The sequence below is a fragment of the Astatotilapia calliptera genome, chromosome 3 (genome assembly GCF_964374335.1).
Source record: "Astatotilapia calliptera chromosome 3, fAstCal68.1, whole genome shotgun sequence".
NCBI lineage: Eukaryota > Metazoa > Chordata > Actinopteri > Cichliformes > Cichlidae > Astatotilapia > Astatotilapia calliptera.
The window spans coordinates 51,776,663-51,904,055 of record NC_137424.1 but is presented as its reverse complement, the minus strand read 5'-3'; the positions used below and the strand labels follow the sequence as shown (position 1 = coordinate 51,904,055).

Here is a 127,393-nt window from a genome sequence, read left to right as displayed (position 1 = left end):
TTTAATTTTATTAACACTGCGCATAAATCATAACAACAGCCGCCTCAGAGCACTACAAGATCCTACAATAATACAAAGAAAACAGAGAAAACCCCAACAATCATATGACTCCCTATGAGCAAAGTTCTTTGGGGAAGTGGGAAACAAAAACTCCCTTTTAACAGGAAGAAACCTCCAGAAGAACAAGGCTCAGGGACGGCGGCCATCTGCCATGACTGATTTGGGGTTAGGAGAGTCATACGGGACAAAAGACATGCTGTGGAAGAGATTGATAATAACAATTAAAACATCGTGAGTGAAAAAAAAGGTAACTGACGGGAAAACTCATTCATCATGGGCATAATGGCCTAGATAGTAAACTACTGCTGTATGTGTAGCATGTCTGGGTTGACACTTGGGCTGCCACAATGTCTGCGTTGTGCTGTGCAGGGTCAATGAAGAAATGAGCAGGTCCTCTAACATACTGATAAGCCGTCTGCTGTTACAACAAATTTCATCAAGTTTCAGAAATGCAGAGAAATACTTAAAAAAACAAACTTAATTCGATTCAGTTTTATTTATATAGTGCCAAATCACAACAGTTGCCTCAAGGAGCTTTGTATTGTAAGACAAAGACCCTATAATAATATAAGGAAAACAAAGAAAACCCCAATAATCATATTAACCCACTCCCACCCCATGAGCAAGTGCCCTCATAACTAAGGGAGGATTCAGGGTCACCTGATCCAACTATTTGCTTTTGCATAAAGGAAAGTTTTAATCCTAATTTTAAAAGTAGAGATAGTGTCTGTCTCCTGAATCCAAACTGGAAGCTGGTTCCACAGAAGAGGGGCCTGAAAACTGAAAAAATACTCTAGGAACAACAAGTAGGCCTGCAGTGGGAGGTATAATGCCTCCCACAAGCTGACCCCCCCACCAGACAGTAACTTCAGTGTGTTAAATGAAAGCATGCTTAAATGTGATGAGAGACAAGTGTCAGTAACTGACTGTTCCCTTTTTTTGTAAAGTAAATTATAGGGACATGCCATCTCCTGCCAAAATAAAACCGAACAGGCTACGAAACTGCAATCGGTCCCAAGACCTGGTAAATGGGCTGGTTCTTATGAAGGGTGGGTCTACTCTACTGGAGCAGTCAAACCGCTTTATACAGATTGCCTCATTCACACAAGCACTTTTCCCCTTGTCTTGCCTAGGAATACTTTGGCATCCAGACTGGAGCAGCTAGGGATTGAATCACCAACCTTCCAATTAGTAGATTACCTGCTTTACTTCCTGAGCTGTGTAATCCAGACCCTGGAAGGGAGTAGGAAAATTTCCTCATGAACCAAACTTATTTGATCAGTGTGCTACATCTAAACTAACATGTGGACACGGACACCAATGTTATTTGTTCACTTCATTTCTTTTTTTGCTGATCCGAAAATTGATCCGATCCAAACCGTGAGAATTTTGATCCGTGGCACCACTACCAGACAGTAAAGCTAGTTCTCAGCTACGAGCCCGACATGGAACACGACATATTAGCCAGAGGCTACTACGGCTCGGAGCCGCAGAGCTGGCCGAGGTAACAAGAGAATACAAATAAAAAGAAAACAATTTTCGCTAGCAGTCAAAAACTAATGTGTACTCTCACGTCTGCATTTTTATTTCCTGAATACAAATGAAATTATAGCAAAAGTGGTGCTACATGTCTGGCCAGAAAGAGCGGACCAATGTGTTTATATGGTAGTTCAATGCAAGGCTTCAGTTAGTTAAGAGTGAGAAAAAATTGCGTTCACGTTTGCAGTTTTGTGTTGTTATGCAATATTTGAAATTTTAAAAAACAAACAAAACACAACATTTTAGGAAATATTAGTGGGTGTTTTCTGGTTTGTTTTTTTGTACTACTTGAACACTAAAGTGTCCCTCCAATGAGATGACGGTGTCAGCAGTGGCCTGCGGCTCATTTGAGTTTGAGACCCCTGGTGTCAAATCCCAGTGAATACAGCATGCAACATTAATAAAAGTAAATATTTCAAGCAGGCATATATATTTGAGTCAACAATAAGAAAGTTGTACGCAGTATTTTTCTGTAGGTATTAAGCGAAATAATTCAAACCATCATAGAGCAGATATGTACATTTCTACTGTGAGCGTAACTTCCACGGTACCCCTGTTAGGCAGTGTGGAAAATAACTGGCCTGTGGCTGAACCTGGTTACTGACCCCTGCAATGTGTGCTCTGCAGTTCCTTTATCTTCCCTAACCAACTTTTCACGTTTACTCAAAGCACTTCCCAAACTTTACAGGATGGTTAATTTGTCACAAACATACCAAAAACCCTGCAAGCAGCTGGCAACCTTTTAAACAGATCAAGACTTACAATCATTTGTACCTTTTTTGTGTGTAGAATGAGCTTTGGTTAATCTCAGTCATCGCCCACATGGTCTCTTGGTAATATGGTGGTAAATGGTAAATGGCCTGTATTTATATAGCGCTTTACTAGTCCCTAAGGACCCCAAAGCGCTTTACATATCCAGTCATCCACCCATTCACACACACATTCACACACTGGTGATGGCAAGCTACATTGTAGCCACAGCCACCCTGGGGCGCACTGACAGAGGCGAGGCTGCCTGACACTGGCGCCACCGGGCCCTCTGACCACCACCAGTAGGCAACGGGTGAAGTGTCTTGCCCAAGGACACAACGACCGAGACTGTCCAAGCCGGGGCTCGAACCGGCAACCTTCCGATTACAAGGCGACCTCCCAACTCTTGAGCCACGATCGCCCCGTGATATAATGGTGATATAATTGTTTTAGTGTCCTGCCATAAACTCAAATCTCTCTGTCTTTATTGTTGGGGAATACAGATTAAACCTTGTCATAAAATAGTTGCTGATTGTGTTTTGAATGAATGAATGCATACACACATTCATGCTGCTATTGAGCCATGTGACTGCAGAGGTGTTGTTTTTCTCACCGCAGCATACAGCTCCATAATCATTGACCCTTCACCCCATTAAACTCTGTTTTAAAAAGATAGGTGTCAACAAGAAAACAAGCGTCTGTTTCCTCATTCCTGAAGCTTTTGTTGCAGATGAGAGGTTTTCAAAGGATGACAAGCGCTTTTTTCAAACTGAGGTGTCCGCCCCAACAACACAAAGTCCAACTGTCAAAACAAACCAAAGTCCACTTTGGTCATAAGGTTTGGTCAGCTGAGTTTTGATCCACTGGTTTACGTTTTGTAAGTCAATTAGCTAACGAAGATGAATTCTTTTGAATGGCACTGACTCATTATGAATCAAATTAGGGAAAAAGAATATTGTTTATATGTCTGACAAAGCCTTTTAGGATACCAAGATGACAACAATTACTTTTGTAATAAAAGATCACTTTTGTAGCAGAAGTGTAGCTAGAAGGGTATCTGGGGTGCTACTGCCCTTCCTGAAATTAGTTTTCATTCGTTAATTCCCAAAATTGTCATATCAGTGCAACCAAGGATGGAGCCAATATTTTCTGTGAAACTATAAAACAATATGCACTCAAATCTTTTGTGATTATTGTGCAAAATATACTTTTTAAATGTTTTTAAAAGTGGACATAGTGTGCCTCACAGTGGTTTGGTCCAATACCTTCTACTTTATTTTGCAAAAGTGAAACGTAATGGATGTGTAAAACATTTTTTTTAAACTAGAAGTAAGTAGTTAAGTAAGCAAAGAGCTTTACAAATCTGTTAGACCACCACCAGGTGTAAGGATTATGCCACAGCTGCCCTAAATTAACTGTATTGGTAATTTTCCAAAAGTTAAACAATGCTAAAATATGATTTCTAAATGTAAGGTTTTATTTTAAAAATACCAAAGAAACAACATCCCCCCACATACCAGTCTCTTAACCCTCTAGGACCTGGTATCCACATATGTGGACATCACATTTTAGTTTGTCTAGACCACAATACAACGTTTTGCCCAATTAGGCCAAATAGCAAAGAAAAATTAAAAATACATGCCATAAAAAAAGGGTCTCAGGAGGTAAAAGTAAATTCAGTTTGTCTTAAAGTTTGTCTTCAGTGAGTCTTAAATTTAAATTTTATTTTGTGTTTTTATGACAGGTGGTCTAATTAATTTGTTAGACAGTGTAAGTAAAATGTTTAGTTCTATAGCACCTTTTAAATAAATAACACAAAGTGCTTCAGAACAAAGATACTAGAACATGAAGACGAAATGTTCTACAGAAGCCATTTTTAAAGGTTTTTAGCTACTTTTTCTAATTGACCACCAAGTCCATTGATATAAGGCTGTTGCAATACTGTCTCCTTTAGTTATTTTATTCATTTATTTATTTTTACCTTGTATGATACACAGCCAGAAGGCCCTGAATAAAGTGTATTTGATCATAAGACTGCATTATTTTTCTCAGCTTCGTTACCTTGAGGCTGAATCTATTCTTGTTGCCACTGTATTGTTAAAGGGCAGCTGCGCCTCCTGATTTATATGTAAGAAGACAGGTTTGCCCAGTGTTGAACTCATTATGAATTGTTAAATTTATTATCTTACAGTCATTTTTTATGAAAAAAAAAATGTTAAAGGTGCAATATGTTGAGTACTTCATTCTAGAAGAGGTTTACCTTTTCTCCCAATTCTAGGTGGTGATGCTCATGCTTTTTTTATGTTCTTATATTTCTGTAATAATTGGACATTGGATCAACGAGCCTTTGCATCCACCACTGCCTGATAAACATGTAGCAGAGGTCCTACAAGATCTTGCTTTGCTGCATGGGCCTGGCTTTAAATCCTCTGGGAAATCCTAAGTGGTTTGCCGGGAATGCAGCAAATGTGGCAGTGCTAGGCTAAAAACAAACAATATCCTGCTCACTCTTCTGTTAATCTTCTTCTCCACTGATGCCTTACAAAAGCCGAAGCTATTGTTGCCTGTCTGTACTTCAACATCATTAGTGAAAGGTCAAAATGACTGACCATGAGAGACGTGAGACCGTCTCTGGAAGGCTCTGATTCTTCTATTGAAGTTGGACTTGAAGTGGATTGGACTTGAGAGTTTTATTTCTTGAACATCTGTAAATTGTATTCAACAGATATTAACTGAAATGGAACTAGGGCAAGAGCATAGTCTCATGTAACACACACTCGTGTTACATTTGTACCACAAGGTAACCAAGTAAGTTATTACAAAGATATTCCTATTTACAACGATGGGCTAGGGAAAGGTAGAAATGAGAGTATTTAAAAAGAAGTATCAAAAGTTAACCCTGTATTCCTGAGAATTCTTTTAGAATGTTTCGAATTCACAAGAGCTATTTTAGGATTTTTGAGAGTTCTATTAGAATGTTCCAGATTCCTGAGAATCCTTTTAGGATGTTCCAAATTCCTCCAAATAATTCTCAATGACACATTGCAACACCAAGTTTTATTATAGTCACACATTGCAATAGAGTTTTCTGGGTAATTGACCAAGTCTGGTGGCATTACCTCCAAAGCTTATAGAAGTTTCTGCTAACAGCAGCTACATTGTCAGGAACAGCACCTACCAACAGATATCCTCAACAGCTCACCTCACTATCATAACCGAGCAATATTATTGTCAAATGTTGATGTTATTCACCTACAAAAACTCCTGGCTGTCCGTTGCTGTCATGGGGTGCGGAGGGTTAAATAGCAGCGCACATCTGAAAATAGCTTAACATACTCATGGTCCCTTTGTGGTTAAAGGCTAATTACATAAAGCACTTTTATACTGTTAATAAAATCCTGATCTCACATTAAGTACCTTAGAAGGGTTTTTAATAACTTTCAAAAGTGTCATTAGTTTGTTGTTGACTTCACAGTGACGGTTGCAGTAAAGACGCGCAAAATGTGTTCGTATTTCTCATCCCTGTCTTTAAAACACAGTAAACAAGTAACATTGCATTATCTTGAACAGTGATCTCAGTTTTATCTCTTAAAAAATAAATCAATAGTTAGAAAATTTCTGTCTTGAACTGAGTCTGAGAAATTTGTCGATGAATCATACCACAAAGATTAGATTATTGTCATGCTCGGTTTGCTGGATTATCAAAGTCATCACAACACCAGCTCTGAAATTTGACTGTATCACCTCAGTACCGAAGGCACTTCACTGGATCTCAGGTCAACACCTTTAACATCCTTCTATTAGTTTATAGAACCTATCAGGGCATTGGCGGCAGGTCTTTCAGTTACTGTGGTCCCCTTCTTTGGAACAATTACATCTGTACATACACTCACTATAGTGTATGGGTGTGTGTACTTTGTCTTTGACGTGTAATTTTGCTGTTTTTACTGCCTTAAGGCATCGTAAACCTACAGTTTTTTATGGTTTTATTTTCTGTGTTAAGGACATCGAATTTGCCGTCTAAGTCTAATTGTCATTACCATTCAGTAGCATCGAAAGCACACTGTGTCAAGTTCAAACAGTTCATTGGGTGCAGTTGATAGCGATTTCCAGCGATAAACTCCAACTGACTGACATCATGTAATAAGAAGAGAAAAGAAGTCAATAGTCTGTCTGCTGTTATTTCATAACTTGATGGGTGCATCCAGTTTGGCGGGTTATAAATAGGCATCTAATGTTAATATTCAGCAGTCAAAGTGCTTAAATGCAATGCCCCAAGCCTCTTGGATGAAATTAAAACTGTCATAGAGTCACCTACGAGTCGAACTGTTACTGACCCTTGCTTGCCTCTCAAAGATTTCAGCTAGATGGTGATAGCCTCTGGGTCTGTTTATGTTATTTAAAGACATGCTGCCAAAACGGTCTGAATTGCACTTTGGCAAAATAATGACTTAAGTGTCAAATTGTGCTGGGAATTTCCCCCTAAACTTGTTTTCTGCACCCTGTTGAAGTGCCGAGGTTCAGCCTAAGGGTGCACAATACTGATCAGCGGCAATCAGTTAATCTAATATGATTATGTCTGACTAACAACCTTCAAGAAACTACAGGCTTTTGTGGCCACGAAGGTCAGGAGGCAGTCAAACTCAAAGGACTTCTATGAAGTTATTAGTTTAAAATGCTACATTTGATTCCTACACATATAATCAGAGATCAGTTACATTAGTTTAAAAAAAATAAAACTGTATGGCTCGGACTTCAATATGTTTTGTACAGCTCCCCTCTGATTGCACTAAGATTGTTAAATTAGTAAGTTTTTGTGGCGACATTTAACTACGTCAGCTGAGTGTTTTGGGATATCGAGCCTTTCTCATAAATGTGGTCATTTTAGGCATTTTAGACACTGTGAACAACTTACAGTAAACTCTGCTTTTTTTAATACTCCAAATATGTAATACGTAAAATTAAAAATGCCCGAACAGCTGTGCTGGAGCTCAGGATATACACTTATGGCCACTTTATTAGGGAGAAGCAATTCAATGCATTTAGGCATGTAAATATGGTTGAGATGACCTGCCAGAGGTCAAACTGAGCATCGGAATTGGGATGAAAGGTGATTTAAGTCAATGTGGCATGGTTGTTGGAGCCAGACAGGCTGGTCTGAGTATTTCAAAAAATGCTGATCTGCTTGGATTTTCCCACACAATCAACTCTGAGGTTTACCAAGGAGAAACTATCCAGTGAGCACCACTTCTCTGGGTGAAAATACCTTGCTGATACCAGCGTTGTTTTGAAAACTAGTTAATGCATTTACTATTTTTATTGTTATTTATTTATGACTACTGTAATACACAGACACTCTCTGTGGGCTTGTAATGATGCAGTGAGTTTTCTTCTTCACTCACTATGTGTTTATATAGCTCATCATCAGGCATGTGGAGGAGTGCGGGGTGCGGAAGGGGTTTGGGCATCTTGGGCATTTTTTGCTGCCTTGGATGAGTGACAAAACGTTTCTCCCACTGAAAACGCTACGACCAGATGAACCTTTTGGGGTATATAGGCACATAGGACAGTCTGTTAAAAACAGCTTATCTTTTTTGAACCCATGAGGTCGTTGTGGCATTTATGGATCAGTGTTGGTGCTGAAATGGGGAGAAGGTTTGATGTTTAGACTTTGTTTTTGTGGGGAAATTTTTACAAGGAATTACCTTAAGGGGGACTCATCACCCTGAAACATGCAGATGTATGCAGCAGGTTTGGGTTTAGACTGTCTTACAGCCTGCTTTACGTGGCCTTATATCTCAAGATGCAGGAAGGTTCCATTAGCTTGTATTATGGGTGCTCTTCCTACAGGAGAATAGCAAAGAAAGTGAACTGCAATTAGCTATCCATACATACATACATACATCGATACATACATTTTCTTATACCTGTTCAAAGCTGGATTGTGGTGGCAGCCATTCTTTCCAGTTCCTCCTGTGGGATCCCAAGGCCCTCCTAAGCCAGATGAGATGAAAGTTGGTTCTGGATCTACCTCGGTGTTCCCTGAAAACCTCAAAAGGAAGACACCAGTTTGCAATACCAAGGGTCAAAATGCCCAGGCCCCTCTTTTTGCCTTACATCCAGCCCACCCCAGTGCCTGCTCCTATGGGCGATGGGCCCACAAAGTGGCAGATGTTATTTTTCTGGCTTATTTCAAGCTGCATGTGTCAAGGCACAGCCACCAGACTGTTGCTGATGAGCTCCCTTCTTAGGACTGATTTACCTTAGTCCCCTTGCCCCCTAGCAGGGACTATTGTTTGGTAGGGTGCTGTACTACAGTACATCCAAAAAGTGTTGAACCTGCCACTGAAATACAATTTACGACTTTATTAACTCACTTATAATGCAAACTCACGTGCAACCATAGCTGTTCTCCTCTTGTAGCGGTCTACTAAAAGCACCACTGCAGGAGTACGTGACTGTTAAAAATCCACTTTTGTTCATCATTAAATTGCAGAAGATAAGCTGCAAGATAAGTAGGTAAAACTCCTTTGACACATGCTGACTATATTGAGCAGCTGCATCAAAGCTGCTCAATATGGCTATGACAGTTAAGTTGCCTAATTCACAAGGGGCATAAAGCCCTTCACGTCATTCGGTGAGAATGTGAGAAAAGGTTCAGGAGTTGATGGAGCGGGTTTAGCTGTTACACCATGAAACTGTGACATTTAGGTGATGGGACGCTTCCTACTGCAGCCTGTAATTCTACACAAGCCCTGGATGTTTGGGGAGGAACGGCCACTAATTCCCCGCTGACTGACAACGCCTCCACAGTGAGGCCTGGAGGAGCAGAGAGGTATGATGTGTGTATGTGGATGATGAGAGTCAGGCCAGTGGACCAAGCAGGGGGTATTTCAACACCAGCATGTGACCCGCTAAGGTTTCATCACAGATGGACGACGCTTTGGGCTCACTGGGGATGTAGACGGGTGCTAAAGTTTCAAAACAACCCAGTGTGTGTGTGCGTTTCAGTGCATATGCGCCTATGAGAATGATATAGAGCAAAGTTTTGGAGTTCACTTGAGCCCGACTGGATCCTATGTCTCATGTACATGGCTTTAAAGCTATTAGAGAAGCTATTAGCATCAGTCAGTTTACCAAAAGCCCTTGGAATCCCAACTGCTAACCCCTCACACAAGTGACGCAAGTACACTCAAACACACACACAGATACTTTCTCTAATGAGAGACGATGCGTCAGAGCTTCATTTAAATGCACCTCATTTCTGTGTCACTTGGCGGGACCTCGGTGGGATGCCTGACCTCGTTGACGCTCAACAACAGCATTCATCTTTAAAGGTGGCTCCATCGACAGCCTCGGCTTTCCCTCCTCTTCATGTCCTCAAATGTTTCCTATTTAGGCAGCAGTAAGAAGGCTTTCCAGGTATCCATGTAATTACAAAGGATATTATCTTACCACGTGCAGTTCTCAGGAATTTCACTAATGGCTCCACTTGCAAACATCAGCGTTGCCATCTTTTATGAATGAACTTAGTCGCTGCCTGAGAAACTGACATTTTGGTTTTCAGTCTTGAAGCTAATCTAATATTTTGCTTCTGCACATGAGCTCAGTGTTAGAAGAGTCTGGCCTTTCTCACATGATGCATTCATACTACTAGATATACTCGATACTTGGTGGTTTAGGCGAGAGAGCTGCATGGGTAGAACATGACGTCCACTCACTAGCTGTGAATTCAGCAAATTGTTCGCTGGTACTTTTCTTACATGATCTCAGTCACAAGGACTTCGGACCATGGAGCTGACGGGTTAAAGAGCTGAGTCAGACTATTCTCAATCTATGAAACAAATGTTTTCTGATTTTTTTTTTTTAAGAAGAAGAGGATGATATCAAGACTTTTTTCTCTATTTCTATAACAAAACTACAATAAACAGGCTATAAAACAAAACCTATACACAACATAAGATAGAGAAAAGCAAAGGAATATGGAAACTCAGCCAACAGGGATCACCTGAATACAGGATTTCAATAATTTCAGCAAAATTCAAACAGGCTTGCATGCAAAGTAATAATAAATAACAACGACGCTGACAGCCTCATACACCAAAGAGACGAATAACAAAACCTAAACATAAAACATTCTTACGATACAGAAGAAACAGCAGCCAGTGAAACCTCAAAACACAGGGCCCATGACAGGAAGAGCTGGGACCAACAATCTTGAACACACGCACACACACGCACACACACACACACACACACGCACACACACGCACGCACACGCACACACACACACGCACACACACGCACACACACACACACACGCACACGCACACACGCACGCACGCACGCACGCGCACGCACACACACACGCACGCACACACACACACGCACACACACGCACACGTATTTAGCGTATGTATCTTTTAAGCTAGTCTTCTTTTCTCAGCAGTAGCTGAAAGGCTTCCTTTGTGTAGCATGTCTAGAGGAAATCTGTAAATTGTAGCTGGAAAAAAAACACAACCTCACTCACACTTTCTCAAAACGGGCACTTCTCTGTTACAATTCGATCGTATTAACAGCTTGTTTTGTTCTTTGTTTTGTCAGCTGTTACCATTCACACTAATCACAAAACATCAGACGTGCTGCACTTTTACCCGCAGTGTGGATTTAGTTCACTGAAGTAATTAATACAGGACATTAAACCTGAATTCGTGGTTGTTAAGATTGTTGTTAAGATCGTCACATTCTGTGAATATAAACTGTGAGCTTACATTGATGTAATGTGTAAATCCTGTAGGTGAGCACGTTTAGCTGCTGCACTTGTCCTGAGAGAAGCGCTCTCTGAGCAGAGCTTCAGCCTCCTGCTTTAAGGCCACTTTGGCAGGACACCTCAGCCTTTGAGAGCAGGGAACTTTTAATCGGTTTTTTGGTAATGGGATGGCCTCTCAAAGCACCAGGGAGTCTCCCAGCTACCACCAGGCGTTTGACACAGCAGTGCTTTGTCTTTGATTGTGCGTCCCAAACCTGCCTTTGTAAAAAGATAAAAAGATCAGTGTGCTTTTCCGAGAAGCAGCAGTGGCTCTAAAAGGCTTAGGGAGCTGAGACACACAGACCACCTCAACTCACCTCCGATCCTCTCTCGTTCTATAGCTCAGCCAGAGAGAATCAGGAAGTAGATTAGTCATGACAGCTTAAAGCCTAAAATGGCTTATGAAAACAAAACAATAGCTGGAGTTACCGCTTGGAAAAAAAAGAAGAGAAGAAGAAACCCTCTGAGTTATTTATCAGCTTAATTTACATATAGTAATATTCTGTTTGCACAGATATAAGTCAGAGAATTATTTAATGTGTTTTCTCTTTGAGTGCACACCTGTAAATCTGCATTATTATCACAGAAACTGCTTAATGATGTGAGTACTTGAAGTAATGTGTTGGTGGGATTTTATCATATTTATCTATTCATGTGTTTTGTCTTTCAAGACATGTCTGATTCAGTTAATACAGCTTAATGCACATGACTGAAACACATTGCATTTAATATACATATATGAATCATCATACTCAGGTTTCAGAGCCCATCACAGCACAGAAACAGCTTATTTTTCTTATGGCCTCTGACAGTGGACTCATCTCTGTGCTTGTCCTGCTAGACCTCAGTGCAGCATTCGATACTGTCGACCATAATATCCTATAAGAGCGATCAGAGCATGCTGTAGGCATCACAGGTACTGCGCTGCAGTGGTTTGTATCATATCTATCTAACAGACTACAATTTGTTCATGTAAATGGAGAGTCTTGTTCACACACTAATTCAAGGTCTTAAATAATCAGGCCCCATCTTATCTTAATGACCTTGTAGTACCATATCACCCTATTAGAGCACTTCGCTCTCGCTCTGCAGGCCTACTTGTTGTTCCTAGAGTATTTAAAAGTAGAATGGGGGGGAGAGCCTTCAGTTTTCAGGCCCCTCTTCTGTGGAACCAGCTTCCAGTTTGGATTCAGGAGACAGACACTATCTCTACTTTCAAGATTAAAACTTTTCTTTTTGCTAAAGCATATAGTTAGGGCTGGACCAGGTGACCCTGAATCCTCCCTTAGTTATGCTGCAATAGGTGTAGGCTGCCGGGGGATTCCCATGATGCCTTGGGTGTTTTTTCTTCAGTCGCCTTTCTCACTCACTATGTCCTAATACAGCTCTCTGCTTTTATTATTATTATTAATCTCTGGCTCTCTTTCACAGCATGTCTTTTATCCTTCCTCCCCCAACCCCCAACCGGTGTTGGTAGATGGCTGCCCCTCCCTGAGCCTGGTTCTGCTGGAGGTTTCTTTTCTTCCTGTTAAAAGAGAGTTTTTCTTACCCACTTTTGTTTTTTAATGTTTTTTATGTATGTCTCTGCATTTCTGAAACTTGACGAGATTTGTTTTAACAGCAGACACCTTGTGTGTAGGTTAGAGGACCTGCTCATTTCTTCATTGACATTACACAGCATAACGCAGACATTGTGGCAGCCGAGGTGCACATACAGCAGTAGTTTACACAAGTCTGTCTGTAAATTAATGCTGCCATCTGCTGCTCATATATGGAAACTCTTACGTTTCAGCTGCCACATACTGTACCTTGACTTAACACTATTAACATTAATTCATTTTTGAAACGGCCACTCACCAAACACTATAACAGTGAGTTTGACAGTCCAGTGGAATTTGAATAGGAAATAACTGTAGGCAGAGGCCACACTTAGCAATGTTTATTTTCTGAGTTAGGGCAAACTGTAATATGACAAATGGATTATTTTACATAGTACCTAGTCGAGTGGCAGCTGAAGTCATGTTATTATGGAGGTATTCCACCCAAGACAACTGGGAACTCCAGAAAGAGGGGTTAGTTAGAGCAGCTTCAAGCTCCTGGTTAAACCTGTTTGATCATTAGATTACGGATGGAAGCCTGAGTCAAGGTTTACTTCAGCTCCTAAAGCTGAGCAGAGCGCATCAGAAAAAGAGTCCTTTGACATAGACTATATTATTTTGAAACAAAATGGAGACAAAACACCTGTACTACCACTGCTTCTTCTACTGCTTCAGAGGCATTGGAAATTTTTTTCCTTTGTTAATTATGTGGCCTGACCTACAGAACCCATCTATGATGGTGTGAACGACTTTTTACGCTGGAATGGACAGTAACAAGAGTTATATGTGAGAATAGTTCATTAGGAACCAACAAGGGCTGGAGGAGTTCTGCGAGGGGTCGGAGTTGCTGTTGCTTCTGGCGCAGAATAAACAGACTGCAATATATTCCTTTGCATCTTTGCCTGAGAAGACAAACAACCTAAAGCTGACCCAGCTACCAAGTATACATTGCAAATTTGCGCTAACCGTCACTCTATAGCCAGCTTTGCTTTGTATTCAGGGATTTTCAAAGTGACCTACACAAACTATAGCAACTAGCTGTAAAGGAAATATAATTTCTCTGTGTTGTCCACTATTTAAGAACAGTGATTAACAGCACATTCTTCTTTTGTGGCTTCTGTAAAACTCTTTAACGGATTCTGGCAGAATCATTCATTGTATGCATCAATATATTGTAGTATGAGGAGGAGAATTTCCAGGTCTGTGCAGTAATGCTTCCATCTGCAGGTCACATCCAGAAGCTCTTAGGATCAGCTGGGAGTTAAGATCAGCTCTCAGCTCTCAAATCCACACATAGATTAAGCGTATTCCCACATCTAAAAGAAACTACTGTGTCAAAACACTTTTTAGTCTAAGGCTAGGCCAAACAGAGTCCTAAACTTCAAAGTGAAATTAGGCGAGATCTTGTATTTCTCTAAATGTCAGAGTCACTTTTTCCTTTACTTTAAAATTACCATGATATGAGTAGATTTTGGGTGGCATGGTAGTTGGCACTGCTGCCTCACAGCAAGAAGGTCTTGAGCTCAATTCCACTATCAGGCCCGGGTCTTTCTGTATGGAGTTTGCATGTTCTCCCGGAGTTTGTGGAGTCTCTCGGGGTACTCTGGCTTCCTCCTGCAGTCCAAAGACATGAAGTTGGTGGGGATTGGTTAACCTGGCAACCTGTACAGGGTGTACCCTGCCACTCACCCTAAGACATCTGTGACAGACGTCAGATATATATATTATATATATATATATATATATAGATATATATATAGATATATTGCCGACATGTGGCCAACAGTAATGTTTTAATGTTCTTCATTATTAAACATTCGCACATAAATAAGTGACGTCATATTCAGTACTTACTTTTGACAGGTCACTCTTCGGCCACTCCTTTCTGCCATATTTTGCAGCAAAATTATCCACACCCACCGCACTATGAATTGTGGGATATATGGGACCACGAAGCGTGCACCGGACCATGCTTGATATTTGGGGAAATCGAAGGCGCATTTGGAGTATGCATTTGAAGTACACATCGAATTGGGACAGCCGTCGTCGCGTGGTGGTGACGTAATCGCACTCAAAATGCGTACTTCAAACGTGCGGTCTCTTAATTGGGACACAGCCATAATGTCAGAGACGCTATAGAACAGTGGTTGGCAACTCCAGGCCTCAAGGGCCAGTGTCCTGCAGGTTTTATATATCACCCTGGGTCAGCACACCTGAATCAAATGATTAGTTCATTACCAGGCCTCTGGAGAACTTCAAGACATGTTGAGGAGGTAATATAGCCATTTGAATCAGCTGTGTTGGATCAAGGACACATCTAAGGCTACGTTCACACTGCAGGTGAAAGCGCATGAAATACGATTTTTTTTTTTACCCTATTCGACCCATATCCGATCATGGTATGGCAGTGCCCTCGAGGCCTGGAGTTGCGCACCCCTGCTATCCGGTCATTAAGTCTGACGTCACTAGCCGTGTCTGGCCCTAAACTCCGCTGCAGGTCCATATATCAAACGATCACTATGGCATTACTGAGAGTTGAAAAACTGTCTAAAGTCTTTCATCTTTAATAAAATGATCAGCGTTCTTCTCTACCAGGTGTAACAATTGAGTTTAGCATCCAGGCATCCATGAAAACGGAATTTATGACATTTAACGGAGTTAGAAGTTAGCAGGGAGTTAGCTCGCTAGCTTCTATCTAAATACAATATAGCATGTCCTGACTGCGGGGTTTTGGAAACAAATTAAAACGTACAGCTCTGTTATCACTTCCAACATAAATGAAGACAGAAAACTAAACAGCAGTGACGTTTGTAGGGTTACTGAAGTTGGGCTAGCTGGTATATAATGATGTGCTACGTGACCGCTAGCGACACAGCTATGTTAGCATAATATAAACAAGCTAACTTTTTTTCCACTCGATAAAAGTTAACGTGAGTGTTCTCAGTGGTCAGGAACAAATGTAATCGCATGGCAGGATGCTGTAAAAGGACCAAACTTCAGCCAGGAGAACAACTGAGATAATCCATCCACAATACGAGGTTAGTCATTCATATACTGCTGCATGGGCTGGGCTGTAGTTACAGCCTAAGGTTTTAAAAACTGAGCTTAAATAAATGATTAGCGGTAATAAAAGCCGAGGGAGGTAAACAGTGATCACTGACTGTTTTAGGAGCTTTTTGAGATCAAATAGAAGAAAATACATAACATTAAACATGTTAACAACACAAAAGCCATATTAAACGCAGACTACTTTAGGCCTGGAAGTAGGATTCGTCGCGTCATCACTGAACAACCGGATAGAAGGACAGGACACCTGCCCTGGGATCCACATATACTCCTATGCAGCAGATTTAACAGACACACTGCTGTTTGTAGATTACAGCTCAGCATTCAATACCATCGTTCCCTCGAAGCTGGACAGGAAACTGCAGGATCTAGGACTGAGCAGCTCCCTCTGCAGCTGGATCCTTAGCTTCCTGTCTGACAGACGCCAAGTGGTCAGACTGGGCAGCATCACCTCATCCCCCATCACACTGAACACTGGTGCTCCACAGGGATGTGTACTGAGCCCTCTCCTATACTCACTCTACACCTACGACTGCACGGCCACTAACAACTCCAACATCATTGTGAAGTTTGCGGACGACACTACAGTGGTGGGTCTTATCACCAATGGTGATGAGACGGCTTACAGGGAGGAGGTCAGCGCCCTGACCCACTGGTGTCAAGACAACCATCTCACCCTCAACATCGCAAAGACAAAGGAGTTGATAGTGGACTTCCGGAGGTGCAGAGAAGTACACACCCCCATCACCATCAACGGCGCTGCTGTGGAGAGAGTGAGCAGCTTCCACTTCCTTGGGGTACATCTGGCTGAGGATCTTACGTGGTCAGTACACACAAACAAAACAGTGAAGAAGGCGCAGCAGCGCCTCTTCTTTCTCAGGAGATTGAAAAGATTTGGCTCGAGCCCCTGCATCCTCAGGACCTTCTATCACTGTGCCATTGAGAGCATCCTCACTGGATGCATCACCACCTGGTACGGCAACAGCACCGCCTACAACTGCAAAGCTCTCCAGAGAGTAGTGCGGTGCTCTGAACGGATAATTGGAGGTGAGCTTCCCTCCCTCCAAGACATCTACAGGAAGCGCTGCCTGAGGAAAGCGGGGAGGATCATCAAGGACTCCAGTCACCCCAGCCATAAACTGTTCAGACTGCTTCCATCAGGAAGGAGGTTCTGCAGCATCCGGTCCCGTACCAGCAGACTGAGAGACAGCTTTTTCCATCAGGCCATCAGACTGCTGAACACGTCATAGACACCTCAGCTTCACTACTGGAACTTCAACATTATGCACTCCATACTGTACAGTAACGCCACTGTTTTGCACATGTCTCAACTCTGTATATTTTTATAATTTTTTTTATTGTTTACTCTATTAAATTTGTAAAATATGTATACACACACACACACACACACACACACACACACGCAGAAAAACATATTTAGTATACACATCCAGAAATGCATATACTGTATGCATATATATATATTGTACATATATTTATTAGTTTCAGATGTAGCCATTCTTGTATTTTGCTTGTTTACATTATTGTATTTTGCACAACTCTGTTGCTTGTGAAGCTCGCACACAAGAATTTCACTCACATGTGCTGTACCAATGTACCTGCACATGTGATGTGACAATAAAAGTGATTTGATTTGATTTGATTTAGTACTGTGTGTAAAATGCCATCAAAAAGTCAATTAAGTTTTATTCTTTCTCACCTGTCTTTCTATCTCCTTTCACTTTTTAAAGGTTGCCATGTTAGAAAAAATATCTTGCCCTGCCATGCTGTTTATTGATGTGGCAAATGAATGGTTTATGAAAATATATCTAAATCTGTCATCAGTAATCAGTAATGATCATGTCTCACCTCTAGTCTTCTCTGTCTTAATTTCAGGTTTTCACCATGTGTTGTAGATGGTTCAGGAGGTTAACTCAACCAAGCAGTCTACTTTCGGGTACTGTTTAGAATACCAGAATAGGGAGGATGGTGTAGGTTTAAGTTTATTAGACTGATACTGTGAAATGCACTTCACACACGCACAGTTCTTTGTCGCCAGAGCGCAGACATAACGGCCCGTTTTTAACGGGCTGGGGAAACGTGGAATAAAACACGAGGGGAAACAAGGCACAGGAACTCAGATCTATATGACTACAGATACACAGAGGGAGACACAGGAGCAAAGACACAGGAAATCTAACAACCAAAAAATAAACATAAAAACCTAGTGATTCAGACTAAACTTTAAAGTAACAAGGTGGACTCAAACCATAATACAAAAGGACAAAACACAAGAAACTGAAACCGCTGGGTCATAAGACCCAGGATCATGACACATGTCATATCTGTGGTCATCACAAGTGTTACAAACACAATAACGAATCAATAAAATGTGGCATGTCCTGATTTAATACATGGATGGCCTGACTGAGGGTAGAAGCTCCTCTTCAGCCTCTCTGTTCTTGCCCAGATGGTGGGGAACCTTCTGCAGATGGTGTAGAAACTGGACCGGTTTATTGCTGGGGTGGAAAGGGTCCTTTAGTATCTGAGCTGGGTTATCTTTTGGTGTAAATGTCCGGTAGGGAGGGGAGAGCAGCCCTGCAGCAGCGTTCTGCTGTACAGATCACTCTCTGAAGAGCTTTTTTGTCCTAGACACAGCTGTTCCCAAACCAGGATGCGACGTTCTGTGTGAGGATGCTCTCTACAGTGCCTGTATAGAAAGTCCTGAGGATCACTGGAGAGACCCTGAACTTCCTCAGTTGTCATAGGTGGTATAAGCACTGCCACAAATTCCTTTTTAACATTCAATAATTATTGTTAAACATGATTTTTTTCTAAGAATGTACAACTGATTTTATATTATTATGGGTGTACTGAACGCATCATTACAGTTTTCTTAAAATGCTTAAAAAGTGAAAGGAAGAAGTAAAAAATGATTGAGAAAAGAAATGATTGAGAAAGTTCATGAATGATTCATACAGTGTGACAGAAAACCTCACAGTATAAACCGTACAAAACTAATCTCACATTTTGATTAATAATACATGTGCAAACACTGGCATTCATTATGACTGATGCTACTGATTTCTAGTTCCTGTGCACAAAGAAATCTATCAGATTTTAATCAATATTTCATGTTTCCCCGTGACACTTGGCTTAAGATGATGGCATTTGATCAGTGAGTAAAGGAAAGAACAAGATGGGTTCACAAACCAATGAAGACGGTCTACTTTATCTCATTAAATGTAGCAGTGTTGTCAGCCCAAAAACTCTTCCAAATCCACAGTCCAGCATAGAGCGGCTTAGTGAATGTGGTCTGGACTCTGTGGAGGAGGGCCATGGTGTCAGAGACGCTGTAGAAAGAAAGAACACCTGCTCTGGGATCCACGTACACTCCTACTTTGGAGGACAGAGGGCCTGAGATGGAAGTTGTGATTTTATTGTGTCTGAATTTGTAGCAGTCACCGTAACACTCTAATGCCCAGGATTTATTGTTACTTCCAAAATCACTTTGATCCAGTTTATTTTTATTCTTGTACGTCACGGCTACTGAAAGGCCTTTCCCTTTCATCTCCACTTCCCAGTAACAAGGTCCAATCAGACTCTCCTTACTCAGGACCTGCTGGTAGTTGGAAAACCTGTCCCTTTTTTTATATCCAGGATAGATATTTGGATTTGGAGCACTGTCTGATACGGTTCTGTTCTGATTAGACAGGAAGAGATTTTTGTGGACTGTATCTGGGTCGATCGTCAGTTGACATGAATGTTTTAAAAAGTCATCTCTGGTCTTAGGTTCAAATTGTGGCAATAAAACATCCACTGATCTCACTGTCAGAGTGATCTTCCTCCATTCCTCACTTAGAAATGCTTTGAGATTTTCTCTGGCTTCTAACATTGCTGTTTGCAGATCCTCAAAGTACTTAACTTGACACATTTTAAAGCTTGGTGAATCTGTATATTCACTGAGTTTTGACATCATGGAGTAACTTAGTAGAAATTCGGTGTGGTCCTCTGTGCCTGAAAGCTGCTTCAGCTCCTCTTCTTTCCTCCTCAGCTCAGTGATCTCCTGCTCCAGATTATTCTGAAGCTCCATGACTCGACTCTCTTCAGTTTCCTGCTGGGATTTGATCTGCTGCTTTAGATTTGAGCCTTTTTCTTTAATGTAACTCAACAGCTCATCGATGATGGCATCACTGTCTTCAATTGTTTTATCAGCAGACAGTTTGATCCCCTCCATCTCTTTCTCAAGCACTTCACCTTCCTCCATTCTGGTCTGAATTTTCTTCTGGACTTCCTGCAGATTCATCTTAAGGTCTTTCTCTTTGTCTGCCCTTTCAACTTCAACTGGAACTGTTACATGGCGTTTATGTTTGTCCAGGCAGCAGACATAACAGATACACTGCTGATCAGTAATGCAGAACATCTTCATCACCTCATTATGAGTTGAACAGATGTTCCCTTTCAGCCTGTTCGATGGTTTGACCAGCTTGTGTTTGTCAAAGGCAGAGGAGTCATAGTGAGGCTGGAGGTGTTGCTCACAGTAAGAAACCAAACATACCAGACAGGACTTCACTGCTTTCAGCTTCTCTTCAGTGCAGACATCACAGGAAACATCTTCAGGTCCAGCATAGCAGAGATCAGCTGAAGCAGCTTGGTGTCCAGATATCTTCAAGTCCTCTACTAACTCTGCTAACATGCTGTTTTTCTCCAGCTCAGGCCTCGATATGAAACTCTTTGTGCACTGAGGACAGCTGTAGGCTCCTTTTGGATCCTCATTATTCCATTGTCCTTTAATGCAGCTCATACAGTAGTTGTGTCCACAGGGAATAGTCACCGGCTCCTTCAGTAGATCCCGACAGACTGAACAGTGGAATTTTACTGACTTGCTTCCTTGTTGTGCCATTCTGTGTGATGAGGTGAATGCCAAATAGTTTCACTGTGAAAAGAAGACGGATGTATCAGGTCATTCCAGAAAGGCATACGTCACACTCTTAATTATCCACCCACTATCTTCTGGTTATTCAAAGTTGGTCCACAGTGACATCAGGCTATTCCAGGTTTTCGGGTCCAACTGAGGGATCCCAAAGTATTCTCAGACCACACAAGACATATAATCTCTGCAGCAGGTTCTGGCTCTACTCCAGAAAGCCCTCAAAACCATACAGCATACTTTGCAAGTTTGAACAAACTGCCTTCCCACAGGTCGGCTTCATATTCTGGGATATGCAGAGTAAGCTACACAAACTACAGCAACTAGCTGTAAAATGAATATAAACTCTCATTGTTATTCACACATTAAAAACAGAACAGCTCATTTTTTGTTGCTCCTGCTAAACTCATTAACTGATTCAAACCAGAGTGTGAAAACACTGCCAGTCATTGAGAAAACCCAGAAAAACTCTTTACCTGATTCACTTTATATTTTGCAGGTGTTTTGTTGGGCACCTCAGTAAAAGCGCAGCACCAATTTTAGAATGAACAATTCTCATATTATTCTTATATTTTTTTCCTTAGTGTGAATACTACCCGCTCCATTCTCTATGGGGGCTGAGGTCACATGAATATTAAAAAAACAGGAAATACCATTATGGGTTTGGTACATCACCCTGAGCTACGCCTAGTGAGACCCCCAACTCTCTGTGAATGGTACTCATGGCCATTGATCAGTGGTTGTTGATCAATGGTCATGAGAATTTGCATAATTATGATTAAGGAACTGACCTCCCAGCCCATTGTTCCTATAGTGGGCTGGTTTCAGTCATTATGCAAATGTACTGTTTATAAGATTTGGGGAAACCTGCAGTCAGCTGAGACTGAAGAAGTCACTTGGATGAGTGACGAAACGTTTCTCCCACAAAACGCTACGTCCAGATGAACAGAATCAACTTTTGGAGGTTTACTTTCCTGGATGATTGAGAATGCATCAAGATATTTGATTTCATGCAGAAATTAAAGCAGAGTGAAGTGATGAGTGATGGACTGCTTGTTGTAATTAAAAACAAAACAAAACACACATTTCAAAGTAAAAAAGTAGTAGCTCTTCATGGGTCTCTGATGCCAATATTTATCAAGTTAAACATAATTAAAACATTAAAAGCTTTGCATTGTCACATGATGGCCTGTGGTGGAATAAAATCAATAATTTTCAGTCCACATAAAAAGAAGAGACCATTTTTTTCAGTTTGTATAATAAATAAATGTCTCAACCTTAATGTTTCTTCTAAGTGGTGTTTTACACATTTGCCACATAAGCAGGAAGTCAGGAAGGACACCAGTGTAAAAATCAGTTAAATGAAAAATGTGGACCGACCTGTTGTGGCCACTCCTGTGACAAAGGGAGCACGCAGAAGAAGCTATCATAGATCATCTACTTGTTGCATTGACAGAAGAATCATTGAGTGTCCAAAACATTGATTTATTTATGACCGGTTACAACTTTCATTATTATCATTATGTAATAATATCATATATTATTACAAATATTTAGAAGAAACAAAAATGCTTAATAAGTGTTGTTAATCAAGTATTGCTGGCTGTTTGTCTCTGAAACAAAGGTTAGATCTGTACATTGGACCTGTGGATTAAACTTGTTTGAAATAAATAAACAACTACATAGAAGTATTTACTTACCAGAAATCATGCGTCCTGCTTTCTTCACAGGTCAGATGGGACTGACTGTGTCTGACAAATACATTCCTCGAGACTCCTCCTTTGAGACGCAGGAGTTGCCAGATTGGGCCCAGTGAAGGAAATGAACTTTAAACGCTGTTGTGTATGAGCAACAAGTATGGTACTGCATATGCAGCATTTAAACAGATTCAATACCAAAATTACACAAATAAACATTACAAACCTGAATTTACACTAAACTGATTTCTTTTGTTTCTCATATTCAGAGTAGTTGGATATTTATGTCTTGATTCAGCAACCTGTCAAACTTAGTGGTTGATTTTTATTTTGTATGGCCAGGCTGAGAGGGCGGGCAACTGTCTTATTGGTGAGCCCATCAGAGGTGTCTAGAACATGTAACATTAAACTATTAACCAGCGTTAGTCACCTGTTGTTATCGGTATAGGGTCAGAATAAATGGCCAAATATGGTGAAACCTGCTAATGTGCCATTTTAGAGATCAATCGTATTCTTACAACTGTTGTCAGGGTACCTGTGCCTGCCCGGCCAGCCCAGTGTGGCTACAAATGTTTTTGTTATTGCTTTGTCTTTTCTTTCTCTCTCTCTCTCTCGCTCTGCCTGGGTGGAGCTGAGCTCCCGCCCTTGGGCCATGCACCTGCAGCTGATCACCTGTGATTCTGAATTTCTTTGCTGGCTCTTCTTAAGGCAGGGGGGCTGAGCTACTCATTGCTGGAATATTGAGTAACTTTAGTTAGTAATACCCGACTCTGCAGAATTCAGTCGTTTCTCATGCTCGCTTCGGAGTAACCCTCGTTTCTGTGAGTAGTCCATGACCATGGACTACTGAGTGTGATTATGTGGAGGAGGAGCGGAGCGAGTGTGAAGGCTTTGTGTTTTCCAGACCCTGTGGATCCTCAAAACCCTGGTGTGTCCCCCCCTCCCCCCGTGCATATAGTGCACCCGGTGTGGATAAATAAAGAACTGTTTAAATCCCATCTCTCAGTCTGTGCCTCAGTCCGCTCCATCCCCATGACAGCTGTCCTCCTTTTCAAAACAGTAACGTAATCAGTTTGGTTGTCTCACATTTAAATGGCCATCTTTTACTTAAATCCTCCACAAAGGATATCACCTAGCTGGTTATCTACGACTTCATCTCCCAGGGCTGCTTTAATCTAAAGCTGAGCAGGAGGCTTTACAGACGTGTGCAGGAGCACTCTGTCAGAGAGTTTCTCTTTCTTTTACTGGGAATACCAAGAGACCAAATGTATGTTCTACTCTTAAATCTGCTTCAGAGGCTGTGAGACGCTTTTCTACGGCAATGAGGTGGTATGACTAACAGAATGACTGCTTTTGGAGTGAGCCAGGCCAGTAAGAACAGTCATATGCAACCAGGACCTACAGGAAGTGGTAAAGCCTGGAGAAAACCCACAGTCTGCTTTGAGCTGCTCTTGCTTCTGAAACAGATTAAACAAGCTCCAACATGCTAATTTGCATCTTTACCTGAGGAAGGACACGAGACATGTAGTTTACAAAGCAAATACTCTGACTTACCATGAGGTGGCAGCGCGGGCCCAATGGATCACCCACAAGCACACAATAAAGGACACAAAACATCTTATGAGGCTAAGTGGACTATATCTTTGGTTTTCCACATCAGACTTCTGAAAGTTCAGATGTGTAGCAAGATGGTTTTGGTTCATCCTCAGGGGAGAACTGCTGAGAAACCCCATTTGGTTTAGTGCTGTGAGAACCAAAGCGATAGATTATGGAGAAAACAAAGACCGTCTTGCTGTCCGGGAATTTAATTCCTTTGGGGGGGCTGAACACAGAAGTTCCTGGGTCTATTGCTTAAGACTGAAAAAAGGAAAACATGATACTTTCTAGGAAGAACTCTATACATGCATCACATTGGGGTGATGAACTGTCTTTATTATTTTGTACTGCTTGACACTTCTGTTTGAATTCAAATCATCTGAATGTTAATGGGAATTATAAAGCCTGTCTTGTCGTATATATTTCAACAGTTTCAAAACCTAAGCTGGTATTTTGATGAAAAAAATGACATATAATCAGCTGTTTAAAAGGATACTTTAAAAGTACATTTAAAAAAAAACTAACTCAACATTTGTATTCAGTTTTTGTGTGGATAGAGAAAATCCTGCATTATACTCCAAGATGCTCACTATACGAAATCTACTGAATTATATAAATATTCAAGGTGTGAAAAGTTGTTGGAATAAAACTAAACTCATCTTTATTAGACAACTATGTCATATAGGTCATCACAAATGTTACAAACATGATAACGGGTCAATAACAGTGAACAAATTCAAAACTAATGACATCATGTAACAGCTGGACTGATACAATAAATACTGCAGACACTATTAAAAATAGTCAGCCTGATTAACCTACTGCCCTCACTAGTTCATTTTTAACAATCAATAATTATTGTTAAACATTATTTTTTAAGAATGTACAACTGATTTTATATTATTATGGGTGTACTGAACACATCATTACAGTTATTTTCTTAAAATGCAAAAGATGTAAAAGGAAGAAAAATGATTGAGAAAGTTCATGAATGATTCATACAGTGAGACAGAAAACCTCACAGCAACAGTATAAACCGTACAAAATAATTCTCACATTTTGATTAATGATACATGTGCAGACACTGGCACTCATCATACCTAGCTGCTACTGAGTTCATGTTCCTGCACAAAGAAATCTATCAGATTTTAATTCATATTTCATGTTTCCCCGTGACACTTGGCTTAAGATGATGGCATTTGATCAGTGAGTAAAGGAAAGAACAAGATGGGTTCACAAACCAATGAAGACGGTCTATTTTATCTCATTAAATGTAGCAGTGTTGTCAGCCCAATAACTCTTCCAAATCCACAGTCCAGCATAGAGCGGCTTAGTGAATGTGGTCTGGACTCTGTGGAGGAGGGCCATGGTGTCAGAGACGCTGTAGAAAGAAAGAACACCTGCTCTGGGATCCACGTACACTCCTACTTTGGAGGACAGAGGGCCTGAGAGGGGAGTTGTGATTTTATTGTGTCTGAATTTGTAGCAGTCACCGTAACACTCTAATGCCCAGGAATTATTATTGCTTCCAAAATCACTTTGATCCAGGTTATTTTTATTCTTGTATGTCACAGCAACTGAAAGACCTTTCCCTTTCATCTCCACCTCCCAGTAACAAGGTCCAATCAGACTCTCCTTACTCAGGACCTGCTGGTGGTTGGAAAACCTGTCCTTTCTTTGAAAAGAAAAGTCATTAGTTGGATGTTGAACAGTGTTTGACACAGATCTATTCTGATTAGACAGAAATATTTTAGGGTGCACTGTATCTGAATCCATTGTCAGTTGGTACGAATATTTTAAAAACTCATCTCTGGTCTTAGGCTTGCTTTGTGGCAATAAAACATCCACTGATCTCACTGTCAGAGTGATCTTCCTCCATTCTTCAGCGAGAAAAGCTTTGATTTTATCTCTGACTTCTAACACTGCTGTTTGCAGATCCTCAAAGTACTTAACTGGACACATTTTGAAGCTTGGTGAGTCTGTATAATCGTTGAGTTTGAAAGGCAGGGAGTAGCTGAGTAGAAACTCTGTGTTGTCCTCTGTGTGTAAAAGCTGCTTCAGCTCCTCGTCCATCTTCTTCAGCTCAGTGATCTCCTGCCCCAGCTTCTTCTGAAGCATTACAACTCGACTCTCTTCCTCTTTCTGCTGGAGTTGTATCTGCTGCTTTAGACTTTTTCCCTTTTCTTTAATGTAACTCACCAGCTCATTGATGATGGTCTCACTGTCCTTCATTGCTTCATCAGACGACACTTTAATCCCCTCTACCTCTTTATCAAGCACTTTCACTTCCTCCTGTCTTCTCTGAATCCTCTGCTGGATTTTTTGCAGAATCAGCTTGAGATCTTTCTGCCTGTGTTTCCTTTCTTCTTCAACTTGAACCGTGTTATGGTGATTATGTTCATTCACACAGCAGACATAACAGATACACTTTTGATCAGTACGGCAGAAAATCTTCATCACCTCATTATGAGTTGAACAGATGTTCCCTTTCAGCCAGTTGGATGGTTTGACCAGCTTGTGTTTGTCAAAGGCAGAGGAGTCATAGTGAGGCTGGAGGTGTTGCTCACAGTAAGAAACCAAACATACCAGACAGGACTTCACTGCTTTCAGCTTCTCTTCAGTGCAGACATCACAGGAAACATCTTCAGGTCCAGCATAGCAGAGATCAGCTGAAGCAGGTCGGATTGCAGGTGTCTTCAAGTCCTCTACTAACTCTGCTAACATAGTGTTTTTCACCAGCTCAGGCCTCGGTGCAAAGACTTTTCTGCACTGAGGACAGCTGTAGGCTCCTTTTGGTTCCTCTTTATCCCAGTGTCTTTTAATGCAGCTCATACAGTAGTTGTGTCCACAGGGAATAGTGACTGGATCCTTCAGTAGATCCAGACAGACTGAACAGCAGAGTTTTTCCTGATCCATTGTCTGTCCTGTGTGAATGTCCCGTGTGAATCTTTGTATGTGAAGGTTAATGTCAACCAGTTTTACTGTGGAGGGAAAAGTGGTGTGTATCGGATTACACTCTGTTTCAGGAAATCACGAGGGAAGTCACACTTGACAGTAGGGTGTTTCAGTAGACAAATGTCATTCAGTGGAATTATTTCACAGTTCCCTTTTCCCCCCTTACTTGATTATGTATTTCTGTGTTTTTTTTTATTGTCCATGCTTTTATTTTGCATTTCTTTCAGTAAGCTTTACTTCTCTCAATTACCCACTCCTGGTTGAATCCACTATACTGGTGTTATGTATAACCAATTAGGACTAAGCATTGCTCAGGTGGGACCAATGGCATGTGTGGGGGTGGGACAGATGGTCTGTTGACAGAGAGAAGAGCAGGTAAAACAAGATAGGGCAACAAAGAGCCAATCAAGTTCAAAGTTCAGAAGTAATGTGATTTCTTTTTACAGTTTTCCAACTTTCTAATTTTGGTATTGTTTGATACCAAGTAAATACAGGGCCAGTAACACCGTTACCAAGTACTGATACTGACACTTTTAAGAAGTGAGTCACATGACAACAACAAAACACAGTAGAGCACAGGAGGAGCAAGCTGTGCATGTAAGTTGGGAGAACAGTAATGTTTGCAGAGACATGCAAAGACATGTCTGCTTACTGATGAAATGGGAGGAATGTACAGAGCATAGGAGAGAGAATCTAAAACTGAAGTATCAGTACCCACACTAGTATGGTATCAATATGACTGATATTTAGATTGGTCCACCTATTACTAAATTCTGGTAATCAAGAAGTTATTGAGTGATTTGTATTACAACTTTATTTTTACTTCATCTGCATCTGTATCATCTGCAAATGTAATTATAATATTGGTAACATAAGCAAGAGTGCAGTACATCCTAATTGTTGTTCTTAAAGCAACAATAGCTAATTTCATGGTAGGAGGACAGGACCATTCAGCAGAGGGCAGAACCATACACATTGCATCTCTAAGGCAAGTATAGCAAATACCAGATCAGTAGCATTAGCTCGCAAAAATAATACGCAGTTTTTAATCCTACTCTGCACAACATTTCTATGAGCATTCAAACTGCATATAGTTAACAGAGATGTCACCTAACTATTACACCAACTAATTCCTCTGATGACGCTGATAGGAGAGTGTCTTAGTTTTACAGCTTTTCCTACTAATAAAACCTGCCCTAAGGTCATTCATACTAAACAAAAATAATTAAGTAAGAGAAGAAGACACAAGTGACCTGTTTTTTTATTCACTACTACAGAATTAAAACTTTTTAAAAAAAATAAAAACCTGTTTTATAATTACAGGACATTCTTTTCTATAGTTTTACACAATTATTTCTTGCATTTTAAGCCCAAAGAGTCTTGCTGACAGATTTCTTTAATTTACTACAGGAGCATTTATTTATTATGTAAAGGTAAAGACTGATTTTGAAATTGCACTTCTTTTTTTCTAATATTAAGATATCTCCAGGACTAAAAGTGTAGTTAAACTTTTTGTTGGACATCTTTGAGCTATAGGATAACAGTGCAGAGCCCTTTCCCCCTTTCTACGCTTTTATTTTGAAGTCTCCACAATTCCGGTGTCTTCCTGGTACTGGTACTTCCGGGAACCAGCTTATCGCAGCCAGCTTTGGGTTCAGGTTACAGCTCCAGGCTGCCGCCGAGCTGTTTTTATGACAGCCGGGCAGAAGCTCCTCCGGTCACCGTAATAGCGGGCCTCTTCCGGCTTGTTGGACCCCAGAGAGGGGAAGAGGAAATGACTTTTCTGGGGAGCTTTTAGAGAGTTTTCCTTCTGCCCTCCTGAAGTGAACCGTTGACTTGTCACCATGAGAAGTCGGAGCAACTCGGGCGTTAAATTGGACAACTATGCCCGGATAGTGCAGCAGACTATCCTGCGGCACCAAGTGAGTGTGAAGCGTTGTTGTTTCACAGCTGTTTAGCGACCGTTAGCTTTAAAATACACACTTAGGCGGTGTCATGTGTGCAGGCAGTGTTAGCTGGTCCGCTGCGAGATAAACTCAGATGTTTTCATGCATGCAGGAGGTGAGGCAGGGCGATATTTCGCAAGGCTGCAGAGCTCTTTGAATCACACACACTTTCCCTGAAGAGTGTGTGTGTAGCTGTGAGTGTAGCTGTGGGTGTAATGGAGGTCTTTGATGCACTGGGGAAGTTTTTGCCATTTTATGTCAACTTGTTCTGAAGAGGCCAAAACTATGCGGACATGTTAAGTTTTACATCCTCTTGCAGGGGCGGTTTCAGAGTGTTTTAAATGGGGTGGCCCACGGGACATTACAGTGTTTGATTAGAAATAAAGACAAATGTTTAAATTTGTATCAATATTATATAAAAACTCTGGGCGTGATAGTCCAGTCTTAAATGCAAAAGAAACTTTAAGTATTTAATGTAAAAGTACCCATGTAAGTGCTTCATTAAGGCAAATGGGGTAGAGGGGGTCGATTTCATAACTCCTCCAGTATGCATGTCCAAGTATCCTCCTGCAAGGTGCCGAACCCCTAATCAGAGTGAGCATGAATGTTAGACAAGGCCCTTAGATACAGAGAAAAGCACTTTCAATTCAATTTATTCAATTTTATTTATATAGCGCCAAATCACAACAAAAGTCGCCTCAAGGCGCTTCATACGCTCACTTGTATGAATGTGTGTGTGATTGAGTCAAAAGTGTTCAGATTGCTCAGTTACAGTAAAGTAGTGCTACACAAGTACCATTTTATTCATCAAAAGCTTACCAACAAGTGTTGTGGTGCAACAAATACTTAAAGTACAGTACTTGAGTGGTCCTAGCCATGCTTTCCATTCAATGGGGGTTGTTAGAGTAATATTTCTCATATGGTTGGTGGCCAGCCATATTTTACAGGGGGTAGTGGCACCCCAGCCATTCAACAATGAACACCCCTGTAATATGGCTGTTTGAATAACTGCTGCTGCAGTCTCTGATGTAATATTTTATAACTGGGCTGCAGGTGTTGCCCATAATTAATCAGAAGGTCGGTGGTTCGATCCCTGGCTGCCTCCTGGCTGCATGCCAAATATCCTTGGGCAAGATACTAACCCCATGTTTGCCTACTGGTGGTGGTCAGAGGGCCCGGTGGCGCCAGTGTCCGTCAGCCTCGCCTCTGTCAGTGCGCCCCAGGGTGGCTGTGGCTACAGTGTGGCTTGCCATCACCAGTGTGTGAATGACTGAATGTAGTGTAAAGCGCTTTGGGGACTAAGTAAAGCGCTATACAAATGCAGGCCATTTACCATAATTAGAACGAGTCCTGATTACTGACATTAAGAGACCCCTCTATCATCCTGCATCGAGGAAACTAGTATTGTTGGTATTATTTTGTTTTATTTTTTTTTTAAGGTTTTTGTAGTCATAACTGCTTGAGTTTATTGTCTTTTCCCCTCTCTTCAGTCATTCAATTTTTATTTACTTTACTTAATTTGATCAACTTACAAGCAGTACATTAAAAATGGGGGGGGGGGGGGGGGGGGGCAGTGTGTTTTCCCTGTGTCGCATACACTGGGAGAGAGTCGACCTTCAGCAGCGGTGTCATATTCACTTTCACTAAAGGTCACCCCGGTCAAGTTCAGACTTGTTGTTTATTAACATGCTTTTAATTTAATGAATGAAGCATATCTCATTAAGCTGTTTCATGTTCAGTTTGGTCAGTTTATTAGTTTCCTTCACTCATTCAAGCAAAACGATGTTCTCATCATATTTCTATTCAGAGGCTTTAAAACAAACAGCCACCTCAAATTAGCCTGTTTCACAAACCTGAATGTGAGAGCCGCTGGTAGTTTGGGCCATTTAAGGCAACCAAATTAATCCTGATGTTAACGGAAAGTAACAAGCCTTTGTCGCCGTGCACAGGAGTCATACAGCCCGATCTGCTTCCATGAATCTGGCTGCACATAAACATGAAATGTGCCTTTGACTTTTGGCTCAGAGAGACATTTTCCTGTGGCTGCAGCCTGCATTCAGTTCAGAGATGCTCTGAAGCCCAAATATCTCTGCTGGTGTGTGCATGAAAACATCAGCGTTCCTCTAAAACAGAAATTTGTGGGCCTCATTTTAGACTCTGTAAAATATTAGACTCTGAGGTGATCAGACAGCTCCCACACTTTGTTTCTTTGAGTTATCCAGCTTATTAATTTGCAGTTACGGTGCTAGTGTACCTGTCTATGTGCTTTGTGCTATGTGCTCAGATTTGTGTATGCCATCCCTCCACTACAATGATAACTTCAAATCTATGGCCTGGACACCTCTGATGTTGTACGATACCTCCGGCTCACAGAAAGTGTTGAATTTAGTTCTTTGCACAGCCAAAAACAGCACAAATAATCTCGATACCCCTGACTTTGTGCACTGCAGTGTTGCTACGTCAGTACAGGGAACATGAGCTGCAGCAACAAAGCTCAAATCATATTATTGCTTAAAATATCCCAGCGTGCTTCAGGATTAACATTTTCCTTCATCTGGGTAAAGAGTAAAGCAAAGAGCAGGGAGAATAACAGCAGATAACCCCACACATCTACCCTTGTATCGGCTGGTGTGTCTTCGTCCTGTCACAGTTTAAATAGAAGCTACAGAGATTAGCGAGTCCTGTTTACAGAAGAGCACGTTGATAAGATCGGTGACGCTTTGGAGACAAAAACAGAGCAAAGGAATTAAAAATGGTAAAAGAGAGGCTGAGGTTATAGTAAAGCAAACACAACAACTCCACCCAGAAAGGACAGAGGACAGTTCACCCTCTTAAAGAGAGGAAAACACCTGGAAAAGCTTCTGGTAATAGCACTGTTTTGGAGTTTATAGAGTTTATAAGTTGGAGGAAGAGCGTAAGAAGCCTGGGGAGGGGTGATCCTGGACTGTCTCACTGCCGAGTTTGTAGTCCAGTAGACAAATTCAGTGTGAGGTCACTTTTTGAACAAGTCCCAAGTGGCTGCTTAGCCAGCCCGCAGTTGTATACAGTTCACTGCTCAGATGGATCAGTGCACTAAGGACCGCAGTTACTCAGTGAGAGCTGAGGCCCTTGCTGCAGCTGCAAGCTCAGAGACTCTGATATATGCGAGTGAAAAAGATCTGCAGCAGTTTGTCCTGTTATAAAAGCAACTAAACACAAGCTGTTCCACACACGAATCACTCGAACCATTCTCACTTTTAGAGCTTGACAACACCTCGCTGTGTTTCTGCAACACATTCACAAAACACTTTGAGTGTCATTTCTGTTGGTGATGAAACCTGTGTTGATGCTGAAAGCTCTGACAGCCGTACTATGTCTTGTGCATGTGATAAAATGACATTTGGACATTCTTTAGGCAGCAGGTAGCAAGACAGACAGCAGCGATTCACATTTGCTGATCTGAAAAGTGCATTTTGCTGTCAAACAACCTCGCTATAACAGGAAGAAAGAGTTCTCTACTCGTAGAAAGGGACTTTGCAATTATCCGGTTTTATTAGCAAACACCGACCTTAGGGGAAATGAAGAGAAGCATGCACAGTTACAGCTATGCTGCTCGTGCAGTAAGGGGAAATGCATGCTTAGTCTTCAAATTCCCCTCGTCGATTACATTGACAAAAATGACTCAACATTTTCTATAATGGTCTTTTTTTTCAGAATGGAGGGAGTGTGTAATTGGTTCAGTCTGTCTGTCAGTCTGTTTAGCATCCACAGTTTTCAATCCATCTTTTTTTCAATTTTGTGTGACGGCAGATGTCGATAACAACTCGAGCTGCTTTAATTTTATTCAAAATCAGATCAAGGCCACACCAAATGGCCTTGATCAAAAACAAACCAAAAACTTTGTTACCCACAAGTTTTTATAGATTGTCTTCAGACTTCACAACAATAAACTAGGCTCCGGGGGACATGAGTACCAAGGTTGGCTAAGCATTTGGACTTGACCTTCACTGTTAGTACTCAAGGTCAAAGTTGACCATGAGAAAGAAATGTGAAGAAACCATATCCAGTAATATGTCATATGAAAGTGCATCGTGAGAGCTGTAGCACACACTTTTTATTTTTTCAGTACGTTACACTATGACAGAGGTCTCCAACTCCAGGCCTTGAGGGCCGCTGTCCTGCAGGTATTAGATATAACCGTGGGTCAACACACCTGAGTCACATGATTAGTTCATTACCAGGCCTCTGGAGAACTTCAGGACATGTTGAGGAGGTTATTTAGCCATTTAAATCAGCTGTGTTGGACCAAGGACACATCTGAAACCTGCAGGACACCGGCCCTCGAGGCCTGGAGTTGGAGACCCCTGCCCTACAACATCACAATGACGCTGTAATGGGCTGACGTCAGCATGTTGTCATAAAAGCATTATAAAACATCAAAGTTGTAGTATAAGCTGTGCTGTCTGCTGTTGTTGTGTCTGTATTTCTGTGCATTTTCTCATTGGATGCAATATTTAAAACCAACAACTTCTGCTTTTACCACTGAACTTGTTTCAGCTGTGGATCATCTGCCTCCGTCTTGCAACTCCAGCCATCCTGTTCTATCACACCAACACTCTGCATGTCCTCCTCCACTGCAACCATTAACCTCCTATGAGTTCTTCTTCTATTCCTCAACAAGCTCCATCGTCAACATCCTTTGTCCAATATATCCTCCATCTCTCATCATGTCCAAACCATCTCAGCCCCACCTCTCCAACCTTGTCTCCAGACTGCTCAGCCTGAGCTGTCCCTCTGATTTTAGTCATTCCCAATGAAACAGGTGGGGGGAGAAAGATTTAAAAAAAAAGAAGTACAATAAATTGGTTGCACAAGTGTACGCACTCGGGTAAGAGTTTATCAGCATAGCTATCTTGACTTTGCAATATTTGCCCCGTCTTTCTTGCCTTTCTCGCTCCGAATCTGTCCGATTGTGTTGGCAGCCCTTTGCAGGTTACAAAGGGCTGCACAGAAAACACGTTTTATCCTCTGCATGTCCAATAATCTTGACTTCTCTCGCAAAGTTTACCTCTACATTGCCTACAGTGCCTATCAAAGGTTACAGTGCCTGTGACCTTTGACTTCTGCCTGTGTCCCATAGGATCCGGTCACAGGCCTTCTCCCAGCAAGCCCAGATCAGCCTGACGCCTGGGTCCGTGACAATGTTTACAGCATCGTGTCCGTGTGGGCGCTCAGTCTGGCCTACAGGAAGAACGCCGACCGGGACGAAGACAAAGCGAAGGCCTACGAGCTGGAGCAGGTAGGTGTGCGCCTGTGGGTGGAGAGCGTTGAGGTCAAGAGGTTGTGTTTTTATTCTCTGACTTGGCTGGTTGGGTTGTTTATTTAAAGATGTGCAGGCTGAGGTGTAAATGTTGACATTTAAGCGTCTCTCTGCGTTTCTAGAGTGTGGTGAAGCTAATGAGAGGCGTCCTGCAGTGCATAATGAGGCAGGTAGGATATCTCCATTCTGTTTGTCTTTTAACTTCTCTGTTAGATACACGTCACTTCCCCTCTCTCTCTCTTTAAAAAAAAAAAAATTCTCTAACCCTGTCAGCTGTTTCCCTACCAGCTTCTCGTTGCTCACATTGTGATGTTTATTACTTTTATTAAACTTGAACGTGCCGTCGTCAGATTGGATTATTATGATTTTACTTTAACTGCGCTCGCTGTGAGTCTGAGAGCGGGGGCGGCTGACTCTAAGTGTGACTGTGAATTTCCACAGTTTATATATAAATGTGAACATTATTGTTGCCATTTTAAATAACATTGATTCCATATTTATAACCTCTGCATTCATTTGTGCAGTTCTGTGATTACATTTGTTGGATATTTTAATCATTGTTAACGTTTAGGAATCATTGCACATTCTTTGGACCTGCTCTTTTCACACGCTTTAAAAGAAAAATCTCTCCACCCTTCTTGTTCTCAGCTGGATAAGGTGGAGAAGTTTAAATACAGCCGTAGTACCTCAGACTCGCTCCACGCCAAGTACAACACCAAGACCTGCGCGACAGTGGTCGGGGACGATCAGTGGGGTCACCTGCAGGTCGACGCCACCTCGCTTTTCCTGCTGTTCCTCGCTCAGATGACTGCATCTGGTAGGAGGGAACCTATAACATCCCCTGTAAAACAGATGAAACTAAACTAAAAAGCATTATAGGAAAACCAGAACCAGTGTTAATAGATGTTGTCGTTACCTTGAGTCTGTCTACATCAGGCTTTGTTGCTGAAGAATCATTAATATTTTTTTTCCCATTTTGTGTTGATTTAGCTGAAGGAGTTGTTAAGTGAATTTTAAACCATGTTGGTCAGACTTAGGCCTCAGTTGCACAGGTCTAGATAGCCGTTAGTGCCGTACAGGGAAAAATCCCTGACTGGCTGTAGGTTTCTGCCGGTCACTAGGTGAAATTGGTCATAGAGAGAGCCCTGCACCAAAAACTTTGTCATAATTGCTTTGATCAAGTCGAGTAGCGTTTTATTGTCACCCCAACAATATGCACTCAAGTATACAGTGGGACGAGATATCAGATCAAAGGTGCAAACTGTAAAAATAAAGACGAAAAAATTCAAATATACAACTATACAGAAATGAGATAAAGTAGCAGATTGTCCTGATTGCCAGCAGTTTGCATGGAAAGGCCTCTTGCCAGCCTGTCGCAAATTGTACACATTTTCTTAGCAACCAGTGGTTGCTGGGGCTGACTGAGGCTACGTCCACACTCGCCCGGATAGATCTGAAAATGGCGTTTTCGTCTGAAAACGCTCCGCGTCCTCACTAATGTTTTCAGTCGTTTTCACAGAGTTGTGCATCCACATTGAAACAGACGAAAACGCTTATGTTCCAGTACTGCGCATGCGTGAAACGCAAGACGATTCAACCTGCCTCATTTCTGTCTGCCCTTTATTTACTTTCCAGCTGTTTGAAACGTTGCGGCGAGTTTTTAAATGGACTAACAGTGAGGTGGAGTTGCTGCTGCGAGTAACACAAAAGTACAAAGTTGCAAAAGCGAGTGAGAGTTAAAGAATTTGAAGAAAAGCTATCTGGAGCATGTACAGACTGAGATTAATCTTTAATAGGGCTGTCAAAACTGAGAGGAAACAAAACAACTGCTCCGCTATCTTAGTTTAATTGGTCACATGACTGGATCACATGACTGTCATTGCTTTCAAAAAGTCTCAGTTTTGGCTGTCCACACTGCGACACGAAAGCACCGTTTTCAAATGTGTGCGTTTTTGAGAGTGTTTTCAAAACGCCGCGTTTTCCTTGAGCCAAAATGCTGTCTCAGTGTGGATGGGAGGCTAAAATGGAGAGAAAACGATGTTTTCAAAAGGAAACGCATTAGTGTGTACGTAGCCTGAGACCTTCAGAACGTGGCCGAACATCAGACCTGGAGTAAGTCTTATCACATCTAGATGTGAACTTGGGCAGATGTAAGGTTTTGAGATGCGTTCTTTCTTTTGGGTGGGGAGTTAAATTTAAAACGTCTTACATCAATCAGTGTATTTGTTTCCTTTCTTTTTGGGTTGTATTTCTTTGAAAAGATCAAAATGGGGCAAGGAAGGGAAGCACAACAGGTAACAAGTAACTAAACTCAGTGAAAATATAAACACTATACAATTTAAAGGGAAAAAGACCTTTTTCATGCTCCCCTTTTCACAAGGGAAAGCCAAAACTAGAACAAAATCAATCCAAAATTTCAACATATATGCTGTCAGTGTTATTTTCTGTGTGTGGTATCATTTTGTCTTCCAGAATCTAGAAAAATAATTTGTATGTGTGTGATTTGCATCCAAACAAAATGATTGTGATACATTTTTAAATGAAGGTTCCTGTCTTCATTGTTTACGTCTGTGTCCCAGGTCTTCATATCATCTACACCCAGGACGAAGTGGACGTAGTTCAGAATCTCATGTTCTACATTGAGGCGGCTTACAAAGTGGCTGTAAGTCAACTTTATTCTTCTCCAGCTCCACAGAAAATGACTGCTTCTTGTTTTATTCATTCTGTCTTGTTTCTATTTCCCCTCAGGATTATGGGATGTGGGAAAGAGGAGACAAAACCAACCAGGGCATCACTGAGCTGAACGCCAGCTCTATCGGCATGGCCAAGGTTGGCACAGACACACAAACATGCAATAAACGCAGACATCTACGACACTTTAACAAGCTCGGGGGGACAAAATAAGTGAGAGCAGAGCTTCCAACGCACAGGGGGAACAGGTGCTCCAGTAAAAATGTCTGGCACTGTCAAAGGTGCACAGCGGCCTTTACGCTGACCTTTAGAAGACCCTGACTCCACAGAGCTAAGTCTGGATCACATTCTGTACTGAAAGTATCTTCTCAGCCGCAGCATGTCAGTAAATGTTCAGATAAACTGTGAAGTCAAATCTGTTCCAGAACAAGGGTGACAGTCTTGCTTTTTTTTTTTTTTTTTAATTCCAACATGTTTTAATTTTATTGAATTCTCTGCAGCACATTTGACCTCAGTCGGTAAAAATCTGCAGTGAGAGTGAAACTTTCAGGTTACTGGTAAACATTACTGTGAGATTTTTCACGCAGCAGCAGCCGGGCATGTTCTCTGTGCGTCCGGCTCTGTCCTCAGTTGGCATTAAAAGAGGGCTATCATGTTCTCTGTGGTCTTCCAAGAATGGCTTCTCACTCAGAAATAACATAATACTCAGCACACACACACACACACACACACACACACACACACACACACACACACACACGTTTAATTTAAGACTTTGAAAACAAGCACCACTACAGGACCTTCTCTGCTCTGTTAATTATGTAAAGTTAATCTTATTTATAACAGCAGACCTGAGCTGAGCAGCTTTAACATGATTTGCTCCTTAATGCATTGAACCACAAGGTTTAAAATTAGAGATGGCATGATACCACTTTTTTATGTCCGATACCGATATCATAAATTTGGATATCTGCCGTTACCGATATGAATAAACAAAATAAAGTATTTCTTTGTGCCCCCTTTTCCCTGTTAATGCCCTATCGGCCCCCCTGGCAAAACTTTCCTAGATCCACCCCTGCACAGTTACCAGCTGTCAGCTACATAAAAAAGCATCCTGGTGTTATTTGTCTCTCAGAAACAGTTCATAACTTCCCTTCAACTCATTCATGTTAACTAAAAGGTAAACCTGTTTCTCCATCACCTGTTCAGCTCTGATGATTCAGTAAGGACATCTCCTGGTTTCATCTTCATGTTTCCCTCTCACCAGATAACCAAACCGACATCATGACCAGCAGGTTTACAGCTGTGGCTCCAACAAACATCAGCTGATACTTGAAATTAATATTAAATAAATTCTAACAACAGCTGATCAAGCTTAAACGTGCTGGTTTCCTCTTTCTGGCTCAAAGTGGGCGATAAACAAGAGAGACGGGACTTGCGTCAGAAAAGCCGATCAGCTGATCATTGATCAGTTTCATGATTGAAGTAGCAACAGGAGAGGGAGGGGGAGAGAATGAGAGAAGAGGAGGCAGCTGTGCAGCAAAGACAGAAGAAGTCCAGCTTTGGGGGTTTTTTTTTGTTTGTTTTTTCATTCTAGCTGAATTACGGGACAAATCGCTTCCTTTTCACTGCAATATGGAACTCCGATGGCCAGTCCAGCTGTGGCTCCATATATCAGTTGTTAAGCTTAACGTGGAAATACTATGGAAACATTTAGCGATGAACTTACACACTTGCTTTACTTCTCTGGGATAGTTTTCTCCGAGATTAAATGCCGCGGTTTGGAAGTTTAGCTCTACCAGACCGCCGACAGGTCTCGCAGACAACAGCCGCTCTATCACGTGACACATACCGCTCCGATGCGCTCAGCTGGGTTACGCCAAGTAACGCGTTTTGTGAGGTGATTTTGTGATACTTCGGATCGGATTACATTTTTTATTTCTCTCCGATATCCGATCCAGCAATTTAGGTCCGATACGTAATATCGGATCGGTCCATCTCCAGTTTAAATTGACCCATAATTTTAAAAATGTAAATAAGTGCCTCACATTTCCAGTGCAAATAAGCTGCTGTTTACCAAACCAGAGTGTATTTATCCACAAACTGTGTTTTAATCCTCTATTTTTCCTAGTGAATCTGCAGTAGCAAAGCCTCTGCAGCGCTTTATTTGCACTGTTCTCATTTCTTTGAGCTAAAACGTAATATTTGATGGCTTCACACAGCCGTGCATCAGACTAACCTCGTGTTGTGGGTCCCAAATGCTCTTTTGTCTGATGTTTTTGCAATTTAACCCTTATCCTCCATCATCTCTGTGCTAATTAGTTTGTATTACCCTAACAATAGCTGTGCAGCTACAGTCACCTGGTAGCAGATGGAGCCCGACTTCACTGAGCCTCCAGACTTTGCTGGTATTTAGCATTTAGTCTTTATTTACAACCAGAGTTTTAGATTTTTTTAGAAATACTTCAGTCATATCACGGTATAACCTATTTACATGTTATCTGGATTGATAACCAAACTCCAGATTTGGTTTTAAAGCTTTATTGTAGCGCCTGATAAACAGCAGAAATAAGGCTCTAAACTGTCAGCGGTGCCTTGTTGTTTGTTTTTGGGAAGTAAAAGAGTGTTTGAATGTAGTCAGACTTGAGTAGTGGACAGTTGCCCTCTTTTCATTGACTGTTATTAATGAGTGTGTTTGCTTTGTGTCCTTCAGGCAGCTCTGGAGGCGCTGGATGAACTCAACCTGTTTGGAGCAAAGGGAGGACCGGGCTCTTTGGTCCACGCTCTGGCTGATGACATACAGCAGTGCCAGGTACGTGCACACAGTTAAATATCAGGATAGGAAGCTCATCGGCTTCCTTTGATTTTAATATATGTCTGTATTCCCATCAGTCCATCCTGACGTCCATGTTACCCAGAGCGTCCATCTCTAAAGAAGTGGATGCCGGAGTGCTGGCCATCATCTCGTACCCCGCTTTTGCCGTTGAGGACATAAGTATAGTCAACGCGACCAAGGAGGAGATCATCTCCAAACTGCAGGTGCAGACAAGTTCACAGAGGCAGGGTCAACGTGGCAGAAGTTTAGGGTTCAAGTTATAATTTTCGGTATATCAAGGACAATTTATTTTCTAAACTTTGGCTGATTTGTGCAGAACATTGATTTAATGTAAGTTTCCCAAAAGAAGAAAACGGCAACAAGAAAGCAGGAAAACGTTCATATGGCTGGATGTGTTGTTTGATTTTCTGTGGACTGATTCATTCAAACAGTCTGTCACATTTAAAGAAGACACTTTTAAAAAAATGTATCTACTGGACTTTTTTTGATTATGCGTGATTTCTCAGAGTCACTGAATCAGCTGGTTGTTTTAGCAGTAAATGAAAGTTTGGGTCATAAGCCAGGACACAGAGGAAGGTTAGACTGGGCAAAAAGTCGTTTTCAAATCCAACCAGCTTAAAAGAAACAACTTGTAGCTAAAATTGAGCTTGTTTTATAAGAATATGCCTCGTGTATTTATGCTGCGGCATGTTTGAGGTGCTGATTTCCTCTGTCTCTGTTCAGGGTCGATACGGTTGCTGCAGGTTTCTCAGAGATGGACACAGAACCCCCAAAGAGGTAAACAACCTGTAAAGGTCAATGCTCCCTCTAATTCGTCCTGTCGGATAATCTATTTATATCTATTTGTTTGGATTAGAAGAAGAAAAAACATTCGACTGAATCTATGTAGCATTTTTTTCTGTTTTGTCTCCTGCAGTCAGTAAATGCACAGCTGTCTGATCTGTTTGTTGCTTTATTAATGTGGTCAAACTTTGTGGCTTAAACTCTGTTCACTGTTATGAAGCTTGGTGGCACGTCTGAGGCGAACACCAGGCTTGTGCTGCTTTGTTGTTACATATGGGATTGTGAAAAGAGCATGTTTGGTTAAAGGAGTGTGTCAAATGTCTGCAGCTTTACAGTTTATCTTGTAGCACTGAATCATCTGTGAGTGTTACTCTTTAATATCTGTCGGGGTCATTTTTCCTCAGATTTGGTTTGGAATCTGAGGAGAAAAATCCAAACCAAAGATGTAAGTTATGGAAAAACTCAAACATTTGTGACAGGACAAAGTGAAATTCCTTGCATGGGTATAGATTTCAGGGGGATACAGGGGAACAGACATGGATTTGTCAGGGAAGTAGAGACAGGGAAGCACTGGCATCATACATTTATTTATTTATTTATTTTTTTTAAGGAAAGGAACAAAAGTACAAAAGACCCAAGACACTCTTACTTTATACAATTTTCTATATTAATCTTCTTAATCTTACTTAGGGCTGTTCGATATAACGATATATATCGGATGACGATATAAAAACATCTATACGCTATCGTTTGTTTTGTGGTGTTGCAAAATAAACTGTTTACGGCAACATTTTTTTTCATGGTTTTGATGGACACTGTAGTGGCTATATTAATTTCTTAAAGTTCTCTCTTTCTCTTATATTTAATATAACCACACTACGGACGGACAAGCGCCTGTTTTTATGCGTTGTTGTTAGCATCAAGCAAAACCATCACGTGTCTGCTTGTTTATTTTCCACATAAACCTTTCACAATAAAGCTCAAGATCCTGTTGAGACTTTTCAAAATAAACTGAATCACGTAAAAGAGGATGCAGAGTATTTACGGATGAGAAGCAAAAAAGAGCCGTCAGGTGCTAAAAAATAAACCTTAAACTCAAATGTTAGAACAGGCTTTTCCCCGCAGCACGCCGTGTAATAAATACTCACAAAGAAAACTGCGTCCATTACAACTTATGACTAAAAATGTATTGTTTCATGCATCGGTTAAAACACTCGACTCCAGGTACGCGACACGCAGCTGGAAACACGTCACACGAGGCGAGCTGCCCGAGATTCACAGAATTTACAGAAAATGTTAAATGTTTGTGATTTATATCGTTAGATGTCTTGTATGGGGATATGAGATTTTGGTCATATCGCACAGCCCTAATCTTACTTATATGTATGTTTGTTGTGCATGATCATAAAAGTTCACACACATGGTTACAGCCTGCAAACAGTTCCTGAGAGAAGTGGACATATTTAGGATCTCTGTTTAAGTATCGGGTTCATGTTGAGAAACTCAGATTTTTGAGACAGTTTGACTCTCACAGAGGAAAGAAGTCAGATCTGGATCTGATTTTGCAAGTACTGCAGCTGAAGGTTTGTACTGTCTCCATAAAGGATCCAAACAGACTGTATTACGAGTCCGCAGAGCTGAAGCTGTTTGAGAACATCGAGTGCGAGTGGCCTCTGTTCTGGACCTACCTCATACTGGATGGCATCTTTATCAACAGCCCTGAACAGGTAATTTAAATCTCAGAGACTCTGCCTGTGTGTGTGCATCAGTGTTTGACGGTATTTACCTCCTTTATTAACAAAGGAAGTGTTTTGATGTGATCCAGGTGCAGGAGTACCAGGAGGCTCTGGAGGGAATCCTGATCAAACAGAAGGATGGGGTACGACTGCTGCCGGAGCTCTACAGCGTCCCCGCAGACAAGGTCAGACATCTTGATGATTTAGAAGCTGATTTTAACTCATTTTAATGTGTGAGCTACAAGATTCTTAGTTTTGACCCTGCAGCCGTAAAAGGCCGATGGGGTATTGTCTTCACCCTGCCAGGCAGATGGGCAACATGGACTCATGTTTGTTAATGCAATATCTCGGGAGCATCCAGACAGGCTTTTTAGATTGAAAACATAGAGATACTATTCAGTTGCCAGTTTATTATTTCTGCAGGCTTAAAACAGTTTGCATTAAATGAAGTTTTCATCACTGACAACCTGAAGGCTGTTCATCTTTAAACGCTGGTTGTTATTTAAGCTAACAATAAACTGTGTCTAACTTTGTCAGCTCTTAGTAGCTTTGGAATTATGTGGTCGCAAATGCTTTCCTGATTGGCTTGTAAATGATGTTGTCACATAGATGTACTGGTTATACTGGCATCGAGCCCTCAGGAAGTCCTTCCAGTGTTTCCTCGTATATGTACATTTATTGTTACACACCCTTTGTGATATTGATCATATGCTGATTACATGTACACAGCTGTCAGCACCGAGGCCGTTGTGTCACACGTCAGTTTGCCACAATCTTGACTCGGGGTCTTTAACACAAATACAAAAAGTGGGAATATCCATGTAAGTGTGGAGGGTAGCCTCAGTTTCAAGTCCACTTGTTTCAACCTGTTCTCTGTTCTCATCTTCAGGTGTTTTAGTTCCTCTGTAGAAAAAAACAGAAACTGTAATCTGCTTCTCTTTACTCACAGCAGAAGTGATTTAAGTGTTTTCTTAAATGCAATACGCCCGTGCCCATTAAAACGATAAATGAGGAGAAACCCATATTTAAACTCGTTCAGACCTTTCAAACGTCTTTATCCTGTCTCGTTTTTGCTTATTCAAACAGGTGGAGGAGGAGTACATAAACCCTCACACCGTGGAGAGGATCCCGATGGGAAAATTACCCCTGAGGTGGGGGCAGAGTCTGTACATCCTGGGAAACCTGTTAGCTGAGGTGAGCTGCTACATAAACAAATGACCAGCTGTAGCTCTGCAGCTCAGATAAGTGTTAATAACAAAGTTATACCGTAAGAGTCGAAGAAAACAAACACACTTAAGATTTACTGCTAAACGTCAAATCATTTAGTTTGTCTTGGTGGGTTTTTTTCAGGGTTTTCTGGCGCCTGGAGAAATCGACCCTCTTAACCGGCGTTTCTCCACCATCCCCAAGCCTGACGTGGTCGTACAGGGTGAGTTAACCGCCCAGGTCCCAGTACGACGTTTTGAGCTCCAGATTAGTGTTAATTATTTTAAATGGACTACTTAAGCTTTTTTAACCACCTCATCACACACTCACATGCTGATGATTGCATCAGGGTTAACTCAGGGCTCGGTATTTTGCCCAAAGATAATTCAATATGCAGGCTGGGCAGTAGATGTGAGTGATGTCAGTGATCTGTATGGTTTCATGTGCGTCTCTCCCCCTTCAGTGTCGATTCTGGCCGAGACGGAGGAGATCAAAGAGCTGCTGTTTAAGCAAGGGATAGAGGTGGAGACGGTGGCGGACATCCACCCCATCCACGTGCAGCCCTCCAGAGTCCTCAGCCATATCTACGCCAGACTTGGTACAAACGCCCTGCTGTAGCCTGATCTGTCCCATCAAGATTTTATGCATCAGGCACAAATGTTATGGACTAGAGCCTGCTACAGATTCATGACCTCAGTAAACACTTATGATAATGATAATATTATAGTCTTAGTCACATGATTTTTTTTTTTCTTTTACAACATGTTAGTTTTATACATAATGGTCCGTTTTACAGTCAAATAAACCATTAAAAAAAGAGAGAGATACTTTAGGACAAGCATACCTTATGATTGAGCCGTCGTTACCGTGTGAATGTGAGGCATTGCCTGCTTATCGCTTATGATTTAAAAACCACCAACAACAAAAAACGATGTTGGCGGCCAAAACGCTGAGCTCAAGGCTTCAAAGTTAATCACAAACCAGCGGGTGATGTCACGATGACGACATTTATCGTTCATAGACTGTCTGTGATCTGAACCCGGGATTTTTCTTGACTATTTGAATCTTTTAAATCATATTAATTCAAATTCAGCATTATTTTGTCTGGGATGGAAGTGTTTGCTGTTCAGGGTAGATGCTTTTTAGTCCAGCAGCGTCTGCAGTAAAGTTATGACGGTACTTCCTAAATTAGATGAGACTGACTAACTTCACAAAACATCATATCTGAAGGACACAAAAAAAGCCAAAGAGTAGAGCGTAGATTTTTATCAGGGGGGGGGTTCATGAAATCAAAAGTTTAACTGCTTATTTTTTTTTTTTTTGTTTCAGGTCGTAACCCGAGGCTGGGGCTGACAGGACGCCCCTACAGGAGGATAGGAGTGCTGGGAACCTCCAAGTTCTACATCATCAGGAACACCATGTTCACATTCACACCTCAGGTTAGAAAAAACTACAGAAAACAGAATAACACGCAGCTCACTTTTTATTTTAATGGTGGCACGCATGAAGGTCCTGGGTTTGAATCCACCATCTGGTTGGAGCCTGTCCCCCGTTCTCTCTCCAGGTATTCCGACTTCCTCCCACAGTCCACAGACATGCAGTTAGTGGGGTTAGATTAATTAACGATGTCCATAGGTGTGAATGTCCTGAGACAGTCTGGCAGCCTGTCCTGGGTGCACCCGGCCACCGTAGGACACCATATTGGATCAGACTGTTTTACTGTCTCATGAATAATATTGGCTTGTTCACAGTGCAAAAAAAGCTTATAGGAGCGACACAAGGCTGGAAAAGTGAAAAGAAACAGCTGGAGGAACATTTTGCAACTAATGAGGTTCATTGGCCACAAGTTAGTAACATGAGTGGGTTTAAAAAGAGCGTCTTAGAGAGGCAAAGATGTGCAGAAGTTCATCACTGTCTACTGAAGCTGTTCCACATTTGTAATGTTTCCCGCCATTAAATTATGAAGGCTTTGAATGTCTTATCATCTTCAGTACTGAATATCCTAAAAGAATTCAGGTAATCTGGAGAGATCTCTGTGCAGCAGACAAAGGCCAACAGTCAATACTGGAGGTCCTTCATCTTCACTGTGTCATCCACACGTGCAGGTTAAAGCTCCATCAGGGAAGGCGAAACCATCTGTGCCAAAACATGGGGACAGTATTCCTCTCCCAAAAGTCCAGCAGCTCCCAGACATTTACACACCATTGTTGTTCTTTTTGATCATATACTGTGAATAAAATCTGTGTCAAAATGAGAAATGAGATTGATGATAAAATGAGATTTGCAGACCACCCAAATTCCCTTCTGGTGAAGGGAAATCTGGTGACTTAAATAAACTTAAGTAAACATATTTTCCTCTGTTTCAGTTCATTGACCATCAGCAGTTCTATTTGGCTCTGGATAATAAAATGATCGTGGAGATGCTGAGGACAGAAATCGCCTACCTCTCATGCAGATGGAGGATGACGGGAAGACCGACTGTCACTTTTCCCATTTCACAGACGATGCTGAGTGAGTGAGAAGACCTTTTCTGCTAAATGTCCAAATACATCTTATTTATTAAATGAAGCACCTGCATTATTAATGGTAGAGAGAGTTTGAAAGGAAATCTTTAAATATTGAAAAAAAAAAAAGTATTTTCTGTTTTTACATTTTCTGTGCTTGCATGTTTTCATCTTATGTTTGTGCTTCAGCTGAAGATCACTCAGACCTGGACCCTGCAGTTCTGGCAACACTCAAGAAATTACAGGACGGATATTACGGAGGAGCAAGGTCAATTTCTTTTTTGCATTCAATTTGAATTCTTACATCTGACAACTTGTAATAAGTTCTGTTTTGTTTTATTTATTTTGTCTTTCTTTGCATGTCCAATTAAAGACTTTATTAGTTTTTCCTGCACTGTAGAGACAATTTAAAATCCTCTTTTATTGATTAATTGCCAAGATTTGTCATTAAAATGCATCAAACTGCTTATTAATGTTTCCCAGTTCTCATAATCATCCCCTCCTCTTCTGTTCTTCGTCTTTAGGATCCAGACGGGGAAGCTGTCGGAGTTCCTGACCACTTCCTGTTGTGCTCACCTCAGCTTCCTGGACGGTAAGGCTTCTGGCAGCATGGGCCGCCACGACGAAGAGTATGATGGTGATGATGATGAGCGTTACGGCGATGGATACGTGCATGAGTTGCATTATGATGCTGGTAAGAAAAACACAGCGTGGATGGAGGGTGGAGAAGGAATGGTGACACCAGGATTCACGTTTTTAAAGCCGGAGCTCACACTGACAGCTCATTTTTCTTTTCCTGGGTTGGTTTGATCATTCCTGAAAATACTCACACAGTCACAGACCCCAGCAGCTGTTAGCGGACTTACAGTTTCTTTAAGTTGACAGTTTTTCTTTTAACATTGGCTGATTTTTGAGTTGCATCTGTGCATCTACATTTTATTTCTTTTTTCCCCTCATGCCATCTCATTGTGAAATCTAAAATCAAATACCCATGACTTCATTAATCAACACTTCCTGTTTCATCCTATCATCATCACCCATCATCCCTGTGTATCAGAGTTCTTCCACTCGGGGCTTTGGGTGCCTTGTTGGGCAACTTGGAATATTTTTCTTCTTTTGCTCTAAATTATTACATAAAATAACTCAAAACTTGAATTGTAATGGACCGTAAAGTGGACCTCTAATGCTTTTCCTTATTTTATGTCATATACTTGATGTACAGTCAGTTTGTTGATGCTCATATTTAACACAGGAAAGCTTGGTAATGAGGTCTGCAAATATACAAGTAATTAAAATGTTTTGTTTTTCTTTTACTGCACTTTTTAAACATTGCTGCCAAGTTCTTTAATGATCGTCTGACCAATCACAGACATGGATAAATGCAATGTTACAAAGGAAGGGCAAATATGAAAGTAGTGCTGAACAGTAGTCGAGTAAAAGCACTGAATAAATGAATGTATGCATGCGGGGTAAAAGCTACTATATCAGTAAAGTTTAGCCTTTTTGAAGGCTGGAAAGAAAGCCTATCCTCCTGTGTCTATCATTGGGACAGAGGAGGATCTAATGGCTCAGTGTGAGTCGATAACTGGTGTTTATTGGTTTGAAAGAGGGAAAATAAAAACCAGATTTAACTGTACTCTATATTCAGATTTAGTATAAATCCTCAAGTAAAATCATTAGCTCTGTTTTAGAACCGGATATTAATGCTTGTAAAACAATAAAATTGTAAAATCATTTGCAGTCAACAAGAAAAAAAGACGCTCAGATTTAATGATCCTTTCAAGCCAGAGTTCAATCTGAACACTCAATTTAAAACTTTAAAAATATTTAAAACAAAGCATTTTCAGGCAGTTTTTCTTTATTTTTCTGCTCTGCTTGGCTATGCATTAAGTGAGAAAATAAAAAAATATATACCTATATGGGAATTACAGCACAGAAGCTCCGCCCACTGGCAGATGGGATCTTCCTGGGTCCTGCAGGTTTTAGATGTGTCCTTGATCCAAAGCAGCTGATTTAAATGGCTAAATGACCTCCTCAACATGTCTTGAAGTTCTCCAGATGCCTAGTAATGAACTAATCATTTGATTCAGGTGTGCTGACCCAGGATGAGATCTAAAACCTGCAGGACACCGGCCCTTGAGGCCTGGAGTTCCCCACGCTTGGTTTAAGCGTTGCAGCCAATCAGACGAAAGTCAGGAAGGAGCTAAAATGACTTGCTTCAGAACTGCTGCTGTAGAGAGTCCATGATTGAAAAATGACAATATGGAAATAAAGATAATGGGTCCTCTTTAAAAAATAAAAAGTGTATTTTTGACTGTGGTGCATTTAAAACGCCTCAAAATCTTAACACGAGTGGAAGAATGAAAACATTCTCAGTTTCTGGTTGTGTTGTTTGTGTTCACGCACAGCTGGTTAGATTTGCCTTAAACGCCTGTTTACAGACAGCCCGTTGGTCCCTAAATGCATCACAATTTGCTAGCATGGCTGTGACCAATAAAGTCTTCAGTTTAAAGGGTCAGTTCACCCCAAAGCCTCACCCACAAAAGCCATTATAATTATTACACACAATTGTCACGTTTAATGGTGTTTATGAATATTTGCAATTTGTTCCTCGGAAAAACAGAAATTTCTGTAAAGCAATATTAATTTTGTTGTAAACCACCTGAAATGAACGAAGATCTTTTTTTCTCAGATACTCAATAATAAGTTTTGTTTTTGTGAGATTTGAGTGAGCAAACCCTTTAAAAGCTGCAAGTTCAAAGTTTATAATTAGCATAAAATGAAAAATGGTTTTCAGATCTTATTTCTTTTTAGTACTTTATGAAGTTTAGAAGGAAACTCAGTTTTAACACTTGTCTGTACAAAAAAGAGCGGTGAGTAAATGATCTCTTTCTGCGTGTTCATTTTTCCTCCTTTCCCTCTCCACATTTCTGTTCTTCTCCTCATCCCACCCTCCTTCATCGCTTTGTTTTGTTCTCTTGGTCCCTCCCTACAGAGGATGACGACCTCGCGCAGTACCTTGACCACCTGTTGGCCCACTCTGCCCCCAAGAAGCCCAAGCGTCCGGTGGGAGGTCTCAGCAGATTCAAGGCTGCGGCCACCAAAACCAAAGAGATGGTGACTCTGATGAACAAAGCTCAGGACCTCAACATACAAAGTGAGTCGGCGCTTCGTCTCCGACTGACAAACTCGACTAAATCACAAATTTAATAATAAAACGTTGTTTTCTATTTTTCCCCCTCAGATGTCAACATGTACCTGCCGAGCAAATTGTTTCGTTCTCCTCAGCCGACGCTCAACCTGAATCTTACAGACTCTCCTGCATCACCAGACGTTCAGGTTCTTCTTCCTTTCTTTCTTTTCTCTCCTCTGATGTCAGCTCTTTGCTCACTTGCAGACTCCTCGGTCTCTCTGTGTTTTCACTCCAGGGTCCTGAGGCAGGGGTCACAACACAGAGTGGCATTCCCAGAGATGCCAGCGGAGCCATCGACTACAACGCTTTGGCCCAGCTGCTGAAAGACACACAGTCTCTGCAGGACCAGGCTGATATACTTTACATCCTCTACAAAGACAAGTGAGAAACATGAGGCTGGGTGTGTTTGACATCACCATGATTTTTATTAAAACAGATATGAAACACAACGAAGGTGATGCGAAAAAGCAGGAACTGCAGCAAACTTAATTTTGGTATTAAAATATTAAAGCCTCAGTCACAAAAGCCTAGAGACTCGTCAGCTACCCCCGGCAACCACTGGTTGCTAGGGAAGCGTGTATTCCCAGACACCGGCAGCCCAGCAGTTGATGGATGTTTACAGAATAGAAGGATTAAAACAAAACTGTCTATTTCAATATCTCCTCGTAAATGTGAAAAACCAGGTTAAAGCCCAACATTTACATTTTTTCCTTTTGAATGATTGTGATTTAGTAATGGTGACACGCTCACTTACAGCTCATTGGAAGACTCTAAAGATTTACAAGAAACAACGAACTAAAGTCTAAAGGTCATCGGCTGACTGGCCAACTTGTAGCGCTCTGTATTTTTAGCTGTGCTGAGCGGAGGTCGCCGCCTTGACGTGGAAGCAAAATAGTGCAGTTTGTTTACTTTTTGTTTTCTTTGTGTTTTACACATAAAAAAACTGTTTAATAAATAATTTTTAGTCATAGTTTTGACAGATATTTACAGACAGTGAAGTCTTGTTGTTGCTTGGCTGGCTTGTTTCTGTGTACGGCTGCGTCTTTGGCTGGCTTATTTTGTGCTGCATCATGCAAACAGTCAACCAATCAAGCTAGCTCATCAGTGTGAGTCTCAGGATCTGGAAGAAGTATCTGAACTTGACTCCACAGTTGAGTCATTAAGCGCTCCTGATTCAGACTGTGCTGCTGTGACATGTCAAAACGGCGTTGAAAAGAATGAAAAGCCCTTGCTGTCTTTCCTTTGTCAGGGGTATGGACTGGGACACGGGTGTGCATGGTAAAGGCTCCACTGTGAGGTCTCTGCTGACTGATCTTTATGAGAAGGCAGGTGAACTGAAACACTGGGGTCTCATCAGGATGATCTCTGGCATGCTGAGGAAGAAGGTGGAGGAGCTCGACTCGGTACGGTGCAGCTATAGATAACAGGGCAGCGTACAGAAGCTGTGTGGTCAGGTGTGACGTTACTAGTGAATCTTCTGTTTTAGCCATGATTATGAAAAAAGTCCTGAAGCTACAGTTTTAAGTAAAGTAAAAAATAATGTAAAACTAAAATCTATATGAACAACTGGTGGGTTCATTGTTCATTATTGGCACAGATTTGAACTCTACGTGTGCCTTTAAATCTTCAGTCATTCATCTCTTACCTTCACATGCAGCGAGTCACAGAGTCCGAAAAGCTTGAAATGAGTTGACCACAGTTTGTGGTTAAATTAAAAACTTCTAAGAAGGTTTAAAGAAAAGCTCCTGAAGTTGGAGTGAAATACCTCTGAAATGCCAACCCTCTGCTATCAGTTGACTCCATGCTGCATTAGATCTCCCACCAGCAAGCCCTTAACTTTTCCTGCTCTTTCCTAATTGGTTGTGGTCTCTCTCGGTAGGCCTGCTCTGATTTGCTGGCCCACCAGAAGCACCTGACGATCGGACTCCCTCCTGAGCCGAGAGAGAAAACCATCACGGCTCCGATACCGCCGGACCAGCTGGCAAATCTTATCGACGAGGCCAGTGAAAACAACATCAGTGTTGCCATTCTCACACAGGTGAGTTACCTCCTCCACAATCATGTGTTTAAAACCTTCTCCTCTCTCTGTCCTTCATCCTTTAAATGTCTTTCCACCAGGAGATCATGGTGTACCTGGCTATGAGCATCAGGACTCAGCCCAGGCTGTTCAGCGAGATGTTCAGGCTGAGAATCGGTCTCATCATCCAGGTGATGGCCACCGAGCTGGCTCAGTCACTCGGCTGCTCAGGTAAGACGGGAAGGTGGTTTAAAGCTGGGCTTTAAGAAGTAAATTACTCAAGTTTGTTACTAAAAATCCATGTCTCTCATTGTGACTTTATGCCTATAGTGGAGTAACAAACCAAAGATCACATTCAGCCTAAATGTTACAAACCATGTATTTGTAAATTGAACAAGGATGAACTACGTGTTGGCTTTTAACAGAACTGCTAATTTACAACTGTAGCCCCGGGACATAAAAGCACATATATACAACAAAACACCCCAAACGTATCCAAGCAGTGCATCATCAACATTCTGTAAACACAGTCACAGATCTTATTAAACTGATTAATTTGTTGATGCGAGTTAAATGTGAAATATTGCCTCCAATCGTAAAATGTTTTCCTTGGCTTTCCCTCCAAATAGTTTCTTTGGCCTCTTTGGCTTGATGTAAGGCTAAGAAAAGAAATGTGTGGGAAATGAAATCTTAATGAAGTCTTCTTTCACTCTTGTAAACTTTATCTTCAAGGTTTTTGTTGTAATGTATTAACCAAGCTATGTGTTCAGCATAAGTTACCATGGTGATTTAGCCAGATAAGAGTCTGTTTCATGGGAAGAGAAACTCTGACTTAAAGCTCCACAGTAATCTTTCTTCATAGTACGGGCTTCAGGTGTCATGTTTGTCTTTGCGTTTGTGAAAACAGGAGAGGAGGCCACAGAGACCCTGATGAGTCTGAGTCCGTCTGAACTGAAGAACTTGCTCCATCACATCCTCAGCGGGAAGGAGTTTGGAGTGGAGCGCAGTGGTGAGACCTCTTACCTCATGTAACACGAGAACCAGTCATATGCTGCAACTCTGACGCAGTCACTGCTGCTTCATCTGCAATGATGGTGAAGCTTTCTGATTGGGTGGGGCAGTCGTCACATGAAAAGAGAAATCTTTTGACAAGAGTGTAGCCAAAGTAATCTGTTTCAATATGCTGTGGAAGAAGGGTGGGCAACAGTTTTTAATAAGTAAGCCACTGACAGGCCTCATATTTCCACAGAGAAACTGTAACATTGCACGCATGACGTTCCACTAACTGCTAGAGAAGACCTCTCTAGATTGTTTATTCTTGTTATTGATATCATTGTCCTAATCTGTTTTCCCAGACTTGATTTTAAACAAAAATCCACACGTTCACCGTTTGACCTTTACTCCCATTTATTTTCTCTCTGTGCCTGTGCTGTTTGTTTCTTCTTCCTCAACTCTCCACACAGTTCGGGAGATGGATGCCGGCGTCAGTCCTGCCATCTCGATCCATCATCTCGGGAATGTGGGAGCCACTAAAAGCGAGAGAGCCGGCATCAGCAAACTGAAGAGCGACATGAAAATGGTAGGATGCCATGACTGTGAGGTTACAGTTACCTTGCTCCACATAGGAAGCTCATCTTAAAGCGCTTCTTCAGACACACACACTGTGTCAACTTTAACATTTGACTGTCATGAAACGAGTAAACTCAGCAGCCCATTAAACAGAGATGGAGATGGAGGCAGGAGAGGCTCTTATTTTGAAATTGTTGAGCTTTTTTGGCAAACTCGACTTTTGTGTTTTTGCAGCTGGAGCACAGGTTGTCTTTGACGGATCTGAACAAGGTGATGTTAATGATTTAAATGAGGTGCTAATTCACCTGGAAGAGGGTGCTGGTGGGACATGAAGTAATTCATAGAGAGCTGAAAGCATGTGCTGAAGGAGAGCGGTGGCTCGTTGATGGGAAATTGTCGGCTTTAAGATCGAGACTATTGATCGATTTGAATCATTATGTCTGTTAGAACAGCTCAGTCGTTCATTCACGACCTGGTCCTTGTGTTGCAGGTGGATCGCAGGTTATCCATGATGGACACGCTTAAGGTGATGATCACATGAAAGAATATTACCTATTACAGTGATGACATCTGTTCATTTGTTGTTGTTGTTTTATTTTTGTTTTTTTACCTGTAGCTGTTAATTCACCTTCTGTGTAAACCTCACCGATCGATCAGATCAACAGATCGATCATTAGGGAGGCTGTTCATTTGTAAAACTCAAGGCCTGCTTATTTGCTCCAGAGCTTTCAGCTGCGTTCCTCAGACTTCATCATGATGAAGGTTTTAGATGAGTTTTGTCAACATTTTGGAGAGTAGCTAACAAAACATCCTTAAGTCAAAAGAAACTTATGGCTATTTTGTTTTGTTTTTTTGGGTTAGACAAAAATTATATTTTTTTTTTTTACCATGATTCTTAAATTGTAGTGTACACATAATGACACCAGTCTTGATGAATGTTATTTTATTTTTTGAACATGCATTATTTTCCTTAAGATAAACTAAAATACATCAGTCATTTAACTCTAAACCTTATAGGCTATCAGATAAGGTGTGTGTGTGTGTGTGTGTGTGTGTGTGTGTGTGTGTGTGTGTGTGTGTGTGTGTGTATCGAGAGAGAGAGATTTTTTTATTTTATTTCCCACTATAGAGCATCTCATAAAACAAAAAATGAATAATGGGGACCCCATAGTAGAAATAAACTTTAAATAGACTTTGAAATGGTTTCAGTGGTTGGGCTGTGCATGAGTTCAGATGGGGCTGCAGTTAACCCATGAGGGGAGATGAGTTTGATATCACTATTCTTTAATGTAGATGCTTTAAAACTGAGGGTGTGTACTGCAAACTTGTTACACCAGAACTTATGGGTAATAAAATGATTCAAACTATTGATCTGTGGATCGGGTCCCCTGAGTCACCTGCTATAATTGTGTCCATTTTGGGTGACTTCTTCCTGCCGTTATTTGTGTATCTGTTAAACCACCAGCAGGTGTTAACCTCACAGAATGACCCTTATCACAAACTTCTATTAATTCTCATCCTTAATCTGTAGATGAGATTTGCAACATCGCTGTATTATGTTAGCCTGAATTATATCACTCAACTACCCTAAATTCACTGACCCTCCATATATTTGTATTTAAAGTTGATTTAAACACTGTATAAACGCTCCCGGAGGATAAAGACTGTGAGAGAGAGTTGAAAGCTCTGGAACAACAAGCTGTGATGGTTCAGGCAGCCGCTGTAATTCTGCTCGTGATGATGATGATGATTTCATGGGTATTGAGGAGGAAGATTTGAATGTGCTTTTGGCTTTGCTGTGGAAGAGCAAGCTGGGGTTGCAGATTTAAAAACTGGCCTTTGTTTAATGTGTTTTTGTCTATTACAGACAGACCGCAGCGTGTCTTTGACCGACTCAGTTGAGGTGACGATGATAAAGAAAGTGTGAGGAAGATTTAGAAATTGTAATTTTCAGTTCACACTTCATTCAAATGAAGTGGAGCTGTAGGTCGTTTCTGATCAAACTGAATCAAACCTTGGCTGGTTATTATCATTGTCGTCATGTTGACTACAAACCTGAACTTCCGTGGCTGTATCGCTCACAGCTGTGTGAGTCTGTTATATTGAATCCTTTACTCTGATCAGGCCACGCCCATCTTAAAACTCAACCTTTACTTTGAGCTCAACTACACCTGGAATTATACTATGATACAAAGTTAGCAACCTCTGTCCCCGTGTGATCAAGTCAATTCCTACCGTAATGCTTAAAAACCAAATCAGACTCACAGGGTGAAAACGATACCAGCCACACTCTTATGAGGGGTAATGATGGTGGTGTGGGTGATTCGACCCGTCTCTCATGGAATCTGAATGGAAAACGTTTCGGCAGAAGTTAAATTAAAGCCTCCATCTGTGATCTTCTCTTCCTTTCAGCTCGACCAATCTGTGATGTCCACCCTGAAGGTGACGGTGATAACGACATTAAAGTCTGATAACTGAGCATTCAGGGTGGTTTGAGTGATTAACACTCTAATGTGTGGCTGCTCAACAAGTAAACTGCATTGCAATTGTAATCATCTAAGCAGCTAACCACAGCTTCAGATACTGATTTGCCAATAATTGTTAATCAGTAATAATTATTGTTGATTAATCAATAATTGTGATTATTATTATTAACCAATGCTTCTCTGACCAATCAGAGTTGACTGTAAATTTAATTTTACTCCATTTAAAACAAGAAAAAGAAAAGTTATGTTAATTAAGCTGAATTATTTATAGTAAGCTTTGTAGGAAAATGTCACAGTTGTCGATTCTGTAAAACCTCAAATATTTGGAGCCCACAGGTCCGTCTCGTGAGTAAGATCTTGCCGATCTTTAACCAGCTGTTACAGTATGATGCAGATTGGGTGGAGCTGTGCTGTGATTCGTGGTTTTCTAACAGAATTTCTCCCACTTGACGCCCTGGTTTTATTCATGCTTGCTGGCTTTTACCGATCCTTAATTCTTCAGTTATTTTCAAGTCAGTTTTTTTTGTTTGTTTGTTTGTTTGCTTTCTTTTTCCTTTCTCCTCTTTTATGTTTTATTCTCTGCCTCTCAGGGCATGCAGTCACCGGACGTAGAAAGCATCGAGTCTGGGGTAAAGTTTAGCCTTATTCTCCCGCTTTTTGTTTTTATTTAGTGTTTTTGTTTGTTTGTTTTCTTCTGTTTTCCTGTAGTGGCCCTCTAACATGAGCCACTGCATCAGATGTGGATTAGCAGTCAGCTGGTGTCACTGTGCCTCAAAACAAGAAGAGGGCGCTGTTCTTCCAGAATAAACGCAGTTACAGCGAGTGACTCCGCTTTTCTCTTCCCATCTGTTCAGAGGTTCCGGCTGCCGTCCATGGAATCCTTCGACATCCCGGACAAGATTCCGGTTGCTAAGGATACCAGACACGGCCAGTGGCTGCGTAGGAGGCGTCTGGACGGGGCGCTGAACCGAGTGCCCGTCGGCTTTTACCAGAAAGTCTGGAAGATCCTGCAGAAGGTGAGTTATGACTCAGACGCATATTTACTCATGAGTGTGTTTTTTAATGTTATTCACTTCTTGGATTAACTGGTAAACATTTGCATTCCACATTTTAAACCTGTCGTATAATTATTGTTTCCTGTTGTGAGCCTTCATGTGGTTAAATTTAAAACATCTTTAATGTAAAGTGACAAGATGAGATGAACCAAAAGTTTCTGTCACACTTGGACTTGTGTGGTAGTTGTGGTGATACTGATGTGCTTCTTGCAGTGCCACGGTCTGTCCATAGAGGGCTTTGTTCTTCCATCTTCAACCACCAGAGAGGTGATGTCTGATTACACACTTCACATGAAACTGAGAGAGAAATTTTACTGCTTTAGTATTTTCTATTTTTTTTTTTTTTTTAAACCTGTCTTCTTATCATTTAAATGCTACATTGGGTATTTGGGAAAAATCTGGGATATTTGCCAAATTACATCAAAATCCTAAAAATCCTTCATTTTTTTTACTGCTACTACACTTTGCATGAAAAACCTTGACTCTATTTAATCCTGATTTTTACCGATACTGAGTAATATATTGTGTCGTTTTGTTAAGACACTAATACTTTGATCGGCAAACATTTGAATGATGTTGCACAATGAATCCTCTTGAAATCTGGAAACGACAGTTAAAAAAGGTGATATTTTTTTTTGCATTTACACTTTAGTTTAAAACCTTCATAAAGCTGTGAATAGAACAAAACAAACAAACTATAACTTTGAATGATAAACTTAAAACAACATAAAAAATAGTATTTAATAATAAAAATCAGTGAGGAGAAGCTGCATTTAGTGCTTTGTATATTTGCATCAGGGTTATCGCTCCTGTATATTGTGACCACTTATGAAAACCAAAAATATATGTTGAAATATTTTTTCAATTGTTTAAGTTTGAATATATTTAGTTTTAGCTTATTTTTGGTTCATTTTACTTGTACATGTGAGTCTCATTGTAGTTAGCCTACTTATCTCTTCTTCTGCTTACTTCCCCCTCAAAATGTAAGTAAAACTTTCATCAGTCTGCAGTGTTGTCGGTCAGGTCAGCCACAGTCAAACAGCCAAAAGCAAAAACCTCTGTTCTGTTATTTGCTAGTAATTAAGATTGTTTCTACAATTTTATCATTTAAAGTTGTAATTTTTTGTTCCATTGATAGCTATTTAGAGGTTTTAAACTATGCATAAATGCAAGAAAATCACCTTTTTTATCTGTAAAGTTTAAAGAAACTCTCTTTACAGACATATCTATTGTTCATCTGCTCACCAAGATCATTAAAATTAAATTCAAAACTAAAACTAGGTGTGAAAAAACATCCTGGTTAACCAGGAATAAAAACGAAACATTTGATCCAATATTTTACAGTAATAAAAAATAAAATAAAAAACAAAAAGAACTGAAATTATCCAACTAACTGAAACCAAAATTAAAAACTAAACAGAAAAACCTTAAAACTAAATAATTTTACAAACTACGCATAAAATAAAAACTATAACTTTCCACCAGATGACCCCAGGGGAGATAAAGTTCTCTGTCCATGTGGAGACTGTCCTGAACAGAGTCCCTCAGCCCGAGTACCGACAGCTGCTGGTGGAGGCCATCTTGGTCCTCACCATGTTGGCTGACGTGGACATCCAGAGCATCGGCTCTATAATCCACGTGGAGAAGATCGTCCACCTGGCCAACGACATGTTCGACAAGGACCAGGTCAGCAGTCGCTCTAAACTTCCAGCGTCCGTATCCCTGTCATCAGCTAAAGCAGGTTGTTCTTCTTCCATTGTTCTGCAGAGGGACCTTGGTGCAGAGGAGCACATCCTGGAGAGGGATCCGTCCACAGGAATATGCAGGCTGCTGTATGACAGCGCCCCCAGCGGACGCTTCGGGAGCATGACCTACCTCACAAAGGCTGTGGCGGTGTACGTGCAGGACTTCCTGCCCAGCGGCTCGTGTGCCGTACAGTGAGAAGACGAGATGGTGCAACAGTTAGTTGTTTATTTTTTTGGTTTTTTTGTTTGTTTTTTTACTACATAAACTAACGTAACAGCCTCGCTTCGTGTTGTCACCACATGTGTGTTAATGCAGATGATAGATCAAGTTTTACGTGAATATTCGTCGTCTTCAACCATTGCTCGTACCGAAGCAACAGAATGCTGCACAAACTGTAGCAGCCACGTTAGCTAGCCTCGTCTGTTCCTCTTTTCAGGGTGCTGACTTCCTGTGTTTCTTTTATTCTCAGTAATCACCAGCAGTTCCCTACTTTAAGTCTGGCAGTGCGTTCAAATGCCTCGTGTTACTCACCTGAAAAAAGCTGTGATGGAAATCCACAGATATTCACTTCTAATGGCACACGTTAGGAGGAGGAAGCGTAAATGTGAAATTTGAAATCAGCAATTTTGATTAACCCCTTGCCAGAGCTGAAGTATTTTAACTAGTATAAATTCACATCATCCACTAGTTCAAAATTTCTTGTTTCATAAGCTTAAAATTTGTGCACCGTACTTAAACTTTCAGTGTTAATGCAAAATAAACATTGGCCAGATATTTAAATACATTTCCTAAAATATCATAGTTATAGTTATTAGCAAATGTTACTAAAACTGTGGTAAATAATGCATCTTTTTGTTGGGAACGATTTTCAGCTGCGGATTAATGCACATTTGGTTTTCCAGAGGTAGCTCTAGTAAGCTACCCATACCTTCTGATGCACACCCAGTCATTTTGTTCTGAAGGAAATATGACAGAAACTAAGTTTAGACAAGAGAAACGAGGGTCATCCGTAGTAGTTCTCAAAGGGGGGGATGAGTTAAAGCAGTTAATTTCCATCCCCTGCTCATTTTTTCATCTATTTATGGGGAAAATGAGCCAAATATACTAATTCACTCTGTGGAAATGAATGTAAATGTATCCCAGCTATAATCAACATGGCCAGAAAATACAGTTTTCCCTTTTTTTTTTCTTGCGCTCATCACTACCTTAAACATTTTCACCTCCAACCACTGTTACCTGCGTAACTTAAACATGAAGTTCGTAAATTTCAAATTAATCTTCTAACGTTTCCTAATTTATTACCTCACCTGGTCGCTCAACCTCTAAGACTCACCCGTCTTCGTATACCTCCAGTCCTGTGTGCTTGTACGGTGTATTACAAATGGAAAGCAAACAAAAAAGTAGTATTTATTTTTTTAGGTCTAAACCGTTAATTGAAGTCAGCTCCTGTAGGTAGGTGTCTTAAAGAGGCCATGATGCCTTAACATGGTTGTATTTTGAGTCTAGAAGTTTGTGTGACTGAAACTTCAGGAGTGCTGTTTTATTTAAAGCTATAAATGAACTGAATTAATTTCTCAGAACGTTTTCTTCAGCGTGTAGTGTATTAATGCGTTTCTTTGCCTTAATCTTCTCATCTGATTGCTGAAACTGTAATTTTGTTTCTGTTTTTAGATTAATTGCAGTTAAACTTGAACACATTTTGTCTGTTGGCTCTTCGATGGTTCATTGTTTACGATATTGACGGCAAATTTGGAATAAATTATTAAGGTTATTGAAGAACATGCCTGATCGTGCCTCCTGTTTAAATGTCCAGTAATCAGCTGACGTCAGTCATTTTGTGGCGTTCCAGCACACTCCACGTGAACTACAGCCGATCGTATCAGAACGAGTATCGATGAGCAAGCCGGTGGTTGACTGTTTTTATGTTTTTGAAACTAATTCTGTAATAAAATAATCAAAATCAGTTATGAGTGTTTTTAATCAGTCATGTTACTGAGTAGGTCTTTTTAAACTTTTCAAAGTGCTCTCTCCATCTTACAGTTGCCTGAACTTTCAGACCTGTTACATGTGCTTTGTTGGTTTAACTTCATATATATGAATATGCTGCTCAAACCAAAAAATAAAGGAACAGGGAAGCAGTAAGGAAGTGTTGAAATTGAAAGGATGCCAAGAAGTTTAGTGGCAATTAAATAACCAAACTGTGAGGGCTGAATTCAAAGACACCTCAAAAAATCAAAGTGTATAAATAACGAGGCAGGCTTAGTCCATTCTTATTAAATGTAATTAGGGGTACTCAGTAGCTTGTATGGTCAACATGCCTATTTGCACCCCTGACAATGTCAGGGAATGCTCCTGAGATGACAGCTGGTATCATGGAGGATTCTCCCAGATCTGGACCAGGACATCACCGAGCTCCTGGACAGTCTGAGGTGCAACCTGGCACCGTCGGATGGACTAAAACGTAATGTACTGAGTGGCAGATCGAACTCCACGTTGACCGGCAGTGAGGTCAGGGCCCGCAAGAGGAGACAGAGCCCTCAGGCCACCCTCATGAACTCGTGTTTCTGACCAATCAAAATCATTCACACGCGTGTCCTGCTGGAGGTCATTTTGTAGCTCTGGCAGTACTTACCCTGTTCCTCCTTGCACAATGGAGCAGATACCGGTCCTGCTGATGGGTTAAGTACTTTCTTTGTCATTGTCCAGCTCTCCTAGAGTACTTGTCTGTCTCCTGGAATCTCCTCCATGCTCCTCAGTTTGCTTGGAGACACTGGCAAAGGCATGTGTTGATGTGCCATCGTCAAGGAGTTGGACTATCTGTGCACCCACTGTAGGGTCCATATATCGCCTCATGCTACCAGTAGTGACACTGACCCTAGCCAAATGCAGAACTGCTTGTGGTGGTGTGGAATATTTATGGCTCCTTAGCATCTTTTCAACACCATAGCCCAAGTATTGTTGCTGTCCATGACCACCTCCTGATAGATGCTTCCAGCAGGATAACACAGTGTCACAAAACTCAGATAATCTCAAACTAGTTTCAAGTTCTGTACTCAAATGGCCTCCACAGTCACCGGGCACATTTGGGATGTGGTGAGACCAAAGATTCACATCGTGGATGTCCAGCCAGTATCTGTGCGATACTGTCCTTTCAATATGGACCAAAATCTCTGAGGAGTTTCAGTACCTTAATGAATCGGTGTCACCAAGAATTAAAGCAAAAAGGGGCATCCAACCAAAAACTAATAAGGTATACCAAAAAAGGTATCAGGTGAGTGAATGTAGTGAATTAGAAACCACAGACATAACCATAACATCACTGATGTAAGTTCTTCAAATTCTGCTGAAAGGTTTAGTTAATTTGAGAAGAGTTATAAATGGTTTAAGCACAGGATCTTGGGTTTTTTTTTACCTGAAATAAAATGGCCTCAAAAGAGAAAATATTCAATCAGATAAATTAAGTATGTTAAGTGCTGCTGAACTTTAAAAAAACAAAACAAAAACAGTTCAAAGTGTGGCTGGTTACATGTATGTGGAAAGCAAACGTACAAGGATAAACAGGGACTGCATTTGGCAGGCCTGAACATGCAGACCAATGATTACTTGTCCAATGCCAGGCATGAATCTGTCTCTGTGGTTAAGCAAATTATGGTCAGTGAAAGTTTCTATTTCACGTAAACCACTTTTTTTTTTTCTTTTCTCCATCTTAGTCATCTGTTCAGCTTGCTCACTGAATTATGTGATTAATTAAACACAGCGAAACCAGATGTGATTTGAAAAAACTTGATGCCAATACTTAGTGATAAATTCTCTTGTTCTTTATTGTTTGCCAAAAACATGAATACATTTCAGCTGTAAGTGTTACACTCATGTGCCAGCAATCTGTTTGATGGAGTCTGTTTCTAAAACAACTCAGATGTCGTATTCTGGCAGTATCAACAAACATACCCAGTTATAGGATTTAATCACACAAATTTACCCCAGTGAGCACAATTTTATGGCTCATACTGCACTCTATATGGCCAACACTGCACCAATGAACATCAGTCATGGACAAAGATGGACAAAGTCAACGCTGGGTTTCCACTCTCCACACTTTTTTTGTAAGCGTCTTGGTTGCTGACCCTGAGTAGACCTCTGCCTGGTTGATTTATTCACTTATTTCACGACGTTCTCAAAGCATGAAGTCCATTTTGTAAATTTTGGTTGTTTTTAAGAGTCTAATAGGAGGATTATCCAGGATAAAAACTTGTGACTGACAAATTGCTTTTCTTCAATTTCAGACTTCCCAACCCAGTGGATGATGTCACGATACCTACATCCATCTTTTATACAGTCCTGTGACAAAAGCTGAATATGCTGCTTTATTCAGTAGCTTGTAGAACCACTTTTTGGCATTGCCATCGTTTTCTGCATGACTTCTTCAGTCTCTCACCTTTGGAGAAGTTTTGTCTCACTCTTCTTTACAGCATTGCTTCTGCACATTGAGGTGTGTGGACATTTGTTAATGCACAGGTTGGTGTCTGGACTTTGCACCACTGTCTTTTCTTTTTCAGCCATCCTGTTGTAGATTTGCTTGGGACGTTGTCAGACAGATGGCCTCACATTTGACTCTAGAATACTTTGGTATCATGGTTCTTATATGGTGCTTTTCTACTCTGAGCAGTCAAGTCGGTTTACACAGATTTCACCCATTTATATTCCAATGGATGAATCGCAGAGTAACTTGGGGTTAGTATCTTGCCCAAGGATATTTGGCTTGCAGACGGGAGCAGACAAGGATCAAACCACCAACCTTCCGATTAGTAGGCAACCTGTTCCACCACCTGGGCTACAGCTATCATCATTCAAATGACATTGTTTCAGAAGTCTTCTGATTTGTTCAGATGCGGTTTTGTAAACTTGAACCTTGCTGCCTTGTTTAGAGAGAAGAGGCTTTCTCCTCGCAACCCTTCTACACAAATCATACTTATTCAATCTTTTTCTAACAATACTGTCATGAACTTTAACTTTTAACTAACTGAAGCCTGTAGAGTCCGAGATGTTGCACAGTTTGTGAAATTGCATCATGGTGTTAAAACACACTTGAATGTTCCAGGCGAGGAAACTTCCAGAAGTTCTGATTTTTATAGCGGTGCTCAGACTTTCTGACAAATGCTTAATCAAGTGTATTATCACCACTTAGTTGCTCCTTCCCTTCTTAACTCCTATCGAAACAGTAAAGGTCAAACAAAATGTCTGAAAAGGTAAGGTAATCCTTGTTAAAGGACTTGGATCCAGTACCTGTACTTGCACTTTTTACAAAGACAAATAAGAGTTTGGATTACCATCTATTCTGTTTTCTTGTCAGTGAATTCAGCAGGAATGTGCAGACAAACATGCAAACAGACATTTCTTAAGATGTGGAAAACTCCTTCCGGAGGCGTCATTCCTCTTAAATGAACACAACTTATCTCCTGCACCCACTCACACGCTTGGCTGGCTTCTCTCGTTGTGAAAGACTGAATATCTGTGCACCAGCAGCTGTTTGACTTTTGAACGCTGGCAGCAGATTCATTTGTTTACCTTGGATTCAAATGTCAGCTTTGTCCACATTATGTCCCAGGTGAAAGGTATATGAGAAGACACGAAGCAACGGCGTACAAAAGTCCACGTTTGAGTCACTGATTCTTTCGTCCGATGCTTTTATTTCACTTCATCTCCGGCCCTTCAGATGCAAGTAAAACAGTACAGTAAGCAATACACAGTACAAAGATAATTTGGGTTTAAAAGTGCAACCTGAGTGTACAAAATATCAGCAAGCACCTGCTGTGTGCATGAAGTAAACTGCAGGTGAGTTGAAGCTAAAGCTGCAACCTCCTCTTAAATTTCAGGATTTCATAGATGTGCAAATAAAAAACAAGGCTGTGCAGCTCATAGTGAGGAATCTGTTCCCAGTATTTGTACACTCAGCCCATCAGGTAGCTCGACTTTGAGACTTTGCAGATTTAAGATTGTTTGAGCATGTAGATGTCATAACGTTCCTGCTTTAAATCCTTTTTTTTAAAAAACAACAAAACAAAAAACCCAAACGGTTATGGGACAAAACAAAAAAGTGAAATATCCTAAACTGAGTTTAAAATAGTAAATGAAAATGGGCACATTTTGACATTTAAAAAAAAGATAAAATAAATAAAATACCAGAATCAGCATTACAGATACTGTTAGTTAATCCAACTGTGTTTGAACCTTTTGTCAAGAACCTGAGTGTACTTTAAATAACTTTTATCTTAAATCCATAACAACATTGCTCCACCTCTTCTCAGTTTTTATACCATCACCTTTTATGTCATTTCCGCAACTTCATTCATATTCATTCATATTTTTAAGATTTCTAAAACTTTGCTTTATGTAAAATGCCCAACAGTAAGAAGTGATCAAAGGTCAGCTCCATGTCATTTGTTCTCTATTGGTTTATCCTTCATTTACATTTTACCTTTTAATTTAACCTTGGACTAAACTAGGCTGGTCCAATTATTAAGGGGACAGAAATTATGACTGCGAGTATTAAAAAAAAAAAGTAAGGGTGAGGAGTTTGTAGAAGGCACAGCTAGTTGTTACATTTACTTCTGATAAAGTCGTAACATTAAAAATCTGAGTTTATCACACCCTAGAAAACACGACCAATTACATCTCAGTCATAAAAATGTGGAGACTACGCATCTGCTCAGTTACAGAATTACAAATGTCCTTTAAAAATGTTTCACTGTTTTATGATATTTCTGAAGGAACGGGTTTTAAATGAAACGCTGTTATCGAGCGCCGTTATATCAGCTGTGGGATAAGTTCAAAGCCAGGGTAACTAGTAGGACACAGAGATAATAACAAAAAAAAAAGCTCAATAGTTGCAGAAATACAACTTTCTGTGTGGTTAAACTGTCATCAAATGCTTAAGGTTTGAAAGGCCTGACAATTCCCAATTAGAAATGCATCAGGTGGGGCAGTAGCTGCCTGACAGGTGCATTTAAAAAATTGTTTAGATATAATTTTACTGGAAAATAAATACAAATTCTGATTTAAAATGAAGAAGTAAAAGAAGAAGAAGAAGCCTGGGTAAGCTGATCTCCCAGTTATCAGAACCCGTCAGGATGAACATGCTGGTTGTGTCCTCGGACGTCTAATAGTTCACCGGCTGCGATGCCGAACGGTTCATCGTGGAGCAGTGTCCTGCCCTAAAACAAAACACAAGCAGATGTTAACAAAGTATCAAAGCTTATTTCTGCCAAAATTTCCAATCAGGTGTATTTAAGTGTTCGTGTTATTAAAAATAACATTTTGAAATTTTGAGGGAAAAAATACAAATATATTGAGTGGCAGATACAAGCTGCCATAGAAAAGATCGGTTTCATTTTGCAGGATTTACCAGCCCAGTGGATTTTCTGAACTTAACAAAAATCTCCACATTTCCTTTTTTCTTTCTACATTAACAATTCTGCCAGCACAGTTACCTGCAGAGGCCTGTGGAGCATTCATAGTTGTTTTGGCAGTATGCTCCGAAGGGTTTACTGTTCATGATCCGCCACAGTGGGGTCATCCGGGCTATCCTCCTCGGAGCGTGGACGACATCTGACCCCCTTAGATCTGCACTCTGGAGGAAGCTGGACTGATCCTGTGAAACCAAAGGACCTGCACACACCTGGAATACAGATGGGACAGAAAGGTATGCACATCTTCGTTAAAAGGAACCACACTGATGACTGATGCTGATGTAGTCCAGTGTATTCTGACTCAAAGCACTGGGAAGATATAAGCTTCATCAACTATTTAGTGACTCAGTGACTTCATATGAACACTGAAGACATTGGTGTTGGTGACCGTGGGGAGGAAAAACTCTTTTTTTTTTCTGACAGGAAGTCAAATAAGGCAGAAGCAAGAGAAAGAGAGGATCAAACACAACCAGCAGGAGAGAAAACCCTTTCAGTTACACTTTAGTTCTTAACTATGGACACTCCACAGAGGAAAATATGAGTTTATGCCTGATGTGAAAAGTGGGAAAATTCAAAGCAGGCTTTCACAAAAAGGGTTTAGATCCAAAACTAATGGAAGTGAAAGATGCTGCTGGTAGACTTATAAGAGATGAATACATTAGAGGGTTATTAATGTAACCATAGTCTAACAAACTTATCACTCTATCCTTTAAAGAAAGGCAAATTGGACTTTAAGCTGATTTGTTTTTCCTCACTTGGAAAAACAATTGAATAGAAACAAAAGTTACATGTTCTAATTGCCCAGGATTACAATTATAGTCATAATCAGGTTATGGGTGTTTCCTGATGACAGGGCAGAATGAACAGGGTAAATTTAACACCACATCTGTGGTTATTACTAAATTTACTCCACTCACCTGTTGAGCCACCATTAACAGGACAATGCACAGTGCTGCTGCTGCTTTCTTTTGGGTGAAGAAGCCTGTCTTCTGCATCTTTCCAGTGGACCGGGGTGTTTGCTGGTAAGTCTACGGAGATTCTTTGCTTTTATCGTCCTTTCTTTCTCTTTGGCTACGTTGCTCAGCCTCAACCTGGAGGCTTCCCTGATTTCCAAGACTTTGTGGAGGTCTCAAGCACCCCTGCCAACTTCCAGAAGTGAGAAGAAGTGAATCTGGAACCTATAAGTCTTTTCAAGTGAGCCTGACTTAGGGGATTTCAGGAGGGCTCGTCTCTCTGTTATATAGTCAGGGCCTGATCCCTGGAGAGGGAGAGCAGTGAGGGCGGGAGAGGGAGTCACAGTCCATGCAGCGTCCACCCCATTTGCTTCATCTCACCCTCTTTGCCTCTCTTATCCAGTCTAAATGTCACATGATGTGTCCAGTATGTTCAGAGAAAGTCCTTTCTTATTACAAAGACAAACACATTTTTTTTTCCTTCTGTGTCTAATGTGAGCACAGAGGCGCCATACACGGCCCACGTGACGGTAACACAAGGACAGCTGGGTCAAACTCGTTTGAGAGAGGTTGCTAAATTTATGTGTTTCTATTTCAATGCATGTGAATGAACTTTGAGGATGATAAGGTTTTTATCAATCTGTGTTCTGCAATACATATTTGAATACCAGGGACACTGACATCATGCACTTATATAATGTAGCTGGTGCAAATTTATGAGGGTAGGGTTTACATAAGCAAACATAAGCAGGGATGTGGTATGTGTGACAGATGTGTGCAGATGTTCTCAGCCACTCCAAACAGACTAAGATTAAAATAACACCAAAATTAAAATTTCATTTTCTTAAAACTACAAAAAGAGAACGTTTTATTCATCATTATATGACAAAAGATCAGACTTAAAGACAAAATGTAAACGGTCTCGCTGTTTATCTTTTATAGGTTTAAGCTCAGAATAAAGAACAGCTATCTAAAAAAAAAAAAACATCACCTGGTTTATCCATCTTTCTGGCTGTAAAAATGATAGAAGCTTTCAAAAGATTCATTTATTCAGTTCAGTTCAATTCAATTCAATTTTATTTATATAGCGCCAAATCATAACAACATTCGCCTCAAGGCGCTTTATATTGTAAGGTAACAATAAAACATACAGAGAAAAAAACCCCCAACAATCATATGACCCCCTATGAGCAAGCAATTTGGCGACAGTGGGAAGGAAAAACTCCCTTTTAACAGGAAGAAACCTCCGGCAGAACCAGGCTCAGGGAGGGACGGGGCCATCTGCTGCGACCGGTTGGGGTGAGAGAAGGAAGACAGGATTAAGGACTACTCAAGTGGATGTGCATGATTCTCACACAGTTCTTCTGTCTAAAACAAGATGTTTTAGCGCCTCTCCTCTCTCTAAACAAACGTTCCCCTGATTGGCTGAAGACAGAAGGTTTATCCACCAGGTGGGTGGGGCTTCTGTGCTATACACCTAAGCTAACTGTATTAGGAACGTACGCTCTCACTGACATAATAAAATCCAATTTAAAAAAATTTAAAAAGACTAAAACTGAGCATTTAGAGGAGTCTGAGCTTCTGGCTCACAGAGATAAAAAGTAAATAAATGCCTGATAAGTAAATGTGGGAAAGTTCAGCAGTGCCAAAGCTTATCACTTATCAGTAACATAAAAAAAATCAGAAGAAGGTTTAAATAGAGTTAAAATAAATTTTATCAGAAGTGTTTTAAATTTAATTGTTTAATGATAAATATCTGAAATTTAAATTGAAAGTATAAATGTGACGTTCTGTTCCTCTTAGTATTTTTTTTTTTACATGTTTTACTTTCATTTTTGTCTCTTTGCTTACCATGTAGACAGCTTTACAGCATGTGCTTATGCTTTTATAACCATGTGTGACATGGCATGTGGAGGCGCTGCAGATGAACTCCATCGTACTGAACTACATGTTGAAAATGACACTACAGTTTGATCTAGTGTGTTACAATGTGGAGTCCAAACCAAGTGTCAGTATATGATCACTTGGATGTAAAAAAAATTTTTTTTTTTAATAAATAAATAAAAAAGTAAGTTTAATGTTTGTGATCACCACCTTCTAAAGTGCAGCCAGTGAAGCTAATCTCAGTCTGTAGTTTGTATTTTCACTGAATTAGTGTTAACACAGGTACAGAGTAACAGGAGCGTCTCTACCTGTGTGTCGAAAGCAACCCTTGGACTACTTATCTTATGGGATATACTGCACCAACACAGAAGTAAGAGACGTACGTCTGCCAAGGCTGAAAATCCCTGCATAAACAATGAGAAAATATCACACAATTGTAAAGAGTCCATCTAACATCTAATTCCTTGATCTACATCTGGATGTGGATTCAAATAATCACTGGTAAACTGCACTAAGCCTGACCTTTGGAAACATTTTCATGTAAATCAATCCTGAGTATGTTTCACAGCAGAAACAGGATTAAAATACTTGGAAATGAAACAAAAAGAGAACAAGTGGAGGTGGATTTCATAAAGAGGATCTGAGGTTGGATGTAGTGGAAAGTTACTGTGCAGATTCCTGTAATGTTGTTCACCATTAAGCCCACAAGACTGACAGGAATCAGCGCGACATAAACTCAGAACATCTGCGTCGTGATTTATCGCCAAGCGTGACTTATCGTGTTGACAGCAGAGAAACTTCAGGGACAGATGACGCTGTTGGGGGCTTTGGAGGAGAACAGCAAAGACTGTTATTCCACGCCGGCTCTGTGTCGGCTGTGCTGCGCTGATGCAGGACCAGTGCCAAGAGTTGGTTATCTGCAACTGGTTTAAATATTTAAAGGAACAAGTTAAAGAGACATGCATATTTCTCCTCCTAAGCATGGCAGATAAAAACTGTATTTAAAGTCGTGTCCTTTGTCTTCTGATTATATTACAGCTATTAATAATACATCACTAAACTGTTTCCAGCTGCATTACACTTTGCAAATATGTATACATGCTACCAGGGGGATTTTTACATTTTTACTTGACAAGAATTTCCTCTACATGTATATACGGTAGTGCAAATATATTAATATTACGTTCCTGATCCTCATAGTGTAACTCTGTTGCGCACTACAAGCCAGTCATAACTCTATAAGGGAGTGAGGATGTGCCGAAGGTTAAAGGTATTTTTCAGTCTAGATAAATTATTTGAATGGAATTTGAATTGTAAAGACAAAAAAAAAGAAAAAAGAATACAGACACTCTGGCAACCCGTCGAGAGTTTACCCCACCTCTCTCTGCAAAACAGCCAGCTCTAGTCCCTCTACAACTCTGGATTGGAGATATAGTTAACAAAATGCATGGACTGAATGGGTTAAAACACTGTTGCTTGCTTACAGGCAGCCTACACGAGAAGACTTCTGTGCCTTTAAATGAACTGGAAAAACCGAGAAAAGCTGTCAAGCTTTGCTTGTTTTCCTTTAAAGACATGTCTCCAGCTGTACTTTGACATTCCTGCTCTATGGTAGGATCAGTTCTTCTGAATCAATCATTAGAACTTACCTGCAATTTTGAATGATGCAACTCCACCTCAGTGTACCTTGCCTCCATCATGCAATCAGACACTTTCACACAACCTAACAAACACTGCAGCTGCTTCAGGGGCGTTTTGTTGCAACTTCACCCGTGGTTTCCTCAAGTTTGTAATTCTTTTTTCTAAAGAGTTTGTTAGGTGAAATAAGCAGGTGTTGATGGTAGTGATACAGCAAATTTCTATTGACTATATTTTAAATGTACTGAATATTACAAATAAAATGTACTGCACCAGATCATAGACAGAGTACGTATGTGTACTCTGGAGCATAAAGTAATTTAAGATATTTGTTGTACAACAATCTCACCCTCAAAAACTCATTAAAAGCTCAAAATTACCATGACATCCATGTCTACGAATGTAAACTTCTAATCAAAGCTAAACATCGATTTTTTTTCTGACTGTGATAGTTTCCATTTTCATTGTGTCCTGTGCTCATGTGAAACAGTTTCCATCTTTACCGTCACTGAAAAACCCTGAAACACCCTCTTTAAGCTACACAAGAAGAGAAGCTATAATCGGCTTTTGTTGGCAGGTCAGGTCCTTCCTGATCAGCAGCGTCAACAATACAATGAGTGCTGTAACTGATGTGTTTGTTTGGCTTTTTTGTCTCATGTTCATTGCCAAAAAAAGTTTCCACATTACAAAGGGAAAGCAAATCCAGTGAACTTTAATCATCATGCCAGGGTCTCTCTGTGGGAGGCTGCAGCGTGGCCTGTGCTGCAGACTGAAGCAGCATTGGCTGGCTTCAGCCTTCATGGTTTGACTGTGCCAGTTTTTCTTCCAGCACAGGCAGGCCACTGTCATCAGCTCTGGAAAAAAAAAAGCCTGACTAGGCAATGATACTTGAACTCTCAACTTGAATTCCACTGGACGGCCTGATCGAAGGGTTGCAGACATGACCTCATCTGACCAGCATTCAGTCCTCGTGTGGACTGTGCAGGCTGGTGTTCACAGAAATGGGTTACCCAGAAGGTAATATAAATGTGGGAAGGCCTTGAGTGGAAGTCAATAAATGCTTGATAAGTAAATGTGGTGAAGGTTCAGCAGTGGCAGCGCTTATCACTTATCTCTCTCTTTAAAAGTAATCAGAAGTAGAATGAGCCAGAGTTATGATAATTTAGAAAAAAATCAGGCTCTTTCTTAAGCCTACCTGCCACATCGACAACTCATATATATATACATATTTAAATATAGTTTTTATAATTCTTGCCCAACCTTAAACCTTAAACCTTTACTTAATTTAAAATTCAAAGCATTTAAAGGACAAAAAAGCCTGTTTTCTGAATTCATAAGTTTATATTACAAAAATATAAAGTAGTTTAAGAACTGCTCATCAGTAAAAATCACAGTTGCCACACAAAAGCTCCTCAAGGGGGAACTCTTAGTATCATTCCCAGCTCCATACTTTCATTCTAGACTCTAATAGAGGATCTTTGCATGATTCACAGTTTTAACTGGTTAGGTTCTCAATGGCTTTGATGGAGCCTCTAAGTTTGCGCTTATCTCCCTTTAACACCACTCTCTGTTCAAGCCAACTGTCTTCTAATTGGCTCCCTGGATTTCTCCTCTGCATGACTTTATACTGATGCAAACAGCAACTAGAAAAACAGACTAACCTAAGTTGCTAACAGAACAATAATTGTCAATCGTTAATAATTGAACAATAACTTTTTCATCCATTGGGTTTGACTTAGTTCAGATTAATGTTTCTACCTGTCAAATAGACAAACATCTTTATCCATAAGTTTGACATTTTTAAAGGTGAACCCAAATGCTAAACACCGAATGCAGATTTATTGAATTATTTGTTTTTAATTCAGTGCAGTCCCACATTATTACGTTCAACGATATCAGAACAAGATCTGAGATCAGAAGGTGGACAGTACTCTTATAAACACACACACAATCGCAACTGTAACTAGTCCACATAAAATTATATGTGTATATGTCATATACATGACAATGTAACATGTCTCAAAACAAACATAAATACGATGCTTTTTGCTAAAGTGACTAAGACTTTGCATAAGATTGTGGTTACTTTGTTACCAAATGAAATATTTTTAATAACATAAATTTAACATGTTCATAATATTCTTTGTAACTTTTCTGTTACAGGGCCTGGTCGTATGTTTTTGTGTCGGTATTAGAATATGAACGAGACCATTATGTTCAAACAAACTCAAACAAAGGTTATTTATTTATTGAGTTATGCAACAAAAGCTAAATGTCACGAATTTAAAACGCTTTTGTACAAACTATAAATTTTGAATTTAAGTTCATCACTTCCAGCTGTAACCTAGTTTTGCTTTATGCACCAGAGTTACAGAGAAATTATAATCACATGTCGCTGACTTGGATATCTGTGAGAAAGTCTCACATTAAAGCAGATACAATATTTCTCTGATGTTCCTACAGCACATATAAATCAGCTTTTGCAGCAGTTTAATTTCACGGCTGGAGGTGCTAATGAAAAATCTTGTCTGCCTCTTCCAGCTGTGCTTTCTTTTTTTCTACTTCAGCAATGGCTTTTATAAAACCCAGTTTTTTGGGGGGTTTTCACCCTGCATCTTTAAACACGTTTATTTTTAGCTTATCGGTAATGTGCTACAGGAACACTATTGACTCTCGTGCTTTGTTTGTCTAACGTGGCACACCATCTACCATTAGTGTATTGATTAGAGATTCGGTGGCACAAATCCAGACAGATAGTTCTCGTTTGTATTCAGGCTATCTCTAAATTTCATTTCTAAATGTGCTTCTATGTTCAGATTCATTCAGTGAGCCTCGCTCATTCGACCAGAGTGCAAAAACTACACAGACAGAGAGAAACACGTTTTAAGTTATTGAGGGATATTTGTGACATTTGGCACTAGCATTTAAAACATCAAAATGACAAATCCTGCTGACTGCAGTGACGCCCTGACATTTAATTTCACAACAAACAAATAACATCAATGTTTTAGTTCAAGAGCAACAAGCCCTAACTTAAAAGAAAGACTGAAGAGCATTTAGTTTAAGCCAAAAAATTAGTCAGTGAAGTCAGAAACTACAACGAGTATAGTTGTAACTAAAAAAAAGAATCTTTATTTGTTCATAGTTCATAGCTGTTCTCTCAGACACTTTCTGTCCACTTCACATCTTTGACCTTAACCAAGCGGAGAACTTAAAAGTGAAGCCAAAGCTTACGTGTCAGATCTTCTCTGAGCAAGTCAGTTCTGTTAAAATTTCCAGCTTCAGCAATAAAATAAAGATATTTACAGCCAGGTTTTTAGACTTTGTAGCTAATTTGACCCTTCAAAATAACTGTAACTCCCCCCCCCCCTTAGATTTGCCTCTACAGTTTACAATTAGTGCACCTTGTTAAGCAAGTCTGTTATGATTAGCTGTAATTTGGTTCTCCGCCCTATAGAAGTCTGATAGGAGGTGAAAGCTAACAAGTACAGACCGTTCTCTCATGTTGTTGCTGTGAGTGTGCGGTGTGTCACCAATTTTATGTACAATGTAAGAACACATGACACACAGTAAACACACAATATGACTACCTTGCTGACACACTTCATCCCCTACCGCACTCACAAACACACACAATAACTCATCAACTTTACCTCAAAGCCTTTTAGAGCTTTACAGGTTTATTTGTTCTCCGTATGTGTGTGCGCAGTGTTTATGGGAATCACAGTGGATGTCTTCGTGCGTGTGTGCAACATCTGTCAGAGGAGGTTAAGATGAGAAGGACAAAACTGCACACACACACGAAATCCCCCAAAGTAGTTCACAGGGAGGCCTTGTAAAACTGAATATTTCCCGTCAGTGAGTCATAAAATATTTCCGTAACAGGCCAACGCTGCAGGTCCTCGGGCAAAATAACAACTATAGACATGAGTGTAAATAAATTACACATGCCTTACATTTTACAATTCTCCTTGTATTTTATTTTATGTAACCATGATGGTTTACATTAAATAACACTATATTCACAAATGAGATTCAAAATGTATAATATTTGTACTGTTACTATGTACAAGATACATAGTAACAGTACTGTGGGTTGGTGGGTAAACATGCATGATCATGTGTGTTTGTGTAAGTAAATGAGAATGAAATCAGTAAAGACTGACATTATCATCAATAAATAAAGAAATAATAATAATAATAAAAATACAAGGCTCCATTCATTACATATGCTGAGTCATTAGCTAAACAAGTCAATAAATTATTTGCAAGAGGCGAGCGCATCTAGACATACACTGGACAAGTAAAGGAAAAGGGGAGCAATTTATAATAATAATAATAATAATTATTATTGTTATTATTATTATTATTATTATCTATATTTTATTAGTGAATTATTATTATTACTGTTGTTGTTGTTGTATTTGCTTGCATTTTAATATACTGTTTTTAGATCTTCTTAAATATTTGTCATTTTTGTTTGCTAATGTGTCACATAAATTCAGTCCCACCAGCACTAATCTTTCTTCACACACACACAGGGTCTGTATGTGTGTGTGTGTGTATTTTTAATAAATACACACAAATAAATAAATAATATATATTAGGTAAATTATTCTATATTTTATTAGTGAATTTTGATTGACTGTTAGTGATGCAAAGACAGTGTGTACATGTGTCTAAATTACAACAATGCAACAATGAAGAAATCTGATCATTACTACTGCCTGAAAATTTTGATTAAATTACATTTAAATGTAATTACATTTGGTAATTGAAGTATCACTGCTTACTGCTACAGATTAAATAATCTTCTGCCTTTTAAATGACGAGTTTTAACCCACCAGTCAGACTTTTGTTTTGTTTTGTTTTTTTAAATAAAAAAATGATTTTTTTTATATCTCTATTTTCTTATTTATGGCTTTAAAACACTCATGAGGGTGTAAATTAAATTATTTAAATGCTTAAATGATTTCTCTGTCTACAAATATTTTGTTTAATAAAAAAAATTATGAAAACAGAGGAATTCATAGTTATCAAGTTAGATGTGAGGAAGTGAATAATTTTACTGTCAATTATACTCATTACATACAATAACACGGTTATAATAACAAGGTTCAAAGATGCATTGTTTTCATCTAAAACTCCTGGACGTGACACGAAGTTTAAAAAGATGGAAAATTCTGAATGTGACAAAGAGTCAGTGGCACAGCTCCATGAAGATATTATTAATAAAGTGAACCTCCTTATGGATTAATAAAGTATTCTGATTCTGAAAGAAGTAAAAATTTCAGCTGTTCAAAAAGAAACACCCTCTGTATGAGAGTGTGTAATACACAGGGGAAAGGTGCAGCGCTCGTGAGCCTAAAGGACTGCAGAGCTAAATCTACTTGATCTAAATGCATGTGCGCGTTTGGAGACTGTAAAGTGAAACTGATGCACAGTTTAGGAAAGTTTATTTTATGTATTATCTTCCAAGAAAGATTATAAGAAACAAAATAACAGGCATGAGAACATAAAATACAATAAAATGAGAGTTTTTTTCTAAAAGGGGTCATTTGTGTGTGTGGTGTGTGCGTCACTCAACCTACATAGATATCCACGTTGAGGTGGGTGTGTGAGTGTCGGTAAACAGTGATGACAGCTTTTCTGTGACCCACTTACAGACACGGACGAACAGAAATGTTTGTGTACACTTAACAGGATGTTTAAAATAAAATTATTGCTCCTTCTTAAAATCCATCACCTCACCGATGGCCTGTTTAGGATTAGATTTATATTATATTATATTATATTATATTATATTATATTATACATGACTTTTGTATGGAAATATGTCATGAAAATCTTATTAGATACATGTAATAGTCATAGTAATAATGATGAAAATAATAATATTCTTACATTTGAATATGATTTCATTCTACAGTTATAAAAGCTTGTAGTCCATAAACCTATATTTAAAAATAAAGTTTTAATCTTAACACTACCTGCCACCTCATCCTCTCTCGTGGCCGGTGTGGATGAATTTGCCTCTAAAAAGCTCAAGAGTCACCTTATAAACTCCATATCTGTAAACAGAAAAGCCACAGGGGGAAACAGTGAATTTAAGAGCGGATAGATTTATTTTACTGCCAAAGTTCCAGTGACTTCAGTCAAAACTAAATTGAAACTTTTTACTGTTAATACTTTGAAAGCTATAAGACTGCTAAAAGATTTACTTATTACCAAAGAAGGCTCCTTTTAATTTAATAGCAAAAACACGGATCACAGCCAATGAAGGAGGCCTTTATTGACATCTTTCTCCTCTAATTCCCAGTTGTTCTGCTTTACAAAAGAAATACGAAACAATTATATATAACAATTTTCAATATACAGGGGCTGATGAGGCTGAACTCATTTCTGGGAAGAGGACTTGAAACGAGGTCCTGTATTACCAGATCCAAGGCATTAAAAATCAAAAAAAGATTTATATCAGGTACCAAGACTTCGACTTTATAGCAGTTTTATTGTGTTATCTGGTACTCCCAAAAGGCCTTCAACTTTAATAAAGATGTAGAAAAAAAGTTCATTATTTAACTTTACATCATAAGGATTTTTTTTCTCATCACACTAAATGAACAAATGGTGCAAATTAAAACATAATAAAATATTTAAAACAGAGCATCATTATCCTGGGTTTATTTTTATTCATTAAAGCAGGCTAATGGGCTACATGTGTTTTCCTCTTGATGTGATCTTCCGATTGTGACTCTTAGTAAAACTGAGTTTGAGCCCTTTACCTGTGTGCTTGTTGTGAGTGTGACCTCTGCTGATCTTTAAACCCACATTAAAGGTCATTTACATCCATGAGTGGATGCTTTCAGGCCAAGACATCAACTGGTCATTGATGTGGAAATATATATAAAGTGAACTTTTGGGTGTTTTTGGACAACTATCATAAGGTCTGAATTTTGGTTTCACAATTTTTGTTGGCATTAATAGAGTTTATTAATTCAATTGTAGTCTTTGTAGTTCAGTCACAGACATTACAAGTAACAAAGAAAAATAAGTTGAATATAAATGTGACAATGAGCACTAAATGCCAACAATGAAGAAAATAGACCTCCAATGTCCTCAACTCTGTCATGAGGTGATCTGTATGTGTAGTACAGGGCATGCTGTGATTGGTTGACCTGCTTGGCTTCATGCAAATTTCAAAATCTTCCTCAGAGGAATTCCCTCGGAGTGAAGTCAAGGAAAACTTAACCTGGACGCCCCAAAGATCACTGCACGCAAAGCAAATAGAATTAAACCTGCTTACACCCCTGCTTATGTGCTGTGTGCATATTTATAGAGATACGTTTGTTAACTTTACTGTGGGCAATACAAACATAAAGAATCATGTCAGAATTTCTGCCCATTCCTGTAAACTTCATGCATTTGGGAGAAAAAAAAAGGGATAACAGCTCCATCTGTTGGACTCAGTGGGTTAATGCACTTCAACAGCTTAGGAACATCATTCAAATTTAGGACATGATTAAAATGTCAACATCAGCAGATAAAAGCACATTTTTAAAAAGTAGCAGCCGCAGTTTAAGGTTTTAAGGAGTTTTGTAAGGAAACATTAATACTAACAGTTAGCGTTCGGCTCCAAAAGGTCTGTTTTCAGAGCTTTTGGAAAGAACAACACTAGGTTTTTATTTTTTTTAGGTTTTTTTTTTTTTTAGGTTAATCATCTGCTAGCACAAAATGACCAAATCCAGTTGTCTTTGCAGGTCTGTAGGTCTTTTGGAGCTTTTGAACTTTTTAAAAAAAAACAAACAAATTCTTCAAAGTTGTTACTTAACAACTTACTTTTAAAAAAACCAAAACTAGCAATAAATAACACTACACAAAATATGCATTTTACTTTATTATTCATTTTCACTTATATAAAATGACACTTTTCCATTACAACACTTTTTCTTTCACACTCAACATCAAGAACGTAACGTCACAACACCTCTACAGTTACATCCAACAAGGTCAACCCCTTTGTCCATTAAAATTGTTTTTTTATTTACCTTTTTTTTTTTTTTTTTTTTAAACAAGCATCTAATTTCCTGCTGAAGAATGCAGCCCGGCATAGTGCCGTCACATTATCCAGATTTTTTTTTTTTTTTAATGCCGTGAAACAGATTTACACAAAGAACAACACACAGACAGACACACACAGGAAGAAAAAGTCCTGTAGATTAAGGTTGAATACTGAGATTTTACATTTATTCTGTTTAAATCTTATACGTAGACTGGTGTTTACCCAAAGTTAGTTTATGTATTTGTACATTTGTTATATTTTTGGGACGTTTGGGATAATAATCATTCAGGGTGACCTAACCTGCTTTTTAGTGATCCATAATTTCATCAGCAGTATATTCACCTACAAAGTGCTTTTAGCCAGAGAGGGTTTACAGTACAGTCATTGCACACTGGAAAGTAAGGGCTTTCTTCTGTCTGCAGATCATTCACATTCAGCATCCACCTTGCTTCAACAGGGACCATGAAACCACACGGAAACCACAACAGCAGCTTCCTCCCTCCAGCATAAAGCTCGTTGTGGTTAGCTGCCAAGCTGAAGCTCAAAACAGTGTCCCATCAGAAATTCTATTTAAGTCTCTTTTTCCTCCCCCACAGTGCAAAGCATATTTAAATCACTTAGACGTGCTCCTCCAAGTCTCTAGCGACACGTGCAGGACTCTGCCACCATGTCGTCCAGCTCCTTGTACTCCACCTTCTTCTTTTGCACGACCAGCACGCTCATGGGCATGTACTTGTAGGGCACGCAGGACGGAGGAGGGACGTCCCCGACGCCCAGGTCATTGATGAGTGTCTGGATTATGGCATGGTTGGGGGAATGGTAGCCATAGTGGAGCACCCTCGGGCAGTCGCCCTGGCAGAACCGAGGGTTGTAGACGGGCGGGGCGATAAAGTAGTGGCCCCAGCCGAGTTCATCGAAAGACAGGCGGAAAGAGTGGAGCTTGCATCGGTTTTTGGGTGTGTTGGTTTTGTGTTTGTAGCTGGGGATATCAGAGACGATCAAGGATGAGGTGGGGGTGGAGAAAGATGAAGAGGAAGTGGGGGCATTCTTTAGTGCGTCAAGTGAAGGATCCTGAGGCTCTGAAGAATCTTTGGAGCGACGGCGGCGGTGAAGCGAAAAATGCCACTGCCCAATTTGCCTCATGATGCCTTCCCCTTCCGTGCCAAGCAGTTCTCCCATCCAGTCCTTCACCTCCCTCTCCTCCTCCAGGTACAGAAGAAGAGAGGGAACTTCGAGGTGAGGTTCACCGATCCAGCGTGTCCTCCCTCGAGACAGAATCCTCCACCACCGCAGGAGGCCGTTGCTCTCTTCAGCTAGCTCAGGTTCTGTGCACCAGTACTGGGCAGTGAGGGTCAAGTGCCTCCCCCGGCCTCGATCCTTCCCACGCAGGACGTGGCTGCTGATGTGTGCAGTGATGTCCGTCTCCGTCCACCGCTCGTGAGGCTCCAAGGTGACCAGACTCTCTGCACCCAGCGCGGTGATCTGAGCCCTGCAGCGGGGCGGCTGGACGGCCTGTTCGCTGCTCAAGTTTGTGGAGGAAGAAGAGGGCGGAGAAGAGCGAAGGTGAACAAAAGAAGCTCTCACCAGTCGCTCTGAGGGGAGAGTGTCGAGGTTGTACTGCACCGTGAAGGTGTAGCAGTGGTCTGAAGAGGAGGAGACAAAGTCAATAAATCAGCATCAATCATATCGATCCCTCACTGACTGCTTCAAGTCCTTTGAGCAAAGCAGAGCCAACATTAATATATGTAAAAGCTGTTGTGCAGTACAAAATAATGTAGCGTTTAAGTCTGAGTTTCAGGTTCACAAGTTCTTAAAGAGATTTTTACAAAATGTACTTAAATGCATCCTGAAGATGTTCCAGCTGCTGAAACAGCTTAAATATCACTTAAATATTTTTATAGTAAAAATGTCTGTCCGACAAATGTGAGCCCCCCCACCCCTTAATCATTGAACCCAATTAACTCTGCTTTATATAAAACATGGGTGTAGTGACAATTCTGTTCAGTCAAACTACTTTTTTGCAGCCCCTGCTGACCACTAGGAAGATTTAAGACTCGTCTGTAGTCCAGTTCACCCTGGACTGATCACCAAGCTTTCATAGCCTAACCTAACACACAGACAACTGCTCATATTTAGATTCACCAGTTAACCTGACCTGTGTTTGGACTGTGGGAGAAAGCTGGAGTAAAAGGTGAGAACCTACACAGACACACGGGACTCACAACAGATGCACTGCATGAAAAGTGGGCAGTCTTATTTACTTACTGCAGCACCTGTGGACACGCAACACTTTGTATGACGTTTGGCTGTTTTGTATTAATGGTATATTTTTATTAATATTTCCCCAAACAAACCTCTTCAGTTATCCGAGTAAGTTATCTGACTAGTTTTAGTTCTACGTGGCAGCTGTTTGCCAAAGGTAGCTTTGCTGTGTTTTAACTGCTTCCTGTGAGGTCGCTGGAAGGTCACACGTGGTTACCACAATACTGAAAAATACATCAAAATCCTTTTTCAGTCACACAGAAACACGAACTAAACTTAAACGAATATCATGGGGAGGCTGGTGTTAAAATAAGCACATGAGTATTACACATCATCTGAGCTCCAATTGACCGGAGACAGAGGTAAAAATCTAATTAACTAAAGGGCAGTTTATTTGGCATGATTTCTTTTCTTTATTTAAATTTAGTCACTGTATGAAACTAATCCTCGGATTCTGTAAATCTGCGGCCACATAAAAACCCCTCCAGCCATTAGTTCGATACTTTTAACAAGATTAGTCAGCTGTTCTTCACCTCCAGACGCGGGCAGGTAGTGCACCGATGACGCCGTGGGCCTCAGCAGGCGCACCGTGTTGGAGCCGAACTTCCGGTGCTGTTTGGGCCTGCCGTCCGGTTCGGCTGCGCTGTGGTACAAACTGAGCATGAACTGCAGGTTCTGGTCCGCTTTCTGCTCGTCGGTCAGCGGCCTGTGGTGGTGCGCTCCTCTGTCCTTCGCGCTTTGGTGACTCCGACGACTGCGCCTCAGCGTGGGCTGGTGAGAGGCCATGTTCTGCCCACCGCAAGTGGAACAGAGCAGGAAGACGAAGCAGGACAGGGCACAGACACGAAGGAAGCCTAAGCCGCGTTTGGCACAGGTCGCCCTCATGTTGGATATAAAACCTCTGGCGCTAGCGAGCTCCACCAACGAGGCTAGAGTTGGCAAACATCGTCCGCGCGGCCTAAAGGCGTCATTTACAGGCTCACCTGCTCGCTCGCCATTTTAGACCTTACAAACAACTTCCTGAAATTGGCGGTGACCCCAATTAAACCTTCGGACGTGCATGAAAGGAAGCCACGTGAGTGTGCGTAAAAATGATGTGACGAGATCCTTTTATGATTTTTATAGCACAATTTAAAAATATTCAGACTCAGAGTCAGATGTGTTAAAGGGCTCCAATCAGAATTTGATTTGGGACCCACAGCTACACCCACATATCTCTCTATCCACTTCAGCACCCCGGCAGTATTAACTTTATATTGATCATGTTTGATCGTTGGCATCGATGCCACTGTCAGGGCTGACCGGTGTGTTGGGAAGCAATTAAATAAACAAGCAAAAACAAAATTAGGTGTTTTAATTGCTTTTCAAATGAGCAGCAAATGATTTAAGACAAATCTAAATATGATTTTCTTACATAAATCGCAAATGCAAAAACAGACGTTATGCGTTAAAAGGAATTTAAATAGGTAAACCCAGCACAATCATTAAAATACAAAATATTTAAGTAGACATGCTTGTTTTATGATTATTATGATTAAGATTATTATGATTATTATGATGTAAAGTGTCGTAACGATATTGTTCAAGAGTATTTTTGTACAGTTACTACAACAATTTCACCGCTTCACTTGCAGCCTCCCGTTTTCATTTTTAATTCACAGAAATAAGTTTGACTGTATTTATTTCAAAAGCATTGAGGCTGCAGGCCTGTGTCACTAGTTGCCAACTAGGATCTAGTTCCTTCAGCCTTTGAATCTTTTAAGCCAAGATGCGACAGAAAGTTTGTTTTTGTTTTTATTGTGGATAGGACATAAAAAGAATTAGAAGTACAAAAGTAGTGTGAAATGACGCACTTAGCAAGATTGAACAAAGTGTCTAGAACGTGCATGAAAATAAAAAATCCTCCTTAGTGGGTGAAAAAAGCAAATAACTATTACGTGAATTTCGATGTTTTCATTTTATAATGTAATCAAAAGCAAACCAGTAAAACCATTAGACTGTTTATGATCTGTTGTAATACACATGGCTATATTTGATATCCGTATTACTGCTCTACCCAGCAGTCATTTGTGTATGTGGTTTTCTTTTCCATGTATTTTAAAATGACACATGTCAAGTCATTAATTTTTTTTGTGTGTCTATATTTTTTCAACAGGTAATCCAAGAATATTTTTTTAGTTCTTTTCCAGATGTACAATTACAGTGCCCATTGTAAAAGTTCATGAAGCCATATTTTATTTACAATAGAACACAGAAGAAATATCAAATGTTTAAACTGGGAAAATGTATTTTTTAAGAAAAAAAGGGTAATTTTTTAATTTGATGGCAGAAACATATTTCAAAAACTTAGGACGGGGTCATGTTTACCACATATTCAGCTGCTCAACACTCCTGGGTTTTCTCAAGGAAGCTCCAATTCCATAGGCACTAATGCAACCACATATTATTAGAGATGGAGGCTTTTGCATTGAGTGCTGATACCAAACTGGATGGTTCTTCTCCTCTTATCTGGAGGATGTGACATCCATGTTTTCCTAAAGAATTTCCCTTTTTGTTTTCTGGAAGTGCTCCCGTGCCCATGCAGTGATTTTCAGGCTAGAATCATGAGGGCCTGAAGATCACGGACATCTCATATTGACTTAGATATACACACAGATTTCTCAAAACAACATAAGTTTAGTTTAGCACCAGGTTTATAATCTTGCTAGCTAGTTAGTGTTAGCCTAGCTTGCTGCTGCCACTGGGCTCATGTTATTTAAAAATTAACACCACAGCCTTAAAAACCTTACATAAAACTATGTCGGTGAAATTTTCTGTTGATTGTTTGAAATAAAAAAGTGAGATAAGAACCCAGACAAAATTCTTCGGGAGGTGCAGCCGTTAGGGGTGGGGTGTGGGGGGTATTTTCAATCCATAGCCATAACTAACTAACTAACTAATTATATATATCATGTTTAACCTGAGTAGCAAAAGACCGCAGGGGATTGAAAACAATAAGCCAGGAGTTAGCTGTGCTCGCGGACTCTTATCAAGCCTTGACCTCCTGGTCAGCTATCGCGCTGGTGGATAAAACGTGGAAGCACTTTTGTAAATATGTGATATTTTGATAAATTAAGTAGATATTTGAGCATTACACAGCTACATTCTCACCTGAAAATATCTTAAAAGGTTATTTTGTGACCCAGAAAGGGTAATCTAGGGAAAAGGAAGATCGCATTTGTGGCGGTTGTCGGAGCCGTGCGTACTTGTAAGCGCGGCAATGGCGTAGGAGCGCGGCTAAAAAAACTTATTACTTTTTCTGGGTCACAAAATAAGCTTTTAAGATATTTTCAGGCGAGAATGTAGCTGTGTAAAGTTCAAGTATCTGCTCGATTTATCAAGACATCACATATTTGCAAAAATGCTCCGACGTTTTCGGAGACGTCCATTTTTTCATGCTTTGTGGCAGCTTTTGAACATCTGTGACATCTATTAATGGCAAATCTAGCCTTTATTTAACAACATAAGCAAACTCTATGTTGCAATGATTGCATAGCCATTAAGGATCAAATCGGTTTCTGTTTTTTCTCCCTCTGCTTGCTTCTTACTGTCTTTGAGGCTCGGGACCAGCACTCCTACTGTTGGACAGAAAGACATCAGTAAGTATTTTGGTTTTCCAATATATTAGCAACTGTCAGTGACATTTATATTAATCAGGCTGAACTTTAATCATACTTTAGATCAGCCTGTTTTCCTTATTGTTTTATTTGTGCTTTGGTTTGGGGAAGTTGTTTCTTTACTGATCTTTTTCTGTCTTCTGTTATTAGACTTGAGATATGACTGCACTAGGCTGTTGCTGGTGACTCCAGTTAAGACATGCTGTGTAAGTAAACAAACAACAACAGTTTGGTCTGCATTTCTTGAAAGATCACATCCCCCAAACTTAGTTATAGTGAAGTCTGCAAGTTTTCTAACAGCAAAATTTGTTTTGTGCCCAAATCATTTTGCACATCATTAGAATGAAAGTTATTGGCCATGTTTGTATAACCCTTTTTAAAATGATGCTTTCATGACATTATTGTGTGTTGGGTGGTGGTCACGGCTATCCAGACTGACAAGTGGGACATTGAATGTCACCTCTCTGGTGGGGAGGGAGCCTGAGATTGTCTAAATTGGAGTCTGTTCTATACCAAATGAAGAAAAAATGTTTTAAGAAAGCAATTAAGTTCATGTTCCAAAAAATATGATTGTTTGCTTGCAGGACACCATGAGTCCTCCGTCACAGATGGTGTGGTCAGTGAAGATGGTCGCCTGCAGGTTCAAGCTCATTGCATCTCCAACCCACATCCACTGCCGCTGTACTTAAGGGAAGTTAAAGACTTTCTTCTGCACCTACATTTGGATCACCTCGATCCATGATAGTCATTCAGGCAGTAATGCCTGGACTGGAAACCAGCATCCTTAAAATATTACAACATTCCAGCTCCTGTGTTGGAATGAAAAACAAATGTGTTGTTTAAATCAGAGACTGCACTTGTGACAGAACAATAAATATATTTTATTTTGATTATATAAGTAATGTAATTACGAAACAAAGTTGTGGTAGACCTAAACTTATTTTCAGAATAATTACATCTGAGACTTTTTTTTATTGTAAGATTATAACAGTGATGGCAATATAATTGTTTGTTGTTCAGCAGAACAGTGTCCAGTATGTTGGCTGTTATACTTTGTTGTGTTTGAAAATAAAAGTTGGGCTCATTTTAACATCATTACAAAAAGTGTTGTTAATTATTTTTAATCATATTCAGGTTACCACAAATAGTTTTTTCATTTAGTTGAACTTGAAATGTTTGTCAGTATAAACAATTAATATTGTACAGTCAGAAATATCAAGTTATTCTTAATACTGCAGACTTACAATGAATAAGTTGTTCTAACAGTCATCTTAAGTAAGCTTTACTAAATTTTTTTGAGGCAACGAGTTTACATAGTTTTTTTGAGTTCGGTGAACTAACAAGGTTGTACAGTGTACTCAAAATGAGTAAGTTGCCCTAACTTAATCATCTTAAGTAAAACTTAATTCAAATGTTTTTTTGTGAGTTCTGAGAACTAATTAGATTTTACAGTGTCCGTCTTTACTTCTTAGAAACTTTGAATCGCTATCATAAATACCTAATCACGTTACTGACATTTTAACAATCAGTTTAATTAGCTGTAAATTTTCTTCGACCTTTGTTTGTACCACTTCATTTTCCAGCCTTTCCTAACTTTTTTGAGATATGTTGCTGCCATGAAATTCAAAATGAGACAATTTTGCTCAGGACAAAGTAAAATATCTCACTTTAAACATCTGAAATATTTTCTGTGTTATACTGTGAGTAAAATATGGGTTTATGAGGTTTGCATATAATTGTATTCTGTTTTCATTTGCATTTTACAAAGTGTCACAACTTATTTGGAATTGAAAAATCAGTAAACTATATATTTACTGGTCATGCTGAACCTCAGTAGCACAATTTTAAACAGCATAGATAAAGGATGTAGTATAAATAGGAAGGCAGGCATGGCTTTTCTCACTGTTTGGTTTAGTTTTTCACTAGCTGTTTAGTGTTATTTTTCTATATGAAAAGCTTTTTACTTTCACATTTCTGACAAATTGCTACAGTCTAGTCAGCAGTTCTAGAAGCTAAATGAAATAATTACCTGCAATAGAGTATGTCTAACTTTAATTTTCATAAATGAAAAATGTTCTTTTATTCATTTTGCAGTTTTCAGACAGTTATTCACAGCAACATGGTAAGCATCCAAGAAAAAGTTCTTCCAGCTTTAAGTTAACCCTGTTGGTTTCCTCCTCTCAGCTATAAGGTAAATACACATAACAGACAGCACTGCCCTCATTTTTTTCAATAACAAACATTTATTTTTGCTTTAAACCAGTTGTCTGCACCATTAGATGTGCCCTGAGTTGGACATCTGCCAAGGTCATCTTTTGAAATAATTGCAGTGCCTAAAAAGAAAACACAAAAAAATAATACAGAATACAAATTTTAGGATTGTCCAAAATATTCTTGTTTTTGGAAATATTTTGTTTTTTTCATGTTGCCAGTAGATTAACAGAGTGGTGACCTATATTGGGTCGTTCATGCCACATTAGGGTTAGGGTTAGACACTTCACCCGTTGGTGGGCATGCAATTGAATTCACAACTTTATGTTACTTTCAATAAAGTATTTTCCAATGTCTATAGTCTAGCTCTCTTTTGATGAAAATTCTATTTACTGAATAATGAAGACATAAGAAGGATTTTATATATTAAAGAAATTAATGGCCCAATTACCTCAGTCGGATTCGTTTTAGACCCACAGAAAAAATGAAAATAACAACAATAAAAAAACTTAAATGATTCTTCACCCTCAATAAAAATGAAGAAATAATTCTGAGTAAAATTCAAATCAAATAAATTCAATCATATGTTTATTTATATAAATAATGATTCATTAATGAAAATGTGCTGGTATTATTATGTATACCACTCAAGTACATTTCATTTGAAAAGATTCCATTAAATTTACTATTTTAAATTGCTCTTGGAAAAATGTACCTGTACATTACATTTGCATAAATCTTTTATTTTGAATGTCGACTACTAAAAAAATGTTATTTGAGAACCTTAAAAAGTACTTTGGCAAAACTTGTTTTTATTTAGTTATCTCAATTCTGACTTGGGGATCAGAGATTTTCATTTAGTCCAATACAAAAAGTTTAATTCAGTATTTATATTGCCTAAAGTGACAAAAAGTGAGCTTTATACAGTAGGGTAAAAAAAAAAAACCCAAGTAAAACCCCTAACTATAAGAGCACCAATTTGTGAAAGTGGGAAGGAAGAACTCTTGTTTATCAAGAAGAGACCTTCAGGAGAATCATGCTTATGTTCTGTTGTGACGAAATACAAACTACAGTGAGAATGGATAAATCTACATGACATATAGTAGTAGTATGAGGGATAAATGAAGTGTAAGAAAAATGTCTGGTGCACCATGGGAAGTCCTCCAGCAGCCTGAACTGGTGTAACTGAGGGAGGATTCAGGGTTACCTGATCCAGCCCTAACTGTATGCTTTATCAAAAAGGTTTAAAACTTAAAGTAGAGATACTGTCTGACTTACAAATCCAAACTGGGAGCTGGTTCCATAGAAGAGGGACCTGAAAGCTGAAGTCTCGCCCTCTCATTGTACTTTTAAATATTCTAGGAACAACAAGTAAGCTTGCAGTCTGAGAGCAAAGTGCTCTAATTGTCAGGGTCCTGGGACTGGGCGACCCAGGATCCCTGGGCAGTCATCGACCTGTGTATTATTATTATGTATTTTTGGTGTCGTTTCTCCTTCTCTGTGCGTGTACATATGTGTGTTTCTCTGTGCTGTGTTAGTCTGTGTCCCACTCATATGTTTAGGCGAGGTATGGGTGTGTATGTCTGCGGGTGTGCCTGGAGGATGGAGCTCGGCCACCTGCAGGCCTGAGGGGTGTGGCCCTGCAGAGGGACTGGCCACACCCGAAGCCACACACCTGCCGCTGATCAGGGCTCGTCGGGGGAGCTACTTAGGAGAGTCTTGGAGCTCCCACCGACGCGGGATCATTGAGTTATCGTACCAAGTTAGTGTGTCAGCATATGTCTGTGTTGTTCGTATATGCCCGCCGAGGGTTAGTGTTGACGGCTGCCTCTATGGTTTCCCTGCAGGAGGAAGAGTGGTCCAGAAAGGCAGCACGCACGGGGTGTGCGGAAACACAACAGCGGGGAGCACGAGCACGAGCACAGACGTCGGAGGGAAGCACGCACACGGGGTTCAAGAGAGCAACGGGGAGTTATTGTGTTTACAGTTTTTCACTGTGAATAAAGAGCACTGTTTGCATCGCAGAGTCTGCGTTTTGGGTCCTCCTTTCCCCACATCCCCACGGTCTGCCAGCCAGACCGTGACAGAATGATCCCGCCAACCACCATGGACCCAGCAAACTCAGGAGTTGCCACGGAGGAGAGATCGCTCACGCAGCTATGGGATTACTGCCGGAGCGTAATCCAGGCTGTAGACCCACCCAAGAGACATATACAGGTAGTGTTCTTTGACAATTATCTCTCATCCACTACCTTCACCACGAACATTCTGGACATTAACAAACTTAGGCACCTGGTCGCTAGTTTAAGGGAGAGCTCGAGTTTTGAACTATTTGGCTTGGGTGGTCCGAGCATGGACAGTTCGGCTGCTCTCCTAGAGACTCTAGCCGCTTGGTTTTTCACGCGTCGGCGGAGGGCTTTCCCGTCGGTGCTCGCGGCACAATCGTTTGATCCGCCGTTACGGAAGGCATGCCGCACTCTCTACCATCATCCCATTACGCCTCAACCCACTCCTGCGGTTTCAGCCCAGTCAGCTGGCAACGGACCAACAGCGCTCATCACCGCAGTGAGTAAACCCGACTCGTTTGTGTCTATTAATCATGTCATTGAAAATCACAACCCAGATGAACAGCAGAAGACTGTTTCCATACACCCGGCCCCGCCTTCACGGAGGAGAAGGCGTCCTCGCAAGCAGCGCTCAACCACATCCACACTCACTCCTGTGCTGGTCGAAGACTCAGGACCAGCGGCTCTGGATGCCACAGTGAGTAAAATGGACTCTGCCGGTGTTATAAATTCCCTTTCTGTAAACATAAAAATAGAAACTGTTTGCTGTACCTCCAAAGACCCAGCAAATATTCCCTCTGAGACTGTAAGCTGGGAGCTAGGGAGTTCCGAGCATACAGACCCAAGTGACTTTTTGGCTCAGTCTGGCCGCATGGAGACGGAGGTTCTCCCCAGGGCTTCCCCAGAGACCGTACTGGAGGTCTCAGTTGCCTCTGGACCCCTGGAATTTGTTGGGCCAGCTGTAACATTTTCATCCTCTCCACCCTTCATAGTAGCCATCTCACCCTCACCTCAGCCTGCTGCCCAGCTGGTGGCTCAGTCTTCAGTCCTGTCAGCCTCTCACCGTCATCCTCAGTTGGAGGTCAATATGCCGGCCGGGCCACCTCTGCCATCATTTCACCCATCTGTCCCTGCATCGCTGTCCAGTCTACCGGGAGTGGCTGCCACACCATCGTCGCCTCCGGATCATCCATCTATGGCTGAAGCGCAGCCGTCAACTCATCCGCCTGCAGTCACCCCTCAGCCGTCTGCTTCACTGGCCGCTACCTCACCACCCGCACCTGCCCTGCCCGAGTGGGAGCTCTGCGGGCCCCAGTGGGTGCTCAGCGAACGGGAGGAGCTCGCGCTGCCGGAGCAGGAGCTCGCGCTGCCGGAGCAGGAGCTCGCGCTGCCAGCCGAGCAGGAGCTCGCGCTGCCAGCCGAGGAGGAGCTCGCGCTGCCAGCCGAGGAGGAGCTCGCGCTGCCAGCCGAGGAGGAGCTCGCGCTGCCAGCCGAGGAGGAGCTCGCGCTGCCAGCCGAGGAGGAGCTCAGCGAGCGGGAGGAGCCCGCGTCGCCAGCTGTGGAGCTCAGCGAGCCGGAGGAGCTCAGCATGCCCGAGCAGGAGCAGCTCAGCGAGCAGGAGCAGCTCAGCATGCCCGAGCGGGAGCTCAGCGAGCCGGAGGAGCTCGGCGAGCCGGAGGAGCACTGTGAGCCGGAGGAGCTCAGCGAGCCGGAGGAGCTCAGCATGCCCGAGCAGGAGCTCAGCATGCCCGAGGAGCTCAGCGAGCCGGAGCAGGAGCAGCTCAGCGAGCCGGAGCAGGAGCAGCTCAGCGAGCCGGAGCAGGAGCAGCTCAGCGAGCAGGAGCAGCTCAGCGAACCACCAGCAGAGGAGCTCGGCGAGCGGAAGGAACAACCGGCGCTGCCAGCAGCCGAGGAGGAGCTCTCGCTGCCAGCAGCCGAGGAGGGACCCGCTCAGCCGGAGCCGGAGATCAGCGGACCGGAGGGACCTCCACGTCTAGCGCGGCCTCCTCGCCATCTACGTCCGGTGCGTCCACGTCAGCGATCGGCGCGTCATGGACCTGGTGCCACGCCTCGCTGTTGCTCACCGGAGCAGCGCCGCCGCCACCGGACCCGTGGCAGGCCACCAGAACCGTTCCGCCGCCACCGGACCCGTGGCAGGCCCCCTGAACTGTTTTGCTGCTGCTGCCGGACCCGGGGCCGTCCGCCGGAGCTGCTACGTCACCGCCGTTGGGCTCGAGGTAGGCCCCCTGAACTCTTTTGTTATGTTGATGGGCCGCCTGAGACTGTTTTGTGGCGTTTTTTTCTTTTTGTTGCTCCGCTGCGGGATGCGCGGTCGGACTCTGGGACTGTGACCTTGGGGGGGTTGTTTTCTTCGGGGGTTTTTGCTTGTTTTGGTTCTGCCCTCCGTCCTGGACCTCCCGCCGCCCGCCCTGGGCTGGTTGTACTGTTTTTGATTTGTGTTTTTGGGTCGTCGGGAGCCGACCCTTAGAGGGGGGGTACTGTCAGGGTCCTGGGACTGGGCGACCCAGGATCCCTGGGCAGTCATGGACCTGTGTATTATTATTATTATTATTATGTATTTTTGGTGTAGTTTCTCCTTCTCTGTGCGTGTACATATGTGTGTTTCTCTGTGCTGTGTTAGTCTGTGTCCCACTCATATGTTTAGGCGAGGTATGGGTGTGTATGTCTGCGGGTGTGCCTGGAGGATGGAGCTCGGCCACCTGCAGGCCTGAGGGGTGTGGCCCTGCGGAGGGACTGGCCACACCCGAAGCCACACACCCGCCGCTGATCAGGGCTCGTCGGGGGAGCTACTTAGGAGAGTCTTGGAGCTCCCACCGACGCGGGATCATTGAGTTATCGTACCAAGTTAGTGTGTCAGCATATGTCTGTGTTGTTCGTATATGCCCGCCGAGGGTTAGTGTTGACGGCTGCCTCTATGGTTTCCCTGCAGGAGGAAGAGTGGTCCAGAAAGGCAGCACACACGGGGTGTGCGGAAACACAACAGCGGGGAGCACAGACGTCGGAGGGAAGTACGCACACGGGGTTCAAGGGAGCAACGGGGAGTTATTGTGTTTACAGTTTTTCACTGTGAATAAAGAGCACTGTTTGCATCGCAGAGTCTGCGTTTTGGGTCCTCCTTTCCCCACATCCCCACGGTCTGCCAGCCAGACCGTGACACTAATACAATAACATCGTAGTACAAGGTTTATAAGATATAATGGAACCGATTACTCGGTACTTAGCATGTAAGTAGAAGGAATTTAAATAAAAGTCTGGATTTAACTGTGAACTAATGAAAAGAAGCTAATCTGAGATAAGAATGATCAGTACTCTCATTGTTCTATATCAACTGTAAATTTTATGCTGACACAGACATCTGTAAAGAGTTGCTGTTGCTGTTACGCTTTGGCTCCATCTGTTGGTACAATGTTGGTACACAAATACAAAACAAAAACTTGCATCACATTTTTATTGGGATCTTTTCTTATTCTATGATAACACATAAATATAATCTGAAAGAGCAACTGTTACATAAAAAAATTAAAGATAGAATAGAATAAACTTTTATCATCCTACAGATGAGAATATATTTGTATAAATTAGTGCTGTCAGCGTTAATCTCGTTAAAATGACGTTAACACCATAACCGCATTAACGCAGCAAATCTCTGTTAGTAAGTTATCGCAGATCGTCCCCACGTGTTAACAAGCTAACCATGCTCATTGGTTGCCAGTAAATTTCAGGGTTCATTTTAAAATTTTAGTTGTAACCTTCAGAACTCTGTGCGGTGAAGCTCCCCAGTATATCTCTGACCTGTTGAAACCTTATGCTTCATCCCGAGTACTTAGGTCGTCAGGTCAGAGGTTACTGGTGGTCCCACTAGGTTTTAAAAACGTGGGAATCAGGCTTTTCAGGCACTGGCACCAAGGCTGTGGAACTCCCTGCCATTGTCTTTACGCTGTCTAGTCTCCATTGACTCCTTTAAAAAGCAGCTGAAGTAATTTTTATACATAGAAGCTCTTAATTATTTTTTTCACTGTTTTATATTATTTTATTTGTAATTCTGATTTTATTGTGAAGCACTTTGTTATTTTTATCTGTGAAATGTGCTATATAAATAAATTTTACTTACTTACTAACGTGTTGACGCCGTGCAGGCCCAGGCATGGGGCGATTCGCAATAAATCACTAACGGAGATGTCATTGTAACAAGATTAACCCTGACAGCACTAATAAAAATGTGAAAATATGATGTAAATATGAGTAAAAGGAAAAAGAAGATAAAATCCATTATTGAGGTGTTTGGCCACAATCCACTAGCACAAATCTAGGTTCCCCTGCGCGCTGAAGATGTCCCCAAAACCGCCGTCATTACACCTTTCGGCCTTTTCGAGTTTCTGCGCATGCCATTTTGGCCTGAAAGGTGCCGCCCAAACCTTCCAGCGGTTGATGGACTCGGTCTTGCGTGGCCTGCCCTTTGTTTTTCTGTATCTTGATGATATACTGGTGGCCAGCAGCTCGGAGGAGCAGCACATGTTCCATCTGCGTCAGGTTTATCGGCGTTTGGCGGTGCATGTGTCACACAGTGGAAATTTGTATTTATCTTGTATATTGTTTTTATTCTGATTTTTAGTGTTTATTTATGAGTGTTGTTTTATTTGCATGGTTTTATTCTGTTTTTATTGCATGGTTTTTATGTGACATAGTTTTTAATCCACTATGGACTGGCTACATATGGGACAAATTAGCTGATAGGGACCCCCTGCTGAGGCATGGGTGTGTCCAGAGGTGGCCTCTCAGCTGTGTAAAGACCTTTTAAAAGCAGGCTAGCTGATCACTGAGGGGGAAAAAAGGACTCACTGCATTTGTGAGTAGGGTCTCTACTGTTGTTTACTGGGTGCAGCTGGATTGGGAGAGGGTCGCCATGGCCATGAGACAGGGCCGCTTCTGGGACCATTATTCTGGCCCCTATTTGTTTTTTTGCAGGACACCGACGCAAGGGGAGCTGTGGCGGTGGTCGCATGAGGGATTCGGGTGCAGAACGCAAGCTAGGCTGGGATATGATGGGCCCGTGGAAGGACAAGAAGATGGGAGGCTCTTCCTTGTCTGCCGAAGACGGGGCTGGCATGGACTCTGCTCTAAAGCCGGAATTCCTGGCCTGCTGATGGACCCATAATGAACATGTGGCATAATTATAGCAGGGGGATTTTAGTGAATGTAGAAAATGGTCGTTTTACGGGTTTTAGAATTGATTTATTTAGTTTTAGTAGATTGACAACATTTTATTACGTACATTTTAAGGGTGTTTTTTTTTATTTGTGCTCCCTGGCCTAGTAATAAACTGTTTCTGATCAGACCTTCTTCATCTCTGTGCCCTGGGTATCTGACTTGCTTGCTCCCCCTTGTATTTTAAAGAATCTTTCTTTTTTAGCATGACATTCTGGCGCGACAGCTTTAGTGTCCCCATGTGTTACACATGGACTGATCATTAATCTGTCTAAATGCCAGTTTGGGTTGCCAGTTCTTGATTTCCTGGGACACTGGATTTCCGCCGAGGGCGCGGTTCTGTTGCCTGACGAATCCGAGCTGTTTCAGATTTTCCGCGTCCCACGTCTGTTAAGGCACTGCAGGAAGTTTTGGGGATGGTGAATTTTTACAACCGTTTTTTTTTCGCCCAGAGCAGCTCATCTGCTGCAGCCCCTTTATGGGGCGTTAAAAGGTAAGAAGGCTAACGACTCCGTTGACTGGTTTCCGGAATGCATCAAAGCATTTTCTGATGCTAAGTCGATGTTAGCTAATGCCACCCTTCTGACCCACCCATCCTCGCGACGCAGATTGCGTTGACCACCAATGCGTCGGACATAGCAGTGGGTGCGGTGCTGGAACAGCAAATCTCGGGTGTCTGGCAACCGCTCGCCTTTTTCAGCTGTACACTATGAGACAGCGAGCACAATTACAGCGTTTTTGACAGGGAGCTACTAGCTCTCCACCTGGCGACCCGTCATTTCCGTTTTTTTCTTGAGGGTCGTCTGTGACCCAGATATCCTCGCGCTTAAATCCGCGCAGACGGGCCTCATACTGGAGGACAGACCTGTGCAGGACAGCGGCCCTCTCCTGGTCTGTAACGTTTCCACTGGCCGCCCTCACCCGGTAGTTCCCGTTTCATGGTATCGTGTTTTTGACTTGGTACATGCTCCTTCTCATCCGGGGGTCCGGGCCTCTGTTAACCTGTTCAGCTCTAAGTTTGTTTGGCCGGGTCTTCGCAAATCAGTGAAGGAATGGGTGGTGGCGTGCATTCCATGCCAGTGTGCGAAGGTTCATATACACACCAAGCCAACTGCCTCCGGAGCAGTTCTTGAACCCCGGCAAAAGTTTCGATCATGTGCATGTTGATCTGGTGGGTCTTCTGCCGCAGTCACAAGGTTTTATGCACCTTTTGACTATGTTGACCGCACCACACGGTGGCCGGAGGCGGTCCCCCTGGCGTCCACTACCGCAGCAGTGGTGGCCGAGGCGTTTTTATCAGCCTGGGTCTCGCGTTTCAGCACCCCCGCGGACATTACCTCAGACAGGAGCCCCCAGTTCGTTTCATAGCTTTGGTCGGCTATGGCTGATGGACTGGGGGCCAAGGTCCACCTCACAACCGCATAGCCCTCAAGCTAATGGGATGTGTGAACGGTTCCACAGGTTGCTTAAGGCTGCTTTTCGCGCTTCCTTAAAGGATGGCAATTGGGTTGACCACCTCCCGTGGGTTTTGCTTGGGCTGCGCTCTGCGGTTCAGGAGGATCTCGGCGCGTCCCCAGCGGAACTGGTGTTTGGTCAGCCCCTCCGCGTGCCTGGAGAATTCTTGCTCGAGAACCCTCCCCCCTGCTTCGATCCATCTGTGCTATCCTTCAACCCGCTTTTTGCACTCGCTTCGGGTTCCTGGTAGAGATGGCATACCACTTTTTTATGTCCGATACCGATATCATAAATTTGGATATGTGCCGATACCGATATGAATCCGATATAGTGTGTTTTTTAATCAATAAAATTGTTTTTTTTTAATATCTTGCTGCATTTTGTATAAGTTCAAACTCAAGTTAAAAAAAATACTAAAGCTATTCTGTTATACATGTATGTAAAAAATGCACAGGACCCAACATATTTCATAGTTCAACAATACTGATCAATCTAATAAACTTAAACCTGCACTATCCTCCCTATTCTGGTATTTTAAAGAGTAAGCAACCTAACTAATAGGGTTGCAAAAAAAATAGGGAACCACCCTCCACCTCATGATGCTTAATCGACGTAATCAACTTTAATTTGATGCAGTGTGAAAAAAAATGGACAGAAATAAATTATTTTTCAAGAATAATTAAATAAATTCAACATCTTTCTTCTACAGAATTGCAGACTGCACAGATGGTACCTTCCCAAAGGAAAAAGTACTATAGCTTACTAGGGTATATTAGACTTAACAGTTACTATATACAGTAATTGACTTCTATACATTTTAGGTCAGATTAAAACTTTGGGTGTAAGATTCAGATAATTATTTATTAAAAGCTAGACATTTTAAATGAGAATAAGAAAGAAAAGTATGTCTTTGTGCCCCCTTTTCCCTATTAATGCCCTATCGGCCCCCCTGGCTAAACTTTGCTAGATCCGCCCCTGCACAGTTACCAGCCGTCAGCTACGTAAAAAAGATCCTGGTGTAGAAAGTAATATTAAATACATTCTAACAACAGCTTATCAAGCTTAAACGTGCTGCTGTTGTTCAGCCGCTGGTTTCCTCTTTCTGACGCGAAGTGGGCAAAAAACAAACAAGAGAGACGGACTCGCGACAGAAAAGCCGATCAGCTGATCATTAAGCAGTTTCATGATTGAAGTAGCAACAGGAGAGAGAGGCAGTCGCTCCATTTATCGGTTGTTAAGCTTAACGCTGGAATGCTTTACAAACATTCAGAGATGAACTTACACACTTGCTTTACTTCTCTCTGGGATAACTTCCTCAGAGATGAAATGCTGGTTTGGTAGCGAGGCTCCAAATACTCAACCAGACCACCGACACCACCACAGCTGCTCTATCAGGTGACGCATGCTGCGCCGCCATGATAAGGTTATGGCCGAGTTTTGCCATGTCGCAAGTTTTGTGAGGTGCTTTTTTGATATTTAATGGATCGAATTTCATTTTTTTATTTCTCTCCGATATCCGATCCAGTAATTTAGCTCAGTATCGGACTGATACCGATACGTAATATTGGATCGGTCCATCTCTAGTTCCTGGTCTGGTGCACCATTGCCTGACTGACACTTTTGTTCCAAAGACTTTAGAGACTGCTAAGTTTGTTTTTGTTGTTGTCTTTGTTTGTTGTTTTTGTTTTTGTCACAGGACAACGCTGCAACCGCTGTACAACGGCCCATTTAGGGTTATCGAACCAGGCCAGAAACATTTTGTTTTGGATTTTTTGGGGGTCTTAGGGAGATTGTGTGTGTTGACAGACTTAAACCTGCACATATTCTCCCGGACAGTCATGTAGTGCCGGCCCAGGTCCCGCGCCATGGCCGCCCTCCTTCCACGGGGTTACCAGACTCTGGTTTTACCCCCAGGACTACCCCCCCAACCACCGGCGTTTGAACTTCCTCCTACCTTTCCTGCTCACCTTCACCAGCGTCGTTCACAGGATGGACCTTCCTCTGCCAGTTCTCTCAGTTCTGGTGAGTCAGTTAATAAAGTTGGAGTGAGACACTGAGACCTCTCCTGCCGTCTTTATATACCTCCACAACAGCATGATTTTGTCATTTTTCATTCAGTGATCTTATGTCCCATTAGATTAGGAGACTTTGAATTTGAATACATCTTTATTTATAGTAACACTTTCCCTTGAATGTTAAATGAGTGAAGTAAGACACACATCTGTAAGCAAGACACTTCACCCGTCGCCTACTGGTGGTGGTCAGAGGGCCCAGTGACGCAGCCTCGCCTCTGTCAGTGCGCCCCAGGGCAGCTATGGCTACAATGTAGCTTGCCATCACCAGTGTGTGAATGTGTGTGTGAATGGGTGGATGTAGTGTAAAGCGCTTTTGGGTTCCTTCGGGACCAACTAAAGCGCTATACAAATACAGGCCATTTTCCATTTACAAACAAAACAAATAAGCACGTGAAAGCAACGTGAACAAATAAGATAAGATAAGATAAGATAAGATAAGATAACCTTTATTAGTCCCACACGTGGGAAATTTGTTTTTGTTTTTGCCACACCTCCCTCCAAATGTGAACTATGACTGGTATCCAGAATTAACTATGGCCACAAAGATGCCTTGTTCACAGAGATAAGAAAATAGATGATTATTTTGCATAGAGCTAATCTAGGAAATGCCAGGGGCATTTGAGACGGCAGCTCCATTTGAGGCTCTCTGTAAACTGGATCCAGGAGTGTATATTTAAAATTTTATGGTACAATCTAAACTATGATCTTTATGTTGTGTTACATTTTTTGTCAACTTTTGAATTCCTTATGGAAACGTTTTGTGGGGGCAACACAACATATATAGCAACATTTCTACCATTACCTCAAGCTTTTCTATAGTTTCATTTGAAGATGTTTACATAGATAAGAAACAAGATTGTAATCTGGCTGTTATTTTGCTTGCTTACCAGGGAAAAATGCAAATTAATGAAAGATGACAACTTCATCTGCAGACATCATCTGCCAAATACAGTACAGTACAAACATTAGGTCTCTCTCCTCCAAGTCTCTGTTAGTACATGACTTAATAATTGATCAACAAATCGATTTACTCTGCCTTACAGAAACCTGGTTGCAGCAGGATGATTCTGTTAGTTTAAATGAATAAACACCCCCGAGCCATTCTAACTACCAGAAATCTCGAAGCACAGGCCGAGGGGGAGGTGTGGCAGCAATTTTTCACACCAGCATATTAATCAACGAAAGACCCTGACAGACTTTGAATTCATTTGAAAGCCTGATGCTTAGCCTCGTCCACCCCAGCTGTAAAACTCAGAAACCAGTCTTACTTGTTATCATCTATCGTCCACCTGGGCCTTACACAGAGTTTCTGTCTGATTTCTCAGACTTTCTATCTGATTTAGTTCTGAGCTCAGATAAAATAATTATTGTGGGTGATTTTAACATCCATGTAGATGCTAAAAATGACAGCCTCAACGTGGCATTTAATCTGTTATTAGACTCAATTGGTTTCTCTCAAAATGTAAAAGAACCACCCACCACTTTAATCACACTCTAGATCTTGTTTTAACATATGGCATAGAACCTGAACATTTAACAGTGTTTCCTGAAAACCCTCTCCTGTCTGATCATTTCCTGATAACATTTACATTTACAATAATTGATTACACAGCGGTGGAGAGTAGACTTTATCAAAGTAGATGTCTTTCTGAAAGCACTGTAACTAAGTTTAAGAATATAATCCACCCACTGTTATCATCTCCAATGCCCTGTACCGACACAGAGCAGAGCAGCTATCTGAACGCTACCCCAACAGAGGTCGATTATCTTGTTAATAATTTCACCTCCTCACTACGTACGACTCTGGATACTGTAGCTCCTGTGAAAACTAAGGCCTCAAATCAGAAGTACCTGACTCCGTGGTATAATTCTCAAACACGTACCCTAAAGCAGATGACTCGTAATCTGGAGAGGAAATGGCATGTCACAAATCTAGAGGATCATCATTTAGCCTGGAGAAATAGTTTGCTGCTTTATAAGAAAGCCCTCCGCAAAGCCAGAACATCTTACTATTCATCACTGATTGAAGAAAATAAGAACAACCCCAATGTTCTCTTCAGCACTGTAGCCAGGCTGACAAAAAGTCAGAGCTCTTTTGAGCCAACCATCCCTTTAACGTTAACTAGTAATGACTTCATGAACTTCTTCACAAATAAAATTTTTATCATTAGAGAAAAAATTACCAGTAATCATCCCACAGGTGTAATATCATCTCCAGCTACTCTTAGTACCATTGATGTTAAGTTAGACTCTTTTTCTCCAATTGATCTTTCTAGAATAGAATAGAATAGAATTCAACTTTATTGTCATTGCACATGCACAGGTACAGGGCAACGAAATGCAGTTTGCATCCATCCAGAAGTGCTTTAGTGATATAGATATATTACAATATATATTAGCAATAGTATAGATATGAAAGTATATTACAGAAATGGGTCTATTATGGTATGTTATAATGTACACGGTATGAAGTATGTTGTGAATATTCTATAACTATAAGTATGTACAGGCTGTAGTGAGTGCAAGCTATGTACAGGCTATGAACAGGATATAAATATGAAAAACTATACAGAATATGAAATAAATAACTTTACAGAATCTGAGATATACAGTTATACAGAAATGGGAACTATGCAAGTTGTAAACAGTTGTAGGATTAAAGATTATCGAATGTACAGAATGATTATTTACACAGAGCTATACAGTAGTGCAGTTAAGATAAGTGAGGGTGTAGATAGTTTCTATAGAGGCTATATAAAGTGCTAGTGGTTGTGAGTGGTGGTTCAGTCCATGTTATTATTGTGTGTTTCAGGGTACAGTTGTTCATTGTGTGTGTGTGTAGGTGGTTGTGGGTGTGTGTATGTTCAGTCCATGAGTTTAACGTGGGTCAGATGTCAGGAGGCAGAGTTCAGGAGTCTGACAGCTGTGGGGAAGAAGCTGTTCCGGTACCTGGTGGTCTTAGTCCGGAGGCTAAGTTATTGAGTTAACTTCAATAATTACTTCCTCCAAACCATCAACGTGTCTTTTAGACCCCATTCCTACAAAACTGCTCAAAGAAGTCCTGCCATTAATTAATTCTTCGATCTTAAATATGATCAACCTATCTCTAATAATCGGCTATGTACCACAGGCCTTCAAGCTGGCTGTAGTTAAACCTTTACTCAAAAAGCCATCTCTAGACCCAGCAGTCTTAGCTAATTATAGGCCAATCTCCAACCTTCCTTTCATATCAAAAATCCTTGAAAGAGTAGTTGTCAAACAGCTAACAGATCATCTGCAGAGGAATGGTTTATTTGAAGAGTTTCAGTCAGGTTTCAGAGCTCATCACAGCACAGAAACAGCTTTAATGAAGGTTACAAATGATCTTCTTATGGCCTCTGACAGTGGACTCATCTCTGTGCTTGTCCTGCTAGACCTTAGTGCAGCATTCGATACTGTTGACCATAATATCCTATTAGAGCGATTAGAACATGCAGATGACACCCAGCTCTATCTATCCAGATAACACACACCAATTAGTTAAACTGCAGGAATGTCTTAAAGACATAAAGACCTGGATGGCCGCTAACTTTCTGCTTCTTAATTCAGATAAAACTGAGGTTATTGTACTCGACCCTGAAAATCTTAGAAAAATGGTATCTAACCAGATTCTTACTCTGGATGGCATTACCTTGGCCTCCAGTAACACTGTGAGGAACCTTGGAGTCATTTTTGACCAGGATATGTCCTTCAATGTATTTACACATCCGTATGTGATTTCAGCACACGTCCCTGTGAATTTAATTGGCAGAGACTTGCTGATTAAAAAAAGACTATCATTTGAAGGTTTGAGTTCTCAGACTCAGAAATAAAAACAATTTCTTTAAGCATGTTTTTACGGTGTCGGTGTGTTGGTGGTTCTTTGTGTCTGGGGGTGGGCGTCCGGGTACACACCGGCTCACTCCTTGGCGGCCGCTTGTCGGGGCCTGGGGCCTGGGGCTCGCTCGGGCCCCTTTGGAGGTGGGGTGCCCCCGGCCTCTCGGCCTGGGGCTCGGTCACTCAGGCGCAGCTGGGGGCCGGCGGAGCTCACGGGCGCGTCACTGCAACTCCCCCTGACTTCTGCTCCGCGGCTGCTGGGCGAGCCCTCATCTGGGACTCTCCTCAGCTCTTACTGGGACAGTGGCGCGGCTGCCCCTCTGTTGGTCTTCCATGGTCTCTTGTGTTCTGGGGGCCTCTGGATGTCTGGAGTTTTGATCTCCTCCATACCCACTTCACACCCTGGAGGACGGGGCTGTGGCCCCCCCACACTCCCTAGCAGATCATTACATGGAGAAACCTTTGGAATGCAAGCATGCTGATCCACACAGGTATGCACACATGGGTATTCACAGACGCGGACTAAAGCTTTCTTGGCTGCTACCTCAAAGCACACTGTGCGCTGTCTATCTTGCGTGCTGCACAATATCGTTTATTATTTAGTAAATACTGATATCTATGGCTAGCTAGTTTATTGTGATGGTGCTTTGTTTTCTCTATTATTATGTTACTCTTTGTTGTTTGCTGTCTCCTCTGTTTGTTTTTTTTGTTTGTTTGTTTGTTTTTCTCCATACAGGTGACCCAGGAGTTCTTTTTTTTTTTTTTTTTTTTTTTCTCTCTTCTCCCCCCCTTCTCACCGTCTCTTCTCCCCTTTGGTTTTCTTTCTTTCTCTCCCCCTCTCTCTCTCATTCATTCCCCCTGTCCTATTTATTAAAAAAAAAAAAAAAAAATGACAAAGGATGAACTGAAGCTCTGCCATCACGTAATGTCGCATACTGCTGTTTCTGATGTCATTTAAAAAAAAAAAAAAAAGCATGTTTTTACGGAGCCCTGCAAGGGTCATTGGAGAAAAAAAAAAAGAAGAGACCACTATTATCACAAATGGCAGTGGCCACGAGGCTGCCTTGTTCACTGGAAAGAAACCAGATCATAATCTTGCTTTGTGCTTATCTGGACCATGCCGGGGGCATCAGAGAGGATGGTAGTACATCAGATGTTTATTTGCAAACTAACATGCAAATTAACGAAATGTATCAACTCTGTTACATCATCTGTTGCAAAATACAGTACACAGCCCAAGGCTGGAGACCCATAATCCAAAGGTTATGAAAGTGCTCTATGTGAGCTTAAAATTACCCACTGTCTTTTCTTTCAAAGTAATTTTTGACAAGTGTCAGAGTTTCAATGTACATGCTCAATTTTTTTGTGCAATATTGTATCTCAAAACTTGCTGTGCAACACAAGGTGAAATTATAATTCTTCAAAGTGATCAAAATGATTTGTCACTTTCCATCAATGCAAGGGAAAAAATATATCATGAATCAAAGTACAGCTGAACTGAGTTTCAGTTCCAGGACAAATGTGTAAATCACAAATTTTACTGTGTGACAGAAAAAAGACAAGAGGTGGTAAAACCACGAGGATAAAGATTCAGTTCTTGAATGGTTTATACTACATGCCACTAAAATTTATTTCCAAATCTCACACACACACACACACATATATGGAGAAAAACGTTCCCATTCATCACTCTTTGTCAGTCACTAATTCTTTCTCTATCCCAGTATATTTGATTGAGAGGGATGAGTCATCTGAGTTGCTACTAAATTCACAAACCATTATTTTCCCTCTTTTATCATCAGTACATTTGTCCACATTTGCAAAACAGAATCACTCACATGCTCCTCCAACACGCTACTAAATAAACGACTAAATAATAAAACATTTCTTTTTATTTTCAAAATTAATAGTTTTGAAACTGTTTATATAGAGATGCTAATCTTACATTATTATTTTGTGCTCTTAACAGAGAACCATGTAAACTAATGAAAGCTGTCAACCTGTGACATCTGCTCTCAAATATAGTACAGAGCCCAAGGCACCTTCTTAAAACTCTTTCAAACCTGTAACCCACTGGACACAAAGGATCCACTGATGTCCCATAGCCACTTGCCATTTGACATCTCCACTGGGTTCTCAAAGGCTCCTGCATCCTTGCTTCTATGGGTCTGACATGTTGTGGAAGCAAAACAACATATTTCTCAGTGTTTTTAGTTTTTCACATTTAACACAAAGAATATAAAGAATGTGCTCTTGGAGTGTTTGATGATTTGCAGTAGTGTTGATCTGCCATGGAGGCAGATCAAAAGAGGGGATGTTAGAATGGTATTATCTGAAGTGCTTTAATACTGTACCTTACATTAATCTCATATTAATCAAAACGGCCATATAATCATATAGTGTAGTATTAAGTGGACAAAGCCCTAAATAATAAAGGCATTAGACATTAGAATATGTGGCCTTCACTTGTAGACTCTCGCCCTACAGAGCAGTAAATAACAGGGAACTAACCATCTTGTAGTGGAAACTTACTGAAATGCTGTTGTTTAGACTAGAACAGGGTGCCCGGTAATAAAACTGTCAAGGGCTGTCTCCATTTTGAGATCTGCAGCAACGTGTCATGCAGGACGCATCTCCCTTTTAGAAGCAATTGTGTAAGAGAACAAAGTGCTAAATGGTCAACTGAGCAGTGTTGTGTCTTCCCTCGGATGCCTCTGAGGAATCAAAAGAATTCGGCCAAGTGTTGATATTTAACAATCTCCAGCTTAAATTACTGAATCTATTTCTGTTCGGTTTTTGTGTGTGTGTGTGTGTGTGAATTCTTTTAATACTTTGCTTTGTTACTTCCAAAAAAAGACTATCATTTGAAGGTTTGAGTTCTCAGACTCAGAAATAAAAACAATTTCTTCAAGCATGTTTTTACGGAGCCCTGCAAGGGTCATTGGAGAAAAAAAAAGAAGAGACCACTATTATCACAAATGGCAGTGGCCACGAGGCTGCCTTGTTCACTGGAAAGAAACCAGATTATAATCTTGCTTTGTGCTTATCTGGACCATGCCGGGGGCATCAGAGAGGATGGTAGTACATCAGATGTTTATTTGCAAACTAACATGCAAATTAACGAAATGTATCAACTCTGTTACATCATCTGTTGCAAAATACAGTACACAGCCCAAGGCTGGAGACCCATAATCCAAAGGTTATGAAAGTGCTCTATGTGAGCTTAAAATTACCCACTGTCTTTTCTTTCAAAGTAATTTTTGATAAGTGTCAGAGTTTCAATGTACATGCTCAATTTTTTTGTGCAATATTGTATCTCAAAACTTGCTGTGCAACACAAGGTGAAATTATAATTCTTCAAAGTTGGTATGATTTGTCACTTTCCATCAATGCAAGGGAAAAAATATATCATGAATCAAAGTACAGCTGAACTGAGTTTCAGTTCCAGGACAAATGTGTAAATCACAAATTTTACTGTGTGACAGAAAAAAGACAAGAGGTGGTAAAACCACGAGGATAAAGATTCAGTTCTTGAATGGTTTATACTACATGCCACTAAAATTTATTTCCAAATCTCACACACACACACATATATGGAGAAAAACGTTCCCATTCATCACTCTTTGTCAGTCACTATTCTTTCTCTATCCCAGTATATTTGATTGAGAAGGATGAGTCATCTGAGTTCTACTAAAAGTCTGAGTACTGCATATTCTTCTAGAATCAGCCTCACATAATTATCATCATAGCCTCCTGCTGTAAGTCAGTTTTCACCATAAATTCACAAACCATTATTTTCCCTCTTTTATCATCAGTACATTTGTCCACATTTGCAAAACAGAATCACTCACATGCTCCTCCAACACTCTACTAAATAAACGATTAAATAATAAAACATTTCTTTTAATTTTCAAAATTAATTGTTTTGAAACTGTTTATATAGAGATGCTAACCTTACATTATTATTTTGTGCTCTTAACAGAGAAACATGTAAACTAATGAAAGCTGTCAACCTGTGACATCTGCTCTCAAATATAGTATAGAGCCCAAGGCACCTTCTTAAAACTCTTTCAAACCTGTAACCCACTGGACACAAAGGATCCACTGATGTCCCATAGCCACTTGCCATTTGACATCTCCACTGGGTTCTCAAAGGCTCCTGCATCCATGCTTCTATGGGTCTGACATGTTGTGGAAGCAAAACAACATATTTCCCAGTTGTTTTTAGTTTTTCACATTTAACACAAAGAATATAAAGAATGTGCTCTTGGAGTGTATGAACACGGGCCTCAAGACTTTTGACCTGTCGGCATTTTTTGGAACGTGGGTGGGTGGGGGTGGGGGGGTGGGGGGGTGGAGCTGAGCAAGTTTGCAGTGTTTAATACCTGTAGTCAAATGGAAACAGGGGTAGTTAGCGATGGCTCTTCAGTGGTTTGTGTGCTGTTTCTCTGTGATGATCATTTTCTTTTGCAAAGGTGAGAAAGAAATGTAAATATTATTAAACATTTGTCTTATTACTTAGCCTAAGAATGGAGAGAGTACAATGTTATTTGGAAGTTTACATTCATCTCTTTAAGCACTATGAATACTTAAAAATGTAATATTTGTAAATATAATATCTCGGTACTGTCGCATGATGACGCGCAAGATGAGTTTTGTAGAATGTGACACTCAATATAAAATGAGTTACCATTCCTGTACCAGGATAAGACATGTTTTTTTTTTAATTTTATATTTGTCACCTAAAGCAAATATGTTAACTTGCCTGGATTGCTTGCAACCTATTATTTGAAACACCCTACATATTTTCGAATCTAACAAGCAAGTAATTGGAATCTCTTTTCTTTTCATTTTTAATTTTAGTTATTATAACTTTGTTTATTATAACTGGTTTGTAAATCAGTAATGTTATGTGAATGATTGCTGTAAAGTTGGAATACCAAAAGTTTTCTCAATTAAGACTTGTTTAGACTTGTCATCTAAAATATTTCAATAGATATTATAATGCTGAAATTGGTATTATAGTAGTAATTTTAATAGAGTTTGTAAAATATTAATTAAAAAAAGGTTGCACTTTCTATTACAGCTCTGTAATAAAGAGGTAACAAAAAAAATCCCATAAAGTAATAACCACTTAATATCCATGTAATATCATGGTAGCAACACTGGTTACAGTTGAGTGATATTACCCTGAAATTTATGAAATAGGATAATAAGAACCTAAAAACTGGTGGTTATAGTATAGGAATACAGCTCGGTAATAAAGTGATAATAGTTGGGTAACAAGGAAGAAAGAAAAACATCATAATATGGTAATTTTTAAAATGTTATTACCACTCAATTACCTTCTGTAACTTCTGTGTGATCAGCAGGAAAGTGCACTGCAAAGTACAAAACCGCCTGTTTCCATTTAATAACATATTAATTACCCATTAATGCTAACTTAAAGAAGTGTGGTTATTACCTGAAAATATTTCTAGTAGTTTCTGTGTAATAACCAGGAAACAGCTCTGCAAAATGCAAAAACGCCGGTTACGGCCCTTGCCGTAATTTGAGTCCTGTCTCAAGGGCAGATCTAGACAAATTTTCTTAGGGTGGCAAGGAAATCAAATGGAGTGGCAAAATCCAAGCCTTTTTTTATTTTAAACATACACAGGTGGTTTCATATGGTTAAAATGATTCAAATACAGTAAGTATACATGTTTTTCATATAAATATAGTCTATAAGTAATTATTTTGTGTAGCCAACATCATTAAACACTAGTTACATAAAACATGCAAATTCTGATTTTATGTACTGTATAGCCGATATAATAAATAAATATGTAGCCCAATAAGTCTAAAATCTAGAAAGCTACACAACATGGGGTGGTTACTTAACAAAAACAAGTCTAATTGAAGTTTCACACTTTTGTTGTTAGAAGAAAAGTGTAAAATGCTTAAATTTACACAAAATGTCAGAAATCTTCACTGTCATAAACAAAAATTTAAACCTAATTTTTCACGATTTCTTTGCTTAACCCTCTGAGGTCCAAAATATAACTGGCTATTTTTGATTCCTTTTGATTGTACATTTGCATTTCACCTTCAAATTGTTTTATTTTATTTTATTTTTCCTTGCCTCGTTTGGTATCCTTCTTCAGCTCAGCCTCACGTGTCTTAATTTAGCTGTTTTCATTGACATACTGTGTTAACAAAACTGATCTGAAATCACACAAAAAACATAAAATCATAAAAGTATTTTTTTTGAGTAAAGACCCACAGACATGTTGAGTAAATCATTTTTATTACTTGAAATGCAAATATAAATTTTACATTTTGAAATCGTATGCACACATTTAGTAAACATATACAACTATGTATCTAAAAATGATGCCAGTACACCTGACATTTGTTTTGTTTTTTTTAAATTTGGTACAGAAGAGAACAATCAGGTGTCACAATAAGATGCCCCACAAAATATTTGTGCCATTAAAAGGAGGTGTATCAGTCCTCTTATCCACCTAGAGAAAGTGTTTGCACTGCAATCTGCCTTTCTGACATTCATTAGTGCCCTCACCAACACACAAAACAAAACAACAACTACACAACACACTAACTACACAAGACAACACAACACACTAACTATACACTCCACACTAAACGTCACAAATCTCCCACATCTCAAAACTCTCTCTCACTCGCTTGCTCTGTCTCACTGCTGTTATTGTCACTCCCAAAACCTTCCCCTCATCCTAAACAACCGAATCCCACATGCTGACTTTTTTAAAAATTGGTTGACATGGTACATTTTTCAACCAATAGGAAAGAGGTGGCTTTTTTTCTTTCTTTACTGTTTTCGCGCTGTGCTTAAAAAATGCTTTCAAAACAAAACAAAGACAAAACAATAGTATTTAGAAAAATCCATGGCTTATGTATAAAAAAAATATCAGAACTCTGTCATTAAAATTTAAAAACTGATGTATACTGTGAAGTCTGAACTTTCAACAGGGGCTGAACAACGGCCAAGTTAAATTAAATGTTATTATATAAACAGGGAGTTTTTCATTTTGCTGAGCTGTTGTTATCAAATTACATACATTTCAGCCTAATATTACTCAACTGTTACCAGTGTTGCTATAATGATATAAGTTGGATATTAAGTGGTTATTACTTTGGCAGTTGTAATAACTTAGAAATTACCACATTATTACATTCTTCCTTATTACCCTACAATTACCCCTTTATTAGTACCAAGCTCTAATCGAAAGTGCTCACAACAACAACAACAAAATCACTTTCGACAAGAGAGAAGGTCCAAGTTGAATTTTCACATATCTTTTTAAATATACTGGTTTATCATGTTTATCTTTGTGTTCCATTTTTCAGATGGTCATTCACAGAGCTCTGGTAAGCATCCAAGAACTATTTTGCAAGACTATGCTAAATCTTGTTTGTTTCGTCTTGTATCTGTACCCGTTTTTCTTTAAATTGCCTTTCTACACTAGTGGGAGTGCTTATTCCTGCCTCAGTTAGACATCTCTTATTTGTTGGAATACAATTAATGAGTAAAACAACTTGCAAAAAAATTATCACAGTGAATTGTTAGATTTGTTACAAATATAATGTTTGTTGGAGTAAAATAAGAGCCAGAATGTACTTGAAAAACCATTACACCTAGCCAATGTATCTGTCTAATGATCCAACTCTACAGTGTAAACAGACGTAATGTAGAGTTGTAAATTTGATTAATGACTTACTGATAGCTGCTGCATGCTTACTGCTGTTATGCAGCAGTAAGCATGCTGTTTACTGCTCTTTACTGCTGTTTTTACAGTAACTTTGTTTTTACAGTAACCTTTTTACAGCTTTTTCCCCCCAACGTCTACAGTAGCAAGATATTTAGTATTTTTCATTTACTGTATTTTCATTTACAGAATTTTGAGTTTGTTAAAATACAGGGGTTTTTTTTATTTTATTTTTTTCTGGCATACTGGGCATGTACCTGGTAGTAACGAGCACTGACATGAGCCAATTCGTTAATTTTTATTACTGAGACTGGAATTCCCTCTTAATGGAACTGGCCTCTACCTTACCTTTGCTGTGCAATTAGGGTGCTCAGAAAATAGATGACGACATAAGAAAGGAAGAGATTCCATTAAAATAAATGACTACTTTGACTATGAGCTACTATTCCACCCAATGATCACTGATGAGTGGTCTTTGATAAATTAATTGTGATCAATGCTCATGGTCTCGCAGGCGATTGTTCGTCAGTGGTGCAAGTTTCAGTAATTGTACAAGGGTACTGTTTACAAGGTTGGGCAACCTGCTGCCGTGTAAAATCTCATATAAAATTGCACCACCAGGTGAGCATGTCTTCTGAAGTTAGGTTAAAAAGAAAAGAAAAACACTGCAGTGGAGAAAAAGGTTCAGATCAAACCAGTTTTTCTGAGGAAAGACACTACCCTGAACCCTTTTACACCTCTTCAGTCTCTTCAGTCCAGCTCATCCTTGACCCTGTCCTAGTCTAAGACAGATCAACTGTCACCAACTGTCACCTCCTTTAGAACAGGATGTCTGGAGACCCTTAAGTCTTCAATGGGTTCGCTGTGAGAAGGCAATAAACCTTGTGGCCCACCCAATAACATTTTACATGCATACAACTGGTGTCAAGAGTGATTATTCTACATTGAGTTGAGAAAGCATTACTACTATTACTAAAGTGATGCGATTAATACATAAAATAAAGAGATTTCCAGTACAATTCCCCCCTTTGTGATAACAACCCCATCAAATCACAATATTAATCAAACATAGGAATTTCTTTCCCAACTTCTGTACATAACATCAACACCATTGTACTCTCAAAAGAGATTTCACAATGTGCATCATTCTATAGGTCAGGAAGGAAGAAAAAGACCCCCCCCCCCCCCCCCCCCCCCCACAAAAGCACAGATCAATTTCACACCTTAATGCTCATCTTCACTCTCACTAACCTCATCACTGTCCCTATCTTCAGCCTGAAATTTAGGAGTCTCATCCTCTTTTGTCAGCACAGTTGTGATCAACTTATGCACTATAGGGTGTGAAGGCACGGGATGAAACAACAGCCACAACATGTAAGTATGGCAGAAAATGTGGCTATGGACATCAACAAAGACACCACTATGGCTTTATACTTACCAAAATAATTGCAAAAAAAAAAAACCAACAGTCATCCAAGGGATTATTTATACCAGAGTCCTCTATCATTTGGGTGGACAGTGTCCTCAACCCTTCCAGTGCCCTGGTTACAGAGCCGTCTGGAGCTGTGTTATTAGGGATGAAAGTACAACACAGAGGACCTGCCATAGTACAAACACCCTCCCTCTCAGCCAAAAGCATATACAAGGCCATCCTATTTTGCTGGGCCATTAGGGAAGTGGCGGCCAGCTGTTCAGATAGGTCTGCCACTGCATCCCGTGTCAAATTAGCCAGTCGCTGAATATTATAATGAACATATTTTATCCATCTACATTCTTATTTGGGGTTATCCATAGAAAGATGGACTCAAACCCTTCTGCGACCTGGTTGGCCAATTTATACTCATCAGGAACACCTCTAGGAACACCTATAGCATCTATGTAAGTTGGGGAGTTTTTAGTTAAATCTAAATATTTTGACGTGGCTCTGCGGGTCCTACCCATATGGGGTCTCTGCAGTAGCATGAGATCACTATAGGGAGTGCCAATCTTACAATAGTACAAGCTCCTGACCAGCCACGTGGTAGGGTGTCCCTCAGAATCTTGTCACCACACCACCAGAACAGGTCACCACGAGCAACATTAATGCTGCTCATATTTGCCCATTCAGTAACATTTGTCACCTTATCACACCATGACTCACCTGAATGCCTATTAGGGTAACACTTACTCTGGTCAAACATGTAGTTTCCGGCCCTAGGAGAAAACACAGGGGAAGTAACACCCTTCTTAACTACTGGGAAGAGGGTATTGAGACTACGTCCACACTAGCCTGGATAGATTTTTGTCTGAAAACGCTCCACGTACACATTATCGTTTTCAGTTGTTTTCACAGAGTTGTGTGTCCACATTGACACGCTTACGTTCCAGTACTGCACATGCTTGAAGCGTAAGAAGATTTGACCTGCCCCATTTCTGTCAGCCATTTATTTTTCGGCTCGTTGAAACATCGCGGCAAAAGATCGAGGAAAAGATTTTTAAATGGACTAACAATGAGGTGGAGTTGTTGCTGCGAGTAACACAAAAGTACAAAGTTGCAAAAGTGTTAAAAATTAAATAATTTAAAGAAAAGCTATCTTGAGCATGTAAAGACTATTCTTAATCTTTAATAGGGCTGTCAAAATTGAGAGCAAAAAAAAACAACTGCTGTATAATGCCCTCCAGCTATGTAATCCAGCCACACATTCTTAGCTACATAACCTGTCTCTTTTTGCACCACGTCCTCAGGTCCAGTTATGTTTAAATAAGTTACTAACTGATGTCCTGACAGCTCCACAGGTGCATGTGCTGAGGTTGCATTCTTGGTTACCTTTGCATTTGGTGTGGCCATCCCAAATTTCACACTGAACCACCCCAGTGGACCTGCACCCCTGACATCTACCACCAAGTTGAAATAAGTCCATCTGCTGCTTTCACAACTTATGTCAAAACAAAGTTTTGTTGTGTTTTTTATTGTTACAATCAATGGTTTTACCTTTCCTGTGGCTCGTCTCCTCCCACCTCAGCCCTAGTCAGTGAGAAATACATCTACGCCTGTGCATTGAAACTACCTACCCTGGGGGTCGCTGTCCAACCACCTGGCCCCATGCTCCAAAGAACCCGATACCAGGTCGGAAACCAGTAATCAGAATTGCTAATCCTATGCTGCGGTATATGCCCGGTATTACACATATACACATTGTGGCCTCGCCAAACACATTGGCTACCATAATATTCTATTGCATCACACAAATCAAACTCTGCAACTGTCAATTGTTCTTTTACTGCGGTGACCACCACTTTGGTATGAGGTCCGCCGTTTCCTGCCGCTTGCGCTCGTCTGGGTTGAGAAGTCGCTTCCAGCTGCAGATCACCCCAGAGGCTCCACAACAGGGCGATCATCAGCCCAGTGAAGAGCAGCAGGGCCACTCCAATGATGAGCTGCTTCTCAGTATGACGCATTGTTGCAGTTAGAGGCTGGACTGCGTACTGCCTGGATGAGGTGCGGGGATCATTCTGCCCCGTATGTTTCACCTGGTCGCTCTCCCGCCTCCCCAGGCGATTCCTCTGGAAACAGCTTACAGTGACTGGCGTGGATCCAGGTAACTCGTTCCCCAACCTTTAACGCTGTCTGCGTGGTCAGCAGAACTTGGAATGGACTGAGCCACCACCTTGCCTTCCAGTGCTTTCTCTTGAAATCTTTCACCAGCATCCAGTCGCCTGGCTTAAACGGGTGCAATGGTCCTTCTGCTGGTTTAGACATGGCTGCCTTCATGTTTTGGTGTATCTGCGAGAGAGTCTTAGAGAGATTTTGACAATACACAATCATTTCACTGTCACACAGTTCTGTGGACATGACTCACCACTTTGGAGGCTCTGCCCCCACTATAGCAGGGCACCCATACAACACCTCATAAGGGCTGAGATGTGTTGGAGGTCTGGCCCGCATGCGTATGTGCATTAACACAAGGGGGAGTGCTTTTGGCCATGAAAATCCAGTTTCTTCACAGCACTTTGCCAATTTTGTTTTCAAAGAGCCATTCACTCTTTCCACGGCACCTCCGTATTGTGGGTGATATGCACAATGTGTTCGCAACCTAAACCTAAACTTGGAAAACATGTCCACCACCACTAAACAATACTTCTTTCCCTCTGATGGTGTTAGTTCAATAAAATCCATGTCTACATGGATGTCTACATGAGCTGTACGTCCCACATTATTGGTCATGCAAATGAGACACTTTATACAAAAAAAGTGTCCAGCTGCTGCAGAAAAGCCTTTTGTGAACCACAGTTTTGTTACTGCCTGTAGCATCCCCCCTTTGGACACATGGTCCAACCCGTGTGCCCACTTAAGAAACCAAGGGAAAAAATGCTTAGGCAGGCATGGGCGGCCGTCAGAAAAATGCCAAACAGATAGCATCAGTGTGCAGCCAAATCTACACCAGAGATCTTTCTCTGCCTGAGAGGCAAAAGACTGCACTGCAGAAAGGTCAGTAAGGTCAGGAGTGGGCAATGAAGCTAGAACAAGCTGAAAAGACAGCCCCCCCCCCGAGGCAGCTGCCTTGGCATCAGCGGCAGCATTTCCCCTTGAGACACAGTCAGTATTACCTGTATGTGCTGCACACTTCACCACAGCAATGCGAGCAGGTAGAAGAAGGCATCCAGCAACGCTGCTACCTGGTCTGCATTCAGGATGGGCCATCCATTAGATTTCAGAAACTTCCTATGCCTCCACAGGGTGCCAAAGTCATGCACCACACCAAACGCATAGCGAGAATCAGTGTAGTTAGTGATAGAATGACCCTCAGCAAGTTTACAGGCTTCTGTCAATGTCAACCTCTCCAACGTGCCAGACGCCATCGAATGTGAGCATTTGCCCACACAAGTCTGTTACGGCGACGAGCTGGAGTCAGGTCAAGACCCCGATGAGGACGACGGGCATGCAGTTGAGCGTCCCTGAGACGGTTTCTGACAGTTTGTGCAGAAATTGTTTGGTTGTGCAAACCAATTGTTCCAGCAGCTGTCTGGGTGGCTGGTCTCAGACGATCTTGGAGGTGAACCTGCTGGATGTGGAGGTCCTGGGCTGGTGTGGTTACACGAGGTCTGCGGTTGTGAGGCCGGTTGGATGTGCTGCCATATTCTCTGAAATGCCTGTGGAGACGGCTTATGGTTGAGAAATGAACATTCAATGCACGGGCGACAGATCTGGTTGACATTCCTGCTGTCAGCATGCCAGTTGCATGCTCCCTCATTGCTTGTGGCATCTGTGGCATTTTGCTGTGAGACAAAACTGCACATTCCAGGGTGGCCTTTTGTTGTGGGCAGTCTGAGGTACACCTGTGCACTACTCATGATGTCAGATCAGCATCCTGATGTGGCACACCTGTGAGGTGGGATGGATTATCTCAATATAGCAGATGTGCCCACTACCACACATTTGGACTGATTTGTGACCACTGTTTGGGAGGGATGGTTATATTGTGTATCTGGAATGAATTTTAGGTCTCTACGTCCATCCCATGGGGAATGGGAGCAAAAACAAAAGTGTTGCGTTTATATTTTTGTTTAGTGTATGTACAGACATACAACTGTAAACTGCAGTAGCAAAGCAAACATTGGTCACAAGCAGAGATGAGCAGTAACGCGTTACTTGTAACGTTTTTTCAAGTAACGAGTAAAGTAAGGGATTACTATTGCAAAAACGGTAATTGGATTACCGTTACTTTCCCGTAGGCACGCTGCGTTACTAAAACCGTGATTTTTTGCGAGAATGTCTCACGACAGTGACGTAAGCGAGTGCGCCGTTAGTGACAACAGCTGTGTGCAGATCAACAATGGATCACATATAGAGTGCGGGAGAGAGTATGAGCGTGCAGCGTTTAAAGCGTGGAAGTACTGACCTTACTTTGAGTTTGATTCCATAAAAAGTGACAAAAACATTAGTGTCCATCGTGCGTGGGAAGAAAGCTTCTTTTTACAGCGAAAAAAACCCCTAAACTTCCGAGCAAGCACCGAGTGCGCAACGATGTAATGGGAAATTCACAGAGAAACTCGCGGATTCTTCCACTGACCGCATCACACCTGCACCAGGGTAAACCTCCGACTACCGCAGTCCTGCTTTACAGGTGAAAATAGAGCAACAGGACCGCTGAGTCTTTGACTTTATTTATTTTCTGCTGTGTTTTACTTGCATCTATTTGAAAGAGTGAGTGTAAACACAAAAAATATTTTATTTTATGTGCTGGAATGTGTAGAAAATAGGCTTAAATGTTAAACTAATTTATTCAAGTCAGAGAATGTTGCATATAATTAAATTTTTGTTTGATGCATAAAGTTAAAAGATTAAAACTGATAAAACAAGTTAAAAAAAAGAGACTTTTCCATTTGATTACATTTTGTATGATGGATTATGCAGAAAAAGTAGAATTGGGCTGAAAGATCTATCGCTTTATCTGTCATGGTCCTGGGTCGTTGACCCAGCGTTTTGTGTTTTGTGACTATTTCCCTCTGTTCTAGTTATTCTGTGTCCTCCCCCCTTGTGTCCGGTTCGGGTTCTAGATTTCCTGTTTTACTTTGTAGGTCTGTGTCTCGTTATGCCCATTAAGTTCCAGCTGTGTCCCCTCCTGTGTGCCATTTCCTCATTACCTGGTGTGTGTATTTATAGTTGGTGTCTGCCTGTGCTCGTCGTCGGCTCGTCTGCACTCATCCGTGTATTTCTGCGTTCATCCATGTATCACTGCGTTAATCTACATTCATCTGCGTTCTATGGTGTTCCTGTCTCTGCGTCTCTCTGCCCCGCACCCCTTTGTATGGTCCCAGGTTTGTCACTTAGTTTCTCCCAGTTTAGGTTTCCGTTTGTAATTACTCGTGCTTCATTGCCTGTTTTTGCCACTACCACCCTGTAAATAAAACGTCACTCGTATCATCAGTTTGCTGCATTTTGGGTCCTCCTCTTCCTCCACACCACACGGCTCCCTCCGCCAGCCGTGACAGTACGAGCCGACCAACATGGACCCAGCAGCATTCGCACCTACCCAGGAGTTTCGGGAGGAGGTAACCGACACGGTCGCAAGGTTGGTAAACCTGTGGCTCGAGCAGGAGGAAGAAGAGTTCCACCGCGCTGTAGAAGCCAGGCTACAGCAGCTACTCTCTGCACACTCCTGGCTGCTAGACTCGCTTCACCCGCTGGCACGGGACTTCCTCCTTCATGAGCTGCACCTTCGCCCTCCAGCCGCTACCGCTTCCCAACCCAGCCCGGCGGTGAAGATTTTGCCCGGCCCGCCGGAGGTTTTGCCCGGCCCGCCGGAGGTTTCGCCCGGGAGGAAGCGACGATCGCGCCGTTGGCGCGTCGCCCCACAACCGGAGAGTAGGACTTCGGAACTGCCGGCTGTGGTGAGTGGAAAAGACACTCCGTCTGTTTCGCCAGCTCGCATGACTGTTTATTCCGGGGCTGTGTTTGTTGAGCCAGCTGCCCAGCCGGTAGCTCGGTTAGCTGCCCTGCAGCCGCTACCTCAGTTAGCCACTCAATCTCCACCTCCATTACAGTCACAGCCAGACCTATTAGACACCTTGTTACAATCCGTGGCTCAGTCAATAGCTCAGTTGGCAAGAGACTCATCAGCGTTATTACCAGCTCAGCCACCATCTTCACCAGCTCCGCCTGTACTACAAGTCCAGTCCATCCAACCGGAAAAGCACTGTTTTTCACCTGTTCATGTCAAGCAGAGAGACACACCACATAACGCAGTAGTCAGTCCGCAACAGCTGGCCAGCCCAGAGACTGTGACGCACTCCAGGGCCTCCCCAGAGGCTGGGTCCCAGCCCCCGGCCGACTCTGGACCCCTGGAGGTTAAGAAGCCAGCTGAGGACTGCATCCGGCTGTCGCTGCCTGAGCTGAGTCGATGCTCTGTGCAGCTGCAGTCTGCTTTGTGTTTGCCAGAGGCCCGTGCGCCTGCTGGTTCTGACCCGTACCTGCCAGAGGCCCGTGCGCCTACTGGCTCTGTTCTGTGCCTGCCAGAGGCCCGTGCGCCTACTGGCTCTGTTCTGTGCCTGCCAGAGGCCCGTGCGCCTGCTGGCTCTGTTCTGTGCCTGCCAGAGGCCCGTGCGCCTGCTGGCTCTGACCTGTGTGTTCCAGGGGCCCCGGTGCCCACTGGTCCAGAGACTGTTTTCGCTGGGGGGCCCGAGGAGCCCATCCAGCCTCCTGCTTCGCCTGCTGGGGGGCCCGAGGAGCCCGTCCAGCCTCCTGTCTCGCCTGCTGGGGGGCCCGAGGAGCCCGTCCAGCCTCAAGACTCATCAGCTGGAGGTTCAGGAGAACCTAGCCAGCCTCCTGTCTCGTCAGCTGGGGGGCCCGAGGAGCCCGTCCAGCCCCAAGACCCATCATCGCCACCAGCTGCAGCCTCTGTGTCTCCATCCTCGCCAGCTGCGGCCTCTGTGTCTTCACCCACGCCTGGCCCGGCTTCAGCTTCTGCTTCACCCATGCCTGGCCCGGCCTCTGCTTCTGCTTCACCCACGCCTGGCCCGGCCTCTGCTTCTGCTTCACCCACGCCTGGCCCGGCCTCTGCTTCTGCTTCACCCACGCCTGGTCCAGCCTCTGCTTCTGCTTCATCCTCGCCTGGTCCGGCTCCAGCCTTCGTGTCTTCAGCATCGCCTGGCCCGGCTCCGGCATCCTCATCAGCATCGCCTGGTCCGGCTTCTGCTTCAGCTTCGCCTGGTCCGGCCTCTGCTTCAGCATCCTCATCAGCTGCCTCGTCTGGTCCAGCCTCTGCTTCGGTCTCGTCTGGTGCTGCGACGGCCACGCCACCTTCGGGTCCCAAACTGCCGCCTCGACATCGGCGGTCATCTGCCAGGCCGCTGGTGGAGCGTCATCGTCACTATGGATGACCTCCTAGAAGCCGCCGTTGCTGTCCGCACGGTCGGCCGCCTGAACTGTTTCCTCGTCACCGCCGTTGCTGTCCGCACGGTCGGCCGCCTGAACGGTTTCCTCGTCGCCGCCGCTGCCGTGTGCACGGTCGGCCCCCTGAACTGCCTCCGCTCCGCCACCGCTGCCTTCCACTCGGTCGGCTTTCGGAGCTGTGTCGCCGACGTGGCCGGCCTCAGAAGATAAACTGTCCTGGACTTCTGAGCTGTGAGCCTCTGGGCCGGCCTCCTGAACTGTGTTTTGTCCTGGTACTCCAGCATGTGTGTTTTTGTTTTGGACAATTCCCTCGGTCCGCTGGAGCTTGTTTTGTTCGGTGTTGGTCCCTCCGTCCTGGGCCCCCGCCGCCCGCCCTGGGTTGGTCGTCTGTTTTTGTTTTGGGCTGTCTGGAGCCAGCCCTTGGAGGGGGGGTACTGTCATGGTCCTGGGTCGTTGACCCAGCGTTTTGTGTTTTGTGACTATTTCCCTCTGTTCTAGTTATTCTGTGTCCTCCCCCCTTGTGTCCGGTTCGGGTTCTAGATTTCCTGTTTTACTTTGTAGGTCTGTGTCTCGTTATGCCCATTAAGTTCCAGCTGTGTCCCCTCCTGTGTGCCATTTCCTCATTACCTGGTGTGTGTATTTATAGTTGGTGTCTGCCTGTGCTCGTCGTCGGCTCGTCTGCACTCATCCGTGTATTTCTGCGTTCATCCATGTATCACTGCGTTAATCTACATTCATCTGCGTTCTATGGTGTTCCTGTCTCTGCGTCTCTCTGCCCCGCACCCCTTTGTATGGTCCCAGGTTTGTCACTTAGTTTCTCCCAGTTTAGGTTTCCGTTTGTAATTACTCGTGCTTCATTGCCTGTTTTTGCCACTACCACCCTGTAAATAAAACGTCACTCGTATCATCAGTTTGCTGCATTTTGGGTCCTCCTTTTCCTCCACACCACACGGCTCCCTCCGCCAGCCGTGACATTATCACCTCTTCAGGTTGTAAATTGTGTTTTTAAAAAGTAACTAAGTAACTAAGTAATTAATTACTTTTGAAAATAAGTAATCAGTAAAGTAACGGGATTACTTTTTTGGGGAAGTAATCAGTAATTAGTTACTGATTACTTTTTTCAAGTAACTTGACCAACACTGGTCACAAGGCATGGGGACAGGAAAGAAAGAATAACTTTGGATGAGAAGATTTTCCAAGCTTCGACAGTTGTGGATTGAGCTTTATTTAATTTTGCGGTGGTATTTTCAAGATTAATGATACGGATAAGACATTTTATCCAGAATGATTCCATACAAACGTCAAGACTAAACCATTGCTTTGTAATTGTCCTGTTTGGGGATGTGAATCCGGTGAACATTTTGCATTTTATTTGTTTTAAGGAGATTTCAGAAGTATCATTAAGGAGACAAAGACCAGGATTGGGAATATAAAAAACTTCCAGCACCTCAAATAACACAGAGTTCATAAAGACCCAAAAATTGGATATAACTGGACAGTCTCAAAACATGTGTAAGAACGTGACTGGTGACAAATCATTGCATATGTGACAGTGATATGTAGCCCGTAGTTTCATCTGGAGTCTCTTATAGGGTGTAATGTATGTTCTGTGTATGGTTTTGAAATGAATTAGTTGATGAGCCAGGTTCCTAGAAGTCAAACTCAGATTAGACCACACTGTATCCCAGTCTATATTAACCTGTAGTTCTCCCATTTCCTTGACCCAAATAAATTCAATGGGCAGGGGCTTTATACCATGTACGGCTAATTTGTTGTAGATTTTGGAAACAGAGGGTCTGCCAGAGTTAGGCAAGATCCATTCCAGCATGGGACGAGAAGGGAGAGGAGAGTCCCAGGGGATACCATATGTTGTTAAAGCTGATCTGAGCTGCAGATACACAAAGTTGTTTCAGATGTGTTTCTTGAATTAGAGCAATGTCAGCCTTTTTGCGGTAAAGGTACTCAAGGACACATGTCCACTTAATGGCGGAGTTAAGACCATTAACATTAAGTGACAGAATAATCAATGGTAGCATCGGTGTGACAAATGTCCAAGAATGGTCCCAATGTGAAGATAGCAAGAGAGGAATGTTGATGTGCAGTAAAATATAAGGCCACCATATTCCTGCCAGATACTAGAACATAAACTTCTGATTGATTCGTGACTGGTCCTTCCACTCCAACACAAAAACGACAGTGTCAGATGTGCACACATAGTCAACAAAAATTAAGTGGGTAAGTATATGTAACCAGTATGTAACAAAATATATAAACAATGGGCAAATCAGAAGATTTCAGGAACGACAGGACCCCAGAGGATGGGTAACCACAATGAAACCACAACTGCAAATGATGAAGCAATGGTTCAACTATATTTGAAATTTGTGCACTGTATTGCATTTACAATAACAACCAAAATTGTGTGTGCGCGCACAGGTACCCAAAATAAAAAGAAAAGAATGTTAGACCAGGGTCTTTTAAAGTGTCAATAGGATCCAGATCAGGCCTGTTTGGTGATCTGGTGAGTTATTGGTGTGAGTTCAGTCCACGATCGATGTATGGTTTGCACTGTTTTGTCCTACCACAGTTCAGGCAACCAGACTTCAAGATTCAATTCCAAATGGGCTGTGGCTCGCCATCCATTGCAATGGAAAATTATTCCTTTTCTGCGGATTTCCACAAAGTCTGTAATCCAATGTTCTCCGAGGAATCTCGGCTCCTTTCTCCAACTCAAAAAAAACCTGACCTAAGAGTGAGGTCAGAATTACTTCAAATGAACATGGTTCACACTTAACTAACACTTCTGTTTAAAGTATAAATCATGAACAAAATGTGTTTCAATTTCTAATGTTGTACAACTAATCAAATTCTAAACGTTTTCATTACATGGCAATGTAGCTATCACCAATCAATAAAGCAATTCACACTGCTCATTAAAAGCAGCAAACTCAATATACTCTGCTCACTGTCAAGTAACAACAGTGGTGAATAAAAGTAACACAATAAAACATTTCAATACAACAGATAGACATACTGTTTTTTCCTTAACCTAACAACAGCTAATAAGTTCTCAACTAACGCTTAACAACGGGAGTGAGCGTTTAGCACACTCGCTAGCTATTAGCACACTCGCTAGCTACTTGCATAGTACCGTCACCATTAGCGTTTGTTTTTTGAAACAAACAACATTAACATTTCAGGATGCCGATCAGTGGCTATAACAGTTTCGTTAATCACCAGTGCAAAGCACTTCGTACTCATAAAACTAGCTTCGGCTATCCAAATCTGGCGGCTAATCAAGCAGACACCAACAGCTTTGCTGTTTCAACAGCTACCACGTTTTCCCCACAGGTACAGCTATGGCGCGTGTGTCTAAGCAGCCTTAGCAGCGCAACCAAACATGAAAACACAAGGCGGGACAAACAATCCCATTGGTTGGACTGCATTTGCATCCAGGTAAAAAAAAAATAACCTTTGAGAAACAAAAATAAATAAATAACACAAATAATGCAATTCCATACAAAATAATTTGGATTTTTTCTTTAGAGTCTCTCTCCAATCATGAGTGTTTTTAACTGAACAGAATAAAAACCTTTAATAATAATTACAATAAACAGTCTCTAATTCCATCTGTTTGCCACTGGGCTACATATATCCTACACCCTCCCAATTGAGTGAAATTATCTTATAAAACGAGAAAATAAAATATACAAATATAGAAATAAGCAAAAAATAAAATAAAGTAATATAAACATATCCTATATATGTACAATAATATAGCAAGAAAATGTTGGACCATGATAGGCTGGTACTACACGGCGGGGTAAATGAGGAATGGTTCCAGGCCCATAGCCGTAACCTTCTTCATGACAGGAGAGAAACTCTTCCTCTTTGCTGTTGTAATCAGACTTGCTGATCTGTCCTGCCACCGTAGCAATCTGAAGATTAGGGTACGAGGCTTCTTGGTATTAGTATCGCGGCCGTCGTACACCCGATGCGCTCGTTCAATGTTGATATCGCGCCCCTCCAGCGACGGAATCCACTTGGGGAGATTATAGCCTTAATGTAGCCGACTGTATCGGAACCCTCCGTCATTTCTGGTAAGCCAACAAGCCTGATGTTATTCCTGCGACCACTGTCCTCAAGATCTGTGAGCTTTGTCGTGAGTAGGTCAAGTTGTTTCTTCAGATCGATAACCGATCATCTGTCCTCATGTGCGGCGTCTTGCACTGAATCCACTCGGTCTTGAGTGCGTGTAGCCATTGTAGCTACTATTCAACCTGATTCTTTTATTCTTCTACTGGACAGAGACAACACGACTCAGTGTGGTCAAAGCTTTATAATTATTTTATTCAATCCTAAATATAATTAGAACTTATACAAGACTTTTCTGAATTCTTGGCAGGTATTCTACCAAAGTACGACAGTGTTTTAATCGTAGGGGATTTTAATATTCATGTTTGCTGTTTAAATATGGTAAATGGCCTATATTTGTATAGCGCTTTTCTAGGACCCCAAAGCACTTTACACAACCAGTCATCCACCCATTCACACACTGGTGATGGCAAGTGTGTACATTGTAGCCGTAGCCACATGGCGAGGCTGCCGGGCACTGGCGCCACCTGGCCCTCTGACCACCACCAGTAGGCAACGGGTGAAGTGTCTTGCCCAAGAACACAACGACCAAGACTGTCCAAGCCGGGGCTCGAACCGGCAACCTTCTGATTACAAGGCGAACTCCCAACTCTTGAGCCATGATCGCCTCGCTGACCAGTGTTTTTCTAAACCTTATAGACTCATTTAATCTTGTTCAGTCGCTTCCCCTGTTCCTACAAAAATCAGTACCACTCATTCAACCACTGATAGTCTGCTTTCCCTGTTCAACTCAGCTTGTCTGGAAATACTGGATTCCATTGCTCCTTGTACGACTAGGTATCTACAACCTAAAACCCAACTGTGGTTATCAAGACATCACATATTTCCATAAGTGCTCTAATGTTTTCGGAGATGCCTGTTACCCACCAGCTGACCGGGTGGTCACTCGGGTTAAACATAATATATAATGCTGAACTCACAAAAAAATTGGCCTTTGAACTAAAACAAACGCTGTTCTGACAGTGATGTACACTGTCTTGTTGGTATATATGTATGATTTGTATCACCTTCATGTTTCCCTCTCACCACATATCCAAACCAATATCATGACCAGCAGCTTTTACAGCTGTGGCTCCAGCAAACATCAGCTGATACTAGAAAGTAATATTAAATAAATTCTAACAACAGCTTATCAAGTTTGAACATGCTGCTGTTGTTTAGCGCAACATCCGCTGGTTTCCTCTTTCTGGTGCAAAGTGGGCGATAAACAAACAAGAGAGACGATCAGCTGATTATTGATCAGTTTCATGATTGAAGTAGCAACAGGCGAGAGAGGGGGAGAGAATGAGAGAAGAGGCAGCTGAAAGCGTAAAGACAGAATAAATCCAGCTTTGTGTCTTTTTCATTGTAGCTGAAGTCCGGGACGAACCACGTTCCTTTTCCCCTCAATATGGATGTATTGTAATTGGTTCAGCACAGAGTTGATCATGACCAATTGGCTAATCCTCACCTTTCATTGTTTATACTGTTACAAAAACAAACATAAAAATGAAAAATCACCATCGGCCCTCCGGGCAAATGTCCAGCTATGCGGTCAGCTGGTGGGTAACAGGCATCTCCGAAAACATTAGAGCACTTATGAAAATATGTGATGTCTTGATAAATCGAGCAGATATTTGAAGTTCAAACAGCACCATTCTCACATGAAAATATCTTAAAAGTTTATTTTGTGACCCAGAAAGAGTAAGGAGTATTTCAAACTCCGGCACTTTGTGTTACTCCACGACTGCCTCGTTTGAGTTTTGAACAAAATGGATTGTGGGATATTGCATTTCGTTATTTCGAGCTGATTGGAGATGAAAACAGTGATGTTTTTAATGAACACCTTTTATTTAGTGTAATGCACAAACACACCAACAGAGGGCAGTAATATCTCTTCAACACACATTGTAAAATTACTATTACAACACTCCCACTTAATTTTACCATGGAGTTCACTTACTTGACACCCATTGCTTATTTCTTTCAAAAAAAACATATGCACCTATATCACAGTGTTACTAGAAAATAAACATTTTCTCTTTTGTTTTGAACTCACAAAAAATGTACTGTGTCCATCTTAACATAAGCATAGTATAGGCATGTTAAGCATATGATAACTCTCTTAAACTGAACACAGTCCAATCTTCCCTCTGAGATACTCAAACTTTTGTCTAGGCAGCGGTTTGGTTAACATGTCAGCTTTCATGTTTTCTGTACAGCAGTACTTCATCTGGATTTGTCCATTTTGCACACATTCACGAATGTAGTGGTAACAAATGTCTATGTGCTTTGTTCTTGCATGATCGACTGGATTTTTTGCGATTGCAATTGCTCCTTGATTGTCCTCCAGGATCACTGTTGCTGTGGTCTCCATTCCAAGCTCAGTTAGTAGTCGTCTTAGCCAAACTCCTTCTTGTGCAGCTTGGCTCAAAGTAATATACTCAGCCTCTGCAGTTGAAAGTGCAACTGTTGCTTGTTTCTTGCTAAGCCAACTGACTGCACCTCCTGCAAGTAGAAAGATGTTTCCAGTTGTAGAACGTCGATCGTCCTGATCACCTGCCCAATCAGCATCTGAATACCCAACCAAGGTTCCTGTTTCTGTTCTTTGATATTTGAGCCCCAGATTTAGAGTTCCTTTCAAATATCTCAAGATTCTTTTCACAGCTGTCAGGTGCGTAGTGTTTGGGTTTGCATTGAACCTTGACACCACACTCACTGCTTGTGCAATATCTGGTCGTGTGGCCATGGCAGCATACAATAAACTTCCAACCATTGACTGATACATGCTTGGGTTTACAGGTTGACTGACATCATCACTCTTTCTCAATTTGACATTTGTGTCAGCTGGAGTTGCTACTGGATTGGCATTGTCCATTCCATATTTTTGTAGTATGTTTTCAATATACTGCCTCTGATGAAGCATAACATGGTTTTTGTCCTTGTCTTGGATCACTGAGATGCCCAGAATGTAGGATAGCTCACCCATGTCCTTCATTTTGTAGTGTTTCTTCAGAGTGTCCTTTAAGGTCTTCATGCTCTCTGCTGATTCTGTAATCAAAATCAGATCATCAACATACACATACAACTCCTGACCTGTTCTAACAAACACACACTGATCTGAAATACTCTGTGTAAAACCAATACTTTTCATGAACTCTGTAAAAGCTTTGCTCCAGCAACGTGGAGACTGCTTCAGTCCATATATTGACTTGTTTAGTTTGCACACTAGATGTTCCTGCCCAGGTTTGATGTAACCCTCTGGCTGCTCCATGTAGATTTCCTCTTCCAGGTGTCCATTCAAGAATGCAGTCACAACATCCATTTGATGCACATTTAGATTGTTTTGCACAGCAAATGACAAAAATGTACGAATTGAACCAAATCGTACAACTGGAGAGAATGTTTCATCATAGTCTGCACCATAAATCTGTGAATAGCCTTTGGCAACAAGTCTGCACTTGTATCTTTCCACTTGTCCGTCACTGTGATGCTTAACTTTAAAGACCCACTTTGATCCAACTGCTTTGCGATCCTTTGGTAGATCCACTAAATCCCATGTGCCATTCTCCAGCAGTGATTCAAATTCCAAATCAGCTGCTTCTTTCCACTCCTTTGCATTTGGACTTGACATAGCCTCTTCCAGTGTATTTGGTTCTGTGACACAACAAATGTTTGCATAATGATCAACTGTAGCTTCATCAGCAAACTCCTCAAATCCATATCTCTTTGGAGGTCTTCTGATCCGCTGATCTCCTTTTGCTGCCTCACTGGCGACAGTCTCTTCAGTACTTGTTTGTCTTTCACCCGTGTGTAGTGTCACCTCATTCCCCAAACCGAGATCTTTTTCACTTTGTTTGCATTTAAACTCTGTTTCATTGAAGACCACATCTCGTCGTATCAGTATTTTTCCTTTTTCCGCATCCCATAGCCGGTAGCCTTTTGCATTGGTTGCATATCCCAGGAAACGAACTTTCACTACCTTTTTGTCCAGCTTCTTTCTCTCTGTGTCTGGAACATGAGCATAAGCAACACAACCAAATACTTTCATATGGCTAATGTCTGGTTTTTTTCCATACCATCTCTGATAGGGTGTTTCGTTCTTTAAAGCAGATGTTGGAAGCCTATTCTGTATGTAAGCTGCAGTAGCAACAGCTTCTGCCCAGAATGTGTTTGGCAACTTTGCATGTGATAGCATGCTTCTAGCTGATTCCACTAGAGTTCTGTTTTTTCTCTCTGCAACACCATTTTGCTGTGGTGTGTGTGGTACAGTCATTTCATGGTGGATGCCTTGAGCTTTCAAATATTCTTGAAACTCTTTAGATGTGTATTCCCCACCATTGTCAGTTCTGAGTCTTATTACTCCCTGTCCACATTCATTTGAGAAGATTCTTTCAAACTCTTTGAACTTGCTCAGGACCGTTTTTTCCCTTATAAAATAGACTTTACAACATCTGGAGTAGTGATCAATGAAAGTCACAAAGTACTTTTTTCCTCCTAGTGACTCAGTTTGAAAAGGACCACAAACGTCACTATGCACTAATTGCAACTTGCGTTTTGTTCGTATTTCTCCCACTGATTTGTAAGGTTTTCTTGATAATTTGCCCTCAACACAAGCTTCACAAAAAATGTCCTCCTCTTCATTTGTAAGGCTAACTCCTTTTATCAAGTTTTTTACTTTTTTCAGATTTGTAGTGTGACCTAGGCGCTGATGCCACATACTTGCTGGAACTGAAGCAGTTGACGCTCCATGACAGGTTGTGCAGTTTCCCTCAATATCCAGCTGATACAATCCGTCAGATCTTTGAGTTCCCATTCCATGGAGAGCTCCATTCTTTCCTCTTATGTAGCAATGAGTCCTTTTGAACTTCACTGTGTTTCCCTTCTTGGCAGCAGCTCCCACTGAGAAAAGGTTCATTGATAATTTGGGAACATACAGCACATCATACATTGTGACATCTTTTCCATTACTAACTCTGAATGACATTTTCATTGTTATGACCTAAAGCCTCAACCACTCTGCCATCACCGAGTTTCACTGTTTGTGGTTCTGAAAACTCTTGGTAGTTTTGTAGTGCTTCTTTATTCCATGTCATGTGTTTTGACGCTCCTGAATCAATTAACCATTCTTATTGTTGTGCATCACTTTTACGTGACTCATTTACAACAAAAGCTCCCTCATACCTCATATGAGTCCTCTTTGTCCTTATACACCACGCTTTTAGCCCTGTGGGCCTTGTATTTCTTTTTAATGCTTGGACAATCACGCTTGATATGTCCTTCCTTCCCACATTTGTAACATCTCCATGAGTCGGAGCTGTTTGCTCCCACTGTTTTTGATCCACTCTGTTCATTTCTATGCATCTGAGATGACATCGCTGATACACTACTGGACACAGTGGTGTTGTCAGTAAGCACTCGCTTTTGTTCCTCATTTATCAAGGCTTGTTGAACAAACTGTATTGTCAGACTGTCCATCTTTGTCTCCAAAGCAGTAACAACAGTTGCATAGCTGGGTGGCAAACTACCTAGAAGGGTGACAATTTGATCTTCCTCTTCAATTACAGAACCTATTGCCCCTAGCTGATCAGTAAGTTCCTTCATCCTTTTTAAATGATCATTGAGATGTTCTCCTTCCTTCATTTCACACCGGAAGTACTTCTTCTTCAGAAATAGCTTGTTAGCAACAGTATCTCTTTCAAACTGTGCTTTTAGCATCTCCCATGCTTCTTTTGGGGTCTTACAGTTTGTTATCAAGTACAATTGGGGTGCACTTACATTCAGTAC

General features: G+C 41.3%; 5 protein-coding genes across 20 annotated transcripts; 1 reads left to right on the top strand and 4 right to left on the bottom strand.

Annotated features, from left to right (window-relative positions):
* Positions 1 to 17,807: 17,807 nt before the first annotated feature.
* Positions 17,808 to 22,548, bottom strand: LOC113019079 (tripartite motif-containing protein 16-like). The gene is made up of 2 exons (XM_026162580.2): positions 22,453 to 22,548; positions 17,808 to 20,758 (listed from the first exon to the last, which is right to left on the bottom strand). Exon 2 carries the CDS (start codon positions 20,723 to 20,725, stop codon positions 19,049 to 19,051), a length of 1,677 nt encoding a protein of 558 aa, XP_026018365.2. The 5' UTR covers positions 20,726 to 20,758; positions 22,453 to 22,548; the 3' UTR covers positions 17,808 to 19,048.
* Positions 22,549 to 24,683: 2,135 nt separating this feature from the next.
* Positions 24,684 to 27,011, bottom strand: LOC113012816 (tripartite motif-containing protein 16-like). The gene has a single exon (XM_026153147.2). It carries the CDS (start codon positions 26,959 to 26,961, stop codon positions 25,300 to 25,302), a length of 1,662 nt encoding a protein of 553 aa, XP_026008932.2. The 5' UTR covers positions 26,962 to 27,011; the 3' UTR covers positions 24,684 to 25,299.
* A 1,601-nt stretch (positions 27,012 to 28,612) lies between these two features.
* On the top strand, positions 28,613 to 60,030 carry phka1a (phosphorylase kinase, alpha 1a (muscle)). Of its 16 annotated transcripts, XM_080292094.1 has the most exons (36): positions 28,616 to 28,922; positions 33,483 to 33,747; positions 34,066 to 34,224; positions 34,368 to 34,415; positions 34,894 to 35,062; positions 36,825 to 36,907; positions 36,994 to 37,074; positions 39,650 to 39,748; positions 39,829 to 39,975; positions 40,496 to 40,549; positions 42,160 to 42,282; positions 42,381 to 42,476; positions 43,378 to 43,485; positions 43,642 to 43,720; positions 43,961 to 44,095; positions 44,827 to 44,936; positions 45,864 to 46,008; positions 46,191 to 46,269; positions 46,526 to 46,695; positions 48,997 to 49,158; positions 49,246 to 49,340; positions 49,430 to 49,575; positions 50,444 to 50,597; positions 51,074 to 51,232; positions 51,313 to 51,442; positions 52,119 to 52,220; positions 52,675 to 52,790; positions 53,015 to 53,050; positions 53,271 to 53,306; positions 54,648 to 54,683; positions 55,193 to 55,222; positions 55,857 to 55,895; positions 56,121 to 56,282; positions 56,535 to 56,588; positions 57,807 to 58,007; positions 58,089 to 60,030. In XM_080292094.1, the coding sequence occupies exons 2-36, from the start codon at positions 33,739 to 33,741 to the stop codon at positions 58,260 to 58,262; spliced, it is 3,726 nt and encodes a 1,241-aa protein (XP_080148220.1). In that variant the 5' UTR covers positions 28,616 to 28,922; positions 33,483 to 33,738; the 3' UTR covers positions 58,263 to 60,030. The 16 variants fall into 16 exon arrangements, with proteins under 16 accessions (XP_080148239.1, XP_080148242.1, XP_026018378.2 ...); XM_026162593.2 differs by lacking the exon at positions 33,483 to 33,747 and having other exon boundaries at positions 28,614 to 28,922; XM_080292082.1 differs by lacking the exons at positions 33,483 to 33,747; positions 53,015 to 53,050 and having other exon boundaries at positions 28,614 to 28,922.
* Positions 60,031 to 63,734: 3,704 nt separating this feature from the next.
* leap2 (liver-expressed antimicrobial peptide 2) lies at positions 63,735 to 66,740 on the bottom strand. Its single transcript, XM_026153162.2, has 3 exons — positions 66,451 to 66,740; positions 65,555 to 65,742; positions 63,735 to 65,278 (listed from the first exon to the last, which is right to left on the bottom strand). Exons 1-3 carry the CDS (start codon positions 66,526 to 66,528, stop codon positions 65,224 to 65,226), a joined length of 321 nt encoding a protein of 106 aa, XP_026008947.2. The 5' UTR covers positions 66,529 to 66,740; the 3' UTR covers positions 63,735 to 65,223.
* Positions 66,741 to 77,884: 11,144 nt separating this feature from the next.
* On the bottom strand, positions 77,885 to 81,648 carry bmp15 (bone morphogenetic protein 15). Its single transcript, XM_026162595.2, has 2 exons — positions 80,863 to 81,648; positions 77,885 to 79,710 (listed from the first exon to the last, which is right to left on the bottom strand). The coding sequence occupies exons 1-2, from the start codon at positions 81,212 to 81,214 to the stop codon at positions 78,707 to 78,709; spliced, it is 1,356 nt and encodes a 451-aa protein (XP_026018380.2). The 5' UTR covers positions 81,215 to 81,648; the 3' UTR covers positions 77,885 to 78,706.
* Between the last annotated feature and the right edge of the window lie 45,745 nt (positions 81,649 to 127,393).

Excerpts from the sequence above, each read along its gene's own strand:
- leap2 (XM_026153162.2), bottom strand. The coding sequence starts at position 66,528 with ATGCAGAAGACAGGCTTCTTCACCCAAAAGAAAGCAGCAGCAGCACTG. Across the intron at positions 65,743-66,450 it reads TGTTAATGGTGGCTCAACAG|GTGTGTGCAGGTCCTTTGGT; the intron begins GTGAGTGGAGTA and ends TCTGTATTCCAG. Across the intron at positions 65,279-65,554 it reads TGCTCCACAGGCCTCTGCAG|GGCAGGACACTGCTCCACGA; the intron begins GTAACTGTGCTG and ends GTTTTGTTTTAG.
- bmp15 (XM_026162595.2), bottom strand. The coding sequence starts at position 81,214 with ATGAGGGCGACCTGTGCCAAACGCGGCTTAGGCTTCCTTCGTGTCTGT. Across the intron at positions 79,711-80,862 it reads CTACCTGCCCGCGTCTGGAG|ACCACTGCTACACCTTCACG; the intron begins GTGAAGAACAGC and ends CCTCCTCTTCAG.
- phka1a (XM_026162593.2), top strand. The coding sequence starts at position 28,845 with ATGAGAAGTCGGAGCAACTCGGGCGTTAAATTGGACAACTATGCCCGG. Across the intron at positions 44,096-44,826 it reads CCATATCTACGCCAGACTTG|GTCGTAACCCGAGGCTGGGG; the intron begins GTACAAACGCCC and ends TTTTTGTTTCAG. Across the intron at positions 46,009-46,190 it reads CATTTCACAGACGATGCTGA|CTGAAGATCACTCAGACCTG; the intron begins GTGAGTGAGAAG and ends TTTGTGCTTCAG.
- LOC113019079 (XM_026162580.2), bottom strand. The coding sequence starts at position 20,725 with ATGGCACAACAAGGAAGCAAGTCAGTAAAATTCCACTGTTCAGTCTGT.
- LOC113012816 (XM_026153147.2), bottom strand. The coding sequence starts at position 26,961 with ATGGATCAGGAAAAACTCTGCTGTTCAGTCTGTCTGGATCTACTGAAG.